General features: G+C 41.5%; 2 protein-coding genes and 1 pseudogene across 17 annotated transcripts; 1 reads left to right on the top strand and 2 right to left on the bottom strand.

Annotated features, from left to right (window-relative positions):
* Positions 1-21295: 21295 nt before the first annotated feature.
* CENPI (centromere protein I) lies at positions 21296-90203 on the bottom strand. 16 transcript variants are annotated; one of them, XM_009235049.3, is made up of 23 exons: positions 90069-90203; positions 89778-89873; positions 88291-88547; positions 87057-87295; positions 83704-83841; positions 76497-76615; positions 76090-76197; positions 65256-65304; positions 64921-64967; positions 58928-59017; positions 58461-58589; positions 58062-58229; positions 56888-57008; positions 55651-55742; positions 53405-53522; positions 53254-53318; positions 44240-44334; positions 39750-39885; positions 38673-38797; positions 37134-37182; positions 36784-37002; positions 23351-23392; positions 21296-22121 (listed from the first exon to the last, which is right to left on the bottom strand). In XM_009235049.3, the coding sequence occupies exons 4-23, from the start codon at positions 87280-87282 to the stop codon at positions 21987-21989; spliced, it is 2271 nt and encodes a 756-aa protein (XP_009233324.1). In that variant the 5' UTR covers positions 87283-87295; positions 88291-88547; positions 89778-89873; positions 90069-90203; the 3' UTR covers positions 21296-21986. The 16 variants fall into 16 exon arrangements, with proteins under 16 accessions (XP_009233324.1, XP_009233325.1, XP_024096459.1 ...); XM_009235050.3 differs by having other exon boundaries at positions 88426-88547; positions 90069-90200; XM_024240691.3 differs by having other exon boundaries at positions 90083-90173.
* Positions 90204-91937: 1734 nt separating this feature from the next.
* Positions 91938-108181, bottom strand: TMEM35A (transmembrane protein 35A). The gene is made up of 2 exons (XM_002831887.6): positions 107877-108181; positions 91938-93729 (listed from the first exon to the last, which is right to left on the bottom strand). The coding sequence occupies exons 1-2, from the start codon at positions 107994-107996 to the stop codon at positions 93346-93348; spliced, it is 504 nt and encodes a 167-aa protein (XP_002831933.1). The 5' UTR covers positions 107997-108181; the 3' UTR covers positions 91938-93345.
* Positions 108182-118001: 9820 nt separating this feature from the next.
* Positions 118002-118135, top strand: LOC112131224 (U2 spliceosomal RNA; annotated as a pseudogene).
* The last annotated feature ends 9639 nt before the right edge of the window (positions 118136-127774 follow it).

Here is a 127774-nt window from a genome sequence, read left to right as displayed (position 1 = left end):
GTACAGAATAAAACAAAATGCTAAGAAGAAAAAATGTAATGCTCACTGATAGCAAAGAAATTCTGAAATTTAGGGTAAGAAGAGCTACTGTAGTTATTAACCAATGTGAGTACTCTTATGTAAAGTGGCTTATAGGGTGAAAGTTCTTTAAGCAGCATAGATCCGGCCAGGTGCGGTGGCTCACGCCTGTAATCCCAGCACTTTGGGAGGCCGAGGTGGGTGGATCACCTGAGGTCAGGAGTTCGAGACCAGCCCGGCCAACATGGTGAAACCCCATTTCTAATAAAAATACAAAAATTAGCTGGGAATGGTGGCAGGCACCTGTAATCCCAGCTACTCGGGAGGCTGAGGCAAGAGAATCACTTGAACGCGGGAGGTGGAGGTTGCAGTGAGCCGAGATCATGCCATTGCACTCCAGCCTGGGCAACAAGAGCAAAACTCTGTCTCAAAAAAAAAAAAAAAAAAGAAGAAGAAGAAGAAGAAAAGAAGCAGCAGCAGCATAGATCCTAAGGAAGGGGCTTCAAGATAGCTGACTAGAGGCATCTGGTACTCACCTTCACAAAGAACCAAAGTAGCAAGTAGATAATCATATTTCAAACGGATCATTTAATAGAGAACACTGGAATTAGAGAAGTGACAGGAAACACCTAAAGCGAGGAAGGAGAGGGAAGCGAAGCAGCCTGCTACCTGGAATCAGCTGGGAACCTGGAGAGGCTCCAGGGGAGCCCCTATCCAGGGGAAAGGATATGTGAGTGACCCCCAGTGGTCCACATTTCCATTGCAGACTCCTTCTTCCTAGCCACAGGAAAGCCTCCAGACTCTTTCAGGCCCTGAGAATAAGCTGCCTGAAGAATGCATGAAGACACGGCTCCAGAGAGGGGGCTCACACTGGGTCCCATACATACTCCAAGCCCTAAGCAGCTACAGCAAGGCATCGTATTATTGCTAAGACTCACCAGACTGCATCCTGCCTGGGGGCCCAATAGCCCCTGCATCTCCACATCTTTGGAGCCCCCTTGACATTTCACACCCACAGCCACCATCGCAGCTCACTGTGCCACGAGGGCTAAAGCGCAAGGGAAGGCATTGGCAAGGATCCTGCTGCCCCCAGCAGTGAAGCTGCAGCACACCTTCACATGGCCTGAGGACAAACTCCCTTACCAACAGTAGCTACCACATCAGACTGCCTCCACCAGGCCCAAAGTGTGAGCACCCACCTGCATATGACTGCTACCAACTGAAAGCAACCTGTCCTCTATAGTAGCAGGGCTGTTGCACAGTTGCTGTTGTCCCCACTCAATCATTCTGCCTCGAGCTTGAGGAGTGCCCTGCCTCTACCTAACACAGCCAATGCCTAAACGCACCACCTGGGGAACAGAGGACAGGTCCACCCAGCCTGGCTCAATGCTCGCTGTGACCTACCATGCCGTCCAAGGGCCTAGAGGCTGCCCAGCAAAGCCCACCACTGGTGACAAATGGGCATTCATCTTGAAGGCCTGAGGTTGGGCCCACCCAACCTGCCACTGCGGGTACCCACCTGCAGCTAGTACTCACCTGCACATGCCACTTGCAGGCCTCAGGACTATCTTGCATAACCCATTACAGCCATCATAAATACCAGTGTGGATAGCTTGGGAGCAAAAGGCTTGTCCCACCACTGCAACTATCATTGACCACCCCATACCTGCATCCAGGGGACCAAAAACCTGCCCACCTTCCCAGCTTGCCACTGCCACTACTGGCACCCAAGAAAGCCACCTAGGAGCCCAAAAGACAGCCCCATTGGATCTAAAATAACACTGGTGTCAACATACACCATGCTGAGACCCAAGGACAGGTACATTCAGCCCGCCACTGGAATCAAGGGACCAAGGACAGGCCCATGTGGTGTCCCTGTCCCCAGGAAAACTTCACCACAGCCTCCACCAATAATAGCATCCTAAGCCACTGAGGAAATCACAAACATCACCATATACAAAATCAACTCAGCACAGTAAAGACTGAAACATAAGACCTGAAACTATAAAACATTGGTCTATGCAAAGAACTTATGGCTAAGACCTCGAAAGCACAGAAACAAAAACAGACAAATGGGACTATATACATAAAAAACTTTTGCACAGCAAAGGAAACAACCAACAGAGTAGAGACATCGTTGAACTGAAGAAAATATGTGCAAATGATTCATCCTACAAGGAACTAATATCCCAAATATACAAGGAACTCAAACAACTTAACAAGATAAAACAAACAAACCCATTAAAAAGTGAGCAAAGGACATGAATAGACAGTTCTCAAAAGAATACACACAATTTCCCATTAGGTATATGAATAAAAATGCTGAACATCACTAATCATCAGGGAATGCAAATCAAAACTATAATAAGATATCATCTCACCCCAGTTAGAATGACTATTAAAAAGAAAAAAATAACATGCTGGCAAGGATGTGAAAGGGGAATGCTTATACACTGTTGGTGGGATGGTAAATTAGTATAGCCATCACCGAGAACAGTAGAGGAGGTTCAAAAAACTAAAAATAGAACTACCATATGTTCCAGGAATCCCACTACTCTGTATTTATCCAAAGGAAAACAGATCAGTATATCAAAGGGACACCTGTGAGCTTACAGCAGCACTATTCACAATAGAAAGATATGGAATAAACCTAAGTGCCTATCAATGGACTAATGAATTAAAAATGCACATACATACACACATACAACGAAATACTATCATCTATAAAAGAATAAAATCCTGTCATTTGAAGCAACGTGGATGGAACTGGAGGTCATTATGTTAAGTGAAATAAGCCAGGCACACAAAGACAAATATCACATATTCTCACTCATATGTGGGAGCTAATAAAGTTGACTATATGGAGGTAGAGAATAGAATGACAGATACCAGAGGCTGGGAAGGGTGTGGGTTTGGTGGGGGTTGGGGGAGGATAAAGAGTGATTAGTTAATGAGTACATTCAGTTAGATAGAAGGAATAAGTTCTAATGCTTGACAGCACAGGAGGGTAACTATAGTTAACAATGTATTGTATATTTTGATAGCTAGAATAGAGGACTTGAAATGTTCCCAACACAGAAATAATAAATACTCGAGGTGTTAGACATCCCAAGTACCCTGACTTGATCATTACACAGTCTATACGTGTAACAACGTATCCCATGCACCCCATAAATATGTACAAATATTATGCATCAATTAAAAATAGAAGTATAGATACTAGAAAGGCTCAATTACTGTCCAACCTCTAGGAGCTAAGTTATAGGCCAAGAATCCTTCAGCTCTTTCCTTCAGCTCAATTCATTTCCAAACACAAGGGGAATAGTATTTGAAGTTAGGACAAGAAACTACAATTTTATTCTAACTCCTCATTCAGCACAACATGCTCATTTTCTTTCTTATTTTCTTTCTTCCCATCCATGGAAATGGTAGGATCATTTTCTTTACTTTAGCTTTCCCTGCAACTGTAGAGGCTAAGTTGCAGAGGCAGAATTCTTACTTCCTTATAATGGGGTAAATATCCAGCAGGGGTAGGTGGTAGATCTATATAAACTAAAAAGCTGTTGCACAGCAAAGGAAACAATCAACAGAGTAAAGCAATAACATGGGATTCTAAACATTGCTAAGATTTTTTCACACAGAGTATCTTAAAAAATGGGGTTGTTATTGAAATAGCGTAATTGTTACAATCCTCACCTGAAATTAAATAGATTAATACATTTTTTAAAAATATTTCAACTTGGTTTTTTTTTTTTTTTTTTGAGACGGAGTTTTGCCCCTGTTGCCCAGGCTGGAGTGCAATGGCACAATCTTGGCTCAGCACAACCTCCACCTCCCGGGTTCAAGTGATTCTCCTGCCTCAGCCTCCCGAGTAGCTGGGATTACAGGCATGTGCCACCACGCCCGGCTAATTTTGTATTTTTAGTAGAGACGGGGTTTCTCCATGTTGGTCAGGCTGGTCTCAAACTCCTGAACTCAGGTGATCCGCCCGCCTTGGCCTCCCAAAGTGCTGGGATTACAGGCGTGAGCCACCAGGCCCAGCCTAAAATTTCAACTTTTATTTTACATTCGGGTGGTACATGTGCATGTTTGTTACCTGGGTATATTGTGTGATGCTGAAGTTTGGGGTATGATTGACCCCATCACCCAAGTACTGAGCATAGTACCCAATAGGTTTTCAACTCTTGCTCCCCTCCCTCCCCCCCTAGTAGTCCCCAGTGTCTATTGTCGCCATCTTTATGTCCATGAGTACCCAATGTTTAGCTCCCACTTATAAGGGTGAACACGTGGTATTTGGTTTTCTGTGCCTGCATTAATTTGCTAAGAATAATGGTCTCCAGCTGTATCTATGTTGCTGCAAAGGATATAAGGTTGTCTTTTATGGCTATGTAGTATTCCATGGCATGTATGTGTCATATTTTCTTTATCCAATCCACCACTGATGGGCACCTAGGTTGATTCCATGTTTTGCCATTGTGAATAGTGCTGCAATGAACACACGAGTGCATGTGTCTTTTTGGTAGAATAATTTATTTTCTTTTGGATATATACCCAGTCATGGGATTGCTAGGTCAAATGGTATCTCATGGGAGATACAGATATGGATATAGATATAGATAGATATAGATACACCCAGTCATGGGATTGCTAGGTCAAATGAATTGCTAGGTCAAATGGTTTTAAGTTCCTTGAGAAATCTATAAACTAATTTCCACACTGGGTGAACTAATTTATATTCCCACCAAGTGTATAAGCATTCCCTTTTCTCTGCAGTCTCACTAACATCTATTGTTTTTTGACTTTTTTATAATAGTCATTCTGACTGGTGTGACATGATATCTCATTGTGGTTTTGATCTGCACTTCTCTGATGACTAGTGATGTTGAGCATTTTTTCATACATTTTCTGGCCACTTGCATGTCTTCTTTTGAGAAGCATCTGTTCATGTTTTTTGCCCATTTTTAATGGGGTTGTTTTTTGCTTGTTAAGTTCCTCATAGATTCTGGATATTAGACGTTTGTCTGATAGAATTTGGCTGTGAATCTATCTGGTCCAGGATTTTTTTTGATTGGTAGGTTTTTTATAAGATTCAATTTTGGAACTTGATATTGATCTGTTCAGGGTTTTAATTTCTTTCTGGATTCAATCTTGGGAGGTTGTGTTTTCAGTAATTTATCCATTTCCTCTAGCTTTTCTTGTTCGTGTGCATAGAGGTGTTCATAATGGTCTCTGAGGATCTTTTGTATTTCTATGGGATTCATTGTAATGTAATCTTTGTCATTTCTGATTGTGCTTAAATAGATTAATACATTTTTCTACATAAATTACCATTTAAACACATGAGAAAGCTTCCTAATTCTATTTAAAACATCATCACTCTGGTTGCATCCTCATTCAGAACTGTGGAAATTCTGTATGCCTGTAGTCCCAGCTACTTGAGAGGCTGAGGTGGAAGGATCACCTGAGCCCAGGAGGTAGAGGCTGCAGTGAGTTGAGATCACAGCACTGCACTCCAGCCTGGGTGACAGAGTGAGACCCTGCCTCCAAAAAAAAAAAAAAAAAAAAAAAAAAGAGGCCAGGCGTGGTGGCTCACACCATAATCCCAGCACTTTGGGAGGCCGAGGGCAGATCACGAGGTCAGGAGATCAAGACCATCCTGGCCAACATGGTGAAACCCCGTCTCTACTAAAAATACAAAAATTAGCTGGGCATGGTGGAGCATGCCTGTAGTCCCAGCTACTCGGGAGGCTGAGGCAGGAGAATCGCTTGAACCCGGGAGGCGGAGGTTGCAGTGAGCCGAGATCGCACCACTGCATTCCAGCCTGGCAACAGAGCAAGACTCCAGCGCAAAAAAAAAAAAAAAAAAAAAATTCCTACAACTACTTAATAGGTGCACAATGATCCTATACAATTGTCTTTGCATATTCCTAACTTCCTACACTGGAAGAGGGCATGGTAAGAGACAGAAGATAATCAAATAATGATTTTATGAGTATAATTTTTCTAAATGTATTATTATACAATTAAGATGATCACTATGCAAATATAAGAGCTTTAAAATTACTCATCTCATCCATTTCCAAAGGACTTAGTCCTTATAAGTTTTTAAACATTGATGTTACATAACAATTTATCCATTTAAAATGTACAATTCAGTGGTTTTTATATTTACATAGTTTAAAACTTTCATTGCCTCAAAAAGAAATCTCTTATCCATTAAGAGTCACTCCCCATTACCTGCCAACTATCCCAATCAGCCCTAGGCAACTACTTTTTTCTGTCTTTATACATTTACATATTGTGGACATTTTCATGTAAATAGAACCATAAAATATGTGTTTTGTGATTGGATTATTTCATATAGCATATTGTTTTTGAGGTTTGTCCATTTCATAATATGTTTTTTTTTCCTACCAAACAATATTCTGTTAAATGGGTATAGCATACTTTACTCATTCATCAGTTGGACATTTGCATTGTTTCACCTTTTGGCTATTAAAAATAATGCTGCTATGAACAATCTGTGTTCAAGCTTTTGTGAGGACATATTTTCATTTCTTTTGGGGATACGCCCAGTGGAATTGCAGGCTCATATGGCTACTCTATGTTTGAAATTTTGAGTAACTACCAAACTCTATTCACAACTGGCTGCAATATTTATGTTCCAAGCAGCAATGCATGACTATTTCAATTCCTCCGCATCCCCACAACACTAGTTATTGTCTGTCTTATTATGCCTGTCTATCTTACAGGGTATGAAGTTGTAGACCATTGTGGTTTTGATTTGAATTTACCTAATGACTCATAATGTTCAGCATTGTTCCATGTTCTTATTATCCATTCACATATCTTCCTGGGGAGAAATATTCAGATCTTCGGTCCATTTTTTAATTGGGTCATCATTATTTATTTATATATTCGGAATAAAATAGTTTTATCAGGTATGATTTGCAAATATTTCCTCTCATTTTGTTTCCACCTCACTTAATGGTGTCATTTGAAGCACAAATGTTTTTAACTATGATAAAGTTCATTTTTTTCTGTTATGTATGCCTTTGCTGCCATAGCTAAGATATCACTGCCCAACCCCATGTCACCCCATGTCACAACGATATACTCCTATGTTTTATCTAAAAGTTTTATAAGGCCAGGCATAGTGGCACACGCCTGTAATCCCAGCACTTTGAGTAGCTGAGGTGGGAGGATTGTTTGATCCCAGGAGTTTGAGACCACCCTGAGCCACAGACTTCGTTTCTACAAAAACTCAAAAATTTAGCCAGGCATGGTGGTGCATGCCTGTGGTCCCAGCTGCTCAGGAGGCTGAAGCAGGAAGATTGAGTGAGCCTGGAAGATCAAGGCTGCAATGAGCCGTGTTTGCGCCACTGCCCTCCAGCCTGGGCAAAAGTGTCACCTTGTTTCCAAAATAACAAAAAGTTTTCTGGTTTGGGGCTTTATATTTAGGTTTTTTAATCCATTTTAACTTTTATTTATGGTGTGACACAGAGGCCCAACTGGATTCTTCTGCATGGGGATATTCAGTTGTCACAGTACCATAATGAAATACTATAGGCTTTTCATTTTAAAAAAAATTGTTTTATAATCTTTTCAACTATTATATTGTCCCAGTACAATGGGGGACTATTCTTCCCATTGAACTGTGTTGGCTCCCCTGTGGAAAATCACATTGGCCCTAAATGTATGGGTTTATTCCTCAACTCTCAATTCCATCCCATTGACCTATGTCTACCCTTATGCCAGTATCACACTGTCTTAACATAGCACTGTAGTCTTTGAAATTGAGAAATGTGAGTTTTCCAAGTTTTTTCAATATTGTTTTGATTATTGAAATAATATTGAAAAATATATCGTTCTGGGGTCCCTCAGTTCCATTTGAATTTTTGGTTCACCTTGTCAATTTCTGTAAAATGCCAGTTGGGATTTCAATAGAGACTGCATTGGAGGCCAGGTGCAGTGGCTCACTCTGTAATCCCAGAACTCTGGGAGTCTGAGGCGCGCAGATCGCTTCAGCCCAGGAGTTCAAGACCAGCCTGAGCAACACGGCAAAACCCTGTCTCTACAAAAAATACAAAAATAAGCTGGGCATGATGACACATGCCTGTAGTCCCAGCTACTTGGGAGGCTGAGGTGGGAGGCTTGTTTGTGCCCAGGCTGAGGATGCAATGAGACATGACTGCACCACTGCACTCCACCCTGGGCAATGGAACAAGACCCTGTCTCAAAGAAAAAAGGAAAAAGACTGCTTTGGAAAGGTATATCAGTTTGGGGTGTATTGCTATCTTAATAATATTGTCTTCTAATCTATGAACATAGGATATATTTGCATTTATTAGATTGTCTACTTTTTAAAAACAATGTTTTGATATGGTGTATGATATTAACTACCTTTTGGATGTTAAATCAACCTTGCATTCCTGGGATAAATCCCAGTTTGGCATGAAGTATAATCCTTATGTAGTCCCGCATCTCTGAACAACAGTACCATGTCCTGAGAAATGTGTTAGGCGATTTTATTGTGTGAACATCATAGAGTATACTTACACAAGTCTATGGTATAGCCAATTACTCCTTGGCTACAAATCTGAACAGCATGTTACTGTACTGAATAGAATACTGTAGGCAACTGAAACACAAAGTATTTGTGTATCTAAACACAGAAAAAGTACAGGTAAAACACAATAAAATAGGTACAAAGCAGTACACCTCTATAGAGCACTTAACGTGAATGAAATTTACAGGACTAGAAGTTGCTCTGGGTGAATCAGTGAGTGACTGTGAAGGCCTAGGACATTACTGAACAATACTGTAGACCTTATAAACACTGTACACTTAGGCTAAATCTATAAAAAGCTTTTCTTCAATAAATTAGCTTTAGCTTACTGTAACTTTTTACTTTATATACTTAAAATTTTAAAATTTTTTACTCTTTTGTAATAACACTTAGAACACAAACACATTGTACAGCTGTACAAAGTATTCTTTATATCTTTGTTAGCTTATTTCTAATTTTTCACTTTTTTTAAAAAAATTAAGCCACAGAAACATACATTAGGCTAGGCCTACACCAGGGCAGGATCATCAATATCACTGTCTTCCACCTCCACATCTCTTTCTACTGGAAGGTCTTCGGGAGCACTAATAAGCATGGAGCTGTCATCTCTGATGATAATGATGCTTTCTTCTGGAATACCTCCTGAAGGACCTGCCTGAGGTTGTTTTACAGTTAACTTTTTAAAAGTAAGTATGAGTAGATGCTCCAAAATAATAATAAAAAGTACAGTAAATAAATAAACCAGTGACACAGTCGTTTATTCTCAAGTATTATCTGCTGTACATAACTGTATGTGCTGTTTTTATGTGAGTGGCAACACAGGTTTGTTTACACCAGCATCAACACAAACATGTAACACGTTGCACTATGACAGCATTAGGTGATGGGAACTTTTCAGCTCCACTATAATCTTATGGGACTACCACCATACATGTTGTCAATCATTGATCAAAATGTTGTTATGTGGTGGTACATGACTGTATATTGCTGGATTTGATTTGCTTATATTTCCTTGAGCTTGTTGGATGTGTAGATTGTTTTTCATCAAGTTTGGGGCATTATTAGCCATTATTTGTTTAAATATTTTTTCTGTCCCCTTCTCTCCTCTTCTGGTATTCCCATTATCAGCATATTTGTGTCCCACATTTCTCTAAGGCTCCATTCATTTTTCTTCACTTTTTTCAAGTCCAGAATTTCCATTTCTGTGTAGAGAAATGGTGTATGTGTATATTCTATACTTCATTGATACAATCATTGTCATCATATCTCCCTTTAATTATTTAAACATAGTTTCTTTAATTTCTTTGAAGATACTTATAACAGCTGCTTTGAAGTCATTGTTCACTGAGTTCAATATCTGGTCCTTATCAAGGTAATTTCTAGTCTTTTTTCCTGTGTATGAATCACATGTTCCTATTTCTTTGCATGTCTCATTTTTACTGCACTGAACACTTTAGGTACTACACTGCTGCAGCTCTGGATAACGATACTCGCTACTCCAGGATTTGTCGCTATTGTTTGTTTACTTATTTGGTGATGTGGCTAGACTAATCCTGTGAAGTCCATTTCCCCAGTGTATAGCCTCTAATGACCCCATTTAGATTTTTTGTTAGTTTGTTTTTATCTTTAAATCTGGCTTCCTAAGGGTCATCCTTAGGTCAGTACAGTTTAGCAGTCAGCCACTGATAGATCAGAAGTTGTGCTTAAGCCCCTTGAGCCAGTAAGATTTTTTGTTTTGTTTTGTTTTTGAGAGTCTTGCTCTGTTGCCCAGGCTGGAGTGCAGTGGGTGATCTCGGCTCACTGCAACCTCCACCTCCTGGGTTCAAGCAATTCTCCTGCCTCAGCCTCCCTAGTAGCTGGGATTACAGGCACACGCCACCATGCTCAGCTAATTTTTGCATTTTTAGTAGAGACGGGGTTTCGCCATGTTGGCCAGGCTGGTCTCGAACTCCTGGCCTCAAGTGATCCACCCTCCTCAGCCTCCCAAAGTGCTGGGATTACAGGCGTGAGCCACCATGCCCGGCCCCAATAAGGTTTCCATTCTTTACTGTTTGCTCTGTAGCTTGGAGACTGCTTTCACACTTCAGGGAGTTTATAATTTTGTCTCACATTTAGTCAGGAACTAATAGCAAAGCAATTCCTTCTTCAGTTGCTTCTGAGATAATGCAGATTTATGTATGTGTACACTTTTCCATATCACCAAGTATGACCGTGATTTTAGCAAGGCCTCCTTTGCTCTTTCTCTGATCTCCCTTTTAAACTTCTGGCTGGTCTTCCTCTATAGGTATTATACCATGCTGTTAGTCTCCACATAAAGTCAGGCCTCTCAGGAAGGGCCAGGGTCTTGCCAGTCTTTAAGGCTTGCCCTAACCCCCTCCCTTGGCAGAGCCTCTGTATTATGGAGCAGTATCTGGAGGAGATGGGAGTTCTACTTTGGACCACGCCCATTGGAATACTTCTTCCATAACAATAGTTCTTCCGCAACATGAAGTTGGGTGGGAAAGTAAGTGCAGCCTCTAGTTCAGATGTTATGACCTCCACTATTATTGAGTTCTGTAAATTTTGAATAAATTGAGTTTCAATTTTGTGAATCTTCTGATCACTTTCCAGAGACTCTGAATGATTGCCTTTGCTAATTTTAAGCAATGAAACAGGTATTTCTCTGGGAAGAAGTTCCACTGAACTCTTCACAGTGCCACCCAGAGGTACCCCACATTCCAATTTTCAATTGATTACGCAGAAAGTGGTAATCAAGTTTGAGAATTTAACCTAGTCCATAAAGCTGATTATAAATGCAAAAATGATTCATTTCTAATTTTTAAAAGCTGGAATTAAAGGTTAATTAAAAAAATTATATACTATGTTCTCCCTTATTACCCCAGGTAACAGTAAGTTGCATACAAATGGGTGCAAGGGCAATGTACAACACAAAAAAATCAGTCTTGTTCAATTTCGTAGGTGTCATTATATCCAAGGCTGGAGTACTCATAAATGCCCAGGATGTCAGTCTATTAAATACGTGTTCATTCATTCATACTTTTTGCATTTTGTCCAAAAAGGCTCAAGCAATCTGTTCACCCATGAAGATTCCCAAATGCAAATTATCTCAGTAAGAATTACAGAGAATCACTTTTCTAGTAAACAATTCTACTATGTTAATAAAAGTTATGTGTGACACCATAGCCTTACTTTTCTTTCCAGATCAACCCCAAGATCAAAAGGAAGGAGAAAGTATAATAAAAAGGAAAAAAAATGGGCCGGGTGCTGTGGCTTACACCTGTAATCCCAGCACTTTGGGAGGCCAAGGCGGATCACAAGGTCATGAGATTGAGACCATCCTGGCCAACATGGTGGAATCCCGTCTCTACTAAAAACACAAAAATTAGCTGGGTGTGGTGGCATGTGCCTGTAATCCCAGCTACTCGGGAGGCTGAGGCAGGAGAATCGCTTGAACCAGGGAGTCAGAGGTTGCAGTGAGCCAAGATCGCGCCACTGCACTCCAGCCTGGCAACAGAGTAAGACTCCATCTCAAAAAACAAAAGGAAAAAAATGTTAGAACTCTAATAGCAACTTTAGTATTCTTTAGTATTGAACATTAAGTCAATATTAATAATGCCACCAATTCTACACAAACACTGGGTAAAGAAAATACTTTTTTACAACTGCAATAATAAACCAAATTTTCCATTTCTTTTATCTTCTAGACATGTTTTGCACCAAAGCAAAATAGCTATTCTTTATTTAACTATTATGGTTTTTGCCATGAAGAATCTTTAAAAAATATGTTTTCAGATAACTATATTTGGCTTATTTGCACTGCCATATAATCTTAAGTGAGTTAAAAAATTAAAAGAAGGCTGGGCGCGATGGCTCATGCCTGTAATCCCAGCACTTCGGGAGGCCGAGACGGGTGGATCCCGAGGTCAAGAGATCAAGACCATCCTGGCCAACATGATGAAACCCCATCTCTACCAAAAATACAAAAATTAGCTGGGCATGGTGGCACGTGCCTGTAGTCCCAGCTACTCCGGAGGCTGAGGCAGGAGAATCGCTTGAATCTGGGAGGCAGAGGTTGCAGTGAGCTGAGATCATGCCACTGCACTCCACCCTTGTGACAGAGTGAGACTCCATCTCAAGAAAAAAAAAAAAAAAGTTAAAAGAGAAATAGACACCAAAAAAGGTATCCAGGTATGTCTAAGTATTTTATTTGTGGGGAAAAAAAGATACCCAGGGAATCATTATTGAACAAAAAGACAAACCTAAGGGAAAAAATATTTTTCATAAATTTTAGAAAAGTTTCTTTAATGATAAAATAATCAAATCCCTTCTCACAATGGAAAGTTATACATGACCTTAAGGACCAAAATATCATGATCTGAAAAGCAATATGGAAAGTTATTTGCAGTACAAACTATCACATTTACTTAAAAAGCAGCTGAAGTTGCTTTTTTCCAGGTATATAGGCAACATTCCACACCATTCAATACTACCTTCCTTTTGTGAAACATTTTCTTCTGATGGCTTCCAGAATACCAGCCTCCTGATTTTTCTTCTAGGTCACTGGTGGGTCCTTCTCAGGCTTTTGCTGGTTCCTCTTCTTCTCTACTTCTCAATGCTGGCATACCTTAGGTCTCTGTCTTTTGCCACCTTCTCTTCTCTAGCTGTACTAGGTGATCTCATCCAAAGTCATGGTTATTCCCTAATGACTCCCAAATTAATTTTCTAGTCCCAAATCGTACTCTGAAGTCCAGACTTGGATATCCAATTGCCTACACAGCATTTCCAACCTAACATAGCCAAAACAGAACTTAATCTCAGAGTTCACCCAATTGACAGGTCAAAAATCTGAGTCATCCTTTACTCCTCTCCTTTTCCTCCTCATATCCAAGCTATCAGCAGACATTATCTTCTCTACTTACAAAACAGAGTCTGAATCCAACCTCTAACCCCTCCCACCTCAACATTTATCACACTAGTCCAAAACTGTTACCTAGGGCACTATAATAACCTAACCAGTCTCTGCTTTCCTCTTTAATCTTCTTCAGTCTAACCTTGACATTGTAGCTCCGTATTTCATAAAGGTAAATCAAATTATGTCACTCCTCTTCTCAATCTAATTGCTTCCCATTTACATATCCATGCCAGGCTATAAGGACCTGGCTTTCTTCCTTATGTCACTTCTTACCATTCTCTCTTAATCACTATGCTGTAACCTTACTGGCCTCTTTGTATTCCTCAAACATGCCAAGTAAGTTAACATTTTAGGGCCTTTTCACTTGTTTTTTACCTTTTTTTTTTTTTTTTTTTTTTTTTTTTTTTTTTTGTAACTTTTTTTTTTTTCTTTTATTATTATTATTATTATTATCATTATTATACTTTAGGTTTTATGGTACATGTGCGCAATGTGCAGGTAAGTTACATATGTATACATGTGCCATGCTGGTGCGCTGCACCCACCAACTTGTCATCTAGCATTAGGTATATCTCCCAATGCTATCCCTCCCCCCTCCCCCCACCCCACAACAGTCCCCAAAGTGTGATGTTCCCCTTCCTGTGTCCATGTGTTCTCATTGTTCAATTCCCACCTATGAGTGAGAATATGCGGTGTTTGGTTTTTTGTTCTTGCGATAGTTTACTGAGAATGATGATTTCCAGTTTCATCCATGTCCCTACAAAGGACGTGAACTCATCATTTTTTATGGCTGCATAGTATTCCATGGTGTATATGTGCCACATTTTCTTAATCCAGTCTATCATTGTTGGACATTTGGGTTGGTTCCAAGTCTTTGCTATTGTGAATAATGCGGCAATAAACATACGTGTGCATGTGTCTTTATAGCAGCATGATTTATAGTCCTTTGGGTATATACCCAGTAATGGGATGGCTGGGTCGAATGGAATTTCTAGTTCTAGATCCCTGAGGAATCGCCACACTGACTTCCACAAGGGTTGAACTAGTTTACAGTCCCACCAACAGTGTAAAAGTGTTCCTATTTCTCCACATCCTCTCCAGCACCTGTTGTTTCCTGACTTTTTCATGATTGCCATTCTAACTGGTGTGAGATGGTATCTCATTGTGGTTTTGATTTGCATTTCTCTGATGGCCAGTGATGGTGAGCATTTTTTCATGTGTTTTTTGGCTGCATAAATGTCTTCTTTTGAGAAGTGTCTGTTCATGTCCTTCGCCCACTTGTTGATGGGGTTGTTTGTTTTTTTCTTGTAAATTTGTTGGAGTTCATTGTAGATTCTGGATATTAGCCCTTTGTCAGATGAGTAGGTTGCGAAAATTTTCTCCCATTTTGTAGGTTGCCTGTTCACTCTGATGGTAGTTTCCTTTGCTGTGCAGAAGCTCTTTAGTTTAATTAGATCCCATTTGTCAATTTTGGCTTTTGTTGCCATTGCTTTTGGTGTTTTAGACATGAAGTCCTTGCCCATGCCTATGTCCTGAATGGTAATGCCTAGGTTTTCTTCTAGGGTTTTTATGGTTTTAGGTCTAACATTTAAGTCTTTAATCCATCTTGAATTGATTTTTGTATAAGGTGTAAGGAAGGGATCCAGTTTCAGCTTTCTACATATGGCTAGCCAGTTTTCCCAGCACCATTTATTAAATAGGGAATCCTTTCCCCATTTCTTGTTTTTGTAAGGTTTGTCAAAGATCAGATACTTGTAGATATGTGGCGTTATTTCTGACGGCTCTGTTCTGTTCCATTGATCTATATCTCTGTTTTGGTACCAGTACCATGCTGTTTTGGTTACTGTAGCCTTGTAGTATAGTTTGAAGTCAGGTAGTGTGATGCCTCCAGCTTTGTTCTTTTGGCTTAGGATTGACTTGGCGATGCGGGCTCTTTTTTGGTTCCATATGAACTTTAAAGTAGTTTTTTCCAATTCTGTGAAGAAAGTCATTGGTAGCTTGATGGGGATGGCATTGAATCTGTAAATTACCTTGGGAAGGATGGCCATTTTCATGATATTGATTCTTCCTACCCATGAGCATGGAATGTTCTTCCATTTGTTTGTATCCTCTTTTATTTCCTTGAGCAGTGGTTTGTAGTTCTCCTTGAAGAGGTCTTTCACATCCCTTGTAAGTTGGATTCCTAGGTATTTTATTCTCTTTGAAGCAATTGTGAATGGGAGTTCACTCATGATTTGGCTCTCTGTTTGTCTGTTATTGATGTATAAGAATGCTTGTGATTTTTGCACATTGATTTTGTATCCTGAGACTTTGCTGAAGTTGCTTATCAGCTTAAGGAGATTTTGGGCTGAGACAATGGGGTTTTCTAGATATACTATCATGTCATCTGCAAACAAGGACAATTTGACTTCCTCTTTTCCTAATTGAATACCCTTGATTTCCTTCTCCTGCCTAATTGCCCTGGCCAGAACTTCCAACACTATGTTGAATAGAAGTGGCGAGAGAGGGCATCCCTGTCTTGTGCCAGTTTTCAAAGGGAATGCTTCCAGTTTTTGCCCATTCAGTACGATATTAGCTGTGGGTTTGTCATAAATAGCTCTTATTATTTTGAGATACGTCCCATCAATTCCTAATTTATTGAGAGTTTTTAGCATGAAGGGTTGTTGAATTTTGTCAAAGGCCTTTTCTGCATCTATTGAGATAATCATGTGGTTTTTGTCTTTGGTTCTGTTTATATGCTGGATTACATTTATTGATTTGCGTATATTGAACCAGCCTTGCATCCCAGGGATGAAGCCCGCTTGATCATGGTGGATAAGCTTTTTGATGTGCTGCTGGATTCTGTTTGCCAGTATCTTATTGAGGATTTTTGCATCAATGTTCATCAAGGATATTGGTCTAAAATTCTCTTTTTTTGTTGTGTCTCTGCCAGGCTTTGGTATCAGGATGATGCTGGCCTCATAAAATGAGTTAGGGAGGATTCCCTCTTTTTCTATTGATTGGAATAGTTTCAGAAGGAATGGTACCAGCTCCTCCTTGTACCTCTGGTAGAATTCGGCTGTGAACCCATCTGGTCCTGGACTTTTTTTGGTTGGTAAGCTATTGATTATTGCCACAATTTCAGCTCCTGTTATTGGTCTATTCAGAGATTCAACTTCTTCCTGGTTTAGTCTTGGGAGGGTGTATGTGTTGAGGAATTTATCCATTTCTTCTAGATTTTCTAGTTTATTTGCATAGAGGTGTTTGTAATATTCTCTGATGGTAGTTTGTATTTCTGTGGGATCGGTGGTGATATCCCCTTTATCATTTTTTATTGCATCTATTTGATTCTTCTCTCTTTTTTTCTTTATTAATCTTGCTAGCGGTCTATCAATTTTGTTGATCCTTTCAAAAAACCAGCTCCTGGATTCATTTATTTTTTGAAGGGTTTTTTGTGTCTCTATTTCCTTCAGTTCTGCTCTGATTTTAGTTATTTCTTGCCTTCTGCTAGCTTTTGAATGTGTTTGCTCTTGCTTTTCTAGTTCTTTTAATTGTGATGTTAGGGTGTCAATTTTGGATCTTTCCTGCTTTCTCTTGTGGGCATTTAGTGCTATAAATTTCCCTCTACACACTGCTTTGAATGCATCCCAGAGATTCTGGTATGTTGTGTCTTTGTTCTCGTTGGTTTCAAAGAACATCTTTATTTCTGCCTTCATTTCGTTATGTACCCAGTAGTCATTCAGGAGCAGGTTGTTCAGTTTCCACGTAGTTGAGCGGTTTTGAGTGAGATTCTTAATCCTGAGTTCTAGCTTGATTGCACTGTGATCTGAGAGACAGTTTGTTACAATTTCTGTTCTTTTACATTTATTGAGGAGATCTTTACTTCCAAGTATATGGTCAATTTTGGAATAGGTGTGGTGTGGTGCTGAAAAAAATGTATATTCTGTTGATTTGGGGTGGAGAGTTCTGTAGATGTCTATTAGGTCTGCTTGGTGCAGAGCTGAGTTCAATTCCTGGGTATCCTTGTTGACTTTCTGTCTCGTTGATCTGTCTAATGTTGACAGTGGGGTGTTAAAGTCTCCCATTATTAATGTGTGGGAGTCTAAGTCTCTTTGTAGGTCACTCAGGACTTGCTTTATGAATCTGGGTGCTCCTGTATTGGGTGCATATATATTTAGGATAGTTAGCTCTTCTTGTTGAATTAATCCCTTTACCATTATGTAATGGCCTTCTTTGTCTCTTTTGATCTTTGTTGGTTTAAAGTCTGTTTTATCAGAGACTAGGATTGCAACCCCTGCCTTTTTTTGTTTTCCATTTGCTTGGTAGATCTTCCTCCATCCTTTTATTTTGAGCCTATGTGTGTCTCTGCACGTGAGATGGGTTTCCTGAATACAGCACACTGATGGGTCTTGAGTCTTTATCCAATTTGCCAGTCTGTGTCTTTTAATTGGAGCATTTAGTCCATTTACATTTAAAGTTAATATTGTTATGTGTGAATCTGATCCTGTCATTATGATGTTAGCTGGATATTTTTCTCGTTAGTTGATGCAGTCTCTTCCTAGTCTCGATGGTCTTTACATTTCGGTATGATTTTGCAGTGGCTGGTACCGGTTGTGCCTTTCCATGTTTAGCGCTTCCTTCAGGAGCTCTTTTAGGGCAGGCCTGGTGGTGACAAAATCTCTCAGCATTTGCTTGTCTGTAAAGTATTTTACTTCTCCTTCACTTATGAAGCTTAGTTTGGCAGGATATGAAATTCTGGGTTGAAAATTCTTTTCTTTAAGAATGTTGAATATTGGCCCCCACTCTCTTCTGGCTTGTAGGGTTTCTGCCGAGAGATCCGCTGTTAGTCTGATGGGCTTCCCTTTGATGGTAACCCGACCTTTCTCTCTGGCTGCCCTTAACATTTTTTCCTTCATTTCAACTTTGGTGAATCTGACAATTATGTGTCTTGGAGTTGCTCTTCTCGAGGAGTATCTTTGTGGCGTTCTCTGTATTTCCTGAATCTGAATGTTGGCCTGCCTTGCTAGATTGGGGAAGTTCTCCTGGATAATATCCTGCAGAGTGTTTTCCAACTTGTTTCCATTCTCCCCGTCACTTTCAGGTACACCAATCAGACGTAGATTTGGTCTTTTCACATAGTCCCACATTTCTTGGAGGCTTTGCTCGTTTCTTTTTATTCTTTTTTCTCTAAACTTCTCTTCTCGCTTCATTTCATTCATTTCATCTTCCAGGGCTGATACCCTTTCTTCCATTTGGTCGCATCGGCTCCTGAGGCTTCTGCATTCTTCACGTAGTTCTCGAGCCTTGGTTTTCAGCTCCATCAGCTCCTTTAAGCACTTCTCTGTATTGGTTATTCTAGTTATACATTCTTCTAAATTTTTTTCAAAGTTTTCAACTTCTTTGCCTTTGGTTTGAATATCCTCCCGTAGCTCGGAGTAATTTGATCGTCTGAAGCCTTCTTCTCTCAGCTCGTCAAAGTCATTCTCCGTCCAGCTTTGTTCCGTAGCTGGTGAGGAACTGCGTTCCTTTGGAGGAGGAGAGGTACTCTGGTTTTTAGAGTTTCCAGTTTTTCTGCTCTGTTTTTTCCCCATCTTTGTGGTTTTATCTACTTTTGGTCTTTGATGATGGTGATGTACGATGGGTTTTTGGTGTGGATGTCCTTTCTGTTAGTTTTCCTTCTAACAGACAGAACCCTCAGCTGCAGGTCTGTTGGAGTACCTGGCCGGCCGTGTGAGGTGTCAGTCTGCCCCTGCTGGGGGATGCCTCCCAGTTAGGCTGCTCGGGGGTCAGGGGTCAGGAACCCACTTGAGGAGGCAGTCAGCAGGTTCTCAGATCTCCAGCTGCGTGCTGGGAGAACCACTGCTCTCCTCACAGCTGTCAGACAGGGACATTTAAGTCTGCAGAGGTTACTGCTTTCTTTTTGTTTGTCTGTGCCCTGCCCTCAGAGGTGGAGCTTACAGAGGCAGGCAGGCCTCCTTGAGCTGTGGTGGGCTCCACCCAGTTCAAGCTTCCAGGCTGCTTTGTTTACCTAAGCGAGCCTGGGCAATGGCGGGCGCCCCTCCCCCAGCCTCGCTGCCGACTTGCTGTTTGATCTCAGACTGCTGTGCTAGCAATCAGCGAGACTCCGTGGGCGTAGGACCCTCTGAGCCAGGTGCGGGCTATACTCTCCTGGGGCACCGTTTCCTAAGCCCGTCGGAAAAGCACAGTATTCGGGTGGGAGTGGCCCGATTTTTCAGGTGCCGTCTGTCACCCCTGGAAGGGGAACTCCCTGACCCCTTGCGCTTCCCGAGTGAGGCAATGCCTCGCCCCTGCTTCGGCTGGCGCACTGTGCACTCACCCACTGACCTGCGCCCACTGTCTGGCACTCCCTAGTGAGATGAACACGGTACCTCAGATGGAAATGCAGAAATCATCCGTCTTCTGCGTCGCTCGCGCTGGGAGCTGTAGACCGGAGCTGTTCCTATTCGGCCATCTTGGCTCCTCCTCCTGTTTTTTACCTTTGTCCAGAATGCTCTTTCCCCAAATATTTATATGGCTCATATGCTTACTTCACTGGGGCCTCTGCATATGTCATCTCTTCAAACAGGCTTTCCCAAACCATCTTATCTAAAGTTTCAACCCTCTCCACATTCTGTCCCAGTGGGATTCATCCTGGGATGCAAAGATGATTCAATATACACAAATCAGTAAATGTTATATATCATGTTAACAGAATGAAGGACAAAAGCCATATGAAAATCTCAAAAGATACAAAAAAAGCATTTGACAAAATTCAACACATTCTATCCCTATTCCCTGCCCTTTCTTTATAGCATTTGATATATGTTATTGTCTGTCTTCTCCATTGGAATGTAAACTCCATAAAAACAGGTACTTTGGGCTGGGTGCAATGGCTCACACCTCTAATCCCAACACTTTGGGAGGCCAAGGCGGGTGGATCACTCGAGATCAAGAGTTCGAGACCAGCCTGGTCAACATGACGGAACCCTGTCTCTACTAAAAATACAAAAATTGGCTGGGCGTGGTGGCAGGTGCCTGTAATCTCAGCTACTCGTGAGGCTGAGGCAGGAGAATTGCTTGAACCAGAAAGTAGAGGTTTCAGTGAGCCGAGATCATGCCTCTGCACTCCAGTCTGGGCAACAGAGCGAGACTCCATCTCAAAAAACAAAAACAAAAACAAAAACCCAGGTACTTTGTATTGGTCACAACTGTATAACCAGCACACAGAAAGGAGCTCAATAAATACTTATTGAATCAATTAATGAGTCAATGGATGAATGGGATTTCTAGTCTGAACGCCATCCAATAATATAGTTTAGGGTTTCTTTTTTTCAATGGGGAAAAAAAAGAACCCCAAGTATGCATCCTTAAAGACAAAAATTAATTCAGCTTGATTCTTCTCAAATGATATGAATTTTATTAGAAGGGAGAGTTATTCAATAGCATTGAGGTAATTTTTTTTTTTTTTTGAGACAGAGTCTCACCGGAGTGCAGTGGTGTGATCTTGGCTCACTGCAACCTCCGCCTCCCGGGTTCAAGCAATTCTCCTGCCTCAGCCTCCTGAGTAGCTGGGACTACAGGCACGCATCACCATGCCTGGCCAATTTTTTGTATTCTTAGTAGAGACAGGGTTTTACCATATTGGCCAGCCTCATCTCGAACTCCTGACCTCATGATCCACCCACCTTGGCCTCCCAAAGTGCTGGGATTACAGGCGTGAGCCACCACGCCCAGCAGGCAAAATTTTATAGTACATTTTCAGCAAGATATTCTAGCTATTATTAATTTTTTTAAAACTTCACAATTCCTTCTAAAAGTAAAATTTCAGTTAGTTTATTTAGTCCTTACACTTAAAAACTGAAGCTACAGACACACACATACACATATACATAGACAATACACACAAACAAAATAGAGCAGTTCCATGAAATCAGACATATACGGGAATGTCTTGATTATCCAAGAAATCCTCTCCCCTTCCTTCCCTCATCAAATTGCTATGATTGAAGGCCCAGGAAGTTACCAACTACTTAGGGCTTTTAGAGTCATACATGTTGCATCCTGTTAACTTGGTGTTGGTGCTGTTGCTCACAGTAAGGAAAATGGCAATATCCCCAGAGGCGGCAAAGTATTTTGCATGTTTATGTCTATGAATTAACTGTCACCACATATTGCCTGCTGTCTTCCATCAATGCAGCTCATAGTACCCCAAAATGTGAAAAAACCCTACCATAAAACAGATGTGTCTTTTTACATACAATTTGGTAGAACGCAGAGCCTGATGATGAAGGGGTCATTTTTCACTGGTAGGCTAAAAAAATCTAAATTTTGAAAAATCAGTTAGGCACACCAAGGCTCTCCTAAGCCATGAACAGAAGGCCAGTCTGAGTACTCCTTGAGGATGGCAGTCTGTCAGTGAAATGAAAATGGGAACTCAAGATAAGCCACTTTGCTCTAGCAATGAGGAGTGAGTTTAGTCCAGTATGCTCAGTTTATGTCAACATTCATTTAATATTGATTGTTGCAGTTTATGCCCTCTGCTCTGGGAACGGACGAATGATGAACACTACTTCTTATAAAAAGTTTCAAGCCTTGTAACCCCTGTGAAAATAAATAGTCCAAATACCAGCTCCATTTCTTTCCCTGCAGGCACAGAAAAAGGAAAATTACTTATCGAATATTTTACTATGCTTTTTCTCTATTTCCTCCTCTTTCCCTAGGAAGTGTTTGCAGCATCCTCCATGCACATATCAAAATTAGTTCGGGGTGGGGAAATGAGCTCAGTCACTAAGTAACATTTAAACCAGAAAGTACCCAATTCCAAGAGCTAAACGTCCATTTTATTATGTTGGCAAAAAAATTTAAGTACTGTGCAATGGAAATGTGTCATCATTCTCACACTCTAGGAGATAACATAGGAGCAGGTATTATTACATTACTGCCTATATTAAATGTGTAAATAGCAGTTTTTGATAATGAGATAATTATATATGTATTTTTTTTTGAGATACGGTTTTGCTCTGTTTGTTGCCCAAGCTGGAATGCAGCAGTGATCACAGCTCGTTGTAGCCTCGACTTTCCAGCCTCAAGCAATCCTCCTGCCTCAGCCTCCCAAGTAGCTGGGACCACAGGCATGCGCCACTATGCCTGGCTAATTTTTTAAAATTTTAGTACAGGCATGGTCTTGCTATGTTGCCCAGGCTGGTCTCAAATTCCAGGCCTCCGGGTGCGGGGGCTCACGTCTGTAATCCCAGCACTTTGGGAGGCCAAGGCGGGCAGATCACTTGAGGTCAGGAGTTCGAGACCAGCTGGCCAACAGGGAGAAACATCTTCTCTACTAAAAAAACAAAAATTAGCCAGGCGTGGTGGTACACACATGTAATCCCAGCTTCTCAGGAGGTTGAGGCAGGAGAATCGCTTGAACCCGGGAGGCAGAGGTTGCAGTGAGCCGAGATTACACCACCACACTCCAGCCTGGGGGACAGAGCAAGACTCCTTCTCAAAAAAAAAAAAAAAAAAAAAATCCAGGCCTCAAGAGATCCTCCTGCCTCAACCACTCGAAGTGCTGGGATTGCAGGCATGAGCCACAATGCCCAGCCTGTGTATGGTTTTGTTACACCAGTCTCATTACAATCATACTTTATATACATGCAACTGTAACTATCAAGAGTTATATCCTAGATAAGACTAGAAAGAATAAGTGCCAATAAATTCACATTAAAGTCACTGGAATGAATTTGGAAGGCAAACACTTCATTTTGACTTTGTGGAGGCAGCAGGCTTAAGGTTTGAAAAAGAGGAAAGGTATACATTCTCCTGATGAAATTAAGCTGTATGAAATCCCTCAACATGATGAAAGTAAATTTATTTACCCGAATAGAGCTCACGTTTACTGTCCTTTCTTCTGGGCTTTCCTTAAAAACAAACAAACAAAAAACAAAACAAAGCAAAACAAAAAAGAAGTAGGGAGATATGGTGATAGAAATACTTGGTTAGTACAAATCATCAGAAAATTAAGATGGCAATTCACTTGCTCATTTTCAAAGTTCTATTCCTACCATCACTCTTGGATTCCTTTCAAATATCCATCAGCTTTAAGAAATAACATTTTAAAAATTATTGCTAAGTGAAAACTCTTAAACTATGTAAAACAGGCCGGGTGCAGTGGCTCATGCCTGTAATCTCAACACTTTGGGAGGCCAAGGCGGGCAGATCTCTTGAGACCAGGAGTTCGAGATCAGCCTGGTCAACATGAGACCTTGTCTCTATTTAAATAAATAAACTATGTATAACACAATGCCTTTTTAACAGAATTGTTATAATGATTAAAATAGTTGTTTTAGATGTAGGCAGGTTTTTATCATATATCATTTTTATAAACATAAGATAGTAAATATAAACAAAATAAACTGGTGAAAGTACTTCTAAAACTTCATATTCAGAGTAAACCCCTCTATTCAGAGTACAACTCCTCTGAGTTGTGGGATGTCTGTATTTTTTCACACATCATCCTCTATGCCATAGAGTGTTGGTTATGTACCATTTCTTTTTTCTTTTCACTGACACATAATAATTGTACATATCTATGTGGTACAGTGCAATGTTTCAATATGTGTATACTTTGTTTAATGATCAAATCATGGTAATTAGCATATCTATCACTGTAAACATTATTTCTTTGCTGTGGGAACATTCAATGTCCTCTCTTGGCTATTGGAAATATACAATACATTTTTTAAAAGAACTAAAAGCTAGGCTGGGCATGGTGGCTCACACCTGTAATCCCAGCACTTTGGGAGGCTGAGGCAGGTGGATTACAAGGTCAGAAGTTCGAGACCAGCCTGGCCAACGTGGTGAAGCCCCGTCTCTACTAAAAAAAAAAATACAAAAATTAGCCAGGCATGGTGGCGTGCACCTGTAATCCCAGCTACTTGGGAGGCTGAGGTGGGAGAAATGCTTGAACCTGGGAGGCAGAGGTTGCAGTGAGCCGAGATAGTGCCAGTGCACTCCAGCCCAGGCAACAGAGAAAGACTTCATCAAAAAAAAAAAAAAAGAACTAAAAGCTAAGGGTGCTGGGGTCTCAATTATGTAAAGCTAACTACTTTTGGCTCCTGCTTTAGGAAAGTCCATTAACAAGTATGAATCACTGCTTCTGCCCTCCCTCCCTCCAAATCATTGGGTTTTTGAGGATTACAACAATGCTCCAATATTGTCTCCAGATTTTTTCCCCAAGCTGCTGACATCCATCCTGCAAAGTCTGATTCTGGCAGTCTGCCTGTGCACACTCCAATAGCAAATGACAAATATGCCATGATTCCTACCTGACTGACAATGATCACAACAATGTATCTGATCTCTTAGAAGCAGGAAAGTGGAAAAAAAAGTTTTTGAAATTGATGAATATACTACTCACTGATGAATTCATATTCTATTTATTTCTCTAGCGTGAACATCTCTTCTGAACACCAAGCCCCAACTGACTACTTACATTTTTTTCTTGGATATCTAACAAGCATCTCAAATTTTAGCAGGTCAAACAGAACTTGATTCTCAAATTGTCCTCCTCACAAAACAAGATACCTCTCCTGTTCTCTCATCAGTATTCCTCTTAATAATAAATGGAACCACCATCAACCCAACTGTTCAAGTCAAAAAACCAAAGAGTCAGCCAGGTGCAGTGGCTAACACCTGTAATCCCAACACTTTGGGAGGCCAAGGCGGGTGGATCACCTGAGGTAAGGAGTTCGAGACCAGCCTGGTCAACATGGTGAAACCCCGTCTCTACTAAAAATACAAAAAAATTAGCTGGGCACGGTGGCGAGCGCATGTAGTCCCAGCTACTTGGGAGGCTGAGGCAGGAGAATCGCTTGAACTCAGGAGGCGGAGGTTTCAGAGAGCCAAGATCATGCCATGGCACTTCAGCCTGGGCAACGAGAGCGAAACTCCATCTCACAAAGAAAAAAAAGGCCAGGCGCGGTGGCTCACACCTGTAATTCCAGCACTTTGGGAGGCTAAGGCGGGCTGATCATGAGGTCAGGAGATCAAGACCGTCCTGGCTAACACAGTGAAACCCCCTCTCTACTAAAAAATACAAAAAATTAGCCAGGCGTGGTGGCGGGTGCCTGTAGTCCCAGCTACTCGGGAGGCTGAGGCAGGAGAATGGTGTGAACCTGGGAGGTGGAGCTTGCAGTGAGCCGAGATCGCACCACTGCACTCCAGCCTGAGCGACAGAGTGAGACTCTGTCTCAAAAAAATAAGGGTCATTTTCTCATTCCCACTTCCAATCAAACTATCATCAAGTCCCATCTGTTCTACCACTGCAATATACCTCAAACCAGTCCATTTCTGTCAATTTCCATTACTATCCCTTGCATACAAATCACTGTCAATATCTCTTGTCTAGACTTCAGCAGTAGCCACCTAATTGGTGTTCCTATTTCCACTCGAGCCTCTTCTTATAACCCCATACTCCATAAAGAAGCCAAAGTGATCTCTATTGGCCAGGCATGGTGGCTCATGCCTATAATCCCAGCACTTTGGGAGGCCGAGGCGGGTGGATTGCTTGATGTCAGGAGTTCAAGCCCAGCCTGACCAACATGGCGAAACCCCGTCCCTACTAAAAATACAAATATTAGATGGGCGTGGTGGCGCAAGCCTGTAATCCCAGCTATTTGAGAGGTGGAGGTATGAGAATCACTTGAACCTGGAAGGCGGAGGTTGCAGTGAGCTGAGATCATGCCACTGCACTCCAGCCTGGGTGCCAGAGCGAGACACTGTCTCAAAAAAAAAAAAAAAAAAAAAAAGTGATCTCTATCACATCAACGCAGACCACTTTACAACCCTACTTAAAAATCATTCCAGCCAGGCACGGTAGCTCATGCCTGTAATCCCAGCACTTTGGGAGGTTGAGGCAGGTGGATCACCTGTGGTCAGGAGTTCAAGACCAGCCTGGTCAACATGGTGAAACTCCGTCTCTACTAAAAATACAAAAATTAGCCAGGCGTGGTGGTACATGCCTGTAATCCCAGCTACTCGGGAGGCTGAGGCAGGAGAATCGCTTGAACCCAGGAGGCGGAGGTTGTGGTGAGTGGAGATTGCGCCATTGCATTCTAGCCTGGGCAACAAGAGCAAAACTCTGTCTCAGGAAAAAAAAAAAAAAAAAAAAAAAGCCATACTGCCCAAAGCAATTTACAGATTCAATGCTATTCTTGTTAAACTACCAATAACGTATCCATCAACAGATGAATGGATAAAGAAAATGTGGTAGCTATACACAATGGGATATTATTCAACCATACAAAATAATGAAATTCTGTCATTTGTGGCTAGATGGATGGAAATGGAGTACATTATGGTAAATGAAATAAGCCAAGCACAGAAAGACAAACATTGCATGTTCTCATGCATATGTGCGAGCTAAAAAAGTGGATCTCATGGACGTAGAGAGTAGAATGATGGTCATCGGAGGCTGGGAGAAGGGGGTGGGGGACAGGTATGAAGAGAGGTTGGTTAATGGGTCCAAAATACAGTTAGATAGAAGGAATAAGTTCTAGTGTTTAATATCACAGTAGTGTGACTATAAGTAATAATTTATTGTATATTTCAAAGTGGCTAGAAGAGATTGGGGATGTTCTTAACATGAAAAAATGGTAAGTGTTTGAGTTGATAGATATCCCATTTACTCTAACTTGATCATTATATATTGTATGCTGTATCAAAATATCATATAAATACCCCATATTAAAAAAATGAAACAACCAAAAAAAAGTCCTTTTTTTTTTTTTTGAGACAAGGTCTCACTCTGTCACCCAGGCTAGAGTTCAATGGAGCAATCACAGCTCACAGCAACCTTGACTTCCTAAGCTCATGTGATCCTCCCACCTTAACTTCCCAAGTAACTGAGAGCACAGGTGCATGCCACCAAACCCAGCTAAGTTTTTAAAATTTTATGTAAAGACAGCATCACACTATATTGCCAAGGCTGGTCTCAAACTCCTGGGCTCAAGCAATCCTCCCACCTTGGCCTCCCAAAGTGCTGGGATTACAGGCGTGAATCACAGTGCCCAGCCCCAGTGTCCTCTCTTGCTTGTTACTGATCTAGGGTCAATTTACTCCACCTCTTTGAGTTAAGCTTCTTCTCCTGTAAAACAGGGATAGTGATAACTAGTTTTGAGGCCTAACACATATATGTACATTATAGTCCAAGTCTGGTGAGTCATAAGTCTTCAATAATTGTTAATTCCTGGCCATAATAAAAAAAAATAAAAAATAATAGATGTTGGCGTGGATGCGGTGAAAAGGGAACCCTTCTACACTGCTGATGGGAATGTAAAATAGTACAACCACCATGGAAAACAGTGTGGAGATTCCTTAAAGAACTAAAAGTAGAACCATCATTTGATCCAGCAATCCCACTACTGGATATCTACCCAGAGGAAAAGAAGTCATTATACAAAAAAAGGCACTTGTGCATGCATGTTTATAGCAGCAGAATTCGCAACTGCAAAAATGTGGAACTAACCCAAACACCCATCAATCAACGAGTGTGTAAATAAACTGTGGCATATATATATATACGATGAAATACTACTCAGCCATAAAAATGAATGAATTAATGGCATTTGCAACAATCTAGGTGGGACTGGAGATTATTATTCTAAGTGAAGTAACTCAGGAATGAAAAAAAAAACATCGTATGTTCTCACTCATAAGTGGGAGCTAAGCTGTGAGGATGCAAGGGCATAAGAATGACACAATGGACTCTGGGGACTCGGGGAAAGGGTGGGAAGGGGATGAGGGATAAAAGACTACAAATTGGGTACAGTGTATACTGCTCGGATGATGGGTGCACCAAAATCTCACAAATCACCACTAAAGAACTTACTCATGTAACCAAATAGCACCTGTTCCCCAAAAACCTATGGAAATAAAACATTGAAAATAATAAATAAATAAACAAATAAATAATTGTTCATTATTTTTCCCTTTTAGCAATAAATCAGTCTTCCTGAGGCTATTCCTTTCACCTTTCAGATGGGAATAATGGTGCCTAACCTTACAACCTCACAGGACTGCTTTGATAATCAAAGAGTCAATGCATATTGTGGTACTTAAAAAAAGAGGATAAGGCGGGAGCAGTGGCTCACACCTGTAATCCCAGCACTTAGGGAGGCCAAGGAGGGAGGACCACCTTAGGTCAGGAGTTCAAGACCAGCCTAACCAACATGGTGAAACCCATCTCTACTAAAACCACAAAAATTAGCTGGGTGTGGTGGCAGGTGCCTGTAATCCCAGCTACTCAGGAGGCTGAAACAGGAGAATTACTTGAACCCAGGAGGCAGAGGTTGCAGTGAGCCAAGATCATGCCATTGCACTCCAGCCTGGGTGACGAGAGTGAAACTCTGTCTCAAAAAAAAAAAAAAAAAAAAAAAAGAGGATAAGTTATTAAACAAAGGCAAGGCAAAACATTAGCATCATCATAATAATTATTATCATTACAAATATTTATGACTGCACTTGACTCACTTGTCTTTATGAAGTTCAATATTACATCATAAAAGTCTTACATGACAATGTAGCCTGAGCTATTTTCCAAACTAAACTGGTCACTTATATGCTTTAACATTTTTTCTTCAATAGTCAAATCTGTTTCCAAGAATCTATAAGACTTGTAAAAAGAGTTTTTGGTTGCCCTTCCTGAATTTAGTAAGCCTGTGTGCTATAGAGGGTTACAAAACAAAAAAAGTACCCAGTAATGTGTAAAAGGGAATTTTTATCCATCACCAAACAGGATTTATTCTAAGAATGCAAGGTTAGTTAAACATCTGAACCTCAATTAATGTAATATACCATATCAGTAGAATAGAGGAGAAAAACCACAAAACCACATTTATAGATGCAGAAAAATGGTTTCACAACATCTAACACCCATTCATAATAAAAAACATTCGGCCAGGTGTGGTGGCTCACGTCTGTAATCCCAGCACTTTGGGAGGCCGAGGTGGGCGGATCACCTGAGGTCAGGAGCTTGAGACCAGCCAGGCCAACATGGTAAAACCCCATCTCTACTAAAAATACAAAAATTAGCCGGGCGTGTAGGCGGGTACCTATAATCCCAGCTACTTGGGAGGCTGAGGCAAGAGAATTGCTTGAAACCGGGAGGTTGAGGTTGCAGTGAGCCCAGACTGCACTACTGCACTCCAGCCTGGGCAAGAAGAGCGAGATTCCATCAAAAAACACCATTCAACAAACTGGAAATAGAAGGGCAGTTCCCCAACCTGACAAATGACAAAGTGAAATGTTTCTCCCTATGATTAAGTGGCCATTCTTGCCATTTTTTTTGACATACTACCTGAGGTTCTAGGCAGTACAATTAGGCAAGACAAAGAAAAGGCATTCAAATTTAAAAGGAAAAAACAAAACTTCTCTATTTGCAGAAGACATAATCTTGTATATGGAAAATCCTAAGGAATATATCAAAAAGCTATAAAAACTAATAAATGAGTTCAACATTATGAGATATAAGATCAATATACAGATGCAGATCAACTGCATTTCTATATAATAGCAATAAGCAATCCAAAACTGAAATTAAGAAAAATATTCCATTTATGATAACATCAAAAAACACAGTACTTAGGAATAAATTTAGCCAAAGAAGTATAAAATTTATAATCTGAAAACTGCAAAACATTGTTGAAAAAACTGAAGACCTACATAAATGGAACGACATATGATGTTCATGCATTGGAAGACTTAATATTATTAGGATGGCAATACTACCCAAATTTCTACAGATTACAAGCCATTATCTATCAGAATCGCAGCTGGATCCGTTTTTTTGTTTTGTTTTGTTTTGTTTTGTTTTGTTTTGTTTTTTAGACAGCGTTTTGCTCTTTTGCCCAGGCTGGAGTAAAGTGGCACGACCTCAGCTCACCGCAACCTCCGCCCCCTGGGTTCAAGTGATTCTCCTACCTCAGCCTCTCAAGTAGCTGGTAGCTGGGGTTACAGGTGCATGCCACCACGCCTAGCTAACTTTTGTATTTTTAGTAGAGAAATGGCCAACATTTCACCATGTTGGCCAGATTGGTCGTGAACTCTTGACCTCAGGTGATCCACCCATCTCAGCCTCTCAAAGTACTAGGATTACAGGTGTGAGCCACCATGCCCGGCCTGGATTCTTTATAGAAATTAATAAGCTGGTCCTAAAATTCATATGGAATTCAAAGAACCAAGAATAGCCAAAACAATTTTGAAAAAGAAGAACAAGTTGGGGAACTCACATTTTCTGATTTCAAAGCTTACTACAAAGCTATACTGATCAAGACAGCATTTACCGGCATGAGGATAGACGTATAGATCCATAAAATAGAATTAGGAGTCCATACATCTATGGTCCACTGATTTTAGACAAGGGTGCCAAGACATTTTAATGGGAAAGAGTAGCCTTTTCAACAAATGGTGTGGGTACATTTGTGTACTCACACACACAAAAATGAAGTTGTATACTTAAATCACAACATATACAAGAGATAAAATTGATTTAAAAAACCCAAATATAAGAGTTAAAACTATAAAATTCTCAGACAAAACAGAGGAGTAAATCTTTGTAACCTTGGGTTAGGCAGTGATTTCTTAAGCTCTGACAACAAAAGCATAAGCAATAGGAAAAAAAAGTGAAATTTCATTTCATCAAAATTAAAAACCTTTGTAAATCAAAAGACATTAACAAAAAAGTGAAGACAACCCACAAAATTGGAGAAAACGTTTGCAAATTACATATTTGATAAAGGATTTGTATCTAGAATATAAAAAGAACTATTATAACTTGATAATAAAATCACAAATAAACTCATTAAAAAATGAGCAAAGGGCCAGGCATGGTGGCTCACACCTGTAACCCCAGCACTCTGGGAGGCCAACCTGGATGGACCATTTGAGCCCAGGAGTTCCAGACCAGCCTGGGCAATATGGTGAAACCCTGTCTACAAAAAATGGTCAGGAGTGGTGGCGTGCGCTTGTAGTCCCAGCTACTCAGGAGGCTGAAGTGGGAGGATCAATTGAGCTCTGGAGTTCAAGGCTTCAGTAAGCTGTGATTGTGCCACTGGCCACTGCCCTCCATCCTGAGCTACAGAACGACCATCTCAAAAAAGAAAAAAGAACAAGAAATTAAAAAACTTTAAAAAAAATTTAAAATGAGCAGAGTCTGATAGACAATTCTCCAAAGAAAATATATAAATGTTCAATAAGAACATGAAAAGATGCTAAACATCAACAGCTACCATGGAAACGCAAATCAATACCACAATGAAATACCATTTCACACTTCCAGGATGGCTAGAACCAAAGAAACAGATAAAAAGTGTTAGGAAAGAGGTGGAGAAAATGGAACCCTCACATACTGCTGATGGGAATGTGAAATGGTGCTGCTACTTTGGAAAACAGTCTGGAAGTTCTTCCAGTGGTTAAACATAGAGTTACCATATGATCTAGTATTCCCACTCTTAAGTACATATACCAAAGGTATATATACCCAAGAGAAATGAAAACATATGTCCACACAAAACCTTTTACAAGAATATCTATTCATAATCACCAAAAAGTGAAAATAACAAAAATGTCCATCAATTGATAAATGAATAAAATGTGTCATATCTATATAAAGGAATATTATTTATCAGTAAAAACAAATAAAGTACTGATACATGCCATAAGATAGCTGAATGTTGAAAACATTATGCTAAGTGAAAGAAGCCAGTCCGGGCACTGTGGCTCATGCCTGTAATCCCAGCACTATGGGAGGCCAAGCAGATTACCTGAGGTCAAGAGTTAGAGACCAGCCTGGCCAACATGGTGAAACCCTGTCTCTACTAAAAATACAAAAAATTAGCCGGGCATGGCGGCACATGCCTCAGGAGGCTGAGGCAGGAGAATCTCTTGAACCCAGGAGGCACAGGTTGCAGTGAGCCGGGATGGCACCACTGCACTCCAGCCCAGGTGACAGAGCAAGACTCTGTCTCAAAAAAGAAAAAGAAAGAAGCCAGTCACAGAAGACCACATATTGTGTGATTTCATTGATTTGAAACTTCTAGAGGCCGGGCCGGGTGGGTCACGCCTGTAATCCCAGCACTTTGGGAGGATGAGGTGGGTGGATCACGAGGTTAGGAGTTCGAGACCAGCCTGACCAACATGGTGAAACCCCGTCTCTACTAAAAATACAAAAAAATTAGCCAGGCATGGTGGCACGTGCCTGTAATCCCAGCTATCAGGGGCTGAGGCAGGAGAATAGCTTGAACCCGGGAGGCGGAGGTTGCAGTGAGCCGAGATCGCGCCATTGCACTCCAGCCTAGACAACAGAGCGAGACTCCGTCTCAAAAAAAAGAAACTTCTAGAATAGGCAAATACATAGATATATAAAGTAGATTAGTGTTTGCTTAAGACTGGGAGGTGGGAGGCCCTGGGGAATGATAGCTAAGGGGTGTGATGTTTCTTTTGGGAATAATGAAAATGTTCTAAAATTGATGATGGTGATGGATGCACAGCTCTATGAATAAACTAAAAGCTATTGAACTGTATATTTGTTTTTTGTTGTTCTTGCTTTTTTTTTTTTTTTTTTTTTTTGAGAAGGAGTCTTGCTCTGTCATCTGGGCTGGAGTGCAGTGGTGCCATCTTGGCTCACTGCAACCTCTGCCTGCTGGGTTCAAGCGATTCTCCTGCCTCAGCCTCCTGAGTAGCTGGGACTACAGGCACGTGCCACCACGCCCGGCTAATTTTTTGTACTTTTAGTAGAGACGGGGTTTCGCCATGTTGGCCAGGCTGGTCTCAAACTCCTGACCTCAAGTGATCTGCCCGCCTTGGCCTCCCAAAGTGCTGCGATTACAGGCGTGAGCCACCCCGTGCCTGGCTTCATCATACTATTCTACCTTTGTTATGTTTGACATTTTCCATAACAAAAGGTAGATTTTTTTTTTAAAGTAACAAGGTGCTAATGCTACAGTAAGGAGTTACAAGGCCAAAATATAGAAGATGATAACCCAAAGAAGTAAGTCTAATACTCAAAATCACTTTTGGCCTGAGGGAATTTGCCAATCCAGGGGAATTTGCTACCAAAGTGAACTGTACTTCCACGGCCTCAAAGAACTAAGGTAATTAAATTCAGAGCACAGGGTTTTCCAAAATTGGGAACTCTTATAAATCATGCCCCACTTTAAACTTGGAAACCCAATGGGCTATACCTTCAAGATAAGACATAACCAGAAGTAAATTAGTCCTCTCACAAGCTTGCAGTCTGACCTCCTATAGTTCAGGGAATCTCAGACACAGAACTTAGATTAGGGTAGTCAGACAAAGAACACCACTGGGTACCAGTGAGAAGCAAAGAAAAGTCCTCTGTGCAGAAATATATCATTTCAGTGTTCAAATTATTTCTATAAAATAACATTCCAAGTATCCAGCACATGGTCAAAGATAACCAGGCGCACAAAGAAACTAAGCAGTATGAGGAAGAAGCACACACACACAAAAAAGCAGGCAACAGAAACAGACATTCAAAAATTTCAGACATTGGAATTATCAAATACAGATTATAAAACAATGCTTACTAAGTTTAAAGAAAGGAAACACTGGATGAAAAAACAAAAAGCAATAGAAATGGTTATCTCAAGGCAGAAGATGGTAAAAGATGGAAGAGGAAAGGACAGAAGTGAGATTTTCATAGTATAGAATTATGCAAATTTTTACATATTTCAAAATAAAATTAAATAAAAAAAAAAAAAGTAGCCAGGCACAGTGGCGCACACCTTTAATCCCAGCACTTTGGGAGACTGAGGCAGGCATCTTGCTTGAACTCAGGAGTTTGAGACCAGCCTGGACAACATGGCAAAACTCCATCCCTACAAATACAAAAAAACTAGCCAGGAGTGTTGGCGCACACCTGTAGTCCCAGCTACTTGGGAGGCAGAGATGGGAGGATCACTTGAGCCCCCAAGGTCAAAGCTGTAGTGAGCCAAGATTGCGACACTGCACTCCATCCTGGGGGACAGAGTGAGAATGACACCTTGTCTTAAAAAAAAAAAAAAATAAGGCAATCTGTAAAACATGAAAACAAACAGAAACAACAAATGTACCTAACTGCATGTAAAATACAGTATGTGCACCTTACATTTGTAGAAGGATTTAGTGCAGGGGGAAAAAGACCTGCAAACATTTAAAATTTCATCTAGTAGCCTCATATTAGTAGTAACATTAATATTATTAATTTGACGCAGGTTATTGTATATTGTATGATAAATCAAGTTATTATGAAGGTAAGAAAAGAGAAAAAGACAAGAAATATCAGAAAATCACTATAATGTCTCTGAAATTCTTCTATGTAGTTAAAAAATATAATTCTTATTCAAATATTCAAATCAATCAATATGGTTTCAGAGGCTTATGTATTATTTTCCTCAGCATCTAGTCCTTGACTACATTTCAAAACCTCATCTCCTATCATGTTATAGTCTAGCCCAGTGGCTCTCAACTCTGGTTGTATATCAGAACTATTTAAAAGGTGGGTCCTGAATGTCACCCTAGAGTTATTAAATCAGAGTCTCAGCATGGGAGCAGCCAAGGATGTACACTTTGAAAAAGCACCACTGGCCGGGTGCAGTGGCTCATGCCTATAATCTCAGCACTTTGGGAGGCCAAGGCAGGCAGATCACCTGAGGTCAGGAGTTCAAGACCACCCTGGCCAACATGGCGAAACCCTGTCTCTACTAAAAATATAAAAATTAGCCGGGCATGGTGGTGGGCACTTGTAATCCCAGCTATTCGGGAGGCTGAGACAGGAGAATTGCTTGATCTTTGGAGGCAGAGGTTGCAGTGAGCCAAGATCGCACCACTGCACTCTAGCCTGGGCGACAGAGCGAGACTCCATCTCAAAAAAAAAAAAAAAAGAAAAGAAATGGAAAAAAAAGAAAAAGCACCACTGACAATTCTGCTGCTCAGTCAGTGTAGAATCACTGCTCTAGCCCTACAATTCTACCTCATGTTCCTCAAACATGACAGGCTCTAACACAGAGTTCAGCCAACCACGGCCCAAAGCCCAAACTCCAGCCCAACACCTGGTTTTGTAAATAAATTTTTTACTGGAATACAACTATAGCCATTTGTTTATGCTTTGTCTACAGCTGCTTTCATGCTACAATGATAAAGTTGAATACTCTTGACACAGATCACGTGGCCTGTAAAATCTAAAATATTTACAATCTGGCCCTCTACAAGAAAAGTTTGCTGACTTCTGTTCTATCTTTGCTCTGCATCTTTGTACTTTTCCTCAAACTCTGCTCCTATCTTGACAAGCTCATGTTCGTGCTTCAAAATTCCAATCAGCATCATTTCTGCAAATCCTGAACTTAGCACCCCTTTATATTTTTTCATCATCCTCTGTACTTTCCCCTGTTACATCACTTATTGTTTTTTCTAAGATGTCTGTTTAATGACTGCCTCCCTGACTAGATGTTAAGCTCTCTGAGGACAACACTCAGAGTGTCTTATTCACTATAGTGCCTGGTTCATTGTATACGTATATTAAAATTTATTCAATGAATATCTCCCCCACCCTGCACACTTTTTTTTCATTTTGTTAGATTTCTCAATGTTCTCGTCTGTTAAGGGAATCCTGAGTCCAAATTCTTTCAGGGTATTTGTAACTCCACCCTGTTGTCTCATCCATGCATTTCAGATACTACCATTTGAGTTCTTCTCCATGTCACACACACATAATGTTGAAAGTGACAGGGCTAAGAATGAAGTCCTGAAAGGACACACACAAACATAAACCCTCCTCCACCTGCCTGCATATTGATATCAATCCATTAAATCAGCAGTCTTTGACTAAGACTCTAACTCTAATTGTATTATTAACTAGCCTACATTTTCTATCTTGTCTAGAAGGATTTTATGAGAGCTTCCACATCTATGAAGCCTTTCCTTACATGGCACCACCTCTACCCAGGCAGGACTGGACTAATCACTCCTCCATCTTTCTTACAACTGAATCTTTTCTCATTTTGCCACACTGTATTATAGTAATTTGTTTACAAGTCTGTCTCTGTTACAAGCTCAAGCTCTCTTAGAGGACAGAAACTTACTTAAATTAACTGGAATCCCTGAGCCTAGCACAATGCCCAAAATTTAGTTGTTACTTAAAAAAAATTACTAAACACATGTCTTACAATTCAGACACATTAAATTTATGGCATTTCCTATTTCTGCCACCACAGTATTACTATACAAAATCTAAAAATTCTTTAAATACCCTTACCTGTAGCAAAAAGGAAACAGCGTAACTCAAGAAAGAAGGATGATGGACTACATTTAAACTGTTTTTATATTCAGCCACTCCAGTTTTTTCTAGGATTTCAGGGTCAATATATATTCCTTTCCCAAAGGGTTTGGACGTCCACAGGCAACCAACCATTGATGTCAAATAGTGATTAAATTCTTGATAAGTCTTGCTGCTGAAATTGAACTCTGATTTTGTCTAATGGGAAAGAAATAAAAAATTGTCACTATCACCTATTCTCCCTTTCCTTCTTACTCCCATCAGGTCATACATATCTAGACTTAATTTTTAAACAACAGTGATTTAACACAGAGTTTTCTCATTCATACCTTTTGTACCAACTCATTTTTCTTTGCGGCAGTCAAATTTTTACGATACCTAACAGAAAAAACAAACAGAATGAAACATTTAACATGCCTTTGAATATAATGCTTTTGAAATGGTAAAATTAAAAAAAAAACATACATTTTAAATGTAAATATATGCAAATGTGCACATACACAAATATCCAGTTGTCTAGTTAAGGATTTTATCCTTTTGTGATACATTCTCCTCAAGTGAAAATAGAGGCTCAATAAGTTGTACACTTAAGATGTGTACTTGACTAAATAAAAAATAAGCAATGAAAAATGCTTTCAATGTTTCACTATTAAAAATGTAATAGAGTTCTCACTCATAAATGGGAGTTGAACAATGAGAACACATGGACACAGGGAGGAGAACATCACACACTGGGGCCTGTTGGGGGTCGGGGGGCAAGGGGAGGAAGAGCATTGAGACAAATACCTAATGCATGCAGGTCTTAAAACCTAGATGATGGGTTGATGCGTGCAGCAAACCACCATGGCACATGTATACCTATGTAACAAACCTGCACGTTCTGCACATGTATCCCAGAACTTAAAGTAAAATAATAAAAAAAAATTAATAGAGGCTCAAAAGCAGTCAGTCACTGATATAGAACATGTTTTCCTAATGTAAAAAAAAAAGGTGCAGCAGATAGGATAAAAGGGAAATTCTTGTCTGAGAACTATTAACAACTAATTAGTTTTTAAACATTTTAACCTTGACATAGTCCTACAAGTTATGCCAACAAGGTCTACACTAAGCTGAGCATGGTAGCTCACACCTGTAATCCCAGCACTTTGGGAGGCCGAGGTGGGTGGATCACCTGAGGTCAGGAGTTCGAGACTAGCCTGGCCAACATGGTGAAACCCCATCTCTACTAAAAATAAAAAAAATTAGCCAGGCGTGGTGGCAGGCGCCTGTAATCCCAGCTACTCGGGAGGCTGAGGGGGGAGAATCACTTGAACCCAGGAGGCAGAGGTTGCAGTGAGCTGAGATCATGTCACTGCACTCCAGGGTGATAAGAGCAAAACTCTGTCTCAAAAAAAAAAAGTCTATACTTATGGACTGAAGAAAGTAATTTCAGTCCACAAGTGAAAGAATTAGAGGAGACCAGAAATAATACTTACAGTTTCACATAATTGGCAATAGCTCTCCTTATCTCCCAGAAAATGTCATTTTTACCAGAGAAGCTACAAACACTTAAAGCAATTATCACCAAATGACTAATTTTTCCTGAAGACACAGCAATTAGAATGAACAATGCTTAGTGCAACAGTACCATTGCACAACAAGTGCTTAACTATGAATTTTTTTTATTCTGTAGCCACAGCAGTGGAGGATTTAAAAACAACACAGCTACCATGGCCCCATATCGGAATGTCATGTCCAAAAGCAAGCCACATTTCTTATTTCCAGAGGCCCTGGCAGAAGACGAGTAGGAATATTTATTGTATTATAGCTGAAAGAGGAAGAGAGAATTATAATACACTGTTTCATAAAATGGTAAAAAGGCTTTGTACCTGTGCATAATAAAACACAGCTGGTTCAGGATGCTGGCATCCAGGCTGAGGAGTGCAGAATAGAAGATCCCAGGAGGAAACAATACCACTAATGGAAGGTTATAATTTATATATATGTCACACACCTTGGAGGAAGAATGATAACATCAGTATACAGAGTATTCCCCAGAACTCCTCAACTAAGTTCACCCAAAGAATCATCAGTATAAGATAAGCAATAATATAACATTAGCTTTGGACATGCCTGACTCCTAAATAAACAAGTAACTACAAGCTGGCTTAAAATATACTTCACCAAACATCAACCACACTATAGAGGATTATTTCCAGAAGGCCATTACTCAAATCTTTCATTTTTTGGGGGGAAAGGTCTTAAAGTTAGGGGGACAGGGTAGATTAAGGAGGTATTTCTTTCTCCTTAAGTCCCATAATACTTACTTATCATATGAGTTAGCTGTCAACCTAGAAAACAAAGGAGCATGCTTCTAATGCATAACACAAGACAACTAGGTATTAGTAAAGAGAGGAAGCTGGGAAAAGTGAGACTATAATGGATACTTCATGGATAATATTAAATTGGTGCAAAAGTAATTGCGGTTTTTGCTATTGTTTTCAATGGCAAAAACTGCAATTACTTTTGCACCAACCTATGGTTCTGTCCAGGTCATATACTATAAAATAATAAAAGGGTACTAGGTAGCAAGAGAAGTAAGGCAGTTGAAAGGTAGAAATGGAGATCTGAAGAAACAACAAGATATTTTTGGTTTCTGCCAGGAGTTGGGAATGGGATGAACAAAAAATAATGCTAACAATAGACTTCTCTCTAGGGCCAGTATTAACACAGGTCAATGTAGTGGTACCTGGCCCTAAATAAAAGCAATTGTTTTTCCACTTTGTTTATGAAAGTCAGTTATTCTGGCGAGAAAATAATCATGAACTTCAAAATGTGAGGTTATTTTAATGATGCTAATAAGATCATAGCCCACCTTAATGGTTGTGCATGAAATTTAAATAATAAGCCAATAAAGTGGATAGCCTTCACATAAATCCAAATGGGGAAAATGTAATGTGTACTACCTTCTCATAGAAATCCAAAATAAAGTGCAGCAAGAAAGTACTGTTGCTCTCCAAGCGCATTGCAGTAGTGGATAGCCACCCTACATAGTGGATCAGTTTAGACACAGAGTTCATGGATCCACCCAAAGTTGTCTCTCTGCAATAAGAAACCATAACATTCAGATACAGAGTAGCAATAGTGTTCACAATTTCCAAGCTAAAGCTGAATAATATAAAGCAAAATGTTTTATAATAATATAAAGCAAAATGAAGATTTTAAAAACTATCAGTGCTCCAACGTATAATTCACTTTTTAAAAAATCACAGTGATTAACCATGAAACTACACTTAGCCCTCCAGGGAAGCATTAAGATGAATTCATAGAACATTCTAAGCAATCAGACTCTACTAGTAAATACCAGAGAAATAAAGTATTAAGCTCCAAGCAGATACGAAAATTCTCAAGTGAGATATATAAAAACCATTAAAAAATAGGTATTCCATTAAAAGTTAAGTGGGAAAAAAAGTTCACATAAAAGTGACATGAAAAATTCAGGGCCGGGCAGAGTGGCTCACACCTGTAATTCCAGCACTTAGGGAGGCGAAGGTGGGGGGCTCTCTTGAATCCAGGAGTTTGAGACCATCCTGGGCAACATGGCAAAAGCTCGTCTTTACAAAAAATACAAAAATTAAGTGTGGTGGTGGCACATGCCTATAGTTCCAGCTACTCAAGACGCTGAGGTGGGAGGATCACTTGAGCCTGTGAGGCAAAGGTTGCAGTGAGCGAGAGTGTACCACCGCACTCTAGCCTGAGTGACAGAGCAAGACTGTTTCAAAAAAAAAAAAAAATTCAGGCCAGGTGCAGTGGCTCACACCTGTAATCCCAGCACTTTGGGAGGCCAGGGCAGTCAGATCACTTGAGGTCAGGAGTCCGAGACCAGCCTGGCCAACATGGTGAAACCCTGTCTCTACTAAAAATACAAAAATTAGCCGGGTATGATGGTGGGTGCATATAATCTCAGCTGCTTGGGAAGCTGGGGCAGGAGAGTCGCTTCGGGAGGTGGAGGTTGCAGTGAGCCAAGATCATGCCACTGCACTCCAGCCTGAGCAACAGAGCAAGACCCTGTCTCAAAAAAAAAAAGAAAATATTCAGGATAAAATGTGAAAATGGACAAAATGATACAGTAAACTAGAAAAAATGAGAACTAATTTATCCCAACCAAATCAAAAGTGATTTAAAGGAATAAACATTAAAATGACTTCGGGAATCATTTCCTATACTGTTAGTAACATTGCAACACAGATCGAAGGAAACCTATAGTACACAAATCAAAACTCAGTTTTGCCTGAATTCCTGAGCTAAAATGCTATTAAACATATTTTCTCTTGAATTTGGCGGGGGGCAGTGGCTCACGTCTGTAATCCCAGCACTTTGGGAGGCTGAGGCAGGCGGATCACTTGAGGTCGAGAGTTAAAGACCAGCCTGGCCAACATGGCGAAACCCCATCTCTACTAAAAATACAAAAATTAGCCAGGTGTGGTGGTGCATGCCTGTAATCCGTTACTTGGGAGGCTGAGGCAGGAGAATCCCTTGAACCCAGGAGGTGGAGGTTGCAGTGAGCCAAGATCGTGCTATTGCACTCCAGCCTGGCCTGGGCGACAGAGTGAGACTCCATCTCAAAATATATATATATATATTTTTTCACTTGAATTCAATTCAACCCTAAAAGGGAATTAGCAAAATTTTTGGCATCTTTTATTCTTCTAGCAAAAAACAGATCTGGCTATTTTATATTCTCCCTGGATCAATGAATGGAGTCTCTTACAGCACATATGGATATTAGTTCAGTCCATCCATCTACTCACCCCTGTCCTTCAATCCAATGTTAAATGGATTAGGAAAAGACTTACAAATTTGAATTCATAGCTTTGCCCTCCTATCTAGGTAGTCAACAATGGTTATGCATAAGGAAAAGAACATGAATAATCTTAGAGTTTCAGAGATGATGATGACTCTACTACTGCCCACCACCATGATAGTTCAGTGCCAAGGCAATCAAGGAAGGATCAGGAGACCATTCAAATAGGCGAGCATCTACACATAGCCAGCTGGCTATTTGCAAAACTATATCTTTTTTTTTTTTTTTGAGATGGAGTCTCACTCTGTCGCCCAGGCTGGAGTGCAGTGGCGCAATCTCAGCTCACTGCAATCTCCTTCTCCCAGATTCAAGCAATTCTCGTGCCTCAGCCTCCTGAGTAGCTGGGATTACAGGTGTGCACCACCACACCCAGCTAACTTTTGTATTTTTACTAGAGACAAGGTTTCACCATGTTGGCCAGGCTGGTCTGGAACTCCTGACCTCAAGTGATCCACTGGCCTCGGCCTCTCAAAGTGCTGGGATTACAGGCATAACTGTATCCTAACTATGATTTTTGGTAGCACTTGGCAACTGTGTCTGAAATAATTTGAAACAATGACAATTGCTCAGAACAGCCTCTTTTGAAGTGTTTCTCCACAAGACACTATCGGCATTTTGGATGAAACAATTCACTGTTCAGGACTGCCTCCTACTTCCCACCTACTGAAGCACATTGAGCATCCCCATCTCCCACATACTAAATGATGGTTGCAACCTCTTCCCAGTCACCGTGACAACCAGAAATGGCCCCCTTCGAGAACCACTGTTGAGAAGTTTTCTACCCTTCTCTTTTTATGATATATAACTACAATTTACTCCCTTTTTGACAGTGATATGGCATATGGTCACATGATAAAAATAGGGCATTATACCTATACTTACTTAATAAAAAGAATTATTGAAAACTTGAGCTATACTATACAATGCCAAATATTGATATGGCAAGCAAAATTATCCACATGTATCACCATTTATATAAGAATTTTAGAAAACAGAATTCCTTTTTAAATTGTCTGCCTTAACTTATGACACTAATAAAAGAGGAATCCTAAGATTTTTGAAAAGATAATACAGAAATTGTAAGGCAGCTATTTCAGGGGTACCAGAGACTTACACTGCAAGTTGGCCAAAGATTATAGATGCAAACATACTATTTTGTTAAATCTCTTGCTGATCCAGGGAATAGAGAATGAACAAATATGGGTCCAGGCTCAGCAGCCCACAGAAGGGAATGCAGGTTAGGGAGAACCACAAGTAAAAGAGAGGAATTTCGGACTGGATGTGGTGGCTTACGCCTGTGATCCCAATATTTTGGAAGGCCAAGGCAGGAGGATAGCTTGAGCCTAGAAGTTCAAGACCAACCTGGACAACACAGTGAGACCTTGTCTCTACAAAAAATAAAATTAGCCAAGCATGGTGGTGCATGCTTGTGGTCAGAGCTACTCAGGGGCTGAGGTGGGAGGATTGCTTGAGCCTGGGAGGTCGAGGCTGCAGTGAGCAAAGACTGCGTCACTGTACTCCTGGGAGACAGAGCAAGACCCTGTCTCAACAAAAAAGGTGGTGGGGGGGCAGGTGGAGGTAATTTCAAACGTACTGTTCTTAATGTAATTTAGGTAGAAGAGATTAAATGTTTAAGTGGAATTTCTTTATAATAGTGGTTCTTGGCCAGGCGCAGTGGCTCACACCTGTAATCCCAGCACTTTGGAAAACTGAGGCGGGCAGATTACGAGGTCAAGAGATCGAGACCATCCTGGCCAGCATGGCGGAACCCCATCTCTACTAAATAAACCCCATCTCTACTTAGCTGGATATGGTGGCACATGCCTGTAATCCCAGCTACTTGGGAGGCTGAGGCAGAAGAATCATTTGAAGCTGGGAGGTGGAGGTTGAGGTGAGCCGATATTGCGCTACTGCACTCCAGCCTGGGTGACAGAATAAGACTCTGTCTCAAAAAAAAAAAAAAAAAAAAAAAAATATATATATATATATATATATATATATATATATATGTAGGAGAAGGCAAAGATTTTAGGTAGAAAGAGTCAAAACAACCTGATTATGCAGTTCCTTGAAATTTAGTCTTTTACTTTTACTTTGAAGGTAAAGCACACATTTAACAAAAATTTAGGGCTCTTATTTTAAACTCCAAAGTTAAGATAAATTAACACATATAACCAAAATACAGCACAGAAACAGAAAAACAAAGTTGTACGCAAAATTACGTTAGAGATTTTTCTAGCCATCATGAAAATTGGCTTTAAATATAAGAATATATTTTATAAAATGAGTTAAACTGAATGGAAGTCAAAGTTGCAAATTCTAATCTCATCTCTCTAGTGTTTTGTTATATTAACTCTTGAAAGAAGTCATTTAGCAGATAAGGGTTGCTTTCTGATTTAACAATAGGAACTTAGAGAATTAGCCTTCCTTTCAGGATTGTGGGGGAAGAAGAGTGAAAAGTCACAAAAAAGTCTTCCAAAAAAGTACTACTAAGCATTTACATGAAAAAATTAGGTTTTATGCCACACTATTAAACATATGCAAACATTTGTATACAGATCGTCTCTTGTGGAAGACTGTTAGATAACTCACAGAGGACTGTTTGTAACAGGTTTCATGTGAATGTCCATAGAAAGCCACAACAGCCAATTCTGCAACAGCTCTTTCAGACTCTGAAGAACACTACACTGAGGGGGACAAAATGAAAAAAGATTCATGAAATCATTCAGACATAACAGTGTTCAGAACTAACAGAGGCTTAGAGATGAAAAGGACCATGGAGATGACCACATCCAATTTTGAACCTAACAGCTGCTTCTACAACATGATTAGTCTCCAGAAGACAGACGAATGCCAAGTACAAGTTTATTTTGCCATTTTCTCTACAAGAAACATACTTCAACAGGACTGCCTAACTTATTAGCCTAGAACAGACTTTTCTCTAAATTACATCAATTTATAACAACTACTACATCATCAAATAAAAACAGCATCTTTATCATCTCCCCTCAGAGAACTTTTGAAGTTGCTACAGATATGAATTCCTCTCCCTTTCTACCTTGTAGTCTACAATTACAATTTGCCACCTTTTTGATGGTCATAAAAATTTATCTTATCTTCTGTGACTTTGAAAAAAAAAGCAATTCTAGTCTTTCTTTTCTCAGGCCTTGCCTTGATTTCCCAAGCCTCAATCACATACAAAAACATACAATGATGGGCCGGGCGCGGTGGCTCACGCCTGTAATCCCAGCACTTTGGGAGGCTGAGGCAGGCGGATCAGAAAGTCAGAAAATCGAGACCATCCTGGCTAACATGGTGAAACCCCGTCTCTACTAAAAATACAAAAAAAATTAGCCAGGCGTGGTGGCGGGCGCCTGTAGTCCCAGCTACTTGGGAGGCTGAGGCAGGAGAATGATGTGAACCCAGGAGAAGGAGCTTGCAGTGAGCCAAGATCGTGCCACTGCACTCCAGCCTGGGTGACAGAGTGAGACTGTGTCTCAAAAAAAACATACAATGATGACATAAATTCATACGGGGCATTTATGATGATAAACCGTAATATCTATAAATTTGAAAGCGATCCATATCATCCCAAAATCTAATACAGCAAACCTTTCTTAAAAATTCTTACTACATAATGGTCTACTAATTATTTGAGTGTTTCCAGTAATAAAGTGCTCACTGCTACTTCAGAGAACAGTTCAATTAATGTACTTTTTGACAACTCACATTCAGGTTAGAAGTATGTTCTAGTTGAAAGCAACTCTGGAATCATCTAAGACAATAGTCTACTTTGGTGTCAACCAAGGAATTTTATCATTTGAAGATATTCAACATTACAATGTTATATTATCATTTTTTTAATATTTTATTTTTAATTTTTGTGGGTACACAGTAAGTATATACAATGTTATATTTAGAAAACAAAAATCTTGGCCGGGCGTGGTGGTTCACGCCTGTAAACCCAGCACTTTGGGAGGCCGAGAAGGGCAGATTACCTGAGGTCAGGAGTTCGAGATCAGCCTGGCCAGCATGGTGAAACCCCATCTCTACTAAAAATACAAAAATTAGCCAGGCATGGTGGCACGTGCCTGTAATCCCAGCGACTCGGGAGGCTGAGAAGCAGGAGAATTGCTTGAGCCTGGGAGGCGGAATTTGCAGTGAGCCAAGATCATGCCACTGCACTACAGCCTGGCCGACAGAACGAGACACTGTCTCAAAAAAAAAAAAAAATAGGCCGGGTGCGGTGGCTCACGTCTGTAATCCCAGCACTTTTGGAGGCCGAGGTGGGTGGATCACCTGAGGTCAGGAGTTCAAAACAAGCCTGGCCAACATGGTGAAACCCCGCCTCTACTAAAACTAAAAAAAAAAAAAAAAAAAAAATAGAAAACAAAAATCTTGGCCGTGCACAGTGGCTCACGCCTGTAATCCTAGCACTTTGGGAGGCTGAGGTGGGCAGATCCCTTGAGTCCAGGAGTTCGAGACCAGCCTGGGCAACATGGCAAAACCCTGTCTCTACTAAAAATGTAAAAATTAGCCAAGCATGGTGGCACGTGCCTGTAGTCCCAGCTACTCAGGAGGCTGAGCCGGGAGAATCACTTCAGCTCAGGAAGCAGAGGTTGCAGTGAGCCAAGATCGCACCACTGCACACCAGCCTGAGCTACAGAATGAGATCCAATCTCAGGAAAAAAAAAATCTTGGCTGGGCGTGGTGGCTCACACCTGTAATCCCAGCACTTTGTGAGGCTGAGGCAGGCGAATCACAAGGTCAGAAGATCAAGACTATCCTGGCCAACATGCAGAAACCCCATCTCTACTAAAAATACAAAAATTAGCTGGGCATGTCTGTAATCCCAGCTACTCAGGAGGCTGAGGCAGGAGAATCGCTTGAACCAGGGAGTCACAGGTTGCAGTGAGCCGAGATCACACCACTGCACTCTATCCTGGCGACAGAGTGAAACTCCGTATCAAAAAAAAAAAAAAAAAATCTTTAATTCCCCACCTACCCTACCCCTGTCACCACATTAAAGAAAGGTATGAGGGGCCAGTTGCAGTGGCCCACACTTGTAATCCCAGAACTTCGGGAGGCCGAGGCGGGCGGATCACTTGAAGCCAGGAGTTCGAGACCAGCCTGGCCAACATGGTGAAATGCCATCTCTACTAAAAATACAAAAAGTAGCCAGGCATGGTGGCGGGCACCTGTAATCTCAGCTACTCGGGAGGCTGAGGCAGGAGAATCACTTGAACACAGGAGGCAGAGGTTGCAGTGAGCGGAGATCCTGCCATTGCACTCCAGCCTGGGCAACAGGAGCAAAACTCTATCTTTAAAAAAAAATAAAAAAAAAGGTATGAGGTTTTTATGTTCATGACGATAAGGGGACACAGGTTTTGTCTTTTTATTTTTTTGAGACAGGATTTCACTCCATCACCCAAACTGGAGTGCAGTGGCGTGATCTCAGCTCACTGCAACCTCTGCCTCCCAGGCTCAAGCGATTCTCTGGCCTCATCCTCTTTAGTAGCTGGGATTACAGGTGCGCGCTACTGCTACCCGGCTAATTTTTGTATTTTTAGTAGAGACGGAGTTTCACCATGTTGGCCAGGCTGGTCTCGAACGCCTGACCTCAAATGATCCACCCGCCTCGGTCTCCCAAAGTACTGGGATTACAGGCATAAGCCACCGCCCTACGGCCGGTTTTCTCTTTTTAAAAACAAAGTTGAGCCGGGCACGGTGGCTCACGCCTGTAATCCCAGCACTTTGGAAGGCCAAGGCGGTCTCATAATGATGTCAGGAGATTGAGACCATCCTGGCTAACATGGCGAAACCCTGTCTCTACTAAAAATACCAAAAAAATTAGCTGGGTGTGGTGGCACGCGCCTGTACTCCCAGCTACTTGGGAGGCTGAGACAGGAGAATTGCTTCAACCCGGGAGGCGGAGGTTGCAATGAGCCGAGATCGCGCCACTGCACTCCAGCCTGGCAACACAGCAAGACTCCGTCTAAAAAAAATAGAAAAAACACAAACAAACAAGGTTGAGAAACACAGCTCTACCCTACATGTGAACCTTTTCTACATAAATATCCTGAATAGACAGCCATTAAACCTCTGCCTGACCTACTCCACTGTCAAGAAATATATCACCTCTGAAAGTCCTTTATTCCGTCATGAGTCTGCTCTACCTGTTACGAGATACTGCCCTATATCTACCTCTGTTTCTTGAAGCCATACAGAGATCTCCTTTCATGTGACAATCCTTCAAATATTGGAAGGGAACCAGAAAATCTTAGCCTTTTTTCCTCCAGGCAAAATATCCCTAGTTCATTTACTATCTCAAGTTGGAAAGCTTCAAGTCATCTTAGCCTTTTTTCCTCCAGGCAAAATATCCCTAGTTCATTTACTATCTCAAGTTGGAAAGCTTCAAGTCATCTTGCATCCTTTACACTTTATCTTCAGTCACCATATTCTATCAATGTTTTTTCCTTCAAAATGTCTTACTTATTCATTTCCTTCCCAATTCCACTATAACTGTGAAGACCAGGCCTTCATACCTTTGAGGTCATTTTATCCTCCTAGCTAGTCTCCCTTATTCTAGTATCATCTCCCAAACCCCAATTCTTTTCCCATGGCTGTTAGACTCTTGTTATTTAAGCACTCCATCCACTGCATCCTCCTTCTTTCCAAGAACTTGCAGTGTACATCCCATTAGCTAAGGAACAGCACCTTACTTTTCACCCAGTAATCTCACTCCTATAAATGTATGCCAAGGGAAGAGTTTAAGAAAAAAATCTATATCATGAAGATGCTCGAGGCTGTTATCTATTCCGACAAAAGAAACAAATTAGAAATAAATAATAGAGGCCAGGTATAGTGGCTCACGCCTGTAATCCCAACATTTTGGGAGGCTGAGGTGAAAGGATCATTTGAAGCCAGAAATTCGAGACCAGCCTGGGCAACATAGTGAGACCTTGTCTCTACAAAAACTTTAAAAATTAGCCAGGTTTGGTGGCACATGCCTGTAGTTTCAGCTACTTGGGAGGCTGAGGTGGGAGAATCCCTTGAGCCCAGGAGTTCAAGGTTACAGTGAGCTATGACCATGCCACTGCACTCCAGCCTGGGCAAGAGAACAAGATCCTGTCTCTAAAAAAAGAGAGAGAAATAATAATAAATTATTAAATAAATTATGGTACTAAGGACTACAGTGCCACTATTAACAACATTATGTCGACTATGTGGAAACATGAAAATTATTATGCAATGTTAATTATGTATTCTGATTTTTTATGTCCACTATGTTTGCAACTCTATGGAAAATGATAAATCAGTAAGGACAGATATTGAAAAATTAACACTCTTAAAACAAATATAACAACATTAGTGTGGATTTGTGGGGCCTTTCCCATGCAAAATTCTTCAGTGAAAATAAGTTGCTTGCTGATAGGCATAACTGACCAGGCCCAAACAAAACGCACTAAAAATGTGAAAATATTTTAATAGACTTTAAAAATACTATTCATTTATTAGACTAAGCTGGGTAATCAAGCTATACAATAACAAGGCAATAACTAGTTACTACAGGCCTCGGAAACTAATGTTTAGCTAATTCTACCATATTTCACATTCCTGTTACCCTTAGTCACCTCCCAATATGTAAGCCCCTTTAGTCACTTATTATTCCTTGTCTCTATGCTTCTTGTCCTCTTTCATTGATCCTATCCTTTCCAAATCTCTCAACTGCAGTATCCAGAACCTCTGTTCTGTGGTAACCTAAACATACACCTTCATATTCTACAAAGTATGCTTTCTCTATCTTCTTACCTTAATCATATCCTAGCTCTCCTTCACCACCAAACCAGGACACTGTTTCCTCTGAATACATTTCCATATCTATCCCACCTTAACAACTAGAAGGAAGCAGTGCCCTATACTAAGCTTCCCACTGCTAATGTGGAACAGAATATAAGCCCCTTCTTTGAGAAGGTAAATATAAAATCAGAAATAAATCCTACTTTAAGAAGGAAATCAGATTTAATTTAAAGGATAATATACAGGCCGGGCACAGTGGCTCATGCCTATAATCCCAGCACTCTGGTAGGCCAAGGCAGGTGGATGGATCACCTGAGGTCAGGAGTTTGTGACCAGCCTGGCCAACGTGGTGAAACCCCATCTCTACTAAAAAATACAAAACATTAGCCGAGTGTGGTGGTGGGCGCCTGTAATCCCAGCTACTGGGGAGGCTGAGGCAAGAGAATCGCTTGAACCCACTAGGCGGAGGTTGCAGTAAGCCAAGATCACGCCACTGCACTCCAGCCTGGGCAACAGAGCAAGACTCCACCAAGAAAAAAAAACCATAATATACAAAAATCAAATGGATCTTCTATTTAATCAAGTGCCATGGAAAAAAAAATTGCCTTAAGATTGTTTACAAATAATTTGTGAGCTACAGAAAGAACCTCATTAGACAAACTACTGCTAAAAGCTGAATTTGTTAGGCTAAATATTTGATTGCATTTTGCTACAGTCAGTTTTTCTCATGAGTCTGACTATCCCTTGCTTTTCTGAACACAACACAAAAGGTATCTTCAACCCTATTTCGAAACCATTATTCCTCCTTCCTTGTGTAAAAAACCCTTTCTCCTTTGTTCATACTATCCAGCTACACTACCCTCTATTTTTTTATCTTCTCATATCTCTGCTATCACTTGGAATCTTATCCAGATTCACTGAGGACCTTAGAACTCTGCATCATGTCCTGTCATCAATACCTCAGTTACACCAGTGTCCATGCAAATGATCCCAACATTTCAGCTTCACAGTTCCTTGACTTTGAATCAAATAACCTTCACCTTCACTCCACCTTAGTTACCCACTCCCATAGCCACACACTAGATTCTGTCATAACCTGAACTGAACCACACCAAAATCTATTATTTTTTTCTTTGTTATAACTTCCTATTCCAGCTTTCTCACAGACTTAACTCCAACTATAGCTACTCATTTTTCAACATCAGAGATATTCAATCCCTTAATTCCTTTTTTAAATTAAAAAAAAATTTTTTTTTTGAGATGGAATCTTGTTCTGTTGCCCAGGCTGGAGTGCAGTGGTGCAATCTCAGCTCACTGCAACCTCCACCTCCCGGGTTCAAGCGATTCTCCTGCCTCAGCCTCCTGAGTAGTTGGGATTACGGGCACGCCCAGCTAATTTTTGTATTTTTAGTAGAGATGGGGTTTCACCACGTTGCCCAGGCTGGTCTCGAACTCCTGACCTCAAGTGATCCGCCCACCTCAGCCTCCCAAAGTGCTGGGATTACAGGCCTGAGCCACCGCACCCAGCCAATTCCTTAATTTTTAACCTCCTTTTTCAGGTTTATCAGCCTTCTCCTGGCCTTATTTTCCTATCTAGACTAGACCACACAGCTGATCACAACTCTCTTGTACCCCATTCAACCAGCAAAACCCAAACTGATTCAATCTCATAATTTGCTTTCTCTTCTCCAACATCTAAGTGGAAGAAAACACACAACTGCAAAGATTGGCGTCATTCCAAATTGATGATCGCCAACTTCTGCTGGGCCCTTAATGATGCTCAATAATCCTTTTACTTGTCTTTAACCAGCTCTTTTTTCTCCCTGGCTGTCCTAAGCAGCTAACACCCTCCTGGAGTGTCCTACTTAATTCTGTTCTCTAAATCATGCTTCTTATTTTGAGAAATTTAACATTCTTAGGCACAAAGTACTTTAATGTTTTGCCCTTCTAACTTTACAAATATATCTATATATCCACCTATCCATGCATCCTCTCCCCAGTCTTAGAGGATAAATGGTGCCTCCCAATTCCTAACCACCCATTCAAGTAAATCTCACTACCTAGTTTTAAACCAATACCTTCATATTTCTTCTGGAACCTTGTACCATCAATTGTTCCCAATCTTTTCTCCATTTTCAACTTCTCCCTCTTCTCCACTGGCTCCTTCGACTCATCTATAAACACACTCACGTTTCTCTCATTTTAGAGGCCAAACAAACAAACAACTTCCCCTGGTTCCCAGTCCCCCTACAGCTCTCTCTACAACTTTTTATTGGTCAAACATTTTGAAACATATTCTATACTCACTGTCTTGACTTGACTTTTCACTCACTCCTCAACCCACACAATCTGACTTCTACCTCCCCTGAATATATTTCCATATTCCACCTTAACAACTAGAAGTTGTTCCACTGGAACTACTCACAAAGGAAGCCAAAACCTCTGTATTGTCAATTCTAAAAGAAACTTTTCTTGTCCATATCCTTCTGAACCTTCCTGGGATACTTGGCAACATCATTCCTTCATTCTTTATTGATATCCTATATTCCCTTTGTTTCCTTGGAACTATTATTCTCCTGGTTATTTTTATACTTCTGGCAATTTCTTAAGATTCCTTCAGACTGTCCTCCTTCTTGGCCTGAGAATTAAATACTGTGCATTCCCCTGAGTTCTGTTTTTAGCTTGCTGTCTGTTCCCTTCCTTCCTTCCTTCCTCTCCCCACCCCTCTCACTCTCAAATATACATGTCTGAATGTGTATATGCATATTAGGTTGAACCACGGCAAACTGCCAATCATTAACCACCTTTGACGTACAAAAAATGGCAATTTCCTGTGGTCCAGCCTAATGTTTAACCAGCTCTTTAGCGTGGAAGAATAAGAGAAGAAACAAAGAATAACCCAATTAGAAGATTGAGAGAGAATTGAAAAAAAAAAAAAAAATTCAAACTGAAGTCTCTGAAAATTTATTAGCTGGGAGAATTGGTGTGGATGTCATGTGAATGATGATATTGGTCAGGACGTAAAAGTTACAATTAGCATAAATAGACCTCAAATCCAAGTTAATATGATAGGTAATTAATCAAGTGCCATTCAATTATGACAAACGCTAACCAGGACAACATGTTTCCTGTCAATGTGGCCAATAGTAAGTGATTTATGGTTAAAAAAAAAAAAAAGTTATAAAAGAAACATTACTTAATTGCCCCTCTTTTAGAATAGGAATAACCATTCTATAAGAAAGTGGCTCTCAAAATCATTCAGGTAGAACTTCTGGAAGCCATAATGGTCTTCTTGGAGACCACCCCAAAATAGTAACATATTATATATAAGGTTGGAACAATTTTACTAGCAGAAAACGACTGTTACTATAAATATAAAATATGAATGTCACGGGGAGTTTTGTTTGCTTTGGTCACTACTATATTCCCAGTGTCAAGAAGGGTATATAGTAGGTGCTCAAAAAATATTTGTGAAATGAATAAATGTATCTACAAAAATATAAACCACAACAATCAAACTAAGTATTTCTCAGTTTGTTTGTTTTTATTAATATGCATCTGCCACTTGTTCGTTCACTATGTCATTTGCTACAAGTGGAAACAGGTCAGGAAAACTGTATGCAACACAGCCTTAAAAAAGGAACATTCTATGCATTAACTTTGAGTTGAGTGATGCTGTACCTCAAAGCCCAGGTCCAAGAAAATCCTGTTATAAAACCATTGCTGTAATGTCAGTTTGGAATTGTGTACCACTAGCAATAGAATAATACATCCTATTGAATCTAAGCAAGGCAATTTTTTGTTACCTTGAAATAAATGGTTGATGTAAAGAAGAGCTGTGCTAGACGGTCAAAAAGTAGTGGTTTCACCTCTAGGAATCAAAAAAAAAAGATTATTCAAAATCCTTTCAATCACAGTACATTGAATCAAATGACTCCACATTTTCATGATACATACCAGAGAAGCTACTAAAAGGAATCCAGCTCACAAGCTGAAGGAACTGTGACCGACAACAAAGGCCATCCCAGAGAGGAAGGCTCTTATACAGGAATGCTTCACAGGAATAAAACCCCTCCTGTAACACAAGTGAATAGTAAATCCTTATATGGAACTCTTCAGTCATAAAATTATGCTCTAAACAACCAGTTTATTTTGTGCTATAGTTGCTTCACTCTTAGACTAATTTTTTGTCATGAATATAATAAAAGCCTTAGGTTAGGTGCCAGACTTCCTCAGAAAAAGGATGAGATGATTAGTATTTGCATACATTACCATCTTTATCAATATAGTTCTCAAATACCATAAAACTTCATCAATTGGAAAGAAAGTTAAAAGTTACAGAATATTTTTTAAAAGATAAGATTTATTATCTTGGGGTACATGCAGTAATTTGAACAGTCAATAAAATGTATACAATATTATGTAATAGGGCTAGAATTTCATTAGAGGCCATAGACCAACTCCCAACTCTGAGCAGCTCCATCTTTAGAGGCTCAAATGTCTAGGTTGCTTATATTTCCACCAGAGTGAGGATCTGGGACTTCCCTTTTTTCCGTTGTCACCTAAGCTTTTCACAGTGACATGCACCAGGACTCTATCCTAAGACCTTCTTTCCATGACATGAATTTTCTGGACAATCTCATCCATATCATAGCTAAAATCACTTTTAACATGAGGGGTCCTAAATCTGTGTCTCTAGCCCAAATATCATTCCTGAGATCTAGACTCATTATTTTACTGCATACTGGATATGACTGCTTTGATATCCCATTAGGCATCTCTTAAGTGAAACATCTTTCCTTCCAAGCCTGCTCCTCCTATATTTCTTTTCTCAGTGAATGTCATCCATCTTCCCAAGTAGGAAACATAAACGTCAACCTCAATTGCTATCCTCACTACCATCTCTGCACCCAGCTTCCAATTAAATGGTTTCACACCAAATCCCTAAAACTTGGGCTGGGTGTGATGGCTCACACCTATAATCTCAGCACTTTGGGAAGCCAAGGCAGAAGGAATGCTTAAGCCCAGGAGTTTGAGAACAGCCCGGGCAACGTGGTAAATCCCCGTTTTTACAAAAAAATACAAAAAACAAACAAACAAAAAATAGCCAGGAGCGGTGGTGCACACCTGTAGTCCTAGCTACTAACTAGACTGAGCAGGGAGGATCAATTGAGCCCAGGAGGTGAAGGCTGCAGTAAGCCATGATTGTGCCAGTACACTCCAGCCTGGGCAACAGAGCAAGACCTTGTCTCAAAAAAAAAAACAAAGAATTATTCCACAAACATTTATCAATCAAGCTGAACATCTACACATGAAGAAAAGTTAGACGTGGTTTCTGCCTGCTGGGAGCTCATAATGTGTGGAAAAATGGATGCTAAAAATGTCACGATAGAGGTAAGCACAGGGAGCCATGGGAGCACATAGAACAAGGAGCTAACCCACACTGGGCAATAAGTGAAGGCTTCTTGATGGTGCCGATACCTAAGCTGCAGCTTAAAATAAAACTCAGGGTTACCCAAACCAAATAGTCCATTTGCTGGAACATATTTGATGCTCAAAAAATGTTTGTTGATTATAAGAATATAAGTAGTGACCCTATGAAATTTACATTACTGGATAATTCAATTAACTGAATACATTTAATTACATCTTCAGTTTGTTCTCTTAAATTACAGGTTTTTCCGTTTTATTTGCATAATATAACATATTCTTTCTTCAAATCTAACAGTGCAAAGATAAAAGTCCAACTCAGCTTTATCTATAATGAGCTTCAAACTGAACAAATATTATTTACAAAAGATGTCAGGTACTAAAAAAAAGGGTTTTTTGTTGTTGTTGTTTTTGAGACAGGATCTCACTCTGTAACCCAGGCTGCAGTGCAGTGGCACAATTACGGCTCACTGCAGCCTTGACCTCCTGAGCTCAAGTGATCCTCCTACCTCATCCTCCTGAGTAGCTGGGACTACAGATGCATGCCACCGTGCCAGGCTAATTTTTGTATTCTTTGTAGAGATGGGGTTTTGCTGTGTTGCCCAAGCTGGTCTTGAACTCCTGGGCTCAAGTGATCCACCCGCCTTGGCCTCCAAAGTGCTGAGATTACAGGTGTGAGCCACCGCAGCCGGGCAAGAAAAGGTTTTCAATGGATATCTAAATAAATTTTAGTAAAGAGTGGTGGAGAGTGGAAGAAGCAAGTGAAATCTTACTTGTAAGAAGCACTCTGCCCTGATGATAGTATCCAGGAAGTTGGGAAATTCTTTTCCATGTTCATAATTATTCACCTTGTACCAAATACATTCTAGAGCAGAAACAGTAAATATAAGCATCTAGTTGTACCACAACAAAAAAGTGCACAAAACATAATTATCACTAAAGTGACAAGTGACAAAGTAAAAAAGCCATAAGTCTCATACATCCTAGCTAACTCATGATGTAGACTGGAACAGACACATGGAGATGATAGTGAGATATTCCTCAACAACTTGGTAATATAGGGAAAAGCTTATAGTGTAAATATAGGGAAAAGCTTATAGAAATGGAGAGAATTCACATATAATGAATATGATAAGCTTTATATCACATAGCAATCCAAGAAAGTATAAACATATGAATTGAAAGTTTTAGAATACCCTAAACTTCAATTAGAGTATGCTGGGTATAATGTAAGAGTGATACAAATTTAGCACGTGGAAATCTAATAAACTGTATCATATTCTGTTTAAAAGATTCAGAGAAGAAGAAGGAGAATTGGCCTGGAACCAACTAAAAGCAACTTTAACCACCAGAAGAATCAGGAGTTGCTTATCCAGTATCCAGTAAAGAAAGACTCAAATTTGGTCAAAAGAAATATTATCTCTAGAGAAATATACCCGCCCCTCCCCACCGCCCCCCACCATTGGAGGAATGAAATGCTCAGGCTTTACTACGGCTTGGATGAAAGACTTCTCACTGCCCTTTCATTTAATTCTATAATTAAGAAATCTTCTAATGACAAATTTGGCTCCCATATATGCTGATAGCAGAGGGGATATTCTAGTTGGCAGATATGAGCATTTTGCTTACCAGAAATAATTAATTTTATAATAAGCTGACATTCTGGCTTGTACATTTGTCTCTTCTGAGTTTCGTTACCATTAACAGGATGATTCTGGGGCCCTAACAGCAAGTTTCTGAACATACAAAGATGAAGAATCCTTGGATTGTGATAGTCATCAAAGTGGAGCCACCCAGTGAGTTTTGGTGGCCATCCAGCAGTGTTTCCTTAACAAAATCCCTCTACCTTCTTACTGCCTTAAAATTACAACAGAAACATTCATGCTCTAAATATAAGATTACCACAGACATAATTACAGCATATGAAGGCTCCTGTTCTCTAGAATTTGGCACTCTTATAAAAGAAACCCATTTGTTAACTATCTTGGTCCATCCTCACTCAATTCTTACCTTCTTGTAATGTTTGACTCAACCAGTAATAAAACCTCAGCAAGACTGGCTCATCTCTGACACAGTTAATATAGTGAAGCAGCAGAGAGTTGTTTAGCACTGAGCCCATCTGAGAAGGCAGCTGCAATGACAGAACAACCGATCAACAGTTAAGTATCTGAAAAGTGGATAAGGGAATCGTCATATAGAAAATATATAACAAAAATAGGCTGGGCATGGTGGCTCACGCCTATAATCCCAACACTTTGGGAAGCCGAGGCAGGAGGATCACTTGAGCCCAGGAGTTTGAGGCCAGACTGAGCAATATATTTTTAGAATAATTTTGTTTTGTTTTGTTTTGAGATGGAGTCTCGCTCTGTCACCCAGGCTGGAGAGCAGTTGCTCCATCTCAGCTCACTGCAACCTCTGCCTCCCAGGTTCAAGCGATTCTCGTGCCTCAGCCTCCTGAGTAGCTGGAACCACAGGCATGCACCACCAAGCCTGGTGAATTTTTTTTTTTTTTTTTTTGAAACGGAGTTTCGCTCTTGTTGCCCAGGCTGGAGTGCAATGGCGCGATCTAGGCTCACTGCAAACTCTGCCTCCCGGGTTCAAGCGATTCTCCTGCTCAGCCTCCCGAATGGCTGGGATTACAGGCATGCACCACCACGCCCAGCTAAATTTAGATTTTTAGTAGAGGTGGGGTTTCTCCATGTTGGTCAGGCTGGTCTCGAACTCCCAACCTCAGGTGATCTGCCCGCCTCAGCATCCCATAGTGCTGGGATTACAGGTGTGAGCCACCGCACCCAGCCCAATTTTTGTATTTTTTAATAGAGATGGGGTTTCACCATTTTGGCCAGGCTGGTCTTGAACTCCTGACCTCAAGTGATCCGCCCACCTCGGCCTCCCAAAGTCCTGGGATTACCGGCATGAGCCACCGCGCCCAGCCTGATATAAATTGTTTTAAAAATTAGCCAGGCATGGTGATGCACATCTATAGTCCCAGCTACTTAGAAGGTTGAGGTGGGAGGATCACATAAGCCCAGGAGTTCAAGGCAGCAGTAAGCCATGACCACGCCACTGCCTGGGTGACAGATAAGACCCTATCTAACAAAACAAACAAACAAACAAACAAAAAAAACAAAGGTCATGAAATTCAAATAGAAAATGCAAAGAAGCACACGGTCCAGTCACATACCTCTAAGCAATGGATGTTCTGTAAAAGTTGGGGGAAGCTTTGAAGTTGTTCAAGTGGAAATGATCCACTTCTATTCAGACAATCAGAAAGACTCATCTCTTTTTTTCCACATTCTTTAGTGTAGCTACTGGAATTGAGCACTGGTATAACTGAGAGAGAATTCCACTTCTGAAGAAAGATAATAAAACAATCTATCAATGGACTAAACAGACTACAAACCATAAATATAAAAGCAGTTGTTAAGGTGTTTCAATTAAAGGAATCTGAATATGGCTTACACAGAATCCTGGGTAACTGACATATACTTAAATATCTATAATCTCCTCTAAGATCTGAATGGTTATTATTTGGATTTAATAAAAGAAAGCCATGCAAGTTGTTTGAGCTTTAGATACTTACTCTTTTTAGAGGACGAACATTAGCTGGACCTAACATCAACTTCAGAGGTTCTGGAGAAGGTCCCCGGTTTCTTTGCTTCACGGCAAGCAGAGCCGTCTTCCATAGATTCTCTGAATTCTTAAAATATATCTATAAATTTGGATAAAAAGTACAAGAGAGTAGGTACCCATAAACTGAAGCAACATAAAGTCTAAAATGCCTCATTAATTGAAAATATATTATGAAATCCTTTACACCCATACAAATGCACTTAAAGTATTTTTTTTCTGATTAGTAATCTATTAAATATACCAAATGGGATCAACACGAAGTACCAATTCCTAAAACAAAACTTTCCCAAAACAGTACCACAATACTAGATAGTAAAACAGTAGGCTGTAAACATTTTAGTTGAAATCTGTAAGTTAACTTTACCAAAAATAACATATTTCAATCTCAATATGATTTCTCTCTCCTTAATCCCTTACCTTCTTCCTTACAGGCAAAGATACTGAAATCAGAGCAGGAGCAAAGAACTTATACAGTGACAACAAAGCCTGGAGATGAGGCTGCATTCCCTGAAATAAAATAAGTTTTCCATTTTCAATTCTGTGGCTATTAAGAAACTGAGGAAACAAATACCAATAAGAAGGAAAAAAGTATATTCAGACCATAATTTCGCTGAGATATAGCTATAGGAAGATGCTATTAAAAATCAAGGAATGAGTAACCAGACATTTAAGTCAACCACCATAAAACAACCCTCTCCAAACTGTGATCTTCTCTCTTACGATCTTTTCCAACTTTACTTCTTCCTTGTATTTTTCTCTTCTCTTCCTATACCTTAGGCTGACCAGTCATACTTACTAGCATAGCATAGCTTATTCTCACTGGTAGCATACTCAGGACTCAAAGTTTACTCACCCTTGATTTAGACCTCAAGGAGATAGGACCAAAAGAGAAGCTAATACCTGATTATTATAATTCTTGGAAAATTATCTAGGAAATTACAATTGGTATGCCATAATCAAGCAGCTTTGATATAACTGAAACAAGTCTTAACAAAAGCACTAATTTCACAACGAAAGACGTGATTACTGCTAGATACCTGTTTTATACATCTGGCTATCCAGAGAAAACATACCACTAAAATGAATTCTAAGGAAGTAACCAAATTGTTTTATTATACTAAAATTTTATTGAATCGAATACTGTACAAAGTAAGGCAGCAAATGAGGCTTAGAAATACAATATTTTCATTTTATAACAGCTTCTTGAAATTAAACTTATTAAAACAAAACCAAAATGACCCAGTTTATCTATGTTGAAAATATCTCCTAGCCTCTGTACACCCATTATTAATGAGTATCAGAGCGTTTGTTTTGAGCTAGAATGCTTTTTAGAGAATACTTAGTTGTGCTAAGGCCTTTAGAACTTATAGTCTAGTTAATTAAAACTATCTTTTTTGTTAAAAAGTTAATACTAAAAAAGGGAAGGGGGAGATTTCCAGTTAAAAATGGCATATTGAACATATGATTAATTCTGGGTTCTCCCAAAGCCCCATTTAAAAGACAGTAAAAGAATGAAAAAGGTGGCTGGGCACGGTAGCTCATGCCTGTAATCCCAGCACTTTGGAAGGCCGAAGTGGGTGTATCACTTGAGGTCAGAAGTTTGAGACCAGCCTGGCCAACATGGTGAAATCCCATCTCTACTAAAAATACAAAAATTAGGCCGGCTGTGACGGTGCACACCTGTAGTCCCAGCTACTCAGGAAGCTGAGGCAGGAGAATGGCTTGAACCTGGGAGGCAGAGGTAGCAGTGAGCTGAGATCGCATCACTGCACTCCAGCCTAGGTGACAGAGTGAGACTCCATCTCCAATAAATAAATAAAAGAAGAATGAAAAAGGATAAAGCAAAGCACAAGTTCAAAGAGAACAAGAGAGGAGACAACAGCATATGAAAAATCTAAATAAGATTTTGGAACCTAGAATGAAGATGGTCAAATAGTAACCAAGTTAGCAGAATAGATAAAATGAAATCTAAGGTATCAACAGAAAAAGCCTCAAAAAAATCAGATTCATGCTTGACAACTCCCAGAAAGGATCAAGAGTTGAGGGACCAGATATCTCTAAAAAGTGGGGATGCAAGAGGGACAGAAAACAGGAGTATTGCATGAAAGGCTACATAAGAAGCAGTTAGAACCCCAAATTCCTTCACTATACTGGCAAAACATTAGGGCTTTACTCTGAAAATGAAGCTGGACTCGGATACCAGGCACAGCCAAGGGAGGATACCAAGACCATTTCTCACCCCTTTCTAGTGCTCAGGTCTCAGAGTGCCAGTAGCCAGGTTTACACCCTGTGATGATGTATTAGCCCACTCTAACACCGCTATGAAGAACTGCCCAAGACTGGGTCATTTATAAAGGAAAGAGGTTTAACTGACTCACAGTTCCACGTGGCTAGGGTGGCCTCAGGAAACTTACAAACATGGCGGAAGGGGAAGCAAACACATCCTTCATCACACGATGGCAGGAAGGAAAAGAATTAGAGCCGGGCGAAGGGGAAGCCCCTTATAAAACCATCAGATCTCATGAGAACTTACTCACTATCACAAGAATGGCATGGGAGAAACCGCCCCCATGATTCAATTACCTTCCATTGGGTCCCTCCCACGACATGTGGGGATTATGGGAATTATAATTCAAGATGAGATTTGGGTGGAGACACAGCCAAACCATATCAGATGGTTAATTTTAAGTGTTGATTTGGCTGGTCCACAGGCTGCCCAGATATTTGGAGAAACATTATTTTGGGTGTTTCTGTGAGGGTTTTTTAGATATGATTAACATTTAAATCAGGAGACTTTGTGTAAAGCAAATTGACTGCCCTCCGCAATGTGGATAGGTCTCATCCAATCAGTTGACACCTGAATAGAAGAGGTCCCAGAAGAAGAAAATGTCCAACAGACTGCCTTCAGACTTTATTTGCAACAGCAGTTCTTCCTGGTTCTATAGTAGACTGCCACTTAACTCAAACTGGAACATCGGCTCTCCTGGGTCTCCAGCCTGCTGGCCCATCCTGTAGATTTTGGACTTACCAGCTACCATAATCAAATGAGCCAATTCCCTATAATATTATAAATACACACACACACACACACACACACACACACACGATTCTCTATGTACAACAGTGCAACACCATAAGACAGGAAACAGGAGAATTCTGTTTTGAGAATATTAACATAGTCATCTGGGAGGATCCTCAACAAAACACCAAGATCCTACAATGAACAAGTCCTGCTCATACACACATTTCCAATCATCATGTTACTGTTTTACTTTTAAATATGAACAAACAAGCTTTACCAAGCATTGGTGAGCAGTGGCTCACACCTGTAATCCCAGCACTTTGGGAGGCCAAGGCGGGAGGATTGCTTGAGCCCAAGAGTTTGAGACCAGCATGGGTGACATAGAGAGACCCTGTCTCTACAAAAAATTTAAAAATCAGCCAGGCCTGGTGGTGCATGCCTGTAGTCCTAGCTACTCCAGAGGCTGAGGAAGGAGGATCACTTGAGCCCAGGAATTCATGGTGGCAGTGAACCATGATCATGCCACTGCACTCCAGCCTGGGTGACAAAGTGAGACCCCCGTCTCTTAAAAAAAATTAAAATAAAATTTAAATTTAAAAAGTACCATGAAAGACCAAACAATCTAAAAACAGAAACTATAAGGAAACAGAGACAAAGCCTGAAACAGAAAAAAATCACAGCCCAAAGTGCATACACACAGGATCATGCCCGGTAGAGGGAGAACCAACCCTTAGAATGAGACCTAATTCCCCCTTCTTGTTCTAAAGATTGCTCTGGACAGGGCCTAGTGTATGTAGGAAAATGCCCCACTTCCTACTATTCATGCCTGCCACCAGAAATACAATTTTTGTGGTTTTGTTTCCTTCATAGATTGGGAGCTATGGGGCATGGATGGGGATAGACGGGATATATGCCTTTGCAGGTATCAGAAATTCACACATCCAATGTATTTCTCACATATGTTGACTATGCCTGTTACTATCATGCATGTTAGGTTACATATGAACATGGCTATGCCTTCTTTGTTTGATATTGTTGGACTTACCCATATTCATCAAAATTCAGCTAATCAAAACAATGTTATGTATGCATCTTTATAAATGGGTACTTATTGACAATGGAATAATTTAGTGATGTACTGTATAGAGTGGTAGTAATGAAGCCAGACATTTAGTGTCTCCGTTATAAATTTTTAGACAATCATCTCATAAATCATTTTTAACTTGAACATACACTGTGTTTCAGCTAATACAAAACAAATCAGCAAGATCTTTTGTTTGTTTGTTTGTTTTTTTGGAGACAGAGTCTTGCCCTGTCGCCCAGGCGGGCGTGATCTCAGCTCCCTGCAACCTCCGCCTCCCGGTTTCAAACAATTCTCCTGCCTCAGCCTCCCAAGTAGCTGGGATTACAGGTGCCCACCATCACGCCCAGCTATTTTTTGTATTTTTAGTAGAGACGGGGTTTCACCATGTTGACCAAGATGGTCTCGAACTCCTGACCTCGTGATCTGCCCGCCTCAGCCTCCCAAAGTGCTGGGATTACAGGTGTGAGCCACTGCACCTGGGTACTAAGATCTTTTATTATGGTAAGAATTGTCTTATTCCACTGAAATGTTTTGCTGTAGCATGGGAAAAGGTACATTTTTTTCATAATTTCTATTAATGTGAAATAAAATTCAAATTGGACAAAAATATTACCATTAATATCTTCAGAGAACTAAGAAAAAATAATCGTACCCATGGAACTAAAACAGAAGGCTACAAAAAAAGAATAATCATTGAACTGCACTAAGAGGAGACCTCACATTGGAGAAGCACAAATGTGTTCTGTGTTTGTGTCTTTCATTCAATAAATGCCTATAGGTAGGCCATGAAAGCTCCAGTTAGGCATGACCACTATTACTTCCTATTGTTTCATATCCAAAGCTTCACAGACTTCTGTTACCTGGCAGGTAAAGTGGAAATAACAATGCAGAGAGCTGTAAGGACCAGAGATAACAGTCAGAGAATATACTGAAGTTTAAGCATCCAGAAGATAATGTCTTAAAATGCTTTCCTAGGCCAGACTCAGTGGCTCACACCTGTAATCCCAGCACTTTGGGAGGCCAAGGCAGATGGATAACCTGAGGTCAGGAGTTCGAGACCAGCCTGGCCAATATGATGAAACCACCATCTCTACTAAAAATATAAAAATTAGCCTGGCGTGGTGGTGTGCGCCTGTAGTCCCAGCTACTCGGGAGGCTGAGGCAGGAGAATCGCTTGAACCCAGAAGACAGAGGTTGCAGTGAGCTGAGATCGCACCACTGTGCTCCAGTCTAGGCAACAGAGTGAAACTCCATCTCAAAAAAAAAAAAAAAAAAGCTTTCCTAGATCACATCCATACAAAATATAAATTCATTTATGACCACTCCCTAACACTTACTGTTCCAGCCATACCAACCCAGCTCCCTAAACAATGTTTGCTGTTTGACATCTCCATGTCTTTGCTCATGCTGTTCCCTCTGGGAGGAATGCCCTTCTCTCCCTTCTTTGCCTACTTAAATCCTATTCATCCCTTAAAAATTCTCTCAAGCAGGCCGGGTGCAGTGGTTCACGCCTGTCATCCCCGCACTTTGGGAGGCTGAGGCAGGCAGATCACCTGAGGTCAAGAGTTCGAGACCAGCCTGGCCAACATGAAACCCCGTCTCTACTAAAAATACAAAAAATTAGCCGGGCATGGTGGCGGGCGCCTGTAATCCCAGCTACTCAGGAGGCTTAGGCAGGAGAATTGCTTGAACCCAGGAGGCGGAGGTTGCAGTGAGCTGAGATTATACTCCACTGCACTCCAGCCTGGGCAAAAAGAGTGAAACTCCATCTATAAAATAAAAATAAAAATAAAAATAAAATAATACTCTCAAGCATCACCACTCCTCCTTGACCCCAAGTCTGATTCTGATTTTTTATTTTGTTCACTGAGCTCCCCCAAAAATAAGTTCCTTAAAGATAATGAGTTATAGGCCAGGCATGGTGGCTTACGCCTGTAATCCCAGAATCTTGGGAGGCCGAGGCGGGTGGATCACCGAGGCCAGGAGTTCCAGACCAGCCTGGCCAACATGCTGAAACCCTGTCTCTACCAAAAAACACAAAAGTTAGCCGGGTGTGGTGACGGGTGCCTATAATCCCAGCTACTCGGGAGGGTAAGGCAGGAGAATCGCTTGAACCTGGGAGGCGGAGGTTGCAGTGAGCCGAGATCATGCCACTGCACTCCAGTCTGGGCAACAGAGTGAGACCCCGTCTCAAAAAAAAAAAAAAAAAAAAGATCAAGAGTTATTTGATTTTGTATTCCCAATGCCTGGCTCAGTACCTGGCACATAGTACATTGGCAGGTCTTAGGTCTTTTTGGTACTCACTATTTTGGCCTGAAGATCAAGCAGTTTTCTCACACGAAATGGTTTGACTAGAAAACATAAAGGAAACAGGTACTATGCATTTGGATTCAGAATAAAAAGAAATTGGTTATATTTAACCACCATGCAATTCATACAGTTTCTTCTTGTAACATATCAAGAAAATAAATACCCTGTTCAATTAAGCCATTAAGCAGATGCTCTTAAAGTACTAAAAAGCAATTTCCACAAAATGATTTCTGTCATATAACTAATGCTAATAGTTATTTTAACTTTATAAAGGCCAATACAAATGCTAATTCCACAAAGTATAATACAACTGTAATGAAAATACTCACCATTCTCTTTTTTGGTAAGTAAATATAACAAATGGCAAACATAAGGGCACTGTTAAAACATAAAAAAAAAAATAAGAGAAATGATAATATGTCTTGAACAGAGGGGCAACACATTTTCCTCAAATGTCAATCTTACGCTGATTAAGTAAAAAACCTTCAGGACTTCACTGAACAATAGTTTTACAAAAAGTCTCTTTTTCCTACTGTATAGTGATAAAAAAAACAATAGTTTTAATCAGCATTTCATTAGGTCATTTTTTAGTTATTTTTGGAATGTAAAGATATTGCAGAGAATTTGAAAAACAGAATTACCTATCATCCTCCTAACAAAAATTAATGTATTTCTTTCAATATTTGCATGTATATATTTAGTTACTAAATTCATACAAATATTGAAAGGAATGCATGAATTTTTGTTATTCCTTTCAATATTTTTACGTATGTGTATTGTTAATTGGTGGAGACAAGGTCTCACTATGTTGCCCAGGCTGGTCTCTAACTCCTGGCCTCAAGTGATCCTCCTGACTCAGCCTCCTAAAGTACTAGGATTACAGGCATGAGCCACTGCACCTGGCCCATACTTATTAAGACATAAACTTGAAACTTTTATCCTGATTTCCTATTTAAAACCATTTTCCCATGTTGTTTAGTCTTCAAAATTATCATTTTCAATGATGCTTCATATTCCAGTCAGTATATATACAAGAATTTAGTTAACAGCTTAGTCTTCAGTTTGGCAAATAGTATGCACTCAATTTGCTAATTAAATTATTGTATGACTGATTCCCTTCTACCATTTCATTTTCAGTGTCCATCTGTTGAGGTCTTACTCTAGATCAGGGGTCAGGAAACTATGGTCTACCTGTTTTTGTAAATAAAGTTTTATTGGGACACAGCCACATCATTCATTTATTTATTGTCTACAGCTGCTTGCACACCACACCAGCAGAGTTGAATAGTTGTGACAGAGACAATATGGCCTTCATGCTCAGAATATTTACTACCTATCCCTTTAAGAAAAAGTTTGCCAACACCTTCTCTAAATAATAGGAAAGTGAAAAAATAAAGTATTTAATAGTACTAGAGAAAGCAACAAGAGCAAAGACTTTCTTTAAACAAATTTGTATTTTTGTAGTCATGACTCTAAACTTTACAGTCTAAACTACAGCATATTCCATACTGCCTCTTCTGTACTTAGAAATGGTTTGAGAAAGAATCTAAACATACTTTTAAGAAGCATGAATTTAGATATGGAATTTTTTTTTTTTTTTTTTGAGACGGAGTTTCACTCTTGTTGCCCAGGCTAGAGCACAATGGCATGATCTCGGCTCACTGCAACCTCCGCCTCCTGGGTTCAAGCGATTCTCCTACCTCAGCCTCCCAAGTAGCTGAGATTACAGGCATGCACCACCACGCCCGGCTAATTTTGTATTTTTAGTAGAGACAGGGTTTCTCCATGTTGTTCAGGGTGGTCTCAAACTCCCGACCTCAGGTGATCTGCCCGCCTTGGCCTCCCAAAGTGCTGGGATTACAGGTGTGAGCCACCACACCTGGCCGGAATCTTTTTTTAAAAGAAAGAATACATGTTATGACCACATCTGCCATATACTACACAGAGAATAGCAATTTTCAGTATAAAAAATGTGTTACCTCATATGCTTAAGGATATGAACTATTAGCAACACTATCATGTTGAATATGAAATGAGTGTTACACAATCACTTGCCCTAGACTCCAGCATTATAGGAAATCTGACATTCTCCTTTAATCACATCTAGAAAGGAAAAACTCATATATTTTAATCATTTTACGATTGCCTTTCTGGCAAATATTTAGGTTGGTGCAAAAGTAATTGCAGTTTTTGCCATTTCAATGGCAAGTACTTTAATAAGTACTTGGGTTATAAAAGGCTCAGTCCCTGACGGGAAGAATTCAGTCTATTGAGCTATTAGAAGAAAGGAGAAAGCATATCTTCTTATTTCCTATTCTTTACAAAGTATGTTTAAACACAGAATTCATTTGTATTGCAATTTGGTCTGTTTATGAACAGAAACAATATGAGGTTAAGAGAGATGTCAAAGGTAAGAGAGAGACGATGACGTACCACTTGTCATTCAACCACATCTGTGCACCACAGGACATGCAGCAGGGATGAGCATCCTGCATCCTTACTTTCTATCGACACTTCCAAGGTTACCACTCTTTCACCCTTGTATAGAAAAAGACCTCCTCTGAGACTTAGTTCACCCAACTTTACTACCTCTACCTTACCTATACCCTGTCAGCTCACTACTAACCTAGTACCTTCCCCAAAATTCCATTAGGATTTGGGCATCTCACTCAGTTTTCAGCTCTAACTCTAATCCCAATATCATGCCAGATGACTTTAATGTCCATATCAACAAATCACCGTGGTCTTATAGTTTACTGACCTCAATTCCAATGACCTGATAACCATCTATAGAAATATTGTGTATTAGATACTCTGAATGACCCTGACTGGTTTCCTGCCAGCTCAGCAATGTTTTTGACATCATATCCAGCTGTTGAAGCATGTTTCAGAGCTGGCATGAAAACAAAAATCTGCAGTTCCCAAAAACAAAGTGAAAGTAGAAACACTAAATACTGAATAAGCTTTCTCACCAAGATTTTTTGCCAAACCTTAGAAACTTTGAACTTATGACTTTAATAGCTACAAAGGGAGGCAGGGGTAGGTTAGGCAGGGGATAAAGCTTAGGACCCACCCAATGTGTAGATTATGCAGAGGATCTATTATAATAAAAAACTGGAATCCCCAAGAGCTACACACTAAGTGTATGGTTGAGAAATTAAAACTCCACTGTGTTGAACAGGACAGCAAGTAAACTTGCTTGTCTTGACCTTGGAAATGGGTCAAAGGAAAATAAAACCTTTCCCAAGAATTTGTAACCACAAGCCAGCTCAAAAAATGTCTGCAGTTTGGCCAGGCGTGGTGGCTCATGCCTGTAATCCTAACACTTTGGGAGAGCAGGCAGATTACCTGAGGTCAAGAGTTTGAGACCAGCCTGACCAACATGGAGAAACCCCGTCTCTACTAAAAATACAAAATTAGCCAGGCATGGTGGTGCATGCCTGTAATCCCAGCTACTCGGGAGGCTGAGGCAGGAGAATCGCTTAAACCCAGGAAGCAGAGGTTGCGGTGAGCCAAGATTGTGCCATCGCACTCCAGCCTGGGCAACAAGAGCAAAAAACTCTGTCAAAAAAAAAAAAAAATATATATATATATATATATATATATATATGTCTGCAGTTTGAATTTATGCTAGTGGGATGGCCTGGAAAACCTAAAGAGAATAACTTAAAGTGGCTCTGACTTAGTTGTAACTCCCAGGTAAATCATATATCTTGTATCTAGGGACTTGTATCTAGAATACAGAAAGAACTCTTACAACCCTATAAGATAATGAACAACCCAATTTAAAAGTGGGCAAAGGATCCTAACAGACAATACAAATGGCCAATAAGCACATGAAAAGATGCTCAATATCATTAGTTATCAGGGAAATGCAAATCAAAACCACAATGAAAGACCACTTCACACCTACTAGCATGGCTATAATCAAGTCAGATAAAATAGCCAGTATTGGTGAGGATGTGATGAAATTTGAACCCTGTTATAGATTGCTGGCAGGAATGAAAAATGGTACAGCCACTGTGGAAAAAGAGTTTGGCGATTCCTCAAAAAGCTAAACATAGAATTGCCATATGATACAGTAATTTTTTTCCTAGGTATATACTCAAAGGAACTGAAAAAGCAGGAACCTGAACAGATATTTATATACCAATACTCAACACAGCACCATTCACAATAGCCAAAAGGTGAGAACAACTCAAATGTCCAACATCAGATGAATGGATAAACAAAATGAGATATAGTCATCCCTTGTTATTAGCAGGGGATTGGTTCCAGGACTTCCCTTCCCCGCCACCATATCAAACTCTGCGGATTCTCAAGTTCCTTACATAAAATTGTGTAGTACTTGCATATAATCTATGCACATCCTCCTGTATACTTTAATCAGGGGGTGCCCAGTCTTTTGTTATCTGGACCACATTGGAAGAATTGTCTTGAGCCACACATAAAATACACTAACACTAATGATAGCTGATGAGCTTAAAAAAAAAAAAATCCCCCCAAAAATCTCATAATGTTTTAAGAAAGCTTATGAATTTGCGTTGGGCTTCATTCAGAGCAATCCTGGGCTGTGGGTTGGACAAGCTTGCTTTAAATCATCACTGGATTAGTTATAATACTTAACATAATGTAAATGCCATGTAAATAGTTATTACACTGTATTTTTTATTTGTATTATTTTTTATTGTTATATGTATCTTTTAATATTTTCAATCAATAATTGGATGAATCCATGGATGCAGAACCCTCAGACACAGAGGGCTGACTGCATATATATGAAGTAGAATATTATTCACCCATAAAAAGGAATGAAGTTCCGATACACGGTACAAATGGATGAACCTTGAAGACATTAAGTGAAAGAAGCCAGACACAAAAGGATAAACACTGTATGATTCCACTTATATGAGGTACCTAGAATAGGCAAATTCATAGAGACAGATAGTAGATTAGAGGCCACCAGGAGCAGGGGAAAGAGGGAATAGGGAGTTACTACGTAATGGTTAGAAAATTTCAGTTTAGGGTAATGAAAAAGTTTTGTAAATAGATAGTGGTGATGCTTGCACGACACTGTGAATGTAATTCATGTCAATGAATTATACACCAAAAAAATGTTTTAAAATGGTGAGGGTCAGGCACAGTGCCTCACATCTATAATCCCAGCACTTTGGGAGGCCGAGGCAGGAGGATTGCTTAAGGCCAGAAAATCAAGGCCAGCCTGGGCAACATAGTGAGACTCTGCCTCTAGAAAAACTTTAAAAATTAGCCGGGCATGGCAGCGCATGCCTGTGGTACCAGCTACTCTGAAGGATGAAGTGGATGACTCATTGTATGATATGCGAAATAAATCTCAATAAAGCTGTGTTTGTCTTTGTTTTTTTTTTTGAGACAGTCTCGCTCGTCACCCAGGCTGATCAATCGAGGCTGCAGTGAGCCATGACAGTGCCACTGCACTCCAGCCTGCACAAGAGTGAGACCCCATCTCAAATTTAAAAAAAAAAAAAATAGAAATAATGAAAAAAATAAATGGCCGGGCTCGGTGGCTCAAGCCTATAATACTAACACTTTGGGAGGCCAAGGAGGGCGGATCACCTGAGGTCAGGGATTTGAGACCAGCCTGGCCAACATGGCGAAACCCCATCTCTACTAAAAATACAAAAATTAGCCAGGCGTGGTGGTGCAGGCCTGTAATCACAGCTACTCGGGAGGCTGAGGCAGGAGAATCACTTGAACCCGGGAGGCGGACATTGCAGTGAGCTGAGATCGCGTCACTGCACTCCAGCCTGGGCGACAAGAGTGAAACTCTGTCTCAAAAAAGAAATTTTAAAAAAAAATTTTTAAGTACTAATACACCAGCCGCAGTGGCTCATGGCTATAACCCCAGCACTTTGGGAGGCCAAGGCAGGCGAATCACCTGAGGTCAGGAGTTCAAGACCAGCCTGACCAACATGGAGAAACCTTGTTTCTACTAAAAATACCAAAAATTAGCCGGGCGTGGTGGCACATGCCTGTAATCCCAGCTACTCAGGAGGCTGAGGCAGGAGAATCGCTTGAACCTGGGAGGCGGAGGTTGCATTGAGCCGAGATTGCACCACTGCACTCCAGCCTGGGCAACAAGAGTGAAACTCCGTCTCAGGGAAAAAAAAAATAAAGTACTAATACATACTATAACACAGATGAAACTTGAAAACATTTTGCTAAGAGGCAAGTCATAAAAGACCACATTATTACATGAGTTCATTTATATAAAATGTCCAAAATAGGCAAACCTATAAAGACAGAAAATTAGATTAGGGGTTGCTTAGAGCTAGGGGGGTAATAGAGAGATGGGAGTGATAGCAAAGGGTATGGGGTTTCTTTTTTTCTTTTTGAGGTGATGAAAATGTTCTAAAATTGACTATGCTGAAATGGTTGTACATATCTGTGACTATACTTAAAATCAGCAAATTGAATAAATGGGTGAATTGTATGGTATGTGAATTAAATATCAATAAAGCTGTGTGGTTTTTTTTTGTTTTTTTTTTTGAGACAGAGTCTCGCTCATCACCCAGGCTGGAAAGTGCAGTGATGCAATCTTGGCTCACTGCAATATCTGCCTCCCCAGTTCAAGCGATTCTCCTGTCTCAGCCTCCCAAGTAGCTGGGATTAGAGGTGCCTGTCACCATGCCCGGCTAATTTTTGTATTTTTAGTAGAGACGGGGTTTCGCCATGTTGGCCAGGCTGTTCTCAAACTCCTGACCTCAGGTGATCTGCCCCCCTCGGCCTCCTGAAGTGCTGGGATTACAGAGGTGAGCCACCACGCCTGGCCTAAAGCTGTTTTTTAAAAGTAGCCAGAGAGAAAAGAAAAAAAGGATTACAATTAGACTGATTCAATAACATGATGGAAGCAAGGAGCCAGTGGAATAATATTGTCAATATCCCGAAAAAATTTAACTGTCACTCTAGAATTCTACATACACTAATACCAGTTTTCGAGAACAAGGGCAAAGTAGAGACATTTTCAGACAAAGAGTTTGCCATCAAAAGATTTTCAATGAAAGAATAAAAAATACACTTTTAGCCAAAGGAAAATAATCTCATCTTGAAGGTGTGAGATGCAAAAACAAATGATGAGCAAAGATACTGGGAGATATATGGGCAAATCTAAACAATTATCAACTGTAAAAATAGTGCTGGCCAGGCGTGGTGGCTCATGCCTGTAATCCCAGCACTTTGGGAGGCCAAGGCAGGCGGATCACCTGAGTTTGAGGCCAGCCTGACCAACATGGAGAAACCCTGTCTCTACTAAAAATACAAAAAATTAGCTGGGCGTGGTAGCACATACCTGTAATCCCAGCTACTTGGGAGGCTGAGGCTTGAACCCAGGAGACAGAGGCTGTGGTAAGCCAAGATCGCACCATTGTACTACAGCCTGGGCAACAAGAGTGAAACTCCATCTCAAAAAAAAAAAAATCTACTCTGTGTGTGTGTGTGTGTGTGTGTGTGTGTGTGTGTGTGTAAAGGGATGGAGAAAAACAAGGTAAAACTAAAACCAGACAACAACAGCATATAAGCCAGGAGCAGTGTGATGAGAGTTAAAGCATTCTTCGGCACCATATGACAGGAAGAGAAAAAAAAGAAAAAGAAAAAGAGAGTTAAAGCATCCTAAGGTTTTTGTATCCTATAAGATAAAGGTACAGATGCCAGTCACCTTTAGACTTAAAGTATGCATGTTAAGTAGATACGAAAACACTTAGGTGACTTCCAAACAAGAATAGAAAAGAAACTAGGGTCAATCCAAAAAAAGGAGGATAGAGAACACTAAGAAAAAAAAAAAAAAAGCTTATTTAGAATATCTCAAAATAAGATATCTGAATTTATTTCTACTATATCAATAATCACTACACCAAGGTAAATAAACTAATTCTCAGCCGGGTACGGCAACAGAGTGAGACTCCGTCTCAAAAAAAAAAAAAAATTAGAGGACCCCTTGGCCGGTGTGGTAGCTCACACCTGTAATCCCAGCACGTTGGGAGCCCGAGGCGGGTGGATCACCTGAGGCTCACTGCTGCCTCCAACTCACAGGCTCAAATGATCTTCCCACCCCAGCCTCCCAAGTAGTTGGGACTACGGTGCATGCCACAAAACCCAGCTATTTTTTTTTTTTTTTTCCAGTAAAGACGAGGTCTCACTAGGCTGGAATGCAATGGCATGATCTCAACTCACTGCAACCTCTGCCTCCTGGGCTCAAGCGATCCTCCTGCCTCAGCCTCCTAAGTAGCTGGGACTATAGGCACATACCACCACATCTAGCTAATTTTTGTATATTTTGTAGAGATGGGGTTTCACCACGTTGTCCAAGTTTGTCTCGAACTCCTGAGCTCAAGTGATCCGCCCGCCTTGGCCTCCTCAAAGTGCTGGAATTACAGGCATGAGCCACCACGCCCAGCCCATTTCTACAAATCTTTTTAATGTCTCTGGCTTAAGAGAACACAGTTGGAATCTGTGCTTCTATATTAATTCTGTTATGTTTTGATTGAATTGCATGAAGAAAATCCAGCCTCACACAGATACATAGTTGGAAAAGGTAGGAATATTTTAAAAGCCTTTTCAGAAAATTGTGGATATTAGTCTTTGATACTACACCAAAACTTGACAAGTGGTAGTTTCTTAAGGGTTAGCTGCAATGTGGAATCTGAAACACTCTCAATAAAAGCTCTGTACTCTGTTCCATTAAAATTCATTGATGTATCTTGTATTTTAAATGGATCTTTTACCCATGTATGAATTTAGAATATCGTACTTGTTCATCTGGAAAATATTGGCTCACTGAGTTATACTGAGCTTCCAAATGCTGACACATCTCATTACATGATAACTAAAAATCACAACATTAATACCATCACCAATTATTAGAAAAGTCTTTCAGTTATCTAAAAGCTGTCAGGTTCATAGTGGCAGATACAAATTTTCCAAACTTTGATTTTTCACTTGAATGCTCAAATTTTATCACTGGCAACAGATATGGCCAGTTGTTTTCTTTGAAATAACAGGATTGTTTTGTTCATTTTCAAGAAAACATCTTCCAAGTACCCAAGTCTGTATAACTATGGTTTGTATGTCAGTCATTCTTTTTTTTTGAGACAGAGTCTCACTCTGTCGCCAGGCTGGAGTGCAGTGGGGCAATCTTGGCTCACTGCAACCTCTGCCTACTGGGTTCAAGCGATTCTCCTGCCTCAGCCTCCCGAGTAGCTGGGACTACAGGCACGTGCCACCATGCCCAGCTAATTTTTGTATTTTTAGCAGAGATGGGGTTTCACCATGTTGGCCAGGATGGTCTCAATCTCTTGACCTTGTGATCCACCTGCCTCGGCCTCCCAAAGTGCTGGGATTACAGGCATGAGCCACCGCGCTCGGCCATCAGTCATTCTTTCAAATAAAAATGGAGCTAGTTTGGCTCGCAACTCAATCACACAAATGCTTTTCCTCAGAATAACCATTGTACTTTAGCATGCAGGAGGACTTTGTTTGTACTTGCCATTTCATCACACAGAATATTAAAGATGTAGAGATTTAATAAAACTAACGAGTTAATTTTTACTGCTTCATTTGACATTCTTAAGTGAAATTAGCATTTTTTTTTTTTTTTTTACCACAATGAAGAACATAATGAAGAATATGCTAGTATAGTTTGGTGCCACTGCCTTGATTCCTGTTAAATGGCCAGCAGTTTTACCCACCATTGCTTTAGCACCATCAGCGCTAAGGTGAACAAAGTGAAAATGGCAAATAATACCTTGGTATTATTATGAAAATAATTTTGACCTCTGGGACTTCCTGAAAGGGTCTCAGGAAGCCCCAGGGGGTCCACAGACCATATTTGAGAATTTCTTGTCTAGGACATCATGTTATACCTAGATTATCATGTCAGCTTCCTAACTAGTATTCCTGCCTTCAGCCTCTCTCTTAATTCACATTGTTGGGCACTACTAGATATAGCTTCCTACAAAGCTGCTTTCAACATATTCTAGCCAAAAATTTTCAGTGATTTCCCCACTGAATAAAGTTCAAATTCCTTAGCATCACATTGGAAGACCTGTACAATCTGTCCTCACCCAACTTTTTCAGGCTTACCACCTAACATCACCTCTAATTAAGTCAGGCTGGTCTATTTAAGGTCTCCTAAAACACAATTTACACACCTCACAACTTTGCTTGAAATATTCCCATCATATCAAATATCACTTTCTGTCATCAAATCCCAAATCCTATTCAACCTGTAAGGCCCAGCTCAACACCCACATACTTTATGGTGTTTTAACTAATCATTTTGATTTACAGTGCTTTCTTCCTTCCTGGAAATATCACAGCAATCATTATCCTCAAACTATTATATACTGTTTTTGATAATTTATGTGATTTCCTTAATTCCCCAACGAGATTTCAAGTTCCTGGAGTATAGAAACCCTATGCTAAACTTTGAATCTTCTACAGTGGCTAGGACAATGCAATGAACACACTGGAAACGTCATTTTTAAAAAATAAAATCAATAAATGAATTCCCTTCCCAAAGGCAAGAGCAATACAGTTAGATGAGTGATGAACATGGTCTGTGAACTACTGATGGTCCTTGAAAGTCTTCCAGGTGGACAGTAGATTGATTTCTTAAAGTTATTAATGTTTTTAAGAGAAATAATTATGCTATTTAATCAAAATCACTCCATTGGCACTCATGAAAAGTAATCCTCTCCTTCTCATTAATTCTGATGAGGCTTTTGCAGTGTTAATCAAGAAAATGTAGAGTAAATGACTCAAAGGACTCTGTTGAAGTGGTTTAAAAGGGAAAAGATGGCAACGAGTGCTCTAGATCAGCAAACAAGACTCCAACGTAGAATCAACTTTATCTGTAACATTTTTATTTCCTTAAAAGAAGACATAAAGTAAATGTGATAAAAATTTTCTATTTGTTAATCTGAGAGACAGGTGCAAAATAGAATGTTATTATTTGCCCTTTTCTGTATATTTGATATGTCTATGTTATCTTGGTACATTTCTGTATGTTTGATATATTTTTAAAATAAGGAAAAACACATTGTGTAGCACACTGAAGCATATATGGTGCATCAATATACACGCATGTACTATTTGATTGATGCCTAATGCTGTCCAATTTTTACTTACCAGTGCATCATCTTGCAATGAAGCAAAAAAGAAGCCATAGAGCAAGTTAATTTGCTCCTTACGATCAATGAAGTCAAACATTGCAACCAGCCAACGATAAAAAAGTATCTATTGAAGAGACAAAATACTTATCTTTAAAGAAATATAACTGGTACAGAAGAGTTTAATTCCGCCCCCCGTCCCCCGCCGCCAGGGCTATTTTAGAAGCTTCAGGCACAAAGTAGAATAATAGATTTTATTTCTCAGTAAAAATTTCTGTTTGAACATAGTCCTTGCATCAAGATATACTGTTCCAAAACTACAGGCTTTGCACAAAAGGCCAATGCCATTACTTCATAAGTGGCTCTTCCTTGCCAGCCCTTAAGTGGTTCTGAAGGACTTATCATCAAAGTGTTTAAAAAGATTACCTTGGTGCTACCAGAACACTTGCCAACACAAAGCCAGGAGACTGCCTTAACCACAGAATCTTCTGATATTACTGTTGCTGGGATCATGCACTTCAATATCCGTGTGTTTACAGCATTTCCTGGAAAGGAGACAAGCTAAATTAAACTACATTTCAGTGTCTCGATTGTTCTTTTACTATTATTCACTCTTGGATCTAAAAATCTCACATTAGGCTGGGCGCGGTGGCTCACACCTGTAATCCCAGCACTTTGGGAGGCCATGGTGGGCGGATCACCTGAGGTTGGGAGTTCAAGACCAGCCTGACCAACATGGAGAAACCCTATCTCTACTAAAAATATAAAAATTAGCCGGGCGTGGTGGAGCATGCCGGTAATCCCAGCTACTCGGGAGGCTGAGGCAGGAGAATCGCTTGAACCCAGGAGGCAGAGGTTGCGGTGAGCCGAGATCACGCCATGCACTCCAGCCTGGGCAACAAGACCAAAACTCCATCTCAAACAAACAAACAAAAAACTCACATTATATTGAAGGCAATAAAAACCAACAGTATGTAAAATTCAGTATCTCTTATCATTAATAAACTGTTCAAAACAAAAATGTACCTTTAACTACTAATATACAATAAGGCAATAGTTAGGCACAGTGGTTCATGCCTATAATCCTAACACTTTGGGAGGCCGAGGCAAGCGGATCACTTGAGCCCAGGAGGTCAAGACTAGCCTGGGCAACATGACAAAACCCCGTTATCTACTAAAAATACAAAAATTAGCCAGGGGTGGTGGGGCAAGCCTGTAGTCACAGCAACTCGGGAGGCTGATGTGGGGGGAACACCTGAGCCCAGGGAGGTCGAGGCTGCAGTGAGCTGTGATCGTGCCACTGCACTCCAGCCTGGGTGACAGAGTGAGACCCTCTCTCAAAAAAAAAAAAAAAGAAAAGAAAAAAGAAAAAAAAAACTATAAGGCAAATTATTTGGCCCAAATATTTCTATTTAAAAAATATAAATGAGTACAGGGTTTCTTCTCGGGGTGATGAAAATGTTCAAGAATTAGATAGTGGTGATGATTATTACACAACTCTGTGACTATGCTTTAAAAAAATGCTGAATTTGGGGCCGAGCGTGGTGACACATGCCTATAATCTAAGCACTTTGGGAGGCTGAAGCAGATGGATCGCTTGAGCCCAGGAGTTTGAGACCAGCCTGGGCAACATATCAGGACCCCGTCTCTATGTATGGTGGTGCCTCCTGGGAGGCTAAGGCCGGAGGACTGCTTGAGCCTAGGAGTTTGAGATTAGCCTAGGCAATATAGTGAGACCCCAATCTCTACAAAGAATATAAAAATTAGCCAGATGTGGTAGCACATGCCTATAGTCCCAGCTACTTGGGAGGCTGACGTGGGAGGATCACTTGAGCCTGGAAGGTGGAGGTTGCAGTGAACTGAGATCACACCACTAGACTCCAGCCTGGGTGACAGAGTGAGACTCTGTCTCCAAAAACAAAAATGTTGAATTTTTAAAACAATGAATTTTGCCGGACACGGTAGCTCACACCTGTAATTCCAGCACTTTGGGAGGCCGAGGCGGGCAGATCACCTGAGGTCAGGAGTTCAAGACCAGCCTGGCCAAGGTGATGAAACCCCATCTCTAATAAAAAAAATACAAAATTAGGCCAGGTGTGGTGGCTCACGCCTGTAATCCAGCCTGGGCGACAAGAGCGAAACTCCGTCTCAAAAAAAAAAAAAAAAATTCGCCAAGTGTCGTGGTAGGCGCCTGTAATCCCAGCCACTCGGGAGGCTGAGGCAGGAGAATCACTTGAACCCAGGAGGCAGAGGTTGCAGTGAGCCGAAATCGTGCCATCGCACTGCACCCTGGGCTACAAGAGTGAAACTCCATCTCAAAAATAAAAAAATAAAAAATTAAAAAAAAACAATGAATTTTATGAGGGCACAGTGGCTCACAACTGTAATCCCAGCACTTTGGAAGGCCGAAGCAGGCAGATCATCTGAGGTCAGGAGTTCAAGACCAGCATGGCCAACATGGTGAAACCCCATCTCTACTAAAAATACAAAAATTAGCTGGGTGTGGTGGTGGGAGCCTGTAATCCCAGCTACTCGGGAGGCTGAGGCAGGAGAATCGCTTGAACCCAGGAGGCAGAGGTTGCAGTGAGCCAAGATCACACCATTGCACTCCAGCCTGGGCAATAAGAGTGAAACTCCATCTCACAAAAAAAAGAAAAGAAAAAAATGAATTTTATGGTATGTGAATTACATCTCCAAAAAAGCTTTCAATCACAGGGAAATTTCAAAGATTTTTTTATTTAATGGCCTAATAGACTGATTTATTTAAAGCTACTGATGGACACTTTGCATGAGGTGTTACATTTAAGAATGTATTTGTTCATGAGAGAATGTGAACCAGAAATAAAAACATAAATATAAAATTAAAAATATATATATTTGTACCATCCACTTGCCCCAAAAAACTGGGGATAGTAGCAGAAGAGAACAGATATTCTTTTTTTTTTTTTTTTTTTTTTTTGAGACAGGGTCTGACTCTGTCACCCAGGCTGGAGTGCAGTGGTGCAATCATAGCTCATAACAACCTCAAATTCCTGGGCTCAAGCAATCCTCCCACCTCAGCCTCCAGAGTAGCTGGGACTACAGGCACGTGCCACCATACCTGCTTAAGTTTTTTATTTTTAGCAAAGACAAGGTCTCACTATGTTGCCCAGGCTGGTCTCACACTCCTGGGCTCAAGGGATTTGCCCACGTTGGCCTCCCAAAGTGCTGGGATTACAGGCATGAGCCACCGTGACTGGCCTAGAACAAGATATTCTTGGAACTGGCTGGCAGTAATACCATTCTACACTAGTCCAATCTTTCCACTTGATCTCAGGCCTCTATGGTGTTCTCCCATCTGGTAATAGAAATGATGTCACAGAGATCACCTGAGGTCAGGAGTTCGAGACCAGCCTGGCCAATGTGGTGAAACCCCATCTCTACTAAAAATCCAAAACTTAGCTGGTCATGGTGGCGGGCACCTGTAATCCCAGCTACTCAGGAGGCTGAGGCAGGAGAATCGCTTGAACCCGGGAGGCGGAGGTTGCAGTTAGCCGAGATCACGCCATTGCACTCCAGCCTGGGTGACAAGAGCAAAACTCCGTCTCAAAAAAAAAAAAAAAAGATGTTATAGAGGCTGGCTTTGAATACATCCTATCTCAATTTCTGTTAATTAAAGCTTCAAGAATTAGAATATATCTCATCACTTTCTACACTACCATTCTGTGGAGAAGAAAGGAAGCAGTGATGATAGGTAATGAATCACAAAAATAAAAATCTCTGCTTTCCACTCTTATGGTTTCTTGTTTTTCTTGTTTTCTTTCTCACTCCCATCCACTAACTCTTCAAAATTTAAAATAGTCTCACCACCAACACATTACATATGCACCAAATTCAAAGGGAGAATTCAATATTAATTCTATTTTTACTTCCAAGTGACTTACTTTTTAAAGAGTCTAAAGTCCCTTCGTACCTAATTATGATGACATTTCTACCATACCTGCCTCTAAATATGCATCTCAACTTACCAAAAGAGCTGCATGTAAAGATCTAGTAGGGATGGGGGACATCACAGAAATAACTATAATAAAAGGGAGAAAAGGAATTAAGGAGGCCACATTTGACCTCAGCAAATTCCAGCTTAACAGAAAAAAAAATGAAAAGTAACAATAGAAAGCCAGAGATTATTTTTTAAATTGCTATATAAAAGTTTCCCGAGTCTGAGGCATGCATTTTGAGACACCTCAAGTCCTGGCCGACATCAAGATAACCTAATCATTAATTTCTGAGCTATCAAAAGGAGGCTGGGTGCAGTGGCACACACCTGTAGTCCCATCTACTTGGGAGTCTGAGATGGGAGGATTGCTTGAGTCCAGAAGGTCAAGGCTGCAGTGAACTGTGATCATACCACTGCAGTGCAGTCTGGACAACACAGCGAGACTCTATCACGAAAAAAAAATTTCTAAAATAGAAAACATCTGTATACTCCATATATGTTGTTTTTTTTGTTTTCTTTTTTTGAGATGGAGTCTCGCTCTTCACCCAGGCTTGAGTGCAGTGGCATGACCTCGGCTTACTGCAAGCTCCGCCTCCTGGGTTCACGCCATTCTCCTGCCTCAGCCTCCCGAGTAGCTGGGACTACAGGCACCCGACACCACGCCCGGCTAATTTTTTGTATTTTTAGTAGAGACGGGGTTTCACCATGTTAGCCAGGATGGTCTCGATCTCCTGATCTCATGATCCGCCCACCTCGGCCTCCCAAAGTGTTGGGGTTACAAGCGTGAGCCACTGCACCCGGCCCCTACTCCATATATGTTTTAAGGTGAGATGGGAATGGGAGAATTGATCTTGACAGACATTGTTCAGTTAAACATGGATTCCTGGAAAGATATTAGAACCAAACAATCTAAAACCATCTACAAGAAAAAAGCCAATTTTATTAGGTCTAATTTAACTTTCTAGGTAAACACAGAGAACTAATCAGATAAAAATGGAGAAACAAAATACTTGACAGTCATATGTTGAATTCAGTTAGTAATGCGTTGTTACTTTAAAATAAATACACACACACCCCTGCAAGTATGCTGCTAGGAATATAAACAAAGGAATCTAACATGTAACAGCCAGGAAATACTTAATATATAAAGCATTTGGTTTTGAGAGCTGTCTTAATTTTTCTTTTTTTTCCTAGAGACAGGGTCTTGCTCTGTGGCCCACAGTGGAGTATAGTGGCACCATCATAGCTCACTGCAGCCTCAAACTCCTGGGCTCAAGTGATTCTCTTGCCTCAGACTCCCAAGTAGCTGGGACTACAGGCACATGCCACTGCACCTATCTAATTTTTTTTTTAACACTTTGTAGACAAGGTTTCGCTTTGTTGCCCAGGCTGGTCTCAAATCTGGCTTCAAGCAATCATCCTGCCTTGGCCCCTCAAAGTGCTGGGATTATAGGCATGAGCCACTATACCCAGCCTTAACTTTTTTTTAAATAGAAAAAAAAGCAGCAATGTGGTACAGTATAAGCACTAGAATGGGAGTTTGGACATCTTTAAGCAAGTCTCTTTAACTACTCTGAGCCTCTTCTTCCTCACCTTTAAATGAGAGTGTTCAGAGTCTAAAATATCTTCCGACTCTGAATTTAAATGAGAAAAAGTTAAAAGGTTCAAGTAAATAAAATATTGACCAGGTGTTATTTCTAAGAACCTCTTCCAACCATCCCAACCACCATCAATGAATTTAGAACAGGAAAAGATGCATTTGCACAAAAGAAAAAGCATCTTAGCTGGGCACACTGGCTCACGCCTGTAATCCTAGCACTTTGGGAGGCCGAGGCGGGTGGATCACCTGAGGTCAGAAGTTTGAGACCAGCTTGGCCAACATGGCGAAACCCCGTCTCTACTAAAAATACAAAAATTAGCCGGGTGTGGTGGTGCATGCCCATAAGCCCAGCTACTCAGGAAGCTGAGGCAGTAGAATCGCTTGAACCCAGGAGGCAGAGGTTGCAGTGAGACAAGATCATGCCATTGCATTCCAGCCTGGGTGAAAGAGTGAAACTCATCTCAAAAAAAAAAAAAAAAAAAAGAGAAAGAAAATGAAGGTAATGAAGTAGACTAAGTGATCTTTTAAGATGCCTTCCAGTAACATTGTTTAAATTACTATGTATGCGTCTTAAGATAAATACTAAAAAATGGTTCTCATGTATTTGGTGACAAAAGTATGTATTTTGCATTTTATTTGTGATGATATATGGTAACTGGTTATTTTCGGCATATGCACACAGAAACTTTTGGCCCAAACACACACACACAAAAAAACATTTTATAATCTTAACAGATTGGTCTTATGAAGAGTACAGTAAACATAAAAAACTGCAACTAATTCCAATGAACAATGTAATTCAAAGTCTAAAAGGAAGGTCGGACGCAGTGGGTCACGCCTGTAATCCCAGCACTTTGGAAGGCCGAGGCGGGCGGATCACCTGAGGTCAGGAGTTCAAGACCAACCTGACCAACATGGAGAAACCCCATCTCTACTAAAAATACAAAATTAATCGGGCGTGGTGGCACATGCCTGTAATCCCAGCTACTCAGGAGGCTGAGGCAGGAGAATCGCTTGAACCTGGGAGGCAGAGGTTGCAGTGAGCCAAGATCGCACCACTGCACTCCAGCCTGGGCAACAAGTGCAAAACTCAGTCTCAAAAAAATAAATAAACAAAGTCTAAAAGGAAAAACTAACAGCAAAGTGATGACAAAAGCATCCCAGGCTGGGCACAGTGGCTCACACCTGTAATCCCAGCACTTTGGGAGGCCGAGGCGGGTGGATCACGAGGTCAGGAGTTCAAAACCAGTCTGCCCAAGATGGTGAAACCCTGTCTCTACTAAAAATACAAAAACATTAGCCGGGCATGGTGGCAGGCACCTGTAATCCGAGCTACTCGGGAGGCTGAGGCAGAGAATTGCTTGAAACCGGGAGGTGGAGGTTGCAGTGAGCTGAGATTGCGCCACTGCACTCCAGCCTGGGCGACGGAGTAAGACCCAGTCTCCCAAAAGAAAAAAAAATCCCCTCGGCCAGGCACGGCGGCTCACACCTGTAATCCCAGCACTTTGGGAGGCCGAGGCAGGCGGATCACGAAGTCAGGAGATGGAGACCATCTTGGCTAACACAGCGAAAACCTGTCCCTACTAAAAAAAAAAAAAAAAAATACAAAAAATTAGCCAGGTGTGGTGGCACGCGCCTGTAGTCCCAGCTACTCGGGAGGCTGAGGCAGGAGAATTGCTTGAACCCGAGAGGCAAAGGTAGCAGTGAGCTGAGATGGTGCCACTGCACTCCAGCCTGGGTGACAGAGCAAGACTCCATCTCAAAACAAAAAACAAAAAACAAAACAACATCCCCCTCGAGCCAGGTGCGGTGGCTCAAGCCTATAATCCCAGCACTTTGGAAGGCCAAGGCGGGAGGATCACTTGAGTCTAGGAGTTCGAGACCAGCCTGGGCAATATAGTGAGATGCTGTCTCTATTATAAAAAAATGTATATATATATATGTGTGTGTGTGTGTGTGTGTGTGTATGTATATATATATATAAGATTTATTTTTAAAAGAAAAAAATATAGGTGCTAGGTGAGTTAAAAGAAAAAAAAAGCATCTCCTCAACATACCAAATTTGCCACTGAGTGCAATATTTAATAGAATATCAATTTCTTCTGAAGCTAACCCATTCTTCCAAGCCACATTTTCCACAGTTTTCAAGTGTTTTTCCAAGGTTTTATCTTTATTCTGTGAAGCTTTAATGGGACCTGAAAAAAGAAACAATATTAAATAGTGAGACCTTTAAAATTATTTCAGTCTTTGGCCTCAATAATAACAATTTGGAACTCTTTAAAGGAATAGCTTAATAACCAGGCGTGGTGACCCACATCTGTAATTCCAGCATTTTGGGAGGTCAAAGTAAGAGGATCACTTGAGGCCAGGAGTTTGAGACCAGCCTGGGCAACATGACAAGACTCCATCTCTACAAAAAAATTAAAAACTAGCTGGGCATGCTGGCACACACCTGTGGTCCCAGCTCCTCAGGAGGCTGAGATGGGAGGATCACTTGTGCCCAAAAGGTTAAACGTACAATGATCATGCCACTGCACTCCAGCCTGGGCAACAGAGCAAGACCCCATCTCCAAAAATAAATAAAGGAGTTTATGTAAGAAGTGTCTTCCCAAAAACTGTTCAAAGATGTTTTTAACTAAAGAATATTTAACAGCGATAGCAACTTCAGTGAGGAAAGCTGGATTATGCCCTGACATTCCTATTCTAAACTAACTAAAAGCATTGAACTTAGACTACAACCTGTTTCAATACTAGGACAGTGGTTCCCAAACTTTGCCATACATTGGAACCACCTAGGAAGCCTTTAAAAAAATCCCTATGCCAGGTTGCATCCCATACCAATAAAATCAGAAAGTCTAAGAGTAGATGCCTGACATCAGTTTGTTTGTTAAAGATTCTCAGAGCCAAAGGGGTAGAGAGGGAAGAAAAAAAAAAAAGAAAAAAAGATTCTCAAGTGATCCCAATATGCAGCCGTTTGGGAACCACTCTGCTAGTAAGTCAACCCTTCATGCTAAAAACTCTCAATAAATTAGGTATTGATGGGACGTATCTCAAAATAATAAGAGCTATCTATGACAAACCCACAGCGAATATCATACTGAATGGGCAAAAACTGGAAGCATTCCCTTTGAAAACTGGCACAAAACAGGGATGCCCTCTCTCACCACTTCTATTCAACATAGTGTTGGAAGTTCTGGCCAGGGCAATTAGGCAGGAGAAGGAAATAAAGGGTATTCAATTAGGAAAAGAGGAAGTCAAATTGTCCCTGTTTGCAGACGACATGATTGTATATCTAGAAAACCCCATCGTCTCAGCCCAAAATCTCCTTAAGCTGATAAGCAACTTCAGCAAAATCTCAGGATACAAAATCAATGTACAAAAATCACAAGCATTCTTATACATCAATAACAGACAAACAGAGAGCCAAATCATGAGTGAAGTCCCATTCACAATTGCTTCAAAGAGAATAAAATACCTAGGAATCCAACTTACAAGGGATGTGAAGGACCTCTTCAAGGAGAACTACAAACCACTGCTCAAGGAAATAAAAGAGGATACAAACAAATGGAAGAACATTTCATGCTCATGGGTAGAAAGAATCAATATCGTGAAAATGGCCATACTGCCCAAGGTAATTTACAGATTCAATGCCATCCCCATCAAGCTACCAATGACTTTCTTCACAGAATTGGAAAAAACTACTTTAAAGTTCATATGGAACCAAAAAAGAGCCCGCATCGCCAAGTCAATCCTAAGCCAAAAGAACAAAGCTGGAGGCATCACACTACCTGACTTCAAACTATACTACAAGGCTACAGTAACCAAAACAGCATGGTACTGGTACCAAAACAGAGATATAGATCAATGGAACAGAACAGAGCCCTCAGAAATAACGCTGCATATCTACAACTATCTGATCTTTGACAAACCTGAGAAAAACAAGAAATGGGGAAAGGATTCCCTATTTAATAAATGGTGCTGGGAAAACTGGCTAGCCATATGTAGAAAGCTGAAACTGGATCCCTTCCTTACACCTTATACAAAAATCAATTCAAGATGGATTAAAGACTTAAATGTTAGACCTAAAACCATAAAAACTCTAGAAGAAAACCTAGGCATTACCATTCAGGACATAGGCATGGGCAATGACTTCATGTCTAAAACACCAAAAGCAATGGCAACAAAAGCCAAAATTGACAAATGGGATCTAATTAAACTCAAGAGCTTCTGCACAGCAAAAGAAACTACCATCAGAGTGAACAGGTAACCTACAGAATGGGAGAAAATTTTCGCAACCTACTCATCTGACACAGGGCCAATATCCAGAATCTACAATGAACTCCAACAAATTTACAAGAAAAAAACAAACAACCCCATCAAAAAGTGGGTGAAGGACATGAACAGACACTTCTCAAAAGAAGACATTTATGCAGCCAAAAAACACATGAAAAAATGCTCATCATCACTGGCCATCAGAGAAATGCAAATCAAAACCACAATGAGATACCATCTCACACCAGTTAGAATGGCAATCATTAAAAAGTCAGGAAACAACAGGTGCTGGAGAGGATGTGGAGAAATAGGAACACTTTTACACTGTTGGTGGGACTGTAAACTAGTTCAACCCTGTGGAACTCAGCGTGGCGATTCCTCAGGGATCTAGAACTAGAAATTCCATTTGACCCAGCCATCCCATTACTGGGTATATATCCAAAGGACTATAAATCATGCTGCTATAAAGACACATGCACACGTATGTTTATTGCAGCATTATTCACAATAGCAAAGACTTGGAACCAACCCAAATGTCCAACAATGATAGACTGGATTAAGAAAATGTGGCACATATACACCATGGAATATTATGCAGCCATAAAAAATGATGAGTTCATGTCCTTTGTAGGGACATGGATGAAATTGGAAATCATCATTCTCAGTAAACTATTGCAAGAACAAAAAACCAAACACCGCATATTCTCACTCATAGGTGGGAATTGAACAATGAGAACACATGGACACAGGAAGGGGAATCACACTCTGGGGACTGTTGTGGGGTGGGGGGAGGGATAGCATTGGGAGATATACCTAATGCTAGATGACCAGTTAGTGGGTGCAGCGCACCAGCATGGCACATGTATACATATGTAACTAACCTGCACATTGCGCACATGTACCCTAAAACCTAAAGTATAATAATAAGAAAGAAAGAAAGAAAAAAAAAAGAAAAAAAAAAGTTTTGTTGTTGTGTCCCTAGTGCCTAGCATACTGATATGTAGTAATTGCTCAATGTCTATTAAATAAACAAAAGCATGAATGAGCAAAATTATGCTTTCCTTTAAAAATTAAGAAAAAAAGACTAGAATATTTTTACAGAAATAGGAGTTCCATAAGGAAAACAATCCACCTTTACCTTTCTCAAAATATCCCACTGCCATTTGCAAAGCATCTTCTTCAGCTTGATCATCAGCATGTTCATAATCTCCCACTGGATTGTTTTGTCCATGTTTTGAGATATTCTTTGAGTTGCTTGGATCCTGTTTTACTTTCCAGGCTGAAAGCGTGGTCTGAAAACTACTACTACCTTGTGAAGTCCTCTTTTGTGCCTGGACGTTCTTAACTCTCTTTTGAGGTGACATTACTGCATATGTTCTACACAGAAACAAGTGTTAAGTTATCATTAATCAGCCAAATAGTCCTTTTTTCTCCAGAGACAGGGTGTGTTTCCAGTATTTAGTATACAATAGCTAGCATACAACAGGCATGCAATAAATAAGTTGACAACAATCCAGGAAACAAAATCTAGAGGTTGACTTTCTCAGAAAGTCCTTGCCCTAAATAGAAATAGAAACAACCTGACAAGGTAACATTCATCAGCTGAACTAGCTTTCTAGTGGAAGAAACCAGTAAGAATACAGGTAACATAAGCAAGTTCTCTCTTAGAATGGCTATGTCATATAAGTGGGTCCAAAACTAATCCATCTCGGCCGGGCATGGTGGCTCATGCCTGTAATCCCAGCACTCTGGGAGGCCAAGGTGGGCCTGACTTGAGGTCAGGCGTACAGGAGTTTGAGACCAGCCTGGCCAATATGAGGAAACCCTGTCTCTGCTAAAAAATACAAAAACTAGTTGGGCATGGTGGCACACACCTGTAATCCCAGCTACTTGGGAGGCTGAGGCAGGAGAATCACTTGAACCCAGGAGGTGAAGGCTGCAGTGAGCAGAGATTGCACTACTGCACTCCAGTCTGAGTGACACAGCGAGATCCTGACTCAAAACAAACAACAAACAAAAAAACTAATCCATCTCAATAACTCAATCTTACTTTCTCCACTCCTATTTTCCCCACTTCTCCTTGATTTTGCTTTTAATCTTTATGCTCCTTAATTTGTCAGTGCTAAGTTAAAGCTGCATAGTTCAAAAGCCAAACTGGTGGCCAGACTAAGCATTTTCAGGAGACAAATATTCCCATTTATTCGCTTAATAAATAATTACTAAATGTCATCTATTTGCCAAGCACAAGTCTAGTTACCAGGGATAAAATAATAAAACAATCAAGATCTCTGCTCTCATCACACTTACACTGAAGGGGGAAGAGAGAGTCAATAAATAAGTATACAACTAAGACTGGGCATGGTAGTTCACACCTGTAATACAGCACTTCGGGAGGCAGAGGCTGGAAGATCCCTTCAACCTAGGAGTTCAAGACCAGTCTGGGCAACACAGTGAGACAATGTCTCTACTTAAGATTTAAAAAATTAGCTAGGCGTAGCAGCACATGCCTGTAGTCCTATCTACTCAGGAGGGTGAGGCAGGAGAATAACTTGAACCCGGGAGGTCGAGGCTGCAGAGAGCCGTGATTGCGCCACTGCACTCCAGCCTGGGTGACAGAGCAAGACTTTGTCTAAAAAAAAGGAAAAAAAGTAAACAATAATGAATATAATACACAGTGATGTGATAGAAATGAAGATGGGAAGCTACATTGTAACTTTGTAATAAGTGTTCAGAGAAAACCTCTCTGAGGTGACCTTTAAACTGAGATTTGAATGCCAAGAAGGAACCAGCCCTGTGAAGATCTGGTGGAAGAGTATTTCATGGAGAGAGAAGAGGAAGACATGCTAAGACTAAGACCTTAAAGCAAAAAGAGCTTTATGTGTTAAAGAAACAGCAGCTTGGCTGGGCAAGGTGGGTCACACCTATAATCCCAGCACTTTGGGAAGCTGAGGGCAACATAGTGAGACATTGTTTCTTTTTTTTTTTTGAGACAGTCTCACTCTGTCACCCAGGCTGGAGTGCAGTGGCGCGATCTCTATCTTGGCTCACCACAACCTCCACCTCCCGGGTTCAAGCAATTCTCCTGTCTCTGCCTCCCAAGTAGGTGGAATTACAGGCGCACACCACCACACCTGGCTATTTGTTGTATTTTAGTAGAGACTGGGTTTCACCATGTTAGCCAGGTTGGTCTCGAACTCCTGACCTCAAGTGATCCACACCTGTCTCAGCCTCCTAAAGTGCTGGGATTACAGGCGTGAGCCACCACGCCTGGCCCAACTCTGTCAAAAGAAAGAAGAAAGGAAAGAAAGAAAGGGAGGGAGGGAAGGAGAGAGAGAGAAAGAAAGAAAAGAAAAGAGAAAAGAAAAGAAAGAGTAGTAACATCAGTCTGGAGGGAGTGGAATGAAAGAGGTAAAAGGTAATAAGCGATGAAGTCAGAACGTAGCCAGGGACTAAGATCATATTGGGATTTGCAGGCCACAGTAAGGAGTTTGGATTTTAAGTGTCATGGGAAAACACAGGGGAAGGGGGAAAGGTTAGAGAGGGGAGCAATACCACCTGATTTGTGTTTGACGATCATGCTAGCTGCAGTGCAGAGAAGAGAATGTTAGAGGTCAAGGAGCGGCAAGAAACCAAATAAAACGCTGTTGCAGAAGTCCAGAAGAGGGATGACTCTAGCCTGCACTAGGCCTAGGGTGTAGAGGTGGAAAATGATTGGATTCATGCAATGTTTTGGAGTTAGACAGAGCAGGCCGTGATAAAAGAATTGGATGTAGGGAAAAGGGAAGAGGAACCAAAAATGACTTCTAAGTTTTTGGCTGCAAATAGGAAAAACTAAAGGAATGGTCGGAATGACACTTACTCAATCCCACCTCCCTGGAACAGATGAGGCCAGATCAGGAGAGGAATATGTCCAAACCAGTGGGACGTTACAGGTTCCGAGTTATTTCCTAGGTTCCTAGGAAAGAAAGGCAGGGGAGCAGCTTCTGACCCCACCCAGTTGAACCATCCCAGCGCTTCCCAAGGATCCCTGGAACGAAACTGGCTAGGGAAAACCCGACCGCAGTCACACCTTGCAGGATAGTCCCACCCTCAAAAGTTAAAAAATTCTCTTCGCCCCCATTTCGCGCGGTGCTTAAAAGTACCTCCTCACCTAAGACACTCTACCTGTAGCCCCACAGGCCTCTGACCACCGAATGCCGCCTCCGGAATTCAAAGAAGGTGACTCCACCCCACGCATGCGCTTCCGCGCAGACCCAGGGGGGGCGGCTGGGCGGAGCAATGCACTCAGCTGAAGCCTGATTGGCTAGAGGTGGCGGGTGGCTCGGTGGCGGGAGGTGGCGCGCGCGACGACGCTGACGTAGACCCAATTACGGAGAGCGGCTTGCGCCACCCACCTGGGCCTGTGAGGAGCGCAGCGAGTGGGCCGTTGCTGCTGGAATCAGCTGATTGGCTGGCGTTCCCACTGTGCTAAGAATATAATATTCGCATTCGTCATTTTGCGTATAACGGGACAATTCGTGTCTCGGTTCTTGAATTTAACATGATCAATTATAGTGATTATTTTGCCTAGGCTGACCCCAGATGTCGGGACTTTGTAGGAAAATGTGAAACCGCAAATTTCACAATAAAGGTGGCTTCTCCCTGACCGAGACTTCAGTTAAAGGGCCTGTCGCTTTCCCCTTGTGAACCCAGGGCGTGGGAGGAAAGAAAGGCTGGATCTGCCCTCCTTTTACCGAGAATGGGTATGGATATCCTCCAAGGTTTTCTAGAAACCGGCTGTCAACATGTAACTATTCCTAACCATGAGGAGTTAATTGACCTTAAAAACAGCAAGGGTTTAGTCTGAGCTCTCAGCTTAGTCCCTAATTTAATCTCTTATTAGAGTAGGAATAAGAGAGAAAAGATAAATTTAATGACTCTCACTGAGTTGTTGAGACCAAAACATACCTATAAACTTTAGGCAAACTTGGCGGGGGGCGGGGAGGACTGCAATCTTAGAGATGAATAATCAAAGTTTATGCAGTTGGGAAAGGATACAGCAAAAATAACTTTACCACATCATATATGGTTTTCAGAATAGTTTCACTAACTCTTATTTAATCATGCATAACAACTGAGGCTCTTCAATTTTTTCTGATAGATGTTGTTCTTTAATAAAATGGAAAATTTCTTGAATCATTTTTCATGTTTTTAATCATGTTTCATAGGCTCAAAGAAATGTAAATTGGAAGTAAATTTAAGGTTTCAACATCCTTCTTTTTGTAGATGATGAAACTGGAGCCCTGAGTGGTGAAATATCTTGCCTAATGTGACAAGTCTGTGGCAGTGCAACTTGTACCACTTTGTGGAAATATATACATATATATAGTGAAAGATAGGATTCATCTTTGATACACCTTCAATTTTCTCCAAAATCATTTTTCTAACTTCCCTTGGCATCACCTAATTAAGCAAAACTCCTAAAACCTGGAAATTGTATTGAGATCCTAATTATGTGGCTTTCTGTCTTGTGTGCTAACATCACAAAAGTGTGGGGGAACGTAAATAAAATTGGAAAGTTGGGCCAGGCGAGGTGGCTCACACCTGTAATCCCAGCACTTTGGAAGGCTGGGCCAAGCAGACTGCTTGAGCCCAGGGGTCCGAGGCCAGACTGGGCACCATGGCAAAATCCCGTCTCTACAAAAAATAAAAAATTAGCCGGGCATGGTGGCGTATGCCTGTAGTCCCAGCTATTCAGGAGGCTGAGGTGGGAGGATCATTTGAACCTGGTAGATTGAGACTGCAGTGAGCTGTGATCACACCACTGCCCTACAGCCTGGGCAACAGAGCAAGACCATGTCTCAAAAAAAATAAGAAAAAGAAAAAAAAGAAATTGGAAAGTTGGCAACCTCATTAGCATATTAAGTGATTAAACTCCCTCTTCTCTTTCCTCTCCTCCTTCAGCCAGACTCAGAAAAAGAGAGGCTAAATCCTTTGATATGATCCTTACTTTCCAGATTTTCAGTATTTGTCCAGACAATTTCCTCCAAATTTCAAAAAGTTTTATTTTGAAAGAATGAGAGAAATAAAACAGAGAGGTATCAATTACCAAGAACAATTACACTGAAGAAAACACAATAATAAGTACTCTTCCCACACACCCCCCCCCCACGCATTTCCCCATCCCTGGCACAATAATATTAAAACCACCAAAGCACACCTAACAAGGAAAAACAACAGTACGTAATAAAAAAAGCAAATGTCCATACTGCTCAGTCCAACTAACCCTTATGAAATGTCCTTCCCCCAGCTAAACCCCACCCACTGGAATGAAAAAGAAGTGTAGAGACAACCCTAGGGGGGACTTGGAACTCTGCTTATACTAGCAAAGCTCAGTGAAGAATCAGTAAGAGTAGTGAATCTGTTTGGCAGTGAAACACTGGATATAGCTTCTTTTTCAAATTTTGGATGATTGCAGAGAACAGGTAGAGTTTGAGGCTCACAGACTTCTAACAGGACAGATCCCTGTTCCCTCAACCCTAACAGTGGAGCAGCTGCCAAATCCTGGTTGGCTGCTGAGAATAGTGGAAGTGAGGCAACTTCGGGCTTAAGACAATCTGAAAAAGATGTCTGGAAACAAGTTTACTGCTTCAGTTTCAAACTGTGAGTAAAGGGTTTTAATAGGTGGGGCTTGGACAAAGGCAAGGTGAAACTTCCTATATTATCACTTGAAGAATTAAACTATCAATTTGACTGCATGCATCCCTTGTTTTAATTAAACTCAATATGGACTATTTAAAATGTAAACAACTGTTGGAATAGAGCCTAATTAATTTCATATATAACTCAGTGTCTGAAATTGAATTTTTCTTTTTTTTTCCTAAAGTAGTAAGTTTAAGTTTTCAGCATCCGTGGAGAGATCCCCGGCCATGGGACTATATGACTTGTCTTATATCGGGATTCTCTTTATAGGAAATTTGTTTTATTCTGCCTTTGCTGGAATCAATCTATAAAGGGAAGGATGCCTGTGCAGGATTAGTTCAAGATCAGAGCCTTCTCTGCTTGTGTGTGCGTGCATGCGCGCGCACGCATGCGCATGCACACACACACACACACGGAGTAGTTAAATACATTTTCCCACACACAATCTCACAGTCACATGCTTGTTGGAGTCCATCTCACAATTACACTTCAACAGTAGCCGTATACATGTACATGCAGCAAGATGTGAGAGTTGCCCCAGAGTGATTAAAGGTGGTGCACAAATGTCAATGTGGGGAAGTCATTTTAGCATATAGATGTACACAAGCCAATAGGGTCATTAACTTGCAGATTACATTTTTCACTTTCCCCAAGATAAATAAATCAAATGAAAAACACACACTGACATCTTCCTGGTGTCTTGGACGCAACTGCCTGGAAGGTCCACTCTTTGCACTTCCATTTTTCTATGACACCTTCACTTTGCCCTGAGGGGCCTTCTCATATAAGGAGGGTTGCTCCTCAGCATTTCCTGGCAAAGGCTTCTTCTCAGAAGACCGGTCTTCAGGCTTGCGAGCAATCAGCAGGCGGCAGGTGAGCAGGATTCCAAATACCAGAGCATGGGCGTAGCGTTTGAGAGGATCACCGACCAGCTGGTGGAAGAAGAGCACAGCCAACACCAGCAAGAGTAGGAAGAAGTTGGCCACATCTTTGGGACGCCCGGGCACAAGGGTCATGACGATGCCACAGGCCACTTCAAGGGCACCAATGCTTTTTCGGAGGAGAATGGAATTGATCCCCATTTTCTTCAGCAGAGGGAGGGCTCGAACATAGCTCTTGTAAGCACGTTTCTAGAGTGGGAATATTGTAAGGAAATTACTGCATTAACCATGATTTTAACATTAGAATGAAGAAAACACAAGCAGAGTCCTCCTTCCCTCCCTCCATTCCCCTTTCACACCAGCCACTGGTGTCCCATTATATATAATTTTTTATATCTTAATTATATGTAATTAAACTAAGAGGCCAGGCACAGTGGCTCACACCTGTAATCTCAGCACTTTGGGAGGCCGAGGCGGGCAGATCACCTGAGGCCGGGAATTGGAGACAGCCTGGCCAACATGATGAAACCCCATCTCTACTAAAAATACAAAAATTAGCCGGGTGTGGTGGGGCATACCTGTAATCCCAGCTACTCGGGAGGCTGAGGCAGGAGAATCACTTGAACCTGGGAGGCAGAGGTTGCAGTGAGCCAAGATCATGCCACTGCGCTCCAGCCTGGTCAACAGAGCAAGACTCCATCTCAAAATAAATAAATAAATAAATAAATAAATAAGAATTTTTTAAAAATTCACTAGGCCCATAAAAACTGGTACATGTTAGTCACATCCATATTTTCTAGTGCCTGCTTTGTCAAAACCCAGATGCATATGAATACTAAGCAAAATGAAACAAGGTAAGGCACGGTATGGTAAAGATTCACTAATTTGAACTTCCCTAAATTGGAATCTGTTATATTTCAGAAAAGAGTGAAGCTGGAGTTTATATTTGTAGAACCTATAAAAATGAAAGTGTTTGCTGAGAAAATAGAAAAATAAAAATGTATGCAAATGTCAGCCCTTTATATATCTTTAAAATATAGTAAGACAAAATCATTCTCATTTCATTGAGATAAATCCCCAAACCTTTATAAGAAGCTACTTTGGCTAGCTTCATTCCTTAATTTTTATTTTATTTTATTTTATTTTTTATTCTTTTGAGATGGAGTCTCACTCTGTTGCCCAGGCTGGAATGCAGTGGTGGAATCTTGGTTCACTGCAACCTCCGCCTCCCGGGTTCAAGCAATTCTCCTGCCTCAGCCTCCTGCATAGCTGGGTTTACAGGCGTGCACTACCACGCCTGGCTGATTTTTTTTTTTTTTTTTTTTTTTTGGTATTTTTAGTAGAGATGGGGTTTTGCCATGTTGGCCAGGCTTGTCTCAAACTCCTGACCTCAGGTGATCCACCCACCTCGGCCTCCCAAAGTGTGGAATTACAGGTGTGAGCCATTGCGCCCGGCCTCATTCCTTAATTTTGATTCAAGAAATATTTATTGTACACCTATTATGGGTTTTGCATCAGTGATACAGAGGTAAATTAGACAGGGTCATGAAGCTTTCAGACTAATAGGGGGAAACAGATATGTAAACAACATAAAGCAGCACAGTTAGTGGTACATAAATAGAGATCTATATAAGATCACAAAGTAACAGAATTATATTGACCTTAGAGTTACAGATCATTCATATTTTTCACTATCCATTTTGGCCTGTTCCTCATTTTGAAGTAAATTGATGAGATTTTATCAAGTGTCTTATTGGGTTGGTCCACTGCTTTGTTTTCTTTTAGTATCCATTCATTCATTCAATGTTTATTTTCTTTTTCTTTTTCTTTTTTTTTTTGCTTTCCAGGAGGTGCTCTCATCTGAGTTCAATATTTATTAAGTGCCTCCTTGTGATAAGCACTGTACTGGATACTCTGGATATAAGTGTCAATTATTCAAAGGTCCTGTCTTCCTGAAGCTTGAGGTTTATAAGGGGAAGAGCGGATATGTAAATACACAAGTGCAATAAAGTGTTACAAGTGCTGGATACAATTATGTAGCAGGAACAGTATATAGGCACATCGGAGGGAGTGGTCAAATCTCTCTAGATGGTGACAGAAAATTTGGAGTGGAATCTTAAAAGTAGAGTAGGTGAGGCCGGGTGCAGTGGCTCACACCTGTAATCCCAGCACTTTGGGAGGCCGAGGCAGGCAGATCACCTGAGGTCAGGAGTTCAAGACCAGCCTGACCAACATGGAGAAATCCCATCTCTACTAACAATACAAAATTAGCCAGGCTTGGTGGCGCATCCCAGTAATCCCAGCTACTCGGGAGGCTGAGGCAGGAGAATCACTTGAACCCGGGAGGCAGAGGTTGCAGTGAGCCGAGATCGCACCATTGCACTCCAGCCTGAAACTCCGTCTCAAAAAAAAAAGTAGAGCAGGTGTTTGCAAGATAAAAAAGGAAAGGGCACTGCAGGCAGAGGAAGCTGGATGAGCAAAGACCCTGACACACCAAATATGGCCAAATACCACTTCAGTTCAGCATAGGGTGATAGAGGGAAGGGAAGGAGGTAAGACATGAAATAGGAGGGATAAATATGAATTAGATCATGGAGAACAATATCTGTTCTGCTGTGGAGCTGGACTTTGTCTTATAAGCCAGGAGGAACTTTTAAAGAAATTCCCTCTGGAAATAGGCCGGGCATGGTGGCTCACGCTTGTAATCCCAACACTTTGGGAGGCCAAGGCAGGAGGATCGATTGAGCCCAGGAGTGCAAACCAGCCTGGACAAGATAGTGAGACCCTGTCTCTACAAAAAGTTTTTAAAAAATTAGCTGGGCATGGCGGTGTGTGCCTGTAGTCCCAGCTATTTGGGAGGCTGAGGTAGTAGGATTGCCTGAGCCCAGGAGTTCAAGGCTTCAGTGAGCTGTGATCGTGCCAACGTACTGCAGCCTGGGCGGCAGACCAAGACCCTGTCTGAAAAAAAAAAAAAAAAAGAAAAAAAAGAGAGAGAGAGAGAAAAGATGGTCCGTGTAGAAATAGTGTAGAGGATGAATTGGGGGAAGTATGCCTGGAAACAAAGAGATCATGTAAGAGATGTGGACTAGCATAATGACAGTGAGGACATGGGAAGGGGACAGAGCAGAGGAATGCTTTGAAAGCAAAATCTGGCCGGGTGCCGTGTCTCACGCCTGTAATCCCAGCACTTTGGGAGGCCAAGGTGGGTGGATCGCCTGAGGTCAGGAGTTCAAGACCAGTCTGGCCAACATGATGAAACCCCATCTCTACTAAAAATACAAAAAAAATTACCCAGGTGTGGTGGCACACGCCTATAGTCCCAGCTACTCTGGAGGCTGAGGCAGGAGAGAATTGCTTGAACCCAGGAGGCAGAGGTTGCAGTTACCTGAGATCATGCCATTGCACTCCAGCCCGGGCAACAGAACAAGACTCCGTCTCAAAAAAAAAAAAAATCTACAGAACTTGGTGTCTCACTGGATGCGGGCACTGAGGGAAAGGGAAGAGTCAAGAATGATTCTCAGGTCTCTGGCTTGGGTGCTGGAGAGATAGATAGGTGTTACCATTCTCTAAGTATGGGTATATATCAGATAATCAGGAGGAACAGAATGTGGGGGTCAGGGATCAGGAAAGAATGAGGAACTCAATTTGGGGGTTTTGAGTTGAAGTACCTCTAAGGCATCCAAGTGTAGATGACTGGTAAGGCAGCTCAGTAAGAGAAGTCTGGACTAAAGATAGAGAATGGATAGTCATTAGTATGCCCAGGGAGGGTATATACAATGGGAAAAAAATGCATGACAGACATTTAAAAAATGGAAAGAGAGGCCTGGCGTGATGGCACAAACCTGTAATCCCAGCAGTTTGGGAGGCCGAGGCGGGCAGATCACTTGAGGCTAGGAGTTCGAGACCAGCCTGGCCAATATGGCGGAACCCTGTCTCTACTAAAAAAAAAAAATACAAAAATTAGCCGGGCGTGGTGGCACGCACCTGTAATCCCAGCTACCCGGGAGGCTGAGGCACGAGAATCACTTGAGCCCAGGAGGCAGAGGTTTCAGTGAGTCAAGATGGCGCCAGCCCGGGCAACAGAGCAAGACTCTGTCTCAAAAAAAAAAAGAAAGAAATGGAAAGAGAGAGCCCACAAAGCAGATAGAAGAAAGTATGGTTAGAAAAGCAGGAGGAAAACCAGGAGAGACCAGGTCATGGACACCAAGATAAGTTTTAAGAAGAGAATAGTCAAAAGTGCCAAATGCTAGACAAGTGTAAGAATGAAGCAGAAAGCCAACTTGACCTCTCGGAAGCATCTGGCACTTAAAATAGTGTTCACACACTCTAGATTTGGAACAAATATTAACAAGCGAATGCACCTTTACTTAATGGATTAATTATCATGAGTGGCCCAAGATAATTGTCTATGAGGACTCTTAAAAGACTAATGGTTTAGAAAAAAGCATGGTTTGGATGCAAACAGACTTGGCGTCAAATCCCATCTCTACCTCTTTCTAGCCTTTTTTTTTTTTTTTTTTTTTTTGATATGGACTGTCATTCTGTCACTGAGGCTGGAGTGCAGTGGTGGGATCAGAGCTCACTGCAGCCTCTACCTCCGGGGCTCAAAAGCAATTCTCCCACCTTACCTCAGCCTCCTAAGTTGCTGGGACTACAGGGTATGCACCATCATGCCCGGCTAATTTTTTTTTTTTTTTTTTTTTTTTAGAGAAAGCACCTGGCTATGCGGCCTGCCTTAACTTTCCAAAGTGCTCCTGCCACTTTCTAGTTGGGTGTCTCTGAGCAAATTATTTGAGAGGTCCTGAACAAGCCTGAACTAAGGTAAAATCAGCAAGGCTACTTACCTTGGGTGGAAAATTTAAGAGGGCACTAAAAACACTCACTGATTAGGTAAATAATATCCATGATGAACAAAATATGAAACTTTTAAATAAAGGTAGGCTCCAACGCTACACTTGCACGACCCTGCTTCACTCACTTCTCCCTAAACCTGCCTTGTCAGAGACTGTCCTTATTTAAAATTCCACCTCACCCTAGTTCCTACCCTATTCGAGCCTATATGGAAATACAAAGTGTTAGTCATTCTTCCTCTCTCTTCCCATCTTAGATTAAATCAAGGACTTTTCATAGAGAAATTAGGAGAGAGGTTGACCAGTAGGCGAGTAAAACCTTGGGCTGAAAGGAGCCAGACCCATGTGGGGCAGAGCTGAGCTGAGGTTTAGGGTACCTGGTGGTGGTGAGAAGCCTACTCCTTTCCTCTCATTAACCTGAATACATGCCACTTGCCTTATCCTTCTCCCTTTGCATCCTGGTGATGGTAGCAGGGGGACATTACGGGGAAAAAATGTAGACCCCAGAGGCTTCCATAACACTTTTTTTTTTTTTTTGAGGCAGAGTCCCACTCTGTCACCCACACTGGAGTGCAGTGGCTCGGCTCGCTGCAAATTATGCTTCCCTAGCTCAAGCGATTCTCCTGCCTCAGCCTCCCGAGTAGCTGTGTTTACAGGCATGCACCCCCACATCCAGCTAATTTTTGTATTTTTAGTAGAGACTGGTTTTCACCATGTTGGCCAGGCTCTTCTCGAACTCCTGACTTCAGGTGATCCACCTGTCTCGGTCTCCCAAAGTCTTAGGATTACAGGCGTCAGCCACCACGCCCGGCCTCTTAACACTTCTGAGTGTCTCGCTGTCACCCAGGCGGGAGTACAGTGGCACCATCAGGGCTCACTGCAGCCTTGACCTCCCAGGCTCAAGTGATCCTCCCGCCTCAGCCTCCCGAGCTAGCTGGGCCTACAGGCTTGTGCCACCATGCCTGGCTAATCTCTTTTAAATTTTTTTGTAGAGACTGGGTCTCACTATGTTGCCTAGGCCTGTCTCAAACTCCTGGGCTCAAGTGATCCTCCTGCCTCAGCCTCCCAAAGTGTTGGGATTACAGGCATGAACCACCACACTTGGCCAGTAAGGGCCATTTCTAATTAGCAACACAAAGGTTCTCAAGAGGCAATTCCTAAATCCTAAGTGTAAACTTCTGATGTGATAAACACAAAAGACAGGATGAGTTTTTTGTTTTGTTTTGTTTTGTTTTTTTGAGACGGAGTCTGGCTCTGTCACCCAGGCTGGAGTGCAGTGGCATGATCTCAGCTCACTGAAACCTCTGTCTCCCGGATTCAAGTGATTCTTCTACCTCAGCCTCCCTAGTAGCTGCGACTACAGGCACGCACCACCATGCCTGGCTAATTTTTGTATTTTTATTTTTATTTTTATTTTATTTATTTATTTTTAGACGGAGTCTCACTCTGTCGCCCAGGCTGGAGTGCAGTGGCACAATCTCGGCTCACCACAACCTCCGCCTCCCAGGTTCAAGCGATTCTCCTGCCTCAAACATGAAGAAACCCCATCTCTACTAAAAATACAACATTAGCCGGGTGTAGTGGCGCATGCCTGTAATCCCAGCTACTCGGGAGGCTGAGGCAGGAGAATTGCTTGAACCCGGGAGGCAGAGGTTGCAGTGAGCCGAGGCCACACCATGGCACTCTAGCCTGTGCAACAAGAGCGAAACTCCTTCTCAAAAAAAAAAGAAGAATCCTATTATTGCGAACCCCCTCATTATGCTTGGTCCAGGCCACCTCAAGTTAAACAATAGAAGGGTCACATGTCTTCAGTCTATAGTAACTAGGTCTCTAAAGACTTTAATTGTATGGATAGTAAGAATAAAGAGAGTTGACAGATTCACTTTCTTAAAAGGCTCTTGCAATTCACTTTGTTAGGTCTGTGTTCTTTCCATTGCAATAACCCAGGCTCTGAAACCATAGTTTCCATATAGGGGGAAGAAAAACAGGAAAAGGACGGGTTTAGTTAAATGTTTCAGACCCCTGCAATCAAAGGCAATCATCTAGCAATATCCTTGAACTGGGATTCTTAAGCTGAATTCCAATTTTAGTTTTGCCACTAAATTGCTTGGAGAAAATTACTAAGTATTTTATTACCTCAGTTTCCCCTCAGATTCAATAAATCAAATGAGCATTTTGGAGATTTAGGTAAATAATCAAAGTGTCATAGCATCAGCTGAGGGCAACACACACACACTTGATCATTAACGAACCACAAAATTAGGCCGGGTGCAGTGGCTCACGCCTATAACCCCAGCACTTTGGGAGGCCAAGATGGGTGGATGACTTGAGGTCAGGAGTTCGAGACCAGCCCGGCCAACATGGCAAAACCCCATCTCTACTAAAAATACAAAAATTAGCCAAGCGTGGTGGCACACGTCTGTAGTCCCAACTACTTGGGAGGCTGAGGCAGGAGAATCACTTGAACCCGGGAGGCAGAGGTTGTGGTGAGCCAAGACCATGCCACTTCACTCCAGCCTGGGTGATAGAGCCAGACGCTATCTCACAAACAAAAACAAAAACCCACACAATTAGAAATCCATATTTTTGCAAGCCACAGTAATTATTTTAATAACAAAATCATTGATGAATCAAGCAGGTCCATTCTTGTGGTATGAGGACATTATGATTCAGACATGAGTCAAAAGCATATGGAGCCTTTTATTTTTTGTTATTTTTAAATTTTATTTATTTTTATTTTTATTTTTGAGACAGAGTCTCGCTCCGTCGCCAGGCTGGAGTGCAGTGGCGCGATCTTGGCTCACTGCAACCTCTACCTCCCGGGTTCGAGCAATTCTCCGGCTTCAGCCTCCTGAGTAGCTGGGATTACAGGCATGTGCCACCATGCCCAGCTAATTTTTTTTTTTTTTTTTTTGTATTTTTAGTAGAGACGGGGTTTCACCATGTTGTCCAGAATGGTCTCGATCTCTTGACCTCGTGATCCGCCCGCCTCAGCCTCCCAAAGTGCTGGGATTACAGGTGTGAGCCAATGCGCCCAGCCTATGGAGACTTTTAATTTTTTTAATTTATTATTATTTTCTTTTTTTGAGATGGATTCTTACTCTGTCGCCCATGCTAGAGTGCAGCTGCACGATCTCAGCTCACTGCAGCCTCCACCTCCAGGGTTCAAGCAGTTCTCCTGCCTCAGCCTCCCAAACAGCTGGGACTACAGACGCCCGCTAACGCACCCAACTAATTTTTGTATTTTTAGTAGAGATGGGGTTTCACCATGTTGGCCAGGCTGGTCTAGAACTCCTGGCCTCAGGTGATCAGCCCAACTTGGCTTCCCTAAGTGCTGGGATTACAGGCGTGAGCGACTGCGCCCAGCCAGAGCCTTTCTTTAGTCATATCTTTTTTTTTCCTTTTTGTCATTTATTCTTCACCACACAGCAGGATCCATGATCTCATATTAATGATATTAAATTTGAACAGCTCAAAACTGTCAAATAATATTAATCTTTGATTACAATTAATAACCAGCCCAAGCCAGCTAACAGGACAAAATACAAAATGAGAACACAGGGCAAATAGTGTCCACTTCAGTTCATTCATGCCAATTAGGTAAAAGGAAAAGATAAATTGGCTAATATACTGTAGAATTCCATTTATATAAAATTCAAAATCAGGTACAATTGACTTATGTTGTTAGAAATCAGGATAGTACTTACCCTTGAGGGGGGTAGTAACTGGAAGGGGCCATGAGGAAGGTTTCTGGGGTGCTGGTCATGTGGGTTTTTTTGTTTTTTTCTTTTTGTTTTGTGTTGTTTGTTTGTTTGTTTTTTGAGATGGAGTCTAACTCTGTCATCCAGGCTGTAGTGCAGTAGTGCAATCTTGGCTCACTGCAACCTCTGCCTCCTGGGTTCAAGCAATTCTCCTGCTTCAGCCTCCCAAGTAGCTGGGATTACAGGTACCCGCCACTAAGCCCAGCTAATTTTTGTATTTTTAGTAGAAACGGGGTTTTGCCATGTCGCCCAGGCTGGTCTCGAACTCCTGATCTCAGGTGATCCACCCACCTTGGCCTCCCAAAGTGCTGGGATTACAGGCGTGAGCCACAGCACCTGGCAATGTGCTTTTTCTTAATATGAGTGCTGGGTTACACGGGAATGTTCTGAAAATTCCTTGAGCTGCATACTTATGTTATGTGCATGTTTCAGTATATATGTTATACTTCAATAAGATTTACAAGGAAAAAAATTATATGAAAGCAGAAGAAAGCACTGATAAAAATATATTTTGGCAAAAAATCTCAGCCTGGTTGCTATCTTAAACCATAAAGCCTACATAAGTGCTGCAAAATGTACTGACTCATGTGTGATTTTTCTGAATCTCTGTAAGAAATAAAGCCCGTGTGAATCATAGATCATTGTTTAAATGTAATAAAAAGCCATTACATATTTAATTGCCAAATTGCCACATGAATGCTAAACACCTTCTTTTTTTTTTTTTTGAGATGGAGTTTCCCTCTTGTTGCCCAGGCTGGAGTGCAATGGTGCGATCTCGGTTCACCACAACCTCCGCCTCCCAGGTTTAAGTGATTCTCTTGCCTCAGCCACCAGAGTAGCTGGGATTACAGGCATGCGCCATCACACCCGGCTAATTTTGTATTTTTAGTAGAGACGGGGCTTCTCCATGTTGGTCAGTCTGGTCTTGAACTCCCGACCTATTCTACTTTCCACTGTCATATAATGCCCACCTAAAGAGGAAGCTGGCATGCTTGATCCTACCAGTCAAAGTGGACCCTTCCCAGAATGCATCTTAGGGCAGAAGACTGACTCCTACTGTCAGTCAAAGATCTGTCTGAAACAAACTCAGCTTTTGTCCATACTGAGAGGCTACAAGCTCCCCAACATAAACTCTAATATGTAGTTTAGCTTGCGATGGCAGGCTGTGTGAATTAAGCAAAGCTGCTTCACATCTCAGGGTCTCGGTTTCCTCTCTGAAAATAAACGTACTGTACCACCTCAGAGAGCAGTGTAAACATCAGTAAATTACTATCTTATTACCTAGTTGGAAAGCAATTAATAGCAGTGATTGGAAGCTTAAAAGATTACCTATGGACATTAAATAAACTGCCCAAACATATTGTGAGTGTTTCCTCAGGATTACATAAACAGAAGGGCACTTAACTACACATAAACAAATAAATCAAATCAACAAACCTTTACTATGAGGGGATGCAAAGAATCAGGGACTTGCCCAGTCATCCTCAGGACCAAAATCTCTTGGCTTTATTGTCACCAGGATTTTGGTGTTTTCTTACCTTTTCATATGTGGTCCCCTGTGCTTACAGGATGAAGCCACTACTACAAAAAGCTGAACACCAGATTTAAAGCAAGCCAACTATTTATATGTTCCCAGTCACTGCACAGGAAACTGCGTCCCAGCACTTTTAAGGGCTGTCTCCCATTTTCAAGTGAACTAATAAAGGCATTTAGTCAAGGGAGTGGCCAGTCATGTTGAATTCACGTGGGATTTAGAGTACTCTATAATGATACTTGCTAAATCTGGAGGAGGTATGGGACAACACATGCCAAATGGGCTATTCAGAGATGCATCTGGAAGTTCTGCATGAGATCCACTGTACATTACACAGCGGCAAGTGTGGATTTTTCAATATTAATTGATTGCATAAAGGTCTGTCCACAAAGGCACATGAAAATAGCATCTTGTTCTTCTAAATGCTTGATTTCAGGCTGGGGGTGGTGGCTCACGCCTGTAATCCCAGCACTTTGGGAGGCTGAGATGGGTGGATCACCTGAGGTCAGGAGTTCGCAACCAGACTGGCCAACACAGTGAAACCCCATCTCTACAGAAAATACAAAAATTAGCCAGGCATGGTGGCACGCACCTGTAATCCCAGCTACTCCGGAGGCTGAGGCAGGAGAATCACTTGAACCCGGGAGGCAGAGGTTGCAGTGAGCCAAGATCGTACCATTGCACTCCAGCCTGGGCAACAAGAGCAAAACTCCGTCTCATAAATAAATAAATAAATAAATATATAAATGCTTGATTTCAGTCCCTTAAACTGGCTATTTAAATCAGTTAGGAAACCACTGCATAAAACAGAATTACTTATCATAATCACCTCACCCAAAGCATTTCTCGAACACATACTATAGCAAACACTGTACCAGACACTTTTATACATAATCTCAGTTAATATTTACAGCCTTCTAAGGTAGGCATTCCTTCCCCGCCCCCCTTAGGATGGTTTGTTTCTTAAGTGGTAGGCATTCTTATCCCCATTTTAAGAATAAAGAAACTGAGACACTAAGAGTAGCAGGACCTGAACCCAAGCCTGTGTGACTATAAAGCCTGCACTCTTTCCACTAATCCTTGCTGGCTTCTCCAGTAGAAACAGGAGAAAAGTTCATAGTCATTTGTTTGTTTTTTAGCAATGATTCTCCCTGGAGAAGATAACACCTAAGAATTACACAAATGATTTTAAAACAAGAAAAAAAAATAGTTGGCAGAAAAGCAAAAAAAGAAAAAAAAGAAAAAGAAAAAAGAAAGAAATCAAATCAAAAATCTAAATTTTAAAAATTGATTTTGTAGTAACACAAAATTGAAAATATGGATTGGGCAGTTAAACTGGTACAATAAAAGGAGGAAGACTGTGCCAGGTGTTCTCAAGAATCAGTTGTCAGTTCTGGCATCCATAAAAACCCAACAGTTTTAACCATTAATGATCCGTCTATTGGGAGTATTGAGTCATGGACTTGGTTTCTCATCTCTGCTCCAACAACAGCTTACCTTTCTGGCCTTGGATATGTCATTAAACTTGTTCTGCTTTAGTTTATCCATCAGTAAAATAAAAATAACGAATACACTAAATCTACCTCACAGACATGTTCTAAAGAACAAATAATCTTAAAACAACAACAGCAGCAACAACGCTTTGAGATCTTATAAGAAATGCCACTGCAGTCAATACATGACTAACCTCCTCGATGCAGAGGAATCACTCCTTAATGGGAAACAAAAAATCCCAGATAATCATCCCAACTGATCTAGGGTTGGGGTTCTGAGAGACTTTCCCTCTGAGAGATAGGGGCTTCTTAGAGAGTCCCTCTAAGAGGCAAGAAATAGCTCCTGAACTGCATAATCAAGAGCCAGACAGAGAAATCTGAAGGGTGGTAACAAGCCAAGGCAATGCTACAATGACTCATTCATTCACCCATCCACTCCACAAATACATATTGAGCACCTTCTCTGTACTAGAACTGAATTTCCCTCCCTTTCCTATGGGAACGAGAATAAAGCTCTGCCAAGCCCAGGCACTATGCAGTAGGCTTTATGCCAGAGAGCAATCTCCAGTCTATGGCCCGATGCTCAATGCAGGAGAGAACCCTGGAAAAGGGCAGTCTGAAAATCCTCTTCAAACTATTGTGACGTCTACTTCTCAGTTAGATACAATCTTTCCATTCCCTCTAGATGCCCCTAGCACAGAAGTGCAGAAGTGTGCATACACACCCACACACAATGGTTCTATATTGCTGTGTTACACTATATCTATTTAAATATGTTCCTATGTATGATATGAAATCTTCATATTTGTTTCTTCTGCCTTTCATTAGGCTGCACTAGACAGCTCCATTTCTAGGAAGAAACATACTGTAAACCCATTTGTGGCTGGTCCTCCTTGTGAGATCCTGCCAAGCTGGTAGGAAGCTTCCCAGTGACTCCATCTTAGTTGGATTTCCTGCAGAGCCTAACACTGTACTTAGGGTGCAGCTTGTGGGGGCCTCTGAAGCAGCTGACTAGGGTCTGGAGGGCAGGGAGTATACTGAAGAAAGGTAGTGTGTCCCTAAGGCTAGGGAAAGCTTACAAATACCTATGATGCACACACACAAATATATAAATATATGTACATATGAAAAGTAAAGCAAGAGCATGTTCATTTATTCATAATCTAATACCAAACTGCTACCACCAAGACAGAAATATAGTGGCATTTCCCCTCCACCCTGTCCCTCTGTCCCAACCTCTTCAAGCCATTTGGTGGCTTCTGCTACCCCACCCTGTCCCTCTTCTCCCAGTGCAGGCTGCCTCAGGTACTCATTTTGACCTGATTTCAATTCCATCTGGTCAAACATGCTGGGAGGAGGGGAAGGGAGAAGGAGAAGCATGTAAGGATTTGCCATTGGGGCCAGACCTAAGCCCTTGCCACCCTCCCCCACCCTAGGGTGATCCTGCGGTGAGGAAGAAATGGAAAGCTCCAGCTTAAACCCTGAGACAGAAGCCAGAGCTGCCTGCAAACATTTTCTGAACATCTATTAATATAATTTGCCAGTCTCCATCCATTTGCAGCTCACGTTAAGGGGCCCTGGGAAGCTTTGCAGTGGGTTCAGGAGAGCTATGAATTCCTCGCAATGTGTAAGGCTGTTCCTCCCTGCCTCAGCCCTAACAGGGCTTGCCTCTTTTCTCTTTCCCCTTCTGTTCCTCCCCTAAGCTCCTTTCTCTCTTGACCTTGAGAGCCCAATAATGTGCTCCCTCCCATTACTGGAAGTCTGGCAAAGGCGACCAGAAGCAGGGTCCCTTCAGCTGGGGTGGGGAAAAGAAGAGGCAAAGTGACAGGGGAAGAAGGGACAGACCCGAAAGTGCTGGAAACATTCCCTGCCATCTCCTAGTACTCCACAGCATAAGAGCAAGTCCTCATCACGCCCTACTGGGGAAAGCAGCCCAGCCCCCAGGTTGCAGAGGAGATGTTTTGGCCAGTCACTTTCTGTGATTCCAACTCTGCAGAGGGGAAAATCTGCAGAGGGCCTGGCTCTGGTCATCCACAGAAGGCAAGGTGGGGATTACGGACTGTTTTGCAGGAGAGAAAAAGCAGACTTTGCAGATTTTGTAGATTACCCCGCACACAAAACAAAATAAAACAAAACATCTAGCTCTCCCTTGAGAGAAGGGGAAGAAACAAGAGCTTAGTGGCCTTTATTTGGGCCAATGCTTTGTCTCAAGGATCCAGATACACACCCAGGTGGCTGGAGGAATACTATCAGCTGTCTGCCTGGGATGAGGAATACCAGCCAGCCCCTAAAAATTGCTTGTTTTAGTAGCCCATTTTTCCCAGCTCTTTCCCTCTTTCCCCTTTGTTCTGCTCTAAAATAAATAAACTCTCCGCTTGCTAAACTCTTAGCTCACAGGTAGGGAATCAGACTTGTAGACTGGTTGCCCGGACTTTGGGTGTGTGCTGGAAGGAGGGAAGGGCTCCTGCCAATGACAGGTGCTACTCGGGTCTCAGCCTTCTGGTTTACTTGGGATGGGGGGTATTCGCTGCGCAACCCCTCCCCCAACTGGCATTCAGTGGCTCCAGAACAGCATAGCCCACAAAAGAAATCGCTCTTGCCCAGCTGCTCCTTCCGAGCTGCAAAGTTGTTGAGAAGGGAGGGTCCAGGTGGGGATAGGGGCTAAGCGGGTGGGACCGGAAACTGAGAAGGAAAAAAGGGGAGAGGTCCTCGCATTCCCATGGGAGTGCGCTCCTCATCACCCGTTTGCTTCACTTACCATCTCACTGTAGGCATCCTTGCTGAGCCTGGGGGTCAACTTGATAGTCCCCATGAAAACAAAGAAGAGTCCCAGGGCCACTGAGAGGGCCACAATAGTTACGGTTCTGGGGGATGCCATGGGGTCGCCAAGGCAGGTCCCAACTAATCCTTCTGATTTGGCACCCGCTCTGTCCAAGGCGCAGGCAGTTAGCACAGGGAGAGCTGGGGGGACGCTGCGGAGGCAGCAGGCAGCTAGAATGACAAAGGGAGAGGAGGGAGCTCGAGAGAAAAATTGAGAGATCGAGATTCAACCACTCTCACTACAACAATCGCTGGGTCCTAATGCCCTACGTGTGCTCACAGGCCAAAAGGACAGTCTCGAAGTTAAATGAAGCCCTAAACGAAAGACGGAAACTTCAAATCTTAAATGGGGAGAAGGGAGGTTATGTATGAGTTCAGTCACCAAGTGACCCCAGGAATGAGGAATTAGGGAAGACAGGCTTTGCTGCCACCTTCCCACCGGGCTCACTTTTCATCTCCCCCTCCCACTTATCATCCTTCAGTTATTCACTCCCTTTTTCCATCTCTTCCTTTCTGTCCCCCTTTCCTTTCCCTAAATAAAAATATTAGTCCTCAGAGAGTTGTTTCTGAAGTTCGTAACACTCAAGGATAAAACTGCAAATTTGTCAGTCTTCAATGCTGCCAAAGAAGGCTTTCTCTTTCTCTTGCTCAGAAATCTTTAATGACTCTCATAGCCAGTGGTTAACTCCAGTTTTAAATTTGGAATTCAAGGCCCTCCACATTTTGACCCCTGTCTCTCTTTGGAGATTTAGTTTTCAATGGCTCCCACTGCCACACGCCACCACTCATCTATCTACTCATGGCCTCACACAACCTACGCCTTACCACCTCCTCTACCTTTAACTCCCTATCTTTTGACCCCGCCCCCCACCATCACTCTTCATTAGCATTAAACCTTTTGTTTAATGTCACCTCCTCCATAAAGCCTTTCCTGATCCATTCTCAGTTAGATATGATTTCTCCCTCCTCCAATTTTCTATAACAATAACCAATAATTGTCAACTGTTTACTAGATGCTAGACGCTGCCCTCTACTTGTATTAACTAATTTAATCTTTACAGCAACACTATGGACTAAGTATGAGTCCCCATGCTATGAATGGGCACATTGAGGGGCTGGGAAGGTAGGTAACTTGCCCAAGAGTATACAGCTAGTAAGTGGAGAGCCAGGCCTCAAACCTAGGCAGTCGTTTCTAGAGCCCAGGCTCTTAACAATTGCTCTGCTGCCTCTCCTGTAATATTTTTCACTATTAGTGTGGTACTTAAAGTTGTTTAGCACTATAAGTGCTCACGCACACACACACAGAGTTTTGTTTTGTTTAGAGACAAGGTCTCACTCAAGTGATCCTCCATCTCAGCCTCTGGAGTAGCTGGGATCACAGGCACATGCTGTCATGCCCGGCTAATTTTTTTATTTTTTTGTGGAGTCAGAGCCTTTTGATGTTGTCCAGGCTGATCTCTAACTCCTGGATTCAAGGGTTCCTTCCGCCTCGGCCTCCCAAAGTTTTGAGATTACAGGCATGAGCCATGGAGCCCAGCCCTACACGATTTTTTTTTTGAGACCCTGCAGAGGGTCTCCCTCTGCAGCCTTAACCTCGTGGGCTCAAGTGAGAGGCTCTCTCTTGTAGCTGGGACTACAAATCTCTCAAGTAGCTGGGACTACAGGCACGTGTCACCACACCCGGGTAATTTATTTTTTATTTTCTGTAGACATAGGAGTACCTTATGTCAACCAGGCTGGTCTTGAACTCCTGGGCTCCAGCGATCCTTCTGCCTCGGCCTGCCAAAGCATTGGGATTACAGGCATGAGCCACCATGCCCAGCCCTAAACAATCATTTTTAATGATTGTATAAAACTTTAGCATCACTTGAATGTACTATAGTTCTCATTCATTTTGCATCTTATTGCTAGATATTGATGTTGTTTCCATGGTTTTTACTTTTACAAATAAAAATGTGATGCATGGCCAGGCGCGGTGGCTCATACCTGTAATCTCAGCACTTTGGGAGGCCGAGGCAGGCAGATCACCTGAAGTCAGGAGTTCAAGACCAGCCTGACCAACATGGTGAAACTGTAACCTCCCAAGGGGTTCACCTTGCCCGCTGCCTAGACAGAGCCCATTCATCAAGACAGGGGAATTGCAACAGAGAAAGAGTAATTCACGCAGAGCCCACATGTGGGAGACCAGAGTTTTATTACTCAAAGCAGCCTCCCTGACCATTCGGGGAGCAAAGATTTTTGTTTGCTTGTTTTGTTTGTGTTTTTTTGAGACAAAGTCTTGCTCTGTCACCCAGGCTGGAGTGCAGTGGTGCAATCTAGGCTCGCTGCAACCTCCACCTCCTGGGTTCAAGTGATTTTCCTGCCTCAGCCTCCCCAGTAGCTGGGATTACAGGCATATGCCACCACACCTGGATAATTTTTGTATTTTGAGTAGAGACAGGGTTTCACCATATTGGCCAGGCTGGTCTCGAACTCCTGACCTCAGGTGATTTGCCTGCCTCGGCCTCTGAAAGTGCTGGGATTACAGGTGTGAGCCACCATGCCTGGCCGGGGAGCAGAGTTTTTAAGGATAACTTGGTAGGTCGGGGAAAGCCAGTGAGCCAGGAGTGCTGATTGGTCAAGGATGAAATCATAGGGAGTCAAAGCTGTTTTCTTGTGCTGAGTCAGTTCCTGGGTGGGGGCCACAAGATCACATGAGCCAGTTTATTGATCTGGGTGGTGCCAGCTGATTTATCAAGTGCAGGGTCTGCAAAATATCTCAAACACTGATCTTTGGAGCAGTTTAGGGAGGCTCAGAATCTTGTAGCCTCCAGCTGCATGACTCCTAAACCATAATTTCTAATCTTGTGGCTAATGTTAGTCCTACAAAGGCAATCTAGTCGCCAGGCGGGAAGGAGGTCTGCTTTGGGAAAGGGCTGTTACCATATTTGTTTAAACTATAAACTATAAACTACGTTTCTCCCGAAGTTAGTCCAGCCTACGCCCAGGAATGAACAAGAACAGCTTGGAGGTTAGAAGCAAGATGGAGTCAGCTAAGTTAGATCTCTTTCACTCTCTCAGTCATAATTTTACAAAGGCGGTCTCAATCCCTCCCTTTGGGTTTTATAATACCTTAATCTTAAGGTGTAGGCTATGAAGATGGGAAAAGGCCATCAATCACTCTGGCTTCTTCCTGCTGACAGGGGATGTAGTGGGAATGGGAGTGAACCCCAAGGTGAGAAGAGTGGAACTGCTTTACAATTAATTGTCTGAGCATACTCATGCAGGCCTGGTTGAGCTTCCAAGGCTTGTATGGCAAAAACATTAGTGCTCTTATCTATAGTTTTACTACAGTGTTTAAGTGAACAGCCTATTTTACCTTATAAGGTAAATAATGAGTCCTAGGATGAGAAGTACAATTCCCAATTTTAAAAGCAAAAATTTGAAAGCATTAGTTTGGGGACTTCTAACCCACAAACAATTTAGAATTTAGTCTAAACTGCAGAAAAAAACTCAAGAACAGCTAACAACAGTGTACTATAGTTTTTCTTTTGAAGCATAATTTTTCTCTCTCCAGTCCCCATTTTTATTAAAAACAATGTGATAGAACTGATTTGTTTACAAAATAAGCTTTAGTCTTACTGTATGTGGCCTGATTATTTGCAAAAAGTGCAGCAAGAATATTTTTCACTTAGGCTTTTTAAATTGGCTTTGCTAGAACTCTGTTCCATGAAGAATATCAGATAAGACGTTTTAAAAGCCGAGCCCAGCCATGGATTTGCACCCTCAAATACCTATGAGTTGGGCAAATTCCTCTCCTCTTGAGGTCCCAAGATAACTTGGGGTTCCTGGGCCTGTTAGAAAGTGACATTCTTTACTTACCACAGGACAGGAACCTTGCACAGGGACTCTGTGTGGATAAGGTATGAGGCAAGATGCCTCAATGGGCTTTAATTTGCTCTATAAGTCAACTTTGATTATTTAAAGGAAGCATACCATTCCAGTCAAAGCCTTGGTAAAATAACCAATTTCTCCAATTGTGTCCTGTTACAAAAGAAAACAAATTCTTATTGAATTTATGCAATTAACTATACTGCCATAAATTGAGAATACTCACAAATAGTTTCCAAATTCTGGAGAAATCAGGTAGAGAGGAACAAATATGCTCCAAATTTTGTCCACAGCAGTATATTTTACTCACTTTTTAACAGTTGCAAATAGCTCTAAAGAAATAAGTTCTCTTGACTCTGAAAACAAAGGGTCTAGCAATGTTTAATACATTAGCTCTCTATGAGAGTCCTAGAAGATTGGTTTTTCCTCTATTCCAATAGCTCAATTTTTAAAGTTATCTGAGACCTGCAGAGTCCTATATCTGATTATAAACTGCCTTTTGAAAAGGACCAAAGGAAGACAAAATGTCTGTGGATGACAAAAGTCTATAGCCACTATTAAAGCTACAATTGACTAGGAATTTTGGTTACTTCTGTGGCATACAACAATTTTACATAACAATTATCATTATTGATAATGTACACTAAATTATATCAACACTATAGAAGTTTCCCGTAATTTTGGAACACATACCAATAACATATTTATAAAAATACAGTCCAAAGAAAACCAAACACCATTCACTCTTCTATTTGAAAGTATTTTTCAATTCTAATTTTACAATCTCCCAGAGTAATTAATCAGAAACTCACATTTAGGAGCACCTGTTAAATTTTATAGCTGATTATAAAATCATCTTTTAAAGAGGACCAAAGTGAGACAACAATTGTCTGTGGATGACAAAAACATTTTAGGGCAGCCACAGTTAAAGGCACAATTGACAAGGAAATTTACCTCTGTGGCACACAGTCGTTTAACGTAATAATTATAATTATTACTGATAACATATACTAAGTCATATTAGAATTACAGCAGTTTTTGGCCGGGTGTGGTGGCTCACGCCGTTAATTCCAACACTTTGGGAGGCCGAGGTGGGCAGATCACGAGGTCAGGAGATTGAGATCATCTTGGCCAACATGGTGAAACCCTGTCTCTACTAAAAATACAAAAATTAGCTGGGCATGGCGGCACGTGCCTGTAGTCCCAGCTACTTGGGAGGCTGAGGCAGGAGAATTGCTTGAACCCGGGAAGCAGAGGTTGCAGTGAGCCGAGATTGCGCCACTGCACTCCAGCCTGGTGACAGAGCCAGACTCTGTCTCAAAAAAAAAAAAAGAAAGAAAGAAAGAAAGAAAAAAAGAAAGAAAGAATGAATTATAGCAGTTTTACATAATTTTGGAACATATACCAATGACACATTTACACAAATACAGACCAAAGAAAGCCAAACACCATTTCATATTTGACAATGCTTCCTGTACGGTTTTTGTACCAAGTAAGCCAAATGTCATTTTTGGACTTTAGAGGACCTAATATCTAAAATATTAGGTTAGAAAGAGACATAATTTATAATTTGATTTTGGAAAGTTTGTCAAATATCAAATTTTTTTTTTTTTTTTTTGAGACAGAGTTTCGCTCTTGTTGCCCAGGCTGGAGTGCAACGGCACGATCTCGGCTCACCGCAACCTCCACCTCCCAGATTCAAGCAATTCTCCTACCTCAGCCTCCCGAGTAGTTGGGATTACAGGCATGTACCACCACGCCTGGCTAATTTTGTATTTTTAGTAGAGATGGGGTTTCTCCATGTTGAGGCTGGTCTCGAACTCCTGACCTCAGGTGATCCGCCCACCTTGGCCTCCCAAAGTGCTGGGATTATAGGCATGAGCCACCGTGCCTGGCCCTTAAATATCAAAGATTTAAAGCACTGGATATCACAAAATAGAATCCCAGGTTACTATAAGTCATTCATTTGACCAAAATGATAACTCCAAAAAATTGTTTAAAAAAAAAACTTTGGCCTGGCGCGGTGGCTCACACCTGTAATCCCAGCACTTTGGGTGGCCGAGGCAGGTGGATCACCTGTGGTCGGGAGTTCGAGACCAGCCTGGCCAACATGGCGAAACCCTGTCTCTACTAAAAATACAAAAAATTAGCCGGGCGTGGTGGTGCACGCCTGTAATCCCAGCTACTCAGGAGGATGAGGCAGGAGAATTGCTTGAACTCGGGAGGTGGAGGTTGCAGTGAGCCGAGATCGTGCCACCACACTCCAGCCTGGGCGACAGAGGGAGACTCCATCTCAAAAAAAAAAAAAAGAAAACCTTTGCTCTGATGAAGGAGACTTAGCTTTCCAAACAAGACCCAATAAAGATAGCATGAGGCTAACTAAATTTGTCTCTTCTCTCTCCTCCCTTTTTTCCCTGCAATTTACTCAAAGAAAGAAATAAAACCCTTTTATTATCTTTTAACATTACATAAAAATCGTCTTCAAAGGAGAAAACCAAATTTCATGTTTGCATTAGTGCATCTTTAATGTTAAGGCTAGTTTTTTAAATAACATTTTATATCTCTATCCAGTTTTAATTAGTTGGACCGTAAGGTAAGGTTTTCATGAACTTTTTAGAACGCTGTACAATTTTCCATCAAAGAGATGCATTTTCTAAGAAAATCCTCTAAGAAACAGGGTTTTCTTAGAAAATTGATGGGCCTGGATTCTGGCCCCACAACAGTATCATTTCAACGTTTTAACCTATGGAAAAAGCTAAATAATTTCTTTTAAATCTTAGCCAACTTGTTTATATCCACAGAATTTTTTTTATAAGACTGACCCTTTACAAACCCTTTTTACTTTGCTTAAAACTTCGGTTTTGTTCTGTTACTCTTTTAGGTTAAAACAATCCTTAAGGCCAGGTGCGGTGGCTCAGGCCTGTAATCCCAGCACTTTGGGAGGCCGAGGTGGGTGGATCACAAGGTCAAGAGATTTAGACCATCCTGGCCAACATGGTGAAACCCCGTCTCTACTAAAAATACAAAAATTAGCTGGGCATGGCGGCACATGCCTGTCGTCCCAGCTACTCGGGAGGCTGAGGCAGGAAAATCGCTTGAACCCGGGGGCGGAGGTTGCAGTGAGCCGAGATCATGCCACTGCACTCCAGCCTGGCGACAGAGGGAGACTCCGTCTCAAAAAAAAGAAAACAAAAAAGACAATCTTTAAAACCCTCTGAACGAGACAAAATTACATTCCCTTTAACAAAAGCCACATTCCCAATGCTTTTACATGTATGTAAAACTGTTTCTCCAGTGTTCTCAATTACATGTTACAATGTTAACTCTTAGCAACTTTTATTTTTAGTGAAAAACCTCATAAGTAAGTAATTTTAATTAGGTACTAGGGGTGGAGCCTAGGACAGACGGAAATGAAGATAAGGTCTGACTCTTTTTAGCATAGCTAGCTGGCATAGCTCTCCATATGTCCCCAGGCCTTATCTATAAACCAATGCTCCAAAGTAGGTAAATCGAACAATTTTCAAAAGTCAAAGAAAGTTTGACCTTAAAGCATTTAGCAAATCTGATATCTGACCTTAATTTAGAACAAATGTCTACATTTTCAAGACATTTTATTTTAACAATAATCTTTAAAACTGTTTTTATTTCCAAAAGATTACTAAAGTCGTGTGAACAAAAAAGCATTAAAGTTTCTATTTTTCTGACAAAATATTTGATTTAAGTGCTTATTTTTCTAAACCAATTAATCAAAGGGTTTTTTTGTTTGTTTTTGTTGTTGTTTGTTTGTTTTTTGAGACGGAGTTTCACTCTTGTCGCCCAGGCTGGAGTGCAGTGGCACGATCTTGGCTCACTGCAACCTCCACCTCCCTGGTTCAAGCGATTCTCCTGCCTCAGCCTCCTGAGTAGCTGGGATTACAAGCGTGTGCCACCATGCCCGGCTAATTTTTGTATTTTTAGTAGAGATGGGTTTCACCACGTTGGCCAGCCTGGTCTCAAACTCCTGACCTCAGGTGATTCCCCCCCACCTCGGCCTCCCAAAGTGCAGGGATTACAGGCATGAGCCACCACGCCCGGCAATCAGAGTTCTTTTATATATAAACATCACACACACACACACACAAAATATATACAAATACAGACAGACAGAAGATTCGGCACTTGTAAGAGCCACCGCACCCAGTCTCTATGCATTTTTTAAAGAGTTATTCCTGGCTGGGCGTGGTGGCTCACACCTGTAATTCCAACACTTTAGGAGGCCAAGGCAGGAGGACCACTTGAGCCCTCCTGGGCAACATAGTGTTGCCCAGGCACTATGTCAGCCTGGCAACATAGTGAGACCCCGTCTCTACAATGAAATTAAAAAAAAATTAGCTGTATGTGTGGGCATGTGCTCATAGTCCCAGCTACTTGGGAGGTAGAGGCGGGAGGATCTCTTGAGCCCAAAAGTTCAAAAGAGTTATTCTTAGGAGTTTTATGCTATTTTTGTCATCATTAATGCATTTTTATTCCATTATATCTTCTAGCTGGTTGTTGCTGGCTTATACGAAAACTATTGATTGTTATTTGGCCACTTTTTTGAACTCTCTTCTTAAATTTATGAGTGTTTCAATTGATTCCCTTGGGTGTTCTCTTGATAGACAAACAAATTAACTGGAAATAATGGTAATTTCTGTATCTTTTCCAATAGTTATTCCTAATTTCTTTTTCAAATCTTACAGTATTAGCTACAAGTCAGCTTTTAACATTTACTTGGCCTGGGCCAAGAGTATGATTGGAGGCCTACTTACCACACATCAAGGAACCATGAATTGGAACACAAAGAGAAGCAAGAAAACCTATGCTTGTTACTATTGGGAAACAATCATTGTCATGGAAGAATCTATTGCTCTTGAGACAGAAAGGATTTGACAAGTTAATTTGTCTTTTCTCTCACTAAGCACATCTGCTACTCAGATTTTCCTTGTACTTCTAAGCAGTGTCTGATATCAGCAGCAGCACAACTCACAAAACTTCACGGCTTGTAGATGGATTTGCCTTTTGTTCCAAGTATATAGATTGAGAGATAGGAAGTATTCCCCTTAAGTTTGAATGATGTTAATCATGAGAGTGGAGGTTTAGGATTGTGTGGTGTGCTGTACTAACGCTAAGTACTAGATCCCAAGTGACACAAGTGCCTGTGTCTTTTTTAATAAATTTGAGTATTTACAATATGAGATATCTTTTAAAGCATGAGCCCTAGGGCAGAAGCCCCTCTTGCCCAGGTCTAAGGATGATACTGGTTATTCAGAACACTATTAAGCACTTGTAAATGGCAGCAGCCTAGCTTTGTCCTTGACTCCAGTGAGAATGCTTTTAGGTAGAAGAAAGCTATAATTTACAGAGGGTTTGGCCAGGCGCAGTGGTTCACGCCTTTAATCCCAGCACTTTGGGAGGCCGAGGCAGGCGGATCACCTGAGGTCAGGAGTTTGAGACCACCCTGTCCAACATGGTAAAACTCCATCTCTACTAAAAATACACACACACACACACACACACACAAATTAACTGGGCATGGTGGTGGGCTTCTGTAATCCCAACTACTTGGGAGGCTCAGGCAGAAGAATCACTCGAACCCGGGAGGCAGAGGTTGCAGTGAGCCAAGATCACACCACCCATACTCCAGCCTGGGCGACAGAGTGAGGCTCTGTCTCAAAAAAAAAAAAAAAAAAAATTATGGAGGGTTTATCATGTATCAAGTGCCATTCTAAGTGTTTTGCCTACATAATCTCATTCATTCAATACAGCAACCTCCAAAAGTAGGAACTATTATTATTAGGTTTTGATTTATTATGTAATTTGCTCAAAGTCACATGCCTATATATTCCTGAGCTGGGATTTTTATATTTTTTTAATAAAAATAGAGACAGGGTCTCACCATGTTGCTCAGGCTGGTCTTGAACTCCTGGGCTCAGAGGATCCTCCCACCTGGGCCTGCCAAACTGCCGGGATTATAGGTGTGAGCCACCTCACCCACACATAAACTGAGATTTTAAACCCAGGTTGGTCTGAAACCAAAAGCCCATTTTATTAACTACCATATTTTTACTAACTTCCTTTTTCTCATTTATCATAATGTTGGCTGTTGGTTTGAGATGGATATGCTTTATCTTTACTTGGCTCTAGAGGCAAAATAGAATACTGGATTTTTTTTTTTATCGCTTCTCGGCCTTTTGGTTAAGATCAAGTGTAGAATACTGGATTTTTTATTTTTATTTTTTTCCAGATGGAGTCTTGCTCTGTTGCCCAGGCTGGAATGTAGTGGCACGATCTCGTCCCACTGCAACCTCCACCTCCCGGGTTCAACCAGTTCTCTTGCCTCAGCCTCCCAAGTAGCTGGGATTACAGGCACCCACCACCGTGCCTGGCTAATTTTTGCATTTTTAGTAGAGATGGGGTTTCACCATGTTGGCCAGGCTGGTCTTGAACTCCTGACCTCAGGTGATCCACCCACCTCGGCCTCCCAAAGTGCTGGGATTACAGGCATGAGACACTGTGCCCCGCCAGAATACTGGATTTTTTACTTTATCTTGGAACTGAGCTGAGATCCAATACTTGATTCCCACAAAGGGGCGGCCTTCTTTATTGTCTGTTAAGGCCTAAGAAATTCTGCTGTTTTCTGTCTCATTCCTTACATCCTAATGTGTAGATTCTTGTAGTTTTTTGCTTAAACTATAAAGGTCTCTGGGTGGTGAGTGCACCAGGGGTCACCAATTCACATGCCTACAAGGGGTGAGGAATAAATGCATAAACCTGGTGAGATATTGGGCAATAGATATTAAGTTTTTTGGATTGTGACTCCTGAATACTCTGGAAATTCTGGGTTGACCACTAATTAGGCCACCAGTTATAGTGCAGACCATCATGTACTCTCTTCAGTGGTTCTCAGGATGTGGTCTGAGAACCCCAAGCGGTCTATTCTTTCCTCAAGGTAATTAATGGGCTGGTCTCTAAGAATATTAGTGTTATTTTGTTTCTGTTTTGCTTTTACTTGGTGTCTTATCCAAAGAAGCATCATTTTCCCTTTTTTTTTTTTTTTTTTTTTTTTGAGACAGAGTTTCGCTCTTGTTGCCCAGGCTGGAGTGCAATGGCGCAATCTCGGCTCACCGCAACCTCCGCCTCCCAGGTTCAAGCGATTCTCCTGCCTCAGCCTTCCCGAGTAGCTGGGATTACAGGCATGCACCACCATGCCCGGCTCATTTTGTATTTTCAGTAGAGATGGGGTTTCTCCATGTTGGTCAGGCTGGTCTCAAACTCTCGACCTCAGGTGATCCGCCCGTCTCGGCCTCACAAAGTGCTGGGATTACAGGCGTGAGCCACCGTGCCCGGCTTTCCCCATTTGTTATGAAATAGGTTTCCTATGACATGTACCAGGTAGGTGGTCTGCATAGCCTTTACCTTCTCACAGGTGGTCCCTATTGAAAGACCATGAAATCCATAGCAGAATAACATAACCACACCTCCCATAGGGTCACAACTTCATGACTTGCTCTGCAGGATGAAAGGGGATGCCTTAATTTTTTTTTTTTTTTTCCTTTTTGAGGTGGAGTCTCTCTCTGTTGCCCAGGCTGGAGTGCAGTGGCACGATCTCGGCTCACTGCAACCTCTGCCTCCTGGGTTCAAGCGATTCTCCTGCCTCAGCTTCCCAAGTAGCTGGGATTACAGGCACACGCCACCATGCCTGGTTAGTTTTTGTATTTTTAGTAGAGATAGGGTTTCACCATGTTGGCCAGGCTGGTTTTGAACTCCTGATCTCAGGTGATCAACCTGCCTTGGCCTCCCAAAGTGTTGGGATTACAGGCATGAGCCACAGCGCCTGGCTGGGATGCCTTAATTTTATCACTAGCTATCATCTAGGAAGTAATCACTCTGTGCTAGACATTGTACAATTACAGTCCATTACATACACCAGTACATTCAATCCTTCATGACAGCCCATGAAACAAAACCCAGTGGGTTCTATCAGTATGCCAATTTTTATAGATGGAAAAATTGGGGCTCAGAGCGGTTCGACCATTTGTCCAAGGTCATCTTCTCATAAGTAGCAGAGCTAGAAATGAAATCTGAACAACAGCAGAGCCTATTTTTTTTACTATACTTTAAGTTCTAGGGTACATGTGCACAATGTGCAGGTTTGTTACATAGGTATACATGTGCCATGTTGGTTTGCTGCACCCATTAACTCATCATTTAAATTAGGTATTTCTCCTAATGCTATCCCTCCCCCTGCCCTCCACCCCATGACAGACCCCAGGGTGTGATGTTCCCCACCCTGTGTCCATGTGATCTAATTGTTCAATTCCCACCTAGGAATCAGAACATGTGGTGTTTGGTTTTCTGGCCTTGTGATAGTTTGCTGAGAATGATGGTTTCCAGCTACATCCATGTCCCTGCAAAGGACATTGAACTCATCCTTTTTTATGGAGCAGAGCCTATTTTCTTGAATAGGTTCTTAACCTTCTCTGGCATTAGTATCACCTGGAAATTTGTTTTTTAATGCATATATCTGAGGCCTGCCCACAAAGATTTGTGTTTAATTGGTCTAAAGTAGGGTCCCTGGTACAGGTATTTTGAAAAAGCTTCCCTGCCGGATGCGGTGGCTCACACCTGTAATCCCTGTACTTTGGGAGGCTGAGGTGGGCAGATCACCTGAGGTCAGGAGTTCGAGACCAACCTGGCCAACATATGAAACCCCATGTCTACTAAAAATACAAAAAATAGCCAGGCGTGGTGGCAGGTGCCTGTACTCCCAGCTACTCGGGAGGCCTGAGGCAGGAGAATCACTTGAACCCGGAAGGCAGAGGTTGCAGTGAGCTGAGATTGTGCCACTGCACTCCACCCTGGGCAATAAGAATGAAACTCCATCTCAACAAAAAAAAAAAAGCTTCCCAATGACCTGATGTGCAGTCACCCTAATGAACACTGATCTTTGCTTCATTGCCTAAAAACTCAGTGACCTCAGCTGTACCTCTGGGAAATACAAGGCATAAGGTGGAAAAATTGAAATAAAAAGAGAAACAAGGTTATGGTAGTGTATTATCTTCAACGTATGCCTCTCTGTCTGTCTACTGTAGGCAATATATGTTCTTTATGAGGTAGGTGTGACTAGCAGCTCTGAGTTGAGCTTGCACGGTAATGGCTCTTTCCTCAGCTTCACAAGATAGTGCTAATCGAGACCCTCCACAGGATCAGGCTGAATGTGTCAGATATATCAAAAATCTCAGCTGACAGGTAGCTATACTTGGCAAATACTGCTCTTCGATTTTAACTCTTTGAGTTTCTTCCAAAAGAGAACTAAGATAACATTGTACATGCATTAGCTTTTGGTAGCAGTCAAGACTAAGAAACTGAGCCGAACCCGGGATATGCCCAGCTCTTTGCAGAAATACTGTGTTCTGTGAGCACAGCCTCTGTACTGTGTTCTCCTCCAGAGTGGAATCTCTTGCCTATTGTCTGGTCTTTCTGGAGAGATAGGGACAGACCTGAACATCCCCCAGGATCTCTGAACATTGAGCCCTAAGAAAAGCGCAAGCTCCCTATTGCACACAAGTTCCTTCTTAGCTTCATTACAGTGATAGGCTCTTCTGCCCGTTATGGGAAGCACTGGAGTACAAAGCAGAGGTCCTCTGAGTGTACTCTCCAGTCCAGCAACATCAGCATCACTTGGGAATTTTTTAGAAATGCATATTCTCAGGTCTACTGAATCAGGAAACTCTGGAGATGGGACCCAGCAATCTGTGTTTTAACAAGACTTCCAGAGAATTCTGATGCACACTAATGCTTGAGAATCACTGGTTAAAAGTTGAAAGATAAAAAGTGGAGACATGGGGCTGGGCACGGTGGCTCACGCCTGTAATCCCAGCACTTTGGGAGGCTGAGGAGGGCAGATCACAAGGTCAAGTGTTCGGGACCAGCCTGGCCAACATGGTGAAACTCCATCTCTACTAAGAATGCAAAAATTAGCCAGGCATGGTGGTGTGTGCCTGTAATCCCAGCTACTTGGGAGGCTGAGGCAGGAGAATGACTTGAACCCGGGAGGCGGAGGTTGCAGTGAGCCGAGATTGTGCCACTGCACTCCATCCTGGGTAACAGAGCAAGACTCTGTCTCGGAAAAAAAAAAAAAAGAAAAGAAGTGGAGATATGGGCATCAGATAGCTGAATTCAAGTTTTGGTTCCACCACTTACTGTGTGGCCTTGAACAAGTTAGTTACCCCTCTCTAAGTCTCAGCTACCTCCTCTGTAAAATACAGGTACCACTTTTCTCACGTGTAAAATAAGGACCCACATGAGATAATGCACGTTGTGCACTTAGCACAGTGTGAGGCACAGAGTAAGGATTCAATACATATTGAATATTCGTTATTATTGCATGTGTAGTTCTGGATAATCATTTTCATTTCCAAATAATTGTTTTTCTTTGGCAAAATAAAAATGATAAGTTCAGAAACTGGGCAGGCGTGGTGGCTCACGCCTGTAATCGAGCACTTTGGGAGGCCGAGATGGGCGGATCACATGAGGTCAGGAGTTTGAGACCAGCCTGGCCACCATGGCAAAACCCCATCTCTACTAAAAATACAAAAATTAGCCGGGCATGGTAGCACATGCCTGTAATCTCAGCTACTTGGGAGGCTGAGGAAGGAGAATCACTTGAACTCAGGAGTCGGAGGTTGCAGTGAGCTGAGATCACACCACTGCACTCCAGCCTGAGCAACACAATGAGACTCTGTCTCAAAAAAAAAAAAAAAAAAAAGTTCAGAAACCAAATAACACATCTTGATAATGCAATGGGGATGGGGCAGAAAGTATTTCATCTACCAGTTTCTTTCTTTCTTTCTTTCTTTCTTTCTTTCTTTCTTTCTTTCTTTCTTTCTTTCTCTTTCTTTCTTTCTTTCTTTCTCTTTCTTTCTTTCTTCCTTCCTTCCTTTCTTTCTTTGTTTCTTTCTTTCTTTCTTTCTTTCTTTCGATAGAGTTTCACTCTTGTTGCCTAGCCTGGGCGCGATCTTGGCTCACCACAACCTCCACCTCCTGGGTTCAAGCAATTCTCCTGCCTCAGCCTCCTGAATAGCTGGGATTACAGACATGCGCTACCACGCCTGGGTAATTTTGTATTTTTAGTAGAGACAGGGTTTCTCCACGTTGGTTAGGCTGGTCTCGAACTCCCGATCTCAAATGATCCGCCCACCTTGGCCTCCCAAAGTGTTGGGATTACAAGCGTAAGCCATTGAGCCCGGCTTCATCTACCAGTTTCTTTACAGAATCATGGAACATAAAAGTGAGGATAATAGCAAAGATATAGAGTCAACCTAAATGGCCATCAACGATAGACTGGATGAAGAAAATGTGGTACATATACACCATGAAATTCTGTGCAGCTATAAAAAAGAACAAGATTATGTCCTAAGTGAATTAATGCAGGAAACCAAATACCATGTGTTCTTACTTACAAGTGGGAGCTAAACATTGAGTACACATGGACACAAAGAGGGGAACAATAAACACCAGGGTCTGGTGGTGGAGGGTGGAAGGTAGGAGGAGGATTGAAAAATTTCCTATTGGGGCTGGACGCGGTGGCTCATGCCTGTAATCCCAGCACTCTGGGAGGCTGAGGCAGGCAGATCCCTTGATGTCAGGAGTTCGAGACCAGCCTGGCCAACATGGTGAAACCGCATCTCCACCAAAAATAGAAAAAATAGTCAGGCGTGGTAGCATGTGCCTGTAGTCCCAGCTACTCAGGAGGCTGAGGCAGGAGAATCTCTTGAACCTGGGAGGCGGAGGTTGTAGTGAGCCGAGATTGTGCCACTGCACTCCAGCTTGGGCGACAGAGGGATATCCTGTTTAAAAAAAAAGAAAAAGAAAAAGAAAAAAAGAAAGAAAGAAAAAAGAAAGACAACCTATCAGGTACTATGCTTACTACCTGGATGATGAAATAATCTGTACACCAAACCCCTGAGACATGCAATTTATCTATATAACAAACCTGCACATGTACCCCTGAACCTAAAATAAATGTTAAAAAAAAAATTTTAAAGGCCAGGTGTAGTGGTTCACGCCTGTAATCCCAACACTTTGGGAGGCCGAGCTGGGAGGACCACTTGAGCCCTGGAGTTCGAGACCAGTCTGGGCAACATGGCGAATTTGATGTCTCTACCAAAAATTTTTTAAAAATTAGCTGGGGCTGGGCACAGTGGCTCACGCCTGTAATCCCAGCACTTTGTGGGGCCGAGGTGGGCAGATCACCTGAGGTCAGGAGTTCAAGACCAGCCTGGCCAACATGGTGAAACCCCGTCTCTACTAAAAATACAAAAATTAGCCAGGCGTGGTAGTGCACGCCTATAAACCCAGCTACGCGGGAGGCTGAGCCAGGGAGAATTGCTTGATCCTTGGAGGCGGAGGTTGCAGTGAGCCAAGATCGTGCCACTGCATTCCAGCCTAAGTGACAGAGTGAGAGTCCGTCTCAAAAAAAAAAAAAAAAAAAAAAATTAACTGGGTGTGGTGGTGCGTGCCTGTGGTCCCAGCTGCTTGGGAGGCTGAGGTGAGAGGACCACTTGAGCCCATGAGGTCGAGGCTGCAATTAACTGTAATCACACCACTGCACTCCAGCCTGGGTGACAGAAGGAGATCCTGTTTCAGAAAAAAAAAAGTAAGTAGACTTCTCCACTCCCACTGCTTCGCTTGACTAGTCTAAGGAGGGAGAAAAAAAGGAAGAAAAGTAGAAAGTAGTGTCTTTATTAAGAATTTACTGATGATGATTTGGAGAGGATGGAAATTATAGCCTCTGGGGAGTTGTAGAATTTGTGCCCTTGGTGTTGAGTCTCAGGCATGAAGCCCAGGTTCATGTACTGATGACATTCCAGTGTGGAGCAGGACCCAGGATAGAAGTTCCTATGCTATTTGTCTACATCTAGCTTTGAGGAATGAGCCACCAGTATTGGAATGCTATTAACATTGAATTGCAAATTTCAACACTATAAAAAGCAAAGGGTTGGGACTGTAAAAAGTGAGAAAATGAACATCTGCACCAGCCATGTAAATGTAAGGTAGTAAATATCTGTGTTACCCTAGAAACTAGAAGTATAAAGGTAGCTAGGTAGTTTGGTGACAGTTTCCAAGGTAATTCCTGCCACAGACAACGTAAGAGCTTTCCTGTTATGTTAACTTTTTCTCTACATGCCCACTGGACCTTCACTCAATTCCGCTATTTCCTCCCTCTCCCAAAAGACTCCCTCTCTGATTTCCCTATTTTTGTTAGTGGCAGTGCCATTCTCCCAAGTACTATCGTCAGAAACCCTAGATGTTTATCAGTGAACTGAAGGGCCCCCAAAGTAATATGTGTCTCCAAACTTAAGAGACACAGTTTAGAGGAAAATCAGACACATAATTTGGGAAATGATAAACTCTTCAACTGAAAAAATTAAAAAAAAAAAGGCTCACAGTTCATGAAACTAGCCAGCTGTGACTCTTCCCAGAAGCGACTTCTGGTAAATATAATTTGTAGATATATGCAAATAAGATTAAGATGCTTCCCAATATCTCACCTGGGAGCTACCAACCTAGAATGTAATTCACGTAAGACAGCTGTTACCTTGGAAACTGTGACATATAATGAGAACAGGAGGCAGGTAATATTGTAATGACAGAAGATTCTGATAACTTGTTACAGATGGTGAAAAAAAGAACACTGGAGAGTCAGTGTTTATGCACTACTATTCAAGTGACAGGAACACTGGTCTGGTACACAAATAACTCAGTCAAAGACCTCCCTTAAAACCATTCAGCCGGCCAGGCACCGTGGCTCACGCCTGTAATCCCAGCACTTTGGGAGGCCGAGATGGGCGGATCACATGAGGTCAGGAGTTTGAGATCAGCCTGGCCACCATGGCGAAACCCCATCTCTACTAAAAATACAAAAATTAGCCAGGCATGGTGGCACATGCCTGTAATCCCAGCTACTTGGGAGGCTGAGGCAGGAGACTCGCTTGAACCTGGGAGGTGGAGGTTGCAGTGAGACTAGATTGCACCATTGCACTACAACCTAGGCAACAAGAGCGAAACCTAAAAAACAAACAAACAAACAAACAAAAAACCCATTCAGCTCCATTTGTTCAAGTTACAAATGACCATCTGATTACTAGTTTGGTTTCAAGGGTATATTAATAGCTGGTAGGTATGACCCTAAATAATAGATAAGACAATCCCTGTCACTAGAAACTATATTTGTCACTGGCATTTATTTGACTTGTAAGCCAATATCTTATTTTTATTATCATTATTATTATTATTTTTTTGAGACGGAGTTTCACTCTTGTTGCCCAGGCTGGAGTGCAACGGCGCTATCTCAGCTCACCGAAACCTCTGCCTCCTGGGTTCAAGAGATTCTCCTGTCTCAGCCTCCCGAGTACCTGGGATTACAGGCATGCGCCACCATGCCCGGCTAATTTTGTATTTTTAGTAGAGATGGGGTTTCACCATGTTGGTCAGGCTGGTCTTGAACTCCCAACCTCAGGTGATCCACCTGCCTTGGCCTTCCAAAGTGCTAGGATTACAGGCGTGAGCCACTGTGCCTGGGCCTTTTATTATTATTATTTTTTATCGAGATGGAGTCACTCTGTCACCCAGGCTGGAGTGCAGTGGTGTGATCTCGGCTCATTGCAACCTCCACCTCCGGGGTTCAAGCAATTCTCCCACCTCAGCTTCCAGAGTAGCTAGGATTACAGGTGTGTGCCGTCACCCCCGGCTAATTTTTTTTTTTAATTTTTAGTAGAGAAGAGGTTTCGCCATGTTGGCCAGGCTCGTGTGGAACTACTGGCCTCGAGTGATCCGCCCACCTCAGCCTCCCAAAGTGTGGGGATTACAGGAGTGAGCCACTGCACCTGGCCCATATCTCTATTTTCGTAGAATAGATTCCTACAGGGAGAATTTCTGGGGCAAATGCTATGAAATTTTTTAAGACTTGTGATTCTATTTGCTTTCTAGGAAGCATCAATTTACAATCCCACAGGCAGTGTGTGAAGGTTTCTGCCTCACTTCTCATGGTCTACTTTGAGAAATATGTGTTCCTTTTTTTTTTTTTTTTTTTTTTTTTTTGTGACACAGTCTCACTGTCTGTCACCCAGGGAGTGCACTAGCACAGCACTGTCATGGCTCACTGTTGCCTTGACCTCCTGGGCTCAAGCAATCCTCCCACCCCAGCCTCCTGCTAGCTGGGACCACATGCATGCGCCACCATGCCTGGCTAATTTTTTAATTTTTTGTAGAGTCGTGGTCTCTTGATATTGCCCGAGCTGGTCTCAAACTCCTGGGCTCAAGTGATCCTCTTGCCTCTGCCTCCCAAAGTGCTGGGATTATAGGCGTGAGCCACTGTGCCTGGCACAGTTCTTTTTAAATCTTAATTAACTTCACAGGTAAAAGAGTATTATCTAGTTTGTATACTTTGCATGTTCTGTGATTACTAGTGAGTTAGAACAAAACACCTTACTGAGCAATCAGATTTCTTTTCCTGGAAATTCTCTCTCCATGCTTTTGTCAAAGTCTTTATTGAGGACATCGTGTTCTTCTTGTAAGTTTATGTAAGCTTTTTATCAAGAAAGATAATGACTCTTTGCTATACTTGTATATATTTTTCTGCTTGTTTTTTATGATTTCATTTTGTTAATTATATTTTTGTCATGTCAAGTTCTTAAGGTTAAGTAGTAAAGTCTACCTACTTAGTGGTTTTTTTTCTGCTGCTTTTAAGTTTATGATGTCTTCTCCCATCCAAATTTCAGATGCATAATCATCTATGTCTTATTCTAGGGCTTTTTGGTTTGATTTGATTGTTGCCCAGGCTGGAGTGCAGTGGTGCCATCTCAGCTCACTGCAACCTCTGCTTCCTAGGTTTAAGCAATTCTCGTGCCTCAACCTCCTGAGTAGCTGGGAGTTACAGGCATGTGC

This window comes from Pongo abelii, chromosome X (genome assembly GCF_028885655.2).
Source record: "Pongo abelii isolate AG06213 chromosome X, NHGRI_mPonAbe1-v2.0_pri, whole genome shotgun sequence".
In the NCBI taxonomy this organism is placed as follows: Eukaryota; Metazoa; Chordata; class Mammalia; order Primates; family Hominidae; genus Pongo; species Pongo abelii.
Note: the sequence above shows the minus strand (reverse complement) of the source record. Positions and strands in the feature narration are given on the sequence as shown.

What these genes read in the sequence shown, in the direction of transcription:
- CENPI (XM_009235049.3), bottom strand. Translation starts at nt 87,282, where the DNA reads ATGTCACCTCAAAAGAGAGTTAAGAACGTCCAGGCACAAAAGAGGACT. An exon ending in CTTTGCCTGTAAGGAAGAAG is followed by an intron (nt 58,590 to 58,927) that starts GTAAGGGATTAA and finishes CCAAATTTATAG; the next exon opens with ATATATTTTAAGAATTCAGA. An exon ending in CTGTGTTTTATTATGCACAG is followed by an intron (nt 37,183 to 38,672) that starts GTACAAAGCCTT and finishes TTTTTCTGTTAG; the next exon opens with GTATCGTAAAAATTTGACTG.
- TMEM35A (XM_002831887.6), bottom strand. Translation starts at nt 107,996, where the DNA reads ATGGCATCCCCCAGAACCGTAACTATTGTGGCCCTCTCAGTGGCCCTG. An exon ending in AGGATGCCTACAGTGAGATG is followed by an intron (nt 93,730 to 107,876) that starts GTAAGTGAAGCA and finishes TTCCCACTCTAG; the next exon opens with AAACGTGCTTACAAGAGCTA.